This window comes from Hermetia illucens, chromosome 5 (genome assembly GCF_905115235.1).
Source record: "Hermetia illucens chromosome 5, iHerIll2.2.curated.20191125, whole genome shotgun sequence".
Taxonomy (NCBI): Eukaryota; Metazoa; Arthropoda; class Insecta; order Diptera; family Stratiomyidae; genus Hermetia; species Hermetia illucens.
The window spans coordinates 25,798,329-25,942,507 of NC_051853.1; the positions used below are offsets into that span (position 1 = coordinate 25,798,329).

A 144,179-nucleotide genomic window follows, 5' to 3' on the forward strand; every position below is an offset into this window, starting at 1 on the left:
TCATCAGAGAACTAGCCTGGAAGCATTTGACACATTACTTCCGGCCAACCACCCCGTTTTGGGAGCTTAGCAGGGAGCAAGTCAGGGAATCCACTTCATCAATGGGGGAAGGGGAGGTAGGAGCTGTTAGTTTAGGGAACCCTTTGCCATCCGGCCCCTCCGTCAGTTGAGTTCAATCTACTTCGCAATAAGAAGAGACTGAACATAATGCGCCACACGACTCTAACTGCCAGCACTTTTCAGCATCTCTCTGACAGTGTTACCTGGAGAGAGCTCCCCTGTGTCTGCATAAAGTTGCTGACGAAAGCCGTGCTACCTTTCACAAGGGAAAAACGTGTATTCAGCGGTGCCCGCCACTCCATTAAATCGCGCTTTCCCAATCCTGTGCAGGTAGGACTGAAAATCTCCATGTCCAGAAGTCTCCTAGAAGATATAGGGTCCCCAATATTCGCCATTAGCCGACTCAAGGCCAAAACTTCTGCTGCAGTCCTGTCTGCTGTTGTTTTGATTTGCTCGAAGAAGCTAATTTTTGAATCGAGCATTAAACCAAGATATTTAACTCCTGGTTTTGACTCTATAGTCAACTCGCCGATCGATATACGACGCAGGGTCGGGATTCTCTTTCTAATCAAGATAACTACTTCGGTTTCGGTTGAAACCATGAGCAGTCATCCATCCACTTACTCATCGAATCAATATGCCAAGTCTGCTTTGCGCCTGTTCAACCGTTCTCCAGCAACAAGTACCACAATGTCGTCTTCATAACCTGCCAGGTGCGACTCTTCTGGCATCTCCAGTTTCAGCAAACTATCGTAGGAAGCATTCCAGAGGTCCGGCCCTAGGATGGGTCCCTGTGCTATTGCCGATGTGATTTCCATTCGCCTCTGGCCCTTAAGCGTCCCATAGAACAGGGAGCAGTCTTTTAGATAATCCCTCAATATCCGCAAGAGGTAGTGGACGCGTCGAATGAGTTTTCTAATGTGTCTAGCATATCTGTCTATCTTACGGAGTTGAAGGCATTTCTGACATCAAGCGTTATGAGGAGCACTATCTGTCGAGATCGGCGGCTGTATGCCTCGGCTCGATGAACCGCATCTACGACCTCCATAATAGCATCCACTGTGGTTCTCCCTGTTCTGAACCAAACTGCTTTGGGTATAAGTTCCCGGCACTGTGGATCGCTTCAGTGAGTCTACTTCTGATGAGCTTCTTGAACACTTCCCCGGCCGTGTCAAGCATACACAGCGGTCGGTATGCAGATGGGAATTCCGGGTCTCCTTTACCCTTGCTGATCAGCGTGAGTCTGGCCACCTTCCAGCAGCAAGGAAAAATGACCTTTTTCAAGCAAGCGAATGTCTGGCCGTTGGCGGAACACCAGTTTGTAAACTTCCGCCGGGATGCTATGTTTTTCATAGTGAGAACCGCTAATTCGAACTCACTCATTGTGAAAAGGGGGCAATCCTCGACGCTTTCCGTGCTATTTACATCAACCCCAGGGTGAACAATGCCCGCACAATGCGGTCCATCTGGTCAGTGCTCAGTATGCAGAGCCCCGATTTTCCGAGTGACAAGCTTATAGCCAAGTCCCCACGGGTCCTCATTCACCTGGTTAACAAGCTTCTGCCGGACGCGAGCTTTGCTTTTATTTGTAGCGCTGCGGAGTCTCCTTTTTGCTGATCGATACTGTGCCTTTATGGCACATGCCTCCTCGTTGGCATGCAAAAGTTGTGCCAAACGACGGAGCTTATGACACTCCTTCCGTAGGTCAGCAATTTCTGCCGTCCACCAGTACATAGAAGGCTTGTCGCGCCTGGAGCCTCTCCGAGGCATGGAAGCCTCACACGCCGTTGTTATCAGGTTCATCATTTAATGTACGACGGTGTCAGCTTCGACCCTACCACCCCCTGGAGTGCCCCCCAGCGCGGCCCTACCTGCTCCAAGAGCTTCGACGAACTTTTCGATATTCACCCTCGGAACATTCCACACGCAAGGGGAGCGTCGCGTTGGTGCTCGCCGGCAAGTAGCGTCAACCACTTTGAACGCGATGTACTGATGATCATTTGCCGAGAAGTCTTTTAGGACTCGCCACCCGTCCACCGATGATGCCAGAGATTCCGACGCAAAAGTGATGCCAGAAATGCTTCCTTCACAGCCTGGGCGCCGAAACGTTGGCGTGGATCCGGTGTTTAAAACTACGAGCCCTGTTCTCGCCGCCATTTCCAGAATCCGTTTTCCTCTGGAGTCTGACTGAGGCATGCCCCATTCAAGAGCCCTGGCATTAAAACCACCGCAAACCAGGATTCGTCTCTCCATGTTCAAAACGGCGTCCTCCAGAGCATCAAGCCGGCGCCGAAAGTCCGGCATCGTCTCATTCGGCGTCAGGTAACCGCTAAAAAACGCTTTCTCTTAACACCGGATCCAGGCAAACCCGTTTCCCGGCCTTCGGCAAGAACACGAAGTCGAACGTCGTCCGAACCCAGATGGTAGCAGTGCCCGATAAGTCGAGGGGCCATGAGGTCGGGTTCTTGTTTCGGTATTGCTCGCTAATCAGCACTAGATCAGCATTTACTTCCGCAGCGAACCGTGTTAGCAACTGGTGAGCGATTGCACTCCGGTGCATGTTAATTTGCAAAATGCGGATCATGCCGTTCGCACCCTAGCCCTCTCCAATTCCGCCCTGAAGACCGGACACCGTTCCGAGCCCGCAGTGTGTGCGACGCTTTCTTCAGACCCGCCACGATCTTTGCAGAGAGCGCAACTCTCGCTTTCCATGCAGGTCTTCGCTTGATGACCCACTTGGCCGCATCTCAGGCACGCTGTCCTCCTGTCCGGACCCTTGCAATCTGCTGACGTGTGTTCATAGTCCAGACAATTGTAGCACTTGGTGGGGACTATCCGCATTCGTACCCTGCATACTACCCATCCGATTTTGATTCTCCCGGTGCTAAGGAGTTTCCTTGCATATTGCTTGGGGATTTCCACCACGACGAGCTTTTGGCCTCGAGCATTTGCAGAGGTGATACCTACCCGGGCATTCGTTACCTCTGGACATTCACGCTTCAGCGCTTCCTCTACTTCAACCTTTCCTGTTAGGCAGTCAAGATCCCGGATTTCTAGGGAGCACATGGGCTCTAGGCTGGAAACAAGAGCCTTCTCCCTCAACAATCCCTTGACCGCTTCGCAGAACGTACTATTTTTGGTCATCTTTGGGCCCAGTTCGACGAAAAATCCGTCACTCCTCGTTTTCCGTATGGAAGACACCTCTGCTCCGTTGTCTTCGGGTTTCATTCGCAAATGTCTTGCCTTCAGCAGCATTCTCAGTGGGGAGTGCGGCTGTTTCTGCTTTCCAATCGTTTTTCGCTGCTCTCCATGTTCGCCTATAGAAGGAGATGCGGTCCAGTAGTTCCTCCAGTTCCATCAGCCCGTTTTTGACGCCTTTACTGACGTTCCTCTGGAGGAACTTTGCCGACCGCATACACTTCACCACTGCTGCGCACTTCCTGATGAGCCTTTCTTCTTCGGCTCTAGCGAGGACGGTCGAATGCACTTCCACTTGGTTTGTGTCCGAATCCATCTGTTTAGGACTAGCGATTCTGACTGAGGTTACTTTCGGAACAGCGGTGTCATATGTATGTATGCCCTCGCTGCCTCTTTCGGTGATCACTGCGGTGAATGACGCATTTTTTGCTTCCCCTAAACACACTCAGCTCTTCCTCCTTCCCTGTTGTTTCGTCGATGGTTTTTATAAGTTCATGTATATTCTCCATAAAAAAGTAACCAGTACATCGTGTGTAAGGGAGCGGGCCGCAATAGTCAGGAACGGGTATACCCTCGGAGACACAGCCCCTACTCTAGTTTCCTGAGGCAGAGCCGCCCCGCCGACGTCGACATACCAGTATTAGACCAGTTGAGTCCACATTACCAACTTGCATTTCTTCCATGTTTCCGGGTACAGGCGGAGGAGAAGGTACTGACAGGCAAGCCTGTAATCTTTTCTCCTTTGCGGCTAAAGTTTTCTTTTCCTGAGACTTCCTCCCCCGTATTTTAGAAGAGTTAGGCAACAGCGTCAACGACAGGCCGGCCGTAGTTAGATTTCCAGTTCCTTTCATTAAGGCAGTTGTTGTACTATCCTTTTTGATTGACACCGGGTGTAGGTGAAGTGGAGAGCCTGTCTTCCACAGATTTCCCCGTAGGGGAACATGAAGTAAGGGAGGCCTCCAAAATCAGTACCTCAGCCACGACCTGAGTTCTCAAAGTGGCGGGTGGATTCTCAGTCTGCGACTTCTTACCACTTACCACTTACCACACACTTACAATCCTTTGTTTCCATCTTCATTTGTTTTTGGACACCCTTAGTGTAGTAGTAAACTATCACAAGCTCCCCCAAAGTGGTATCCAAGGGGGAGTATCGTTTCCATACTACACAGTTTAGCCTATCTAAGCCGCTGCTACAATATTTCTTAGCACCCATTCGAAGTTGAAATTCCCGAAACTGAATGAAGTTATTCGAAAACCGTAAGTAGGGCGGTCATTCTAGATTCTAGAGGTTCTGGTGGTTCGCTGTATTATATTTCTTTTTCAGTAAATAATAAACAAAACTGAATTAGTAAACTTCTATTCCCAAAGATTGCTCATTGCATTCAAGATAGTTATCACCTTTATCCGAATCCCTCATAATAAATGTTAATTCAATTTAAATCCCTAAATCTGCTTGTGGCCAAAAAATTATGTTTTGCACATAAAAGATACAACATTTGTTCTAGCACAATTACTCCCACGTTCTATGTACTCAGTATTCAAAGTGCTTTATGTTCACATAGAAACACGATGAGATACCCACGTCCACACAAGTCTATTATTAATAAAATTTGTCGTTTGTTTGGAAACAAGCTAGAATGCGTTCGTGTCTACTTTTCTTATCTAAAAGCTCCGGTAAACTCAAAAAGCAAAAGATACATTAACTGCTTTTAGTAGGCCAGCGTAGAGATAGTCGGGGAGCGTGTGGCATCAATGCGAAGCTAAGTAAGGAAAATCTTCCATTTTGGTATGAAAAGGAGGGTGGAATTTCTGGAAGGGAGGATCTTAATTCTAAATGCATGTATACCGAATATTCCTGTTAGGTAAGCAGTTTAAAGGTGCAATTTTGCGTAAATGCGAGGTTTAGTAACCACAGACTTGCAAATGTGTAAAATCGTTGGAATTCACAAGACTCGAATTGCAATCCAATTTATGATAACAAATTTCTATTCTGAAACCTGTCGTGTCCCGCTATCTCGCCTTTACACTATACGCACTTTATAGACAAATAGATTAGATTAACATGCGTTTACTCGCTTGGGAAGTTGTTGAATAAAGTGTGGCTTATCTTTTACTCAATGAAATCGATGGACAGCCAATCAAAATCTATCTGAGACGGATTTTAGTTGTGGCAATCGCTCGGTTTCGTAAACATTATTTCGTAGTAATGTTCACGGTAGCCCCCGTTTGGATCTTCCTTACTCTGGTAAAACACTTTGAATTTACATTGTCATTGTATCTTTCTAAAAGAATTCATTCCTTCATTCAGATCGTGGCGGGATCAGTCGAGGGTCTTTGCCGGTACCGGAATATCGGTGACTTACCCCCTGAAATATTCAGCTACTGGGCTGATTGGGGGTGTTACACATACACTCGGCCCGACCTGTTTGCTGGTGTTCAGCTCCAGGCGTCCCAGTGCTATACAAAATATAATAACACGCAATACGCGATCCCAGGACTCATCTGGGATGAGAAGTGTATCCCGTTTTCGCATGATAATGAGACCATCAAGAAGTCCGTGGAGAGGACGTTCCATAATCCGGAAACTGTGCAGAGATGGATCCGGTGCTGCTTGGATGCGGAAATATGCTGCAAAAATATAATGATGAAAAGTGAGGCCAAGGAGGGTGAGTGTAATTGCGAAATAATTTAATATTATCGCTTAATCAATACTTGTTTGACTTCGATTACTAATAATTCAATAAAACAGAAAACGTAGCTTAGTATGTTTACATTGGCTTTAACGATATGGACATTGTTAGAACAATTTAGCAATAATTTATATAATCCAGAGCTTAGTTGAACATATGTTACGGTTAGGTATCATCGGATATTGACATGATCTGGATTCGTTAAGCTGTAAGTGTTGGGGTTCCTGACTATTTGGTTTCTTACAATATTCCAACAACGCCCTATGTAGTCAATGTATGCGCCAAAAATGCATTCAATAGCAGTTAATACCCCGCAATCTTTTCTAAATTTGTCTTTTCTCCAAAGCAATTTGAAGAGTCCTTGGCCTCCCGAATTCTTGATCAATTTTCTTCGTAGTCAAACGAGCGTGGCATCCACTTTCAAACATCGACTTACTTGGAACTTGCGTCATCCAAAGAGTCTCATCATCTTCTTCGGGGTTTCCCTGGTGGTCGTTTCTCTTCCATCTTTCCTTTGAGTAGGCACCTAAGAATTCTTCTGTCGCCGATACGCTCTACAGCTTTCTAATCTTATAAGGCGGGGTGAAGTTTCCGCCCTGCTAAAAAAGAACATTTTTTGTAGACTTTTCATTTTATTTTTCAACATAATCTCTATGAGAACTCATTCCTTTCCACAGAGTGGCAATTTCATCATCATCATCACCAACGGCGTAATAACCGGTATCCGGTGTAGGCCTGCCTTAAAAAGGAACTCCAGACATTCCGGTTTTGCGCCGAGGTCTACCAATTCGATATCCCTAAAAGCTGCCTGGTGTCCAGGCTCACGCCACCGTTACATCTCAGGCAAGGTCTGCCTCATCTTCTTTTTTGACCATAGATATTGCCCTTATGGACTCTCCGGGTTGGGTCATCCTCATCCATACGGATTAAGTGACCCGCCCGGCACAACCTATTGAGCCGGATTTTATCCACAGCCAGACAGTCAGGGTATCGTTCGTAGATTTCGTCGTTATGTAGGTTACGGAATCATCCATCCTCAGGTAAGGGGCCAACCATTCTTCAGAGGATTCTTCTCTGGAAAGCGACCAAGAGTTCACAATTTTTCTTGCTAAGAAGCCAAGTTTCCGAGGAATACATGAGGACTGGCAAGATCATTGTTTTGTACAGTAAGAGCTTTGACCCTACGGTGTGACATTTCGAATGGGACAGTTTTTGTAAGCTGAAATAGGCTGTGTTGGCTGCAAACAACCGTGGGCAGATTTTATCGTCGTAGCTGTTATCGGTTGTGATTTTTGACCCTAGATAGGAGAAATTATCAACGGTCTCAAAGTCTCAAAGTCAAAGTCTCCTATCTTTGTTCTTTCCATTTAACCAGCGCGATTTGATGTTGTTAGTTGGTTGGCTTTGGTGCTGACGTTGCCACTGTCTTCCCTTCATTCCAAGATCTCGCGCCGCCTGCTCGATCTAGATGAAGGCAGTTTGTACGTCTCGGGTCGTTCTTCTCATGATGTTGATATCGCCAGAATAGGCCATTAGTTAATAACAGGAATCTTCAAAGGATGAGACAGCACGATTCACTCCTACGTCACACACACTATGACTAGATCGACCCCACGCCGAGAAAAAAGCCCTTTGACATTTACTTGACAGACAAATCTGTAACCTGCCTGATGATAAATACATCGTCATTGCGGGTAATCTTAATGGACATTCGCTTGAAAGGGCTGCCGGTAACAAGTATCATGGTAGGAAAGGGTTTGGATGCAATGAGGGAGAGGAGCAGATAGTCAATTATGGTGACCTTCTTACTTGACAATAAAAGGTTCAATAAACGATGGCCTCATTTTCGTACATAAAATAAAACACAAACCCACTATATCCTAAGAAGGCACCGGCATTCATTACCGTCGTTGGCAGGTAGAGCTTTTTCCTATAAGATCATCGCACATCAACTTTGGTCGCTTTTCGAATTAATTCATAACCAGAGGTTATCTGGTACCATCAGAACCGGGATAGCTGTCTGAATTCATATGTCTAAAGAGTATTCCTGAGGCATGTGTTCTCAGCCCAGTTATTTGCGGTTAGCTTCCTTGTGGGAGTTTCATGGGGGCTGTTTTTATATCGACATCGCGGACAGAGACCTTTAGGCCTCAAGCGTGGTGCTGCATTTATGAGTGTTGTACTTCTTAGTGTGGCAGATATTTAGGAAGGTCTTGCATCCACCCGTATGAATACCGAGCCAGCGATTAGTATACACTGGCACCGTTATTGCTTGTCACAGCGGGACTCTGGTTGTAGTCAGTTGTGGGCCTAAACGGCAGTTACTTACGTTAAACTACCAACACGTAATTGTCGCTAAAGAAGCCGAAAAAGCAATCAAACGAATGTAAATGGAGAAAATCAACAGAACCTGGCGATTCTGAGCTCTGGAAATTGTGGCTCAGTGATTTCTTAAATTAGGTTTATTATGGAAGGTAGAACACAGTGTGACTGGAAAGAAAACACCACCGTCCCGATATGGAAGAGAAAGAGTAATTCAACAGAATATTCAAATTATCATCCGATCCGGTTACCGTCCCATATCATGAAGATTTTTGAACGTGTTTTTGACAACCGCGTTCGCGATATTGTTCAAACAACTGTGAATCAAGCCAGGTTTGTGAAGAACTGCGGAACTACTGACGTAAAACATACTGCGCGGTTACTCATCGAAAAACACAGTGAGAAGCATAAGCTTCTTTAGTTTTGGAAAAAGTTAGTAAATGAAAAGGAACATGTTGCTTGGTGAAAATATAAGTTTGCCTGCTGTCTTCTTTGGGGTTCTTATTATTGTGTTCCTAAATTTTGTCTTTTATGTAACGTTCCCCACTTTCATTATTATCACACCTAATGCAGAACCTAACTCAGAACAACAACCAGGGGGTTACACAACAATGGCACGCCCAAAAGTATCCCTGGAGCTCCTTTTGGGATTGACTTCTCTCCATTTTCACATACAGATGCAGGCAAGGAAGTCAATCTTCATCCTGTTAGGGGATATCGAGCTCGCGCTGCCCAAGTCAATATGATGGAAGAACAAGACAAATTGAGCAAGCGTGCAAGTCACCTACGACCTAAATCAATAAATAAGTAGCTGATACCCTCACGGGCCCTTTGCAACGCAAGGAACTAAAGGATAAGCACACCATCATATTTCTGGCGGAAATATACGCCATAGACCGCTCATTTAACCTCCGAATGTATAAAAATTGCAAAACAAAGGCAGCCATCCGGAAAACACCGAACCGGTGTGAAAAAAAACTAGAATGTAAAGTTGAAAAAGCAGTTCAGTCGAGCTCAATGGAGGGAAAACCGGTAAGTACTAAAATTCCTGCTGTTGTTACTGTCGAACTCGCAGAAAACTTCAAGGTGACTGAGACTACCATTTTCAATGCCGTAACCAGGGACTTCCTGGTAAATAAATTGAGAAACTCTAACTACCAAATACTCCTCAAATTTAAAGAAGATTATACCGCAACAAAGACTCTTCCTGTGGAGAACAAGGCAAAGTTCTTCACATACACTCTCCCGTTTGAAAAAAATCACGCCACTTACTAATCGTGCCTGGACCACACTTACCTCGCACGGGAGATTACCGAGGATCAGGACGTCTATGGTATCTCAAGTGTGCCGTCAAACCCTTCGTCACATAGAAGGCCAATCAAGAAGACCAGATGAATAAATTTGTTGCTAGTCACCTTTGACGCCTCCTTTGAGACGACGATCTCATCGCAGTAAAACCGATAAAACCCACTTTAGTCTGCTTGGAGTGGATTATTAATAAACGGATTCTGCAGTTTAAAAACTGCACGCAGGATGGTCATGCAGTAACGAACTGCCACCACCGATATCAATGCGTCAAATGTGACGGCACACGCGGGCCTTACATCCTTCTTCGCACCGACTTAAACACCCGATACACCTGCTGGTTGGACCTCTAGATTAATGATGATGGTTGCACATTGCACTACTGGTTGACCACATAATTCGCTGCTCGTAATATTTCCCATTTTAGCCTGGCATTCTCTACAGATAGTGTAAGGAACAGACACTCATACCGTGACCACTTCCTGATAAGCAGAAAAATCAGCGTGAAGCTCAAACCCAACACCGCTCCTTTCCTCGAAGCAGTTCCTGCCATCTACGACAGCATGCTACCATCCTCGATATCCAACTGCCCTATCGGCCATTCGTCCACCGCTACTAACAACTCAGGACTTCAGGAATGCCAACTGGCTGCTCATAATCCAATTCCTCAAAGCAAAGTTTTTCGAGTTCCAATTCCTTCTGAATCAAAGAGTTTCTCACGATATATTATGCAGTTCGTCAATACTAATTCCTTTTCTATTCTTATCCTTATCTTACCCTCGTAATTTTAGAATTAGCTGCAATAACAATTGCAGGTGCATCATTTGGTAACTACCCTTGAACATCTGGTCCAGTTCAAGCACCAAGCTGTGGATTCGTCATTCCTGGCACAAATGAACTCCACCCTTTGCAGCCTGTTACCAATGCCCAGGTTCCGTTCACCAATAAAACCTTTCCCCAAAGACCGGGTCTTCAATATGGTTCATTCAGGGGTTGACAATTGTGCGCTTAATCCGACCGTCAAAACTTACAATTTGGATTGCCCGCGGGAGCCACTTCAAACCTTACTTAATAAGCTTCATTCCAGACTTCAGTACTTTTTTCATAGACACTCCAGCACGATGAAATGACAGATTTCTCTGAATATTGACATTGGTGGTCTAGCAGCACCCTTGTCCTCATTTGCTTCGATTTCTTTCACATTACTGCCTTCTCTGTCGTCGGCTAGAAGCCTTTCAAAGTGGCTAGTGTGCGGTTCACAAAATTTCGTTTTAACATACCAGTTGCGTTCACTTCACTAGTATCCTTTTCTTTGATTTTTCTTGGTGAGCTAGGGGAAATATTTCTGATGGGCGAGATTCAGCCTGTAGCACCCCCGCCATAGTGAGTAAAGTCGCTTTCTACAGTGCCTTCCTTTTCTTTGGAAAATCTAGGTAATAAGGCAGCGAATGGACTGGCCCGAATTGAATTTCGAAATGCTCTCATTGTGGGAGTTCCTGTACTTACTTTTCTGGCTGATAAGCGCCAAGGCTTTCCATCAACCATAGCTTGATTGCCCAAAGTGAGATTTGAAGTCTATAACATAACCTCTTAGCATTTGGATCCATCCACCTTAGCTTTCATCGGTCATCCTTTGGACACCTATAGTTTAGCACTGAATTACTACTGGCCCCGCCACCATGTCAAGCGTTTGGTCTGAGAGAAGAAGTCTATTGATAACCTTCCACCCCTTTCTCGTGAATTATGTCTAGAACTCCTCGAATTCTATCGAATGCAATTGGAAGAATCAAATTTGTTATATTCTTATAGGACTCCACTGCCCAAGTACTTGGGACGGCTGGTCATGCTTTGATGATATACCTGCAGGGAATGTCTACAGCCAAGTGTGCTCACAATATGCTTACACCAATAAACCACCCCAGTGCCATCGTAAGTACTCAAATCAATATTACTAATTGTCAAGGTTTACCTTGCATCCTTGCTACCATATCTCTCCCAACTTTATTCATTCATTCTAAGAAATGTAGTCAGATTACAGTTCAAAAGTGTGCTACCCAAATGGAACATGGCAGGAGCAGACCGACTACTCAGCATGTGACATCACACCACGTCTAATATTCCGTACTCTGTGGCACATGGCAGTTCTTTCGATATCCATTGCAGTATGCATTCCTGCCATCGCTATAATGGCCTTTTATCCAACTTTGCACACAGAGAAATTGGCCATGGTTCGGAATTTACTTATCATTCTGGTACTCCGAAATTTCTTCGTAATTATCGTGAAAGGAACCCTAATTCTCGACGAACTTACTGAGGTTGGACCAACGCTAATGGGCAAAAATAATTGGCCATGTAGAATGTTATCAGTCTTGGAGAAGTTCTTTGGAACAGCGGTATTCACTTGCATGCTAATGGAGGGGGTTTACCTTTATCAAATGCTGACCAATGTGTTCCGAGCAAGGCTAAGAGGTGGACTCCGGACAACGGAGCTGTATGTAATTGGGTTCGCGGTCACAACTGGAGTCACTTTGGCTTGGTCTTTAGCAATGGCCTTGAATGAAAAGAAACACTGCTGGCAAGTCACCGAGGGAACTGACTTCCATTGGATCTTTGATGGACCACGGCTCGCTATGCTGGTGGTAAATTTTGGGCTTCTTGTTCGGATCGTGTATGCATTGTGGAGTACTTTTAACCTGAGACAAGAAGAGCAACATCCTGCATTGTAAGTCTTTTGCATCTATCTTCAATACTTAACTAAATTTCATCTTTTCAGCCGAACTGCCAAAGCAGCGCTGATATGTCTCCCACTTTTCGGAGTTCCGTTTCTGCTTTTGGTCGTTCGTCCAGATACCAATGACTGTGCGATCGAACAATTTTACTATACGCTTTACTATACAGTGGAAGCTTTGCAAGGAATATTGATAGCAATATTACATTGCTATTCAGAGAGGGAGGTAAGTTTTCAAATTAATGGGGTCAAAAAGTTTTTGCATGTTCATATTTTTAAGGTCAAAGCAAAGTTCTTTGGAAAAATCAAATGGCTCAAACAGAAAAGCTGCGATCTCTTCAGCAAAAGAGACCAGCGCTCCAGCTCCGAAAGTGCTAGAAGGCGAAGGCCCATATCTGAAATATCAAGTATGTCCGCATCACTAGACCTGAACAAGATTCAAGCTTGGTCGAACGTCTAACAGTTCCTCTTTTAATAGGAAGCAGTACATCCAGATCTTCTATCCAGTCACGCAGAGAGTCCGAAACAACCGCTTCAACTCTGACTACTCCTCAAGTGGAGAATAAGGAGAGATTTTCATTCCAATTGCCAAGAATCCAAGAGGATGATGAAAGGAATATTTCTAGTGGCTCGAATTCGAATAAGTCACCAAAGCATAGACTGAGCATCGGCAATATGAGTATATCTAGCACCGCTGCCAATTTGAAGCAAATGCAGGATCAATTACCACGACGACATTCAGCAGATGAAACGGAGGCAGGGCGGTCTGAAGAGTTCTTTTCAATTGACACTCAAGGAACAATTTCATAAAAGTAGTGTCATATTTGTGTTCCTAGCTGACCCCGCTACTAAAGGGGACAAACGCTAAAGAGAAAGAAGGCGAAGTGGGTGTGTTCCTATAAATGTGATAAGTGAGAGTAGTATAAGTTAGCAAGTAAGAATGATGTCTGTATGTTTTATGGATGGTGACAGTGATCTGGATGAATAGTGAAGAAAAGGCAGTAAATAATTTATAGCTTCGAACAACTAGCTTCTAATACAAATAAATTAATCAGCGCTCAGCAGCTAATGATGCTAAAAGGGCTAAGTCTCTGATACTTGGTGAACATGTCGAGCATGCTACCTACCTGTCAACATCTATAATTTCCTTTAAGATACCCGCTTACCCAATGTTGTCTAGGGCCCCTGTAGTAATTGCTGAAAATATTTACCCCTCTGAAGATATTGTTTTGATATTCCAGTTGACAATGCTTTTTTGTTGGACAATTTTCCTATCATTTTCGACAAGACCACAGTGATTCACTCAGACAGGAGTAACTTTGTTGGTTACATTGACCCATGACTATTGTTGCCTGTCGCACTTTGCTGGGGTATAGCGTGTCAACCAAACCTACGTACCGTTACACACGGTCCGCTGAAATGCGTTTAAACTCCTCCCAGGACGACCTATAAAGATGCCCACACTTTTCCTCTACTGTTCTGTGCCAAGTGCTCTTGGAGTGGTCCACCCATCGGCCATCTTGGGAGAGTGGGTTCTATTCCATTGTGTAGTCAACTGTGGAATGTTGCTCTTTCTCAATGTGTGACCTACGCATTGCCAATTCGGCTTTCCGACCACATCACCTACGTCCGTAATATTGTCGGGCCAGCTACTCGCATATAACAATCCAGACAGAAAACTAGCGCAGAACAGCCTTGACTTTGGTTGTGATTTAACTGCATTTACAAATTTTAGACAAAGCAGTGAAAATGGATCTAGTGATGGGAGAGGAGAGAGTTCAATGACTCGTCAGACTGCGAACCTTGGTCTTGTTAGTGTTCATCTTTAATTAAATTCTGCTTGTCTCTTTCCCAAACCAAAAGCAGTAAAGCCCATGAGGCATTTGCCGTTGGGAACAATGCTAGCGCTGCAGACAGTCCACTGCAAAGTGAAATAGGGAAAAGCGAAAAGAGGACCACGTGCCTGCAGAAAACTTTATCAAAATAGTTTCCAGGGCCCAAAAAAAAAGAAGGCGAAAAAGGATCTAAGGAATCAATTGGCTACGACGCCTGAGACCCGTCTGCCCAAAGACAAGCCAGCAGCAGAAAAGACAAGGAAACGAAGAAGGGCTATACCGTCGGCTCTGTTCATTAAGCCGCCGGAAGGCAAGACATTTGCAGAAGTCCTTAGTGAAATCTCCAGAAATCCGCGATTTTGACTGCCTCACAGAAAAGGTGGAAGTGGAGGAGGCCATAAAGCCTGAATGTCCAGAGGTAAGCAATGCCCGGATAGGTATCACCTCTGTAAATGCTCGAGGCCTAAAACTTGCCGTGGTGGAAGTTCCCGAGTAATATGCGAGGAAACTCCTTAGCAGCGGGAAAATCAAAATTGGATGGGTAAAATCCCTATCAAGTGCTACATGTGTCTGGACAATGGGCACAACGTCAGCAACTTCCAAGGGGCTCGATAGGAAGATAACATGCCGAAGATGCGGTCAGGTAGCAAAGATCTGCAATGAAAGCGAACGTTGAGAATGTAAGAACATTGCACACACCTCGGCTCGGGTCGTTGTCGAATCTTTATGCGACCATTCATGGAAGACTTTTCGGCAAGTGATCACCAGTACACCGCGTTCAAAATGGTTGACGCTACTTGCTGAGGTGCACCAACTCAGCGTTTCCCCTGCGTACAGGTAGAGTCACGCTGGAGGCACCTTAGGGTGGTGGTAGCGTTGCAGTTGACAAGGTCGTAAACTCAGCGATGAACCTGATAACGACAGCATGTGAGGCTTCCATGCCCCAAGGGGGCCTCGGTGTGACCAGCCTTCTATGTACTGGTGGTCGGCAGATCAACGAAAGGACTGTCATAGGCTCCGCCGTTTGACACAAGGTTTACACGCTAGCGAGGAGACGTACTCGATAAAGGCAGAGTATAGATCGACAAAAAGGAAACTCCGCATCCCATATGAGTTGATGTCAACAGTGGAGCAGTTCCGGTTCAGAACGAGGAGATCCACGGCGAATGCTGCTATGAAGGTCGTGGATGCAGTTCATCGAGTCGAGGTATACAGCCGCAGATCTCGACGGATAGCGTTCCTCATAATACTTGATGTCAGAAATGCCTTTAATTCCGTAAGGTGGACAAATTGCTAGGGACATCAGAAAACTCATTGAACGTGGAAAGCAATCTCTTGCGGGTATTGAGGGATTATCTGAAAAACTGGTCCCTACTCTAAGAGACGTAAGAGGGCCAGAGGAGGATGAACGCTACGTCGGGAGTGGCACATGGATCCATTCTAGGGGCGGATCCCTGGAACGCTTCCTACGATAGTCTGCTGAGATTACATATGCTCAAAGGTTCGCGCCTGGTTGCTTATACAAACGACATTGCGGCACTCGTTCGGTCAAGTGCGTCTGCTTACCGCACTGTCTCAGAACCGGCTGTGATGGTGATTACGTGAGTGATCCCCGTTGTCCGCTTTGATAAGGAGCGTAAAGCTATATACAATCGTAAGGGCGATAACTTAAGAGAAGCGGTTGCCTGTGAAGTACGCCAACGCACCCTTACCGAGTGGCAACTCTATTGGCAAAATGAGCCAAGAGGCAGATGGACTGCGCGGCTCATCGACAATTTAGATCTTTGACAGAACCGAACGCATGGCGAGATTGAATACTTCCTTACCCAACTTCTAAGTGGGCAGGTTAGGTTTTTTGTCTTACCTGCACAGGCGCAATCTCCTGATTGTGGGTTCTGCAATGGAGTGGCTGACGACCCAGAACACATCCATTTCTTTTGTGAAAGGTTGGACGGCTTTCGTCAGTAGCTTTATGCTCTCCAGACAAAATTTTCAGAGAAGTGCTGAGGAGCACTGCAGCTGAAGTCGTGTTTCATATTATGTTCGGGCTCTCCTTTTTGCGAAGAAGATTGACCTCGACCGGCGGGGGGATCGGATGGCAAGGGGTTCCCTGAACTAATCCTTCCCTGCCATTCCATTGGTGAAAGGGATTCCCTGACTTGAAGGCTCCCAAAACCGGGAGAGCGGGAGGGCTAGCTTGAAGTAATATGCCAAACGGTTGCAGCCTAGTTCCCTGAGGACTTATAGGTGTTTAGTTGGTAGTTCGATAGCGTACTGTTGCGGGAGTCTAACACTCCATGCACAAACGCATTTACCTAACCTACTCCAAAAAAAAAAGACCCGGTGAGATGCCATTGAACTCCTCCGCATCCTTCAAACAAGGCAGCATGCAGAATGCCGCCAATAACAAGAAGAAATAATTTTGGGAACAAGATGGACTCCGCTTTGGACCTCAAATTCCTTTGAGATTTTCGCTCGATCCAACACGTGACAATTTGCGCCATCATATCTTGCTTTGACAATGGCTATTATTCTCTCCATTGAAGAACGCTTGCTGACGTTTATCTCTATTCCATTAGTCGAGCACCAATGAAATCGAGTATTTAGTTTGGATTGAAAGAAGATACAGTCAGTACGGGTCGATATGGTTTAAATAAGTGGGAGGGGCGGGGGGGATGTGGCGGTATGGTCGTTGATTAAGAATAAACATTATAGGGCCTTGTGAAACGCCGGAAGAGGGGAAGGGCGAAATGTGCAGCTATCAAGGGAGACGTGGCAGAATACATTGCGAAGGTGAAAGGTAGGTTATGTTACAAGTGATGTAGAAATGCTGCGAGAGAAGAGTCTGGACAAAAGTGTCTCGTGATTTACAATGTTGAAGGCTAAATCTGTGAAGATGGTACGCACTTTCCGCCGAGAATTTAGACATTTAGCCATAAAGTTGATGAAATCGGGAAAGTTTTATGCAGAAGACCTATGTCTAACTACCCCCACCATTATGAAATGGCCAAAGAGGACGGACAGCCAGCGACTGATATACTTTCCCAAGATTTAGGAACACCAGGAACGAATCGAAAATGGGTGATAATTCTTAGCAAGGGTGCAATCACGAATTTTTTGAATAGAGATGATGAGAACCTCTTTCCACAGGCTACAAAAATAGCTTTTTCCGAGATTATTGTGTAAAATTAGGGAGAAGGAAACTGAACTGACCAGCTTTAATTATAGAGCTGTTTTGAAGGGCGTCGTGATCGGGGCCTATCTTTGGTACCAAGATGGTCAATTAGAAATTCAACAGGAAACGGCATAAAGCGGAGGATGCGGGACAGGCTGCATCCAGTCGTGGGAGAGAAGAAGAGAGAGCATAAACTGAAAAAAGTGACGACAAAATAAACAGAGCTAGGCGGGAATGCGGATGACAGAGAACATGCCAGAATGGTGTGAGGTTTCTGCCTTCCAGTTGGGTTTCAACATTGACCAGACATTCCTTTTTGGACTTAACTATTATAGATTTGACCGGAGGAGGAATTCAAACTTTCGAAAAGAGAACGAAGTCAACATGGTTTTCTTAAGACAACTTTTCACCAGCAGTAAGTGTTTGACAGATTTTTTTGTGGACTTCAGTGGTGAACTAGACTGGGTAAGAGTGAAGCAACTTAGGGAAGGAGGAGACGTAATAAGGAAGGAGATCTGATAGAATGGTATAGTAGGTACTAAGTGCTTGGTTGCATGTTAATAAAGGGCCCAGCTGATTGTCACCTTCGAAATTCGCGGTATGAAAGGTAAGCTTGGCAGATTTGCCCCGGACAGGGTATTAGAGTCCAGTGATCTGAGCATGAAACTTAAAAGCAAGATAATGGGCGTGAGGAGCAATGTAAGAGAGAGGCATGAGGGGATTGGGAAATACAACGAACAATAAAGTTAGAGCGTACAAGATCAATATAAAACAATATAAGTTGTGTCTGGAGAGTTTGGATTGGAGGGCAGCTAAAATGTTCATGAAAGTTTGAATTGGAGGACAGCACAAGTGTTCATGAAAGGGAAAGGCGAGGGGAGGAGTTACCGGGAAGGTATGGAAGGCCGGGAGTTTCAGGTCAGGATAAGAGAATAAAGTCAATGCGGTTAGGATGACTATATTAGACGAAAAAAAAAATGTACACCCCCCTTTTGCATGTATGGGGACCCCCCCTTAAATTCAACGTAAAAGGACGTAACTCACTGCGTATGCGTGAGCGTGCACAGTTCCCACCTTTGTACCAAATTTGGTGTCAATCGATATAACCGCCTCCGAGAAAAATGCGTGTGATGGATAGACAGACAGACAGACAGTAAACCGATTTTAATAAGGTTATGTGTTTACACAAAACCTTAGAAATCAGTACGATTGAATATAAACCAGATTTATCCCTTTTTTTTTGAAGATCGATTTCGTCGCATACTTTTTTTTTGCGATGAATCTCAATAAAATTAGCACCCAATAGAATTAACCACGCACCATTCGTCTTCCCTTCTCATAATATCTAGACATTAAAAACTACTAAAGATATTAAACACGCAAATGCACAAATGCACTTGTAGCGTGTCGAGTCCTTAACGAAAATTGATGAATTTAAAGCTTCAATTGACATCACGAAAACTGGTATGTATCTGCACAACATTTTCATGTATCATTACAAATGTGTTGATGATATCTGATCAAATAAGGGTCACACATCAATAAATAATGCACAAGTTAAGGCTCCAGTCAAATCGTAGTGGTTAAAAAATACCACAAGGGGTAAATATTGCTTGCATCATTATTAAAGACGCTCAGGTAATTTGCATGAATGAGCTGACAAAATAAATCTTTATTTAAATCGATTCAATATCTTTCTTGCTCTTAAACCATGGGAAATTATCATCATCATCAACGACGCAACAACCGGTATGCGATCTAGGCCTGCCTTAATAAGGAACTCCAGACATTACGGTTTTGCGCCGAGATCCACCAATTCGACATTCCTAAAAGCTGTCTGGCGTCCTGACCTACGCCATCGCTCCATCTTAGGCAGGGTCTGCCTAATTTTCTTTTCCTACCATAGATATTGCCCTTATACACTTTCCGGGTGGGATCATCCTCATCCATACGGATTAAGTGGCCCACCCACCGTAACCTACTGAGCCGGATTTTATCCACAACCGGACGGTCATGGTATCGCTCATAGATTTCGTCATTGTGTAGGCTACGGAATCGTCCATTTTCAAGTAGGGGGCCAAAAATTCTTCGGAGGATTCTTCTCTCGAACGCGGCCAAGAGTTCGCAATTCTTCTTACTAAGACCCTAAGTCTCCGAGGAATAAATGAGGACTGGCAAGATCATAGTCTTGTACAGTAAGAGCTTTGACCCTATGGTGAGACGTTTCAAGCGGAACAGTTTTTGTAAACTGAAATAGGCTCTGTTGGCTGACAAGAACCGTGCGCGGATTTCTCGCACCGCCTGCTCGATCTGGATGAAGGCAGTTTGTACTTCCCGGGTCATTCTTCCCATGATGGGTGGACTTAAAGAGGATCGTACCCATAGCATTTACTTCAGCACCACGGATCACTTTCTCGAGGGCCAGGGTAAAGAGGACGCATGATAGGGCATCTCCTTTTCGTAGACCGTTGTTAATGTCGAAGGGTCTTCAGAGTGATCCTGCTGCTTTTATCTGGCCCCGCACTTTGGTCAGGGTCAGCCTAGTCAGTCTTATTAATTTCGTTGGGATACCGAATTCTCTCATGGCCATGTACAGTTTTACCCTGGCTATCCTATCATAGGCCTTTAAAGTCGATGAATAGATGGTGTCTGGTGTCCGTATTCCAACAGTTTTTCCATCGCTTACCGCAGAGGGAAAATTTGATCTGTTGCTGATTTGCCTGGAGTGAAGCCTCTTTGGTATGAGTCAATGATGTTCTGGGCGTATGGGGCTATCCGGCCTAGCAAGATAGCGGAGAATATCTTGTAGATGGTACTCAGCAACGTGATACTTCCATAATTGCTGCACTGTGTGATATCCCCCTTTTTATGAATGAGACAGATAATGCCTCGTTGCCAATCGTCAGGCATTGATTCGCTGTCCCATATCTTGACCAGCCGTTCCGACTTTTTTTGCGGCTGGGGCCAAGTATGTTTGTGGCCGTATCAATGATAACGTTCTTCAGGTGGTTGTGAAGATCATTTGTTGATGCTTCATCTCCAGGATCTCTGTTGACTGCGCTTATTACGGCATCCATTTCCCTCTTATAGGTGTTGCGGAGGCTGTATTGTGAATGCCTTCTGTATTCACTCCCACTTTATTGTCAGAGGGGATTGTAGGTGGTGTCATAATTCGAGCGGGGAGCACCATGCCAACGAGATAGTGATAGAGATTGAGAGGTGGCGGCGTTCAATCAGCACGTGGTCAATTTGGTTGAAAGTGGTCCCGTCGGGAGACGCCCACGTATGTTTGTGAACCGCTTCCAGCGCAAACCAGGTACTTTCAACAACCATTTCGTGTGATACTGCTAACAGGGATAATGCGCAATCCGCTATCATTGGTATCCCTATGTAAACTATGGGAGCCAATTTATCGCCTGAATACGGCTCCTTCCCTACTTGACTGTTGAAATCTCCAATTAAGATTTTAATATCATACTTGGGACAGGCTTCCAGGGTCCGCTCAACTGCCTCGTAGAAGATATCCTTGTCCGACTCTGCAGTCTCCTCTGTAGGGGGGTGAACGTTTATGAGGCTTATATTTCTAAATTTGCCTTGCAAACGCCTTTCGCTTATATTTTCAAAGCTGATAACAACTAGATGGCCGCTTTAATAAATGGTGTGGTCCATCGCATCTCTTCTAACGCTGTTACATCAGCCTTATATTGGGACAGGGTATCGGCTGGCTGCTCAGTAGGATTCGGTCTGTACAGGGAGCGCACCTTTCATGAGAAAATGTGTAAATCGTTAATCCGTTGTCATTGCCGGTTTCGTTGTTGTAAGATCCATCCTGTCCGAGGCTTTTTTCATGGCTTCGCAACATCGGTTTTCCATATAGGGTTGTCAGCGCTACCCAACCTCCAACCTAGGGGACCAGTTGGTACATTCTGTCCCCGTTTTAGGCGCGAGAGACTTGCCTTCATCCTTCTCCATCTGCAGTTTTTGATAAAGAAAGAATTCCCAGCGATCACCACGTGGAGGTGGAGATAGGGTTTGGTAGTAGAGCTGTTGGTTTTGGTTCAGCAGGCGTTTCCCAGATTTTCTGCTCCATCGGGGGTACCAATCCACGTTTCGCCCTAGGACCTAGACTACCCTTTGACCGCCAAATATCATATTGAAGTGAGTCAACATGTTCACGTAAGCAGCAGATGGAGCGGGTTGCAGGCCAATACCACTTTATCACTTACAGCGTTACCAAGGAGCATGTTCGATTTGAGGTCATCAAGGGAACTAAGGGCCAAGACATTATAGGTACAGAGACGGCGATATCAACAACACCACGCTGCGCTGCAGGCATCAGTTCCAGTACTCACAGAAACGCTCTTATCAATCATCCATCATAGCTGAAGTCTTCGCTGAAGTTCGGGAAGCATTCCAAAGAGCGTGAATATAATCCTTTGCATAGACCACATATTCCAGGCTCTAACCGTTCCCAACAACTTCAAATATAAAAGAGATCCAACATGGAAAGTTCGTTTAAAACGTCAACACGACTCATTCAGGCAGGTTGCTGCTCCGAAAATCACTACTGGCGTGTTCAGATCACTCAATGAATCCTGGCAGAGTGACTAGACATTTTTGATAACTGATGTAAGCGAATATTGGGGTGGACGTAGGGAGTTACATGGCCCAGCATGCTGAGCGGATTATTCCTGAAGGCTTAATATCTTAATATTACCAGACAAGAGGTCCTAAAAACCATAAATAGCTCGAAGAACTGAAGAGGCCCTGGTCTGGATCGATTGCAGAATTTCTGGTAGAACAATTTCACTAGTAAACATGCCTGTTGATACATAGCATAAACCATTCCACACTCCTCTTTCCTCACTGCGGGGATAACCCGCCTTATATCTAAAAATATTAGGGTGCAGGATCTTGAAGACACACGACTGATTACTTGCTTATCAACCCCCCACAAATTCAAAGCGTCGATTATTAGGGAAAGATTCACTGCAGACCTCGAGAGCAACAACATTTCGCACGAGGAACAGAAGAGCTGCCGAGTTGGGTCAAGGGGTTGTAAAGGGAAATTCACTGTCGACTCTGTAGTTGTAGGACAGGCAGCTAGAGAAAAAGGAAATCTCTTTGCAATATCGATTACGCCAAGGCTTTCAACAGCGTTCCGCATACCTGGCTTATCGATGTTCTAAGTCTGTATCGCATTGATCCCAAACTAATAAAGTTTTTGGAGACAGTCATGGAAAGGTGGTATACCACCTAGTCAGTGTTTTCATCTGCGGGTACCAGTACCTCAGAGCGGATCCATGTACGGAGAGGAATCTCCAAGGGGGACTCGATGAATTTACTTTGGTTTTGTATGACACTGAACCCTTTTTCATTACTATTGAATGATGCTAGAGGACATGGTTTCGCAATCAAAGATGGCCTACATGCTCAGTGCGAGCTGATGCAGTTGACACTTTTACTGACGACCACCTTAGAAGTCTGCTGCGAATAGTAGACATGTTCATATTCAGATCGAATTTGGATTACACAATCGTGGAATCTAAGTCATCTGCAAAGGTCATCACAAGCCGCATGCTGGACATAGCATTGGTGACTTCCATATCCAGGCTATGACCGAGGTAGACTCCTACAAACACATAGGAATTCTGTAAGAAACCCATGCTTGAATTGGCGATCCGAAGGATGTTCTGCTGTCCGGATTCTTCCAACACCTGAAGCTAATGCCGAAACCATATCTATCAGGAAAGAATAAAATAAACGCACTAAATGCATTGCCAATCTCTTCAATGGCATATTCATTCGCAATATTGCCGTGGACGCAGGTCGATATCAAAATTCCGAATGCATCATTCCAAAACCGACCTTGTGACATCGAAGGCCGTGTAGCTGACTTATCGGAACAATATCACTGCCAAGTCGAGGCGGATTACCTTTGAAAGCCGTTTGATGGTCTCCATTTGTCTGACAGATGGGTCTGTGCTAGGGAGCTATTTGCCGAGATGAAGGGGTTTATATATGCAATGCAGAACGTCATCGCCACCTGAACTTATGAAAGCAAAGGATGATGTACTTGATAGTTCTGCTTGCAGCATGTGTTGAGATCCCCAAGTTCCAATTGATCGGCAAATGCCGCACGAAAGGCCTGATGTGCTGTTAGTTGACAAGACGGGTCACGTATATTATTGATTTTGCTATCCTCTATAATAGCAACATTCAACAGAAATAGGTAGAGAAGGAGGTGTGGTATGAGCCACTGACTCGGGCAGTCAAAGAAATTTGGCTCTCGAGACGGCGGTATTTTCCATAACATTATCAGCTACAGGTATTGTACCTAAATCGCTAATGGCTTGCTTCGATATCCTGGGACTCTCACAGTCTAGTTCAAACCACACAGGAAAACACCTTTCTGCATTCGCGTTCGATGTTTCAAGGGTTTTTGACGTATTCTCCCACTGACCTACCACCGACCACCACCACCAGAGAACCTTTATCTTTTAAGTAGGTAGGATCGTCTAAGCCTATATGCTTGGCACTTAGTGCTAGTATAGGTAAAATCCGGCATCTGTCCTGTATCAAATTCTAGTGAGGGGTGGTGAGCGTGAATTTTGACATAAGTGAATGGGCGAGGAAATAGAGAGAGGTAGCGTTCGGGGAGATTGAAAAGGAAGAGCTCGAGAGTGCGGTCGAAGAAGTTTTTGAAGATGTTAAAATTCGGGGCAGAGCAAGTGTTTATAAAGGAAGAGAGTAGAAGGGAAAAGTGGAAGAGGTTGTTGGAAGTGATAGCAAGGCTAAAACGACTAGGCCAATGGAGCATGGGGAGGTTGAAATCTACGCTGAAGTAGAAAGGAAGGGACGGGAATTTGGCAGGAAGGAGTTCCGGGAGGCTGTCAAACAATTATTCGTACAGGTAGGAAGGGCAAGCACAGGGGACGTATATACAAAAAACCATCGGGAATTAGGCGAGTAAACACGTAGGATAACGCTATCATATGATCAGGCAGAGAAGGAGAAAACGGACTTTCGAATTTTCGCCATGAGTTCGTGGAGTGTTGTCTCCGTGGATTTGGCTTTCTGGTAGGCGTGTTGCCTATGGTAAAGTGGCCACTTAGGATTGTGTGTATCCCTTATGAACCGATCTATTAGTAGAAAGGACGTTAGACTGATTGGTCGGAAGTTTTTTTGGTTCCGCGTAGGTTGCTCCCCTGGTTTGAGAATAAATTTCACCTTCACATCATGCCATTTAATTGGAATATAAGCGTTTGTTAGGCATGCATGATATACTATATATTCCGAATATGCAAACCCAGGCCATACATTCCCTCTATTACTAGAGCAGGAATGATGCCATCTGGACTTGCAGACTTGTATCTTTGGAACGAGTTATAGTGATACTACTTTGCCTCAAGAAAGGAAGCACTTTCTGAATGATGGCAGCTCAGAGACCCTTTGCAGGGTTGGTCGCGCACCCTCCCAAACATCGTTGAGGAAGGAGCAGGACTACCTGAGCCACTCGTTCATGGCTTCGTTAGCAAAGTTTAGCCGTAACATTTTACGGTATATACCTACCAACTTAAAGCGAAGCATAATGCCTGCATCCTTGTCCTTACAGCTAGGAGGAGTTTGGTAAGCTGTTCACACTGCTCGGTATCGTAACCGGATGGATTAGAGTCGTCATACAAGACCTATCGAAAGGCTCCGATAGCCTCGGCTGCAAATGAAGGCCTAGCCGTTGCTGGCCGAACCCACTTTGCCCTTTACACTTCGTTTCCCCCTTGGCCGCCGGTGCCTCGAACGATCCTTTCCCCTCAACCTTGGTACAGCCCGTGGGTTTTGATTTGCCCGGAGGCGGATTGTCCGAAGGCTGTTTGTTGACCATAGATAGGTGCTTACCCATGGGCAAAACTTTAGCCTCAGCAGGTGGCGCCGATTGGAGCCTGCTTCGGCTCGCCCGTTAAGGACTGGGTCCCAATTTGATTGGTTCCGACTTGAGTAATTCTAGAATCTTAGTCTAGACTTAGGTTCTGCATCGATGGGTTTAGGGTTGCCCCATCATTTGGCGTTGAATCGTCACGATCTAGAGTTATTATAGTTTTAGTTTTTTTATAGGCTCGTTTGTTGCTGTCCTCATAATTGGTTGCCACGGTCTCAGTTTTATCGGGGAAAGTAAGTCGATCTAGGCAGAGCCCCTTTTTGCTGAGACAAGGCTAGTTGAAATTGGGTGTCGCCTGGTATCCAGAGTTCACCGTTTACGGTCACACCTTGATCCCTGTGACCATTCAGCCCTCAACACGGTAGTCACACCTTGGCTTGGGGTTTGATTATCGCTTGGCTTCTTGTGTCACCTCTCGTTTCCTAGAGGATCTTCTTTACTGAGCGCCCTCACCACGATAAGGTACGCAATTGTCGAAGGAGAAAAGAAGTGAGGTCTGGTACCGATAGATTATGCACTTTTCCCTACCCGTTTAATTACCGTCCGAGAAAAAGATAAAATTTAGTAGTTTCGAATTGAACTAGGCCCTTAAAAGGGTCGTTATTTGTTGCGTTTTCAGTTGTAGAATATTATATTAACACGATTAGGTATTTATATTCGTTTCATTTCAATGGTAGCATTAATAAATCTCGTTTATAATAATTAGCTAGTGGATAGTGAATCAAATAGTATTCAAAATGCACGTAGTCGGGTTGTATTGTCTTTGTTTTGCACTGCGTCAAGTCTCATCCTCCTTCTATAGTGATGTTATCCAGGAAGCAAGCAGATTCTCTACAAATTTTGCAGTTATCACATCGAATCACAGTCAAGTGGACTTCGCGATTAACTCTCTAATTCATGAATTATACGCATCGGGAAATATTTCGGGATTCATCATTTCATCCCCTAACGATGGAGCTGTATTTCTACAAAATGCTTTCAAGCCGCTGCTGGTGATAGTGACTATGTGTACCGAAAACTTAAATACGATGATCGGCATCTTGGAGGCTTCCTTTCAAGAATTCCAAAAGTTGAAAATGATTTTCATAGCAATGTGTCCCTTAAGGGGTGAAAACCATCAGACTATATTGGATATTTTCAGCTGGTGTTGGACAAACGGAGTCGTCGACGTTATAATAATTCTCCAAGGTGAAGCTGGAAAAATGGAAATTTGGACCTACAACCCCTTTCCTGAGTTAACACCATTTGAATTGAAACATAACTCGACATACCACAAACTTTTCCCTCGAAAATTACAGAACTTGATGGGATTTCAAGTCAAAACAATTTTGCCGTTTGGTTTCGGGCTACTGAAGTATGTCAAAACTGGAGTGAGGATCGTCAAACAATTCATTGAACAGCTAAACGGTACCTGGGTTGACATTGGTTTCCCCTATGATGTGAATATTGCGCAGATCCCACACTATATTGCCCAGCATCGCGTTGAGTTTGCACCCTTTCGATTCGAATCGTTGACGTTTCCCAACACTTCTTTCATACGAAGCCTTTCAAATACTGGGTCATGCCTAATTGTTCCAAAAAGCAAGAGTCCGGATGTATACGTCAATAATGCGAGGAATATTGTAATTTGGGGCTCAGTATTAGCAGCTTTTACAATTCTTGTTAAAATCGTAATTGAATCCAGAATATTGAAACCATGTGTAACTGAGATGCAGTCTATTTGGGACTCTATGCCTCCAGGGAAGTTAAAGCCATTTACCGCTGAGCACAAGGGTCGCTTATGTCATCTGAAAATTGAGCTGCTTTTCTGTTCTGTTGGGATCATAGTAGTAAATTTATATATCGCTTACATCACAAGTGAGGTTACCACTTTTCATTTAGATCAAGACATCAAATCCAGCGAGGACCTGCGCAGAAGTGGTTTGAAAATAATGATCTCCAAAAATACACCCAAGTCATCCTACGACTTCGAGGAATGGCATGACTATCTATTAGAGACTCCCACTGAAACTTTACTCAATCATGTTTCCGCCTTTAACAATTCCTTTGCGTACTTCATACAATATGACCACCTGAACATACTCATGCGTCTGCAGGAAATACTAGGAAAGCCAGTTTTTAAGGACATGAAATTTTGCTTATATACAATGGGTGGAAAAGGAGTTTTGGTTTGGAAGAATTCTCCGTTTCATGAAGTTGTGAGAAAATTTCTTAGAGATATATTAATTTCGGGGTTGATAAGAAAGTGGAGAAGCGATGATGCGCTAAGTGTGGCTTTCGAATTAAAAAGGACCCGTTTTAAGAATTTTAATATTTTCAACGAAAACGGGAAAGTTGATACTTATCGCGATACAAGACTTCTCGTAAGTTTAGTACTGGGGGGAAGTATTATTTCCTTCGCGGTTTTTATTTTGGAATGCTTAATTTATCGATCAAAATTATATAAATATTTCAAAAATAGATGGGAATATCTAAATGACAGAGGTAGAGGCCCGTTACAGGAAGGAAAACACTTTCATCCTTTTCTAAAATAAGGAAGTTCATCACGTATACTCATGTGCAGATTATTGTGTCTTCAACTGGAATATTATTATATTATAAGGAAATTATTATAATATTATATTTCGTAACTAGAATATGTGTGATGTTTCTGTTAATAAATGTTGATGATTGTGATTATTTCGTTTTGCTATCAAAAAAGGTAGGTAGTGCCTCACATCGGCACCGAAGATTTGATGTCTGATGCATCCATAGGCGGGGCATTTACATAGGAAATGTTCCGTGTATTCCACTTCCTCATTACAGGAGCGACAGGTATCATCTTGAATAATTCCTATTCTGAATATATGTCCAGCTAGTCAATTATAGCCTGTCAGAATGCCCACAATACTCTTGCAAGTCCTCCTGCCTTTCGACAGTATAAACTTTGTGGTACTCTCTGCTCTTGTCCTTGTGGTTCGTTCCCAGTTTCTTAAGACAGCCTTAGCTAATGCTACTGATATTTCAGTTACTGGTTCCGATTCTGACAAGAAGGAGATTGAACCCTCTTTTGCTAAAGCATCCGAGACTTCATTTCCCTCTACTCTATAGTGACCAAGTACCCAGAGTAGTTCCATCGTATTGAATTTAGAGATAGAGTTCAAACGGTTTCTGCATTGCTGAATGATTTTCTTGGTGACAAAAGAACTACTCAGTGCTCTCAATGCAGCCTGACTACCATTGCAGGTTGCGATTCGCCTGCCCTCCAACCGCTCGTCAATCACCCAGTCTACTACCCTTACTTCGACTTGAAAATTGTTGCATATTGTCCCGAAGGAAAAGCCACCATTTCGTTTTTATTCGAGAGGTAGACTTCGGCACCGGTTCCATCGTGTAGAAGACGTAAGAACTGGATTCTGTAAGCTGCTCCCATTGCAGTGCTTTGAATAAATATATCCAGAGGTTGCAAATTGAGTAATACATTTAGAGCTGCGCGGAATGTCGTGCTCATGGCACCAGTGATACCCAGACACTCAGTTCTTTGCAATGCGGCTAGTTTACGGTGAAAACCTTTTTGTCTCACATTAACCCACCACACTACGGATGCATATACGAACATCGACCTAATGATGGCAACGTATATCCACATTACCACATGATGCCTGAGTCCCGATGTCGAGGCAAAGGTCCGTCTGCACAGCCCATAAGCTGTTAGAGCTCGTTTCATCTGTACCTCTACATGTTTGTTCCAAAGAAGTTTTTTTTATCTAGAGTGACTCCCAGATATTTCACTTATTCGGAGAGTTGAAGGGTAGTACCCCTCATCTCAGGGAGGCAAAGTCCATCCAGCTTTCTCCTTTTTGTGGATAAAACCATTGTGGCTTTATTTCGATTAACTGGCAAACCATGTCTAAGGCACCAGCTGTATATCAAATCAACGGCACGCTGTATATTCCTACACACCGTTCCAAGATCCCGATCAACAGCAAGTACAGCCACGTCATCAGTATAGGGTTCGCATAGTAGTGAGTCGATCAGCATACTCCACAGAAGTGGCGAAAGCACAACTCCTTGGGGCAGCCCCTCGTTGCTTCTGCAGTCAGCTAGCGATTGACACCCACCTCAGCGCACAGCAATCTCTGCGTTAGCATAGCATGGATCCACTTAATTAAAGCATCATCAACATCATGTTCTCGGCGGCATCACAATATTTTTGAAAAGGCGCACAGTCAAAAGCCCCTTCAATGTCCATGAACACCCCCATCGCGTACTCGCCATTCAAAGTTGCATCCTCTATCTTTGTGACCAAAGAACGAAGAGCAGATTCACAGGACTTTCCACGCTGGTAAGCATGTTGGTTTTCATTAAGTGGGTGCAACTTAAGTGCCTTCTCACAAATGTCATGCTTAACCAGTCTCTCCAAACCTTTCAGCAAGAATGAAGTCAAGTTGATCTGTCTGAATTTCTCTGAATTAGAATAGTCATCTTTCGGTTTCGGTATTGCTCTAAGTGTTTCATACACTCCCTTAGGATTGCTGGGTCGATGCCATCTATACCAGGTAATTTCAAATTTTCATAGGTAACAACCGCTTCCGCAGTGTTCCAGTTCATCTTCCAACACTTGCGTGTTGAAGGGGTTGCAAGAACTCAACTGTCAACTCTCCCTCTACTACTTCTCTCATCTGTTCTCCGGAATGATGTACTTCTACGAGGGTCTGTACTGATTCCAGTCGGTAGCTCGTGAAAGTCTCATAGAGTTTTTCTGAAATACTGATACCCCCTTAATAACTTTCCCTAATTACCTAAAATAAGCCAGACGAACAGTTGCCCATATTGGTGTTCAACAACCTGGCGTTACTTTGTTTTAATATTTCTAAACTTTTTGCGGCGTCTAGTTTGTGGACTTGATATATTTTTTGTATAATATCCACTCTGTCCCAGGAAAGTTTATGACCGGTATCCACCATGTGTTTTGCGACTGCAGATTTGATATGCCGTAGTGGGTTTTTTGCTGCTAGTTCCGCTTCTTTGGAATATTCCTCAAATCGTATTTTTACCAACCGCTTGATGTGCCCAATATATCATATATACTGGTGCATCCCGGGTATGTGATCTTATAGATCCCGCTCTCTTCCTCCTTGAATTTCGGGACCTTTACTCTCCTAAGGCGAGTTTTAAGTCGCGCATATCTGCTTGTTGGGAGAGCCTCTATTTTAAATTCTTTAAGCACATTACTGATCGTAGACTACAACGAGGCTTTGGCTACAACAAAAATTGAACACTAAAATCTCGCGTCTTATTGTGTAAATATCATTATGTACAATGAACAATTTTATCATCTTCCTTTAAAGAACAAATGCAACAATTATGCATGAATTAAAATAATTAAACATTTGTAGAATTATGTAAAATTTTTCTAACCGTCGGGGTCGGCGGATGTTCAAAAAACTTACCTCTCTGACATTTCATTCGCCCCAGTCTTATGTCAGACCGTCAGCTGTTTCTGCGGCCATTGAGTGCAGGGTTGGAGGCGAATTCATGTTGACGCCTAGGTTCGCGGCTCCGATGTGCTGCCACATCACTTCGCTCCCAGCTAAAACCGCGCGGGTTCAGCGAAGCAAACCGTCGGCGTAATTCCGCAAATCAGGGTCACCGGGCGAATCTGATGCTTCGCGACACTCTTTCGAAACGGCCGCCGGCTCGTCGACGGCCTTCAGCCTCAACAAGGACACCCACTTGGGTTCGCCTCGGACGTCGAGTTTGAACGAGTGCTCGCCTTGCTCCAGAACTTTAAAGGGGCCCTCGTATGGTGATTGGAGCGGCTTCTGAGGGCTTCCACCCTGATAAGGACCTCGTCACATGTATCGAGACCCCCGGGGGTGTTGACCTCCGATGTTGCGTATCGTGACGGTGAAGTCGGCCGCATCCTCGAAACCGCGTCCCTAAGCAGACGCAGCATTCCCGAGTCGCTTAAAGCTGCTCTGATGTCCAGAACGGGATCGGCAGAGAGGCGTAGATTCTCCCCGTAAACCATTTCTGATGGGCTGGCCGCGAGCTCCTCACGCTGGACCGAGGAGGACGAAAGGCAAGGATCGTGACCGACGGATCGTCGCAGGTCATTAAAGCGGCCTTCAGCGTCCGGTGTTAACGTTCCAGCCTACCATTGGACTGGGGATAGTAGTCATATGCCGTTTAAAGCCAAGGAGCTTTCCTAACGCCTCGAAAAGAGTAGATTTGAATTGCATTCCTTGGTCCATGGTGATGCGGGTTGGAACACCCAAAGCGCGGATCCATTCACGACAGAGGGCCTTGGCACACGATTGCGCCGTAATGTCAGACAGAGGTATTGCTTCAGGCCACCACGTAAACCTGTCGATGATTGTGAGGGAATACTTGAATCCGTGCAGATCTCGCAAAGGGCCGATGATGTCGAGATAGATGGTATAAAAGCGATTGGTTGACTGATGGAACACACTTCTTTTCGAACGTGCTTTTTGATCTTGCACTTCAGGCAAGCGACGGACTGTCTAACCCAAGAATTTACTTTTCATTGACGGCCAGAAATATTTTTCGGTGACTAACCGGTTCGTCGCCCTGATGCCTGGGTACGCACGATCGTGAATCGCGTGGAATACTTACCTGCGAAAATCAGCGAGAATGAATAGCCTGGGTCTCTTACTTGAGGTCTCGAAGAGTAAATAAGAGTTTGAGTCGAAAATAGGAAACTCTTTGAATTTATATTTGAAATTTACCTTCAGGCTCTGAAACTCTGCGTCATCTTTTTGTGCCTTGGCGATTGCCTTCCGAAATTCGAGACAAAGCGTCTGAAGCAACATTGTCTTTAGCAGACACATGTTGGACATCAGAAGTAAACTGGCTGATATAACTCAAGTGCCTAAGTTGGCGGGGGGACACTTTGTCGGACTTTTGTCCATGCGCGAATTAAAGGGCTTGTGGTCCCTGAACATGAACAGTGAATGGCCTGTCCTCAAGTGAGAAACGGAAGTATTTTATAACGAGTCACGCGGCGAGTAGTTTAGGGTCGTAGGTGCTGTAGTTACGTTGAGCTGGGTTGAGCTGTTTTGAAAAGAAGGTCAACGATTGTTAGATTTGATTCACCCGTTGGTGCAGAGCGGCTCCTATCGCAGTATCTGAGGCATCGACGAACACAGCGAGGGGAGCATCTGTCTGAGGAAATGCCAGCAATGTTGCCTCAATAAGCTGTTGTTTGACTGTCTCAAAGGTATGAAAGGCCTCAGCAAACTATGCAGCCTCGCGGGAGATTTTAGTTTTGGGCCCAAACAAGTAGGCGTTTAGGATCGCTTATTGAGCGTCCCTAGGCAAGAAGCGATGATAGAGATTTACCATGCTCAAGAACCTTCGCAGATCCTTCACCGTAGTTGGTAGTGAGAATCTCCTAATCGCCTCAACCTTGTCTGGGTCAGGTTGGATACCGTCAGGGGTAACTAAGTGGCCAAGAAATTTCACCTGCTTCTGTAGGAATTTGCACTTTTCAAATTTTAAGACAAGTCCGGCCTCAATGAGACGTTGAAAAATGCACTCGATATGCTCTAAGTGCTCAGATTCGGAAGCGGAAGCGACCAAAACATCATCCATATATACGAAACAAAAGTTTAAGTTTTGTAAAACAGAGTGGATGAACTTCTGGAAAGTCTGCGCAGCGTTGTACAGGCTGAAAGTCATCCTAGTGAACTCAAAGAGTCCGAAAGGAGCGCAAATAGCCGCCTTCGGAAAGTCTTCGGGAGCTATAGAGATTTGGTGGTACGCCTTAGCTAGATCCAAAATCGTAAAAACATGGCGAGTGGGAGAAATCATGGAACTCATTGACACTGCTGGAAAAGTGCTCGAAAAGCTCATGAGAAATAGACTAACTGAAGCGATACACGGTTTCGGAGACTTATCTCTGCGGCAATTCGGTTTTAGAGCAGCGAGATCCACAGTTAATGCTGTTATGCAAGCCGTGCATGCCGTTTAATAAGCACGGCAATGCGTTCCCCGTAACGCTTGACGTCAGAAACACCTTTAATTCCGTAAGATGGAAACACATTCTAAGCAAACTAGACAATACTTTCCTCGTGTTGAACTATCCCTTACGGATACTGAGGGGCTATCTGAGGAACCGCTCCCTGCTCTATGAAACGCTAGAGGGTCAGAAGAGAATGGAGGTCACATCGGGCATAGCACAGGTATCTATCCTAGGTCCGGACCCCTGGAACACTATCTGTGATAGTTTACTTAACCTCGATATGCTAGAAGAGTTGCGCCTGGTCAGTTATGCAGATGATGTTGCGGCATTTGTTGCTGGGCGCACTGTCGAACAGGCGCAAAGCAGACTCGGCGTATTGATGTGACGGGTAAGGGGATGGATGACTACTAATGATTTCAACCTTGCACTGGAAAAGAAAACCGAAGTAATCTTCCTGGCAAAAAGGAGAATTCAGACCCTGCTTCCCATATCGTTTGGCGAGACGATAATTGGGTGAAAACCAGCGGTAAAGCACCTCAGGCTGACTACCGACTCAAAGATGAACTTTTTTTGAGCAGATCGAAGCAGCAGCGAACAAGGCTGCAGCTGGAGTTTTGGGGTTATTGGGGTTCCTACGTCTAGCAGGCAACGTCTTCTGATGAGTTCAACGCAGTCTGTTCTACTCTACGGCGCAGAGGTATGGGCTGACGCTCTTGCCAAGGAGAGCTTTGCACTGTCTCTGAACCGGCCGTGATGGTGATCGCTAGAGTGATCCCCGTTAGCTTTCTTGCCAAGGAGCGGCAAGCCATATACAAGCGCAAGGGAGAAGAACCAAGGGTGTGATTGCTCATGAAGAATGGCAACGCACCATAAACGAGTGGCAACTCTTATGACAAAATGAAACAAGATTCAGATGGACTGCGCGGCCCATCGCAACTTAGGTGACTGGCTGAATCAAAAGCATGGTGAGACTGACTATTTCTTTACCCAGTTCTTAAGTGGGCATGGAAGTTTTCAGTCTTAAATGCACAAGATTAGAAAGGCACGATCTCCGGATTGTGGGTTTGGCAATGGAGTTGTGGACGACGCCCATCACATTTTTTCTCTTGTAGAAGGAAGACGGGATGGGATTCGTCAGGAGCTCTATTTAAACACAGGGGATCTGTTTTCAGACAGTATTGTCGAGGATATGATGAGGAGTGCTAATAAGTGGAGCCGTGTCGGCCATTATGTTCACGGCTTTCTCGTTGCTAGGAAGAGCACGACCGGTGGAGGAGCCGGATGGCAGGGGGTTCCTTCCGCTTCTCCATCCCGTTGGTGAAAGAAATTCCCTGATTTGAAGGCTCCGCAAGGCGGAAGAGTTCCGGGAATCGTCCGAAATAATGTGATAAACGGTCCCAGGCTAGCTCTCTGACGATGGGGAGGTTGGTAGTCCGACGACGTACCGTTGCGGGAGTTCAACACTCTGTGCGTAAATGTATTCACCTACCCTACCCCCAAAAAGAAAATCCACATGGAAGGGCGCGCCTGATGGGAGATTTAGGAACTCCACACAGGAGCCTGTCCCTATCTGTAACAACGAAAGTCGTATCAAAACAATTCTGTCACATGAGTTGGAAGTACAGACATCTGAATGCTTTCAAACAAATACATAACTCAAACTGCCCAGCATCGTCAAAATTCGATTATATAAACTACATAAGGAAGATGTGACTGCCACCTAAAGTTACAACTTTCTACCGATTCGTTCCATGAGATGTCCTTGGGAGGTTTGTCACATCTGCCAGCAAGATTTCAGTGGGCGTGGGTCATGGAGTGGATAGATCATAAATTGAGAAAGATTAGATTTTATTGTTATTACGATTGCATGTGATTGTCCAGCTGAACAGGGGTGTATACTTAGCGGGTATAGGTGATGCGCTATTCATGTTTGCATTGACTATTGATTGGTTAATGGATGTTCGTGGGAAAGGCGATATTTCAATGGTTGGACTTGGCATAAACATTTGAAAAGTAGTTATTTTTGCGCTTTAATTGTCGATTAATATTTCTAATTTAATTTTAATGGTAGCATTCATGAGTAGAATCTCCAGCAGTTGGCTGGTGGAAAGTGGACCTAGCAGTACTCAAAATGCACGTATTCGGGTTGTATAGCTTTTGCTTTGTATTTCACCACGTCTCGTCTTCTTTCTACAGTGGTATTGTCCAGGAAACAAACAGATTCTCTGCAGATTTTGTACTTTTTATATCGCCCTGCAGTGAAGGGAACTTCGAGGTTGACTCCCTAATTCAAGAATTATACGAATCGGGAAATACTTCAGGATTCATCATTTCACTATCCAATGACGGAGCTACCTCGGATCGAATTGCTTTCAAACCCTTATTGGTGGTAGTGAGTCTGTGTCCCGAAAACATGAATATAATGCTCTTCGCCTTGGAAGATTCCTTTAAAGGATTCAAAATGTTGAAAATGATTTTTATAGCCATGTGTCCATTAAAGACTGAAACCCATATTGTGAAATTGAATATTTTTAACTGGTGTTGGAAGAATGGAGTCGTTGACGTGATAATAATTTTCCAAGGTGAAGATGGAAGGATAGGCGGAATTTGGACCTACAACCCGTTCCCCAAGATATCACCATTTGAACTGAAAAATAATCTGACATATCAGGAACTTTTCCCTGGAAAATTTGAAAACGTGATGGGATATGCAGTGAACATAATGTTGCCGAGTGCTTCTGAGCTCCTGGAAAATGTCTCAATTGAACCGATAATCATCACACAATTCATTGAAAAGCTTAACGGGTCCTGGGTTGAAACGACAATGCATTTACCCAACAGCATACAGATTAGACAGGCTGATCTCGATCCTGTCTTCTACGAAGTTGGCTTTGGACCCATTCAGCCCATACCGTTCATACCTCTCTCTACTTCTTTCATACCAAGTTCTTCGAATACTGGATTGTGCCTAATTGTTCCAAAAAGCAGGATCCGCAGAGACGCATATCTGAATAATGCGAGAATGATTTTGATCTGGGGCGCAGTAGTAGCAGCTTCGATGCTTCTTGTCAAATTCATAATTGAATCCAGGATATTGAAATCATGGGTAACCGAGATGCAGTCAATTCGGGACTCTATGGCAGGAAGAAAGCTGCAACCATTCACCGCTGAGCACAGGGGTCGTGTATGTCGTCTGAGAATGGAGGTAGTTTTGTGCTCCGTTGGAATCATAGTAATCAATTTGTACGTCGCTTACATCACAAGCGAGGTCACCACGTTCCAGTTAAATCAGGACATCAACTCTATTGAGGACCTTCGCAGGCGTGGTTTGAAAGTGATGATACCCAGAGAAATATGAATACCACCCTACGAGTTGCAGGAATGGCATGACATTCTGTTGAAAACTTCAATTAAATCCTTTCGCTCTCACGTTACCGCCCTTAACGACTCCTACGGTTACTTCATCCAAAGTGAGCACTTGCCCATAATTATGCGTTTCCAGGAAATAGTTGGAAAGGTAGTTTATAAGGACATGAAACTTTGTCGGTCTACAATGGGCAGTAAAGCATTTTTAATTTCGAAAGATTCTCCATTTCTCGAAGTTCTGCTCAAATTTCTTAGAGATATAATTGAGTCGGGATTGATAGAGAAATGGCGAAGTAATGCAGTATTGGGTATGGGTTTCATTTTAAAAAGGAATTATTTTCGGAAAGTTGACATTTCCACCGAGAACGGAAAAATTGATGCTAACCACGATGTAAGACTTCTCGTAAGCTTGATGTTCGGAGGAACTATTATTTCCTTGGGGGTTTTCGTTTTGGAATGTTTGATTCATCGGTGCAAATTACATAAATAATTCAAAAATAGATGGCAGTATCTAAATAGCAGAGATAAGTACTTTCATCCTTTGTGTGTGGACATATATCTGTATCTGAAGTTCTGATATTCTTGTATGAGAAGACATTTTTAGCTAGTGATAATTATAAAGTAATTCGCTGTGAAGATTTATGTATCTTATAATATGCGTTAATAAATTTAGATGTGACGACTATCATAATTTCGTTCAAATTTCTGATGAAAGGTATGAAAGTCCTGGGAGAGTTTAACAGGAGTACCTGCCATGAAGGCATAATCCCACGGTCCTCTTCGGACACGGATTGATTTTGGGACCACAATCAGAGCCCCGCCATGCAAGCACAGCGGTCCTGGTTTATACTGAGTGCAGGCTCAGCATTCATATCAGTGGACCCCGAGTGTACAGCGCAACTCCACGCCTGAGCTCCGAGAAGCTCTCCCCGCGATGTAGGCATAACCACAATCACCATGAAACTCCCACTAGGGGGCCAGCCGCAAATAACCGGGCCGAGAACACATCCTCCAGGAATTCTCCTGGAGCATATGCTCTCAAAAGGTCGTCCCGGTTTCCATAGTACCAGATAACCTCCGGTGAAGCTTCGTGGCAGAGCCACTTCAGATGAGTCCCTTGTAGACTCGGGTCTGATCGTCCTCTTGGAGTACGTGGGGGCGGTACTCCCCAACGGATTAACTGGAATCAGCCCGCAACCTTTCACCAGCTAACTACCGCTCTGCGTAGTGATGAAAGGTATAATAAATAATGTAGCACATAACACACAACACATAGTATAGCCATAAGTTCTGTCAGTCGATGCGTATAGCGAAAAATGTTAGGCCGCTAAAACTGGTAACACTGTGTACGGAGAGTACCTAACCATACCCCACTTCCGTCAGATTTTCAGGTTCTGAAGGTCAGTAGCGCGTGAACGACAACACGATGAAGTTCAGTAACTACGAAAAAAGAATCCCGATTATTGCGTTGCACCAATGTGGGAATACGCCGAAAAAGATTCATAGTTTGTTAAAAAAAAAGCCACCAGTAAATTAATGATTCGTTTTTAGGACATTAGCTCGATACCGCGAAACAGATGATGTGGTTGACAGGCCGCGAAGCCAAGCGGTAATCAAAACACCAAGCCAAGGTGTGACTACCGTGCCGAGGGCTGAAAGGTCACAGGGGTTAAGATGTGGCCGTAGACGGTGAACTCTGGGTACCAGCCATCCCCGGTTTCAACTAGCTTTGTCTCGGCAAAAAGGAGCTCTGCCGAGATCGACTTACTTTCCTCGATAAAACTGAGGCTATGGCAGCCAATTATGAAAAAACCAAAAAAAAAAACAAAACAAAAACCTGTTAAGCAAATAGAATTAAACCTCGGTTGTGACGAACCAACCCCGAGTGAAGGGGCAGCCCTAAGCTCATCGATGGAGAACCTGAGTCTAGACTTAGATGCTCCCCTTACTTAGGTGGAAACCAATCTAATTGGGACGCAGTCCTCAACGGACGAGCCGAAGCAGGCCCTTTCTGTCAGCACTCCTGAACCCAGGCTTCAATCGGCGTCACCTGCTAAGGTTAAAAGTCTTGCCCATGGGTAAGCACCTGTCCACGGATAGCAAACAGCTTTCGAGCAAACCGCCGGCGGCTAAAGGGAAACCGAAGCGGCAGCGGTCCTCGGACGATCCTAACTTTTCGACACAAAAGGCAGCGAAGAGGGTTCGGCCGGCACGGGCTAGGATGAATGGGTCCTGTATGATAACTCTAATCCGTCTGGTCAGAATACTGAGCAGTGCGAACAGCATAGGAGGAACTGCTCGTAGCTATAAGGACTGCATCCTCGCAAGGCATTAAGTTTCGCTTTGAGTTGGTAGGTGTATACCGTCAAATGTTACGGCTAAACTTTGCCGATGAAGACATAAAAGAGTGGCTCAGGCAGTACTGCTCCTCCCTCAAAGATTCGTGGAAGGGTGCGAGGACTAACCTTGAAAAGGGTCTCTGAGCTACCATCGTTAAAAGAGTGCTTCCTTTGGCTTCCAGAAGAAAACTATAATGGTGCTGGGGTTCTGGAACAACTTAATGTGCAGAACAACCTCAACATTTCCACCTTGATGCTGCTAGGCAGCAAAACAGGGGAAAGAGCCGATAGGCCTGGAACTTTTCTTACTAGCGGCAGCCCGACTTTTCCCGAACCCGATGTTAAGAGGGACGGCTCTATTACGGGTTAGGGACCGTCACGTTACGAGTGTCGGCTCCTAAAACCATTGAAAGGGACATGCACCCCTCGGCATCTTCATCTGAAATGTAGATGAGGAGCCATAAAATTCCCAAATAAATTTGCAGCATTGTAAAGCGGCGACTGCACTTATCAGTCGTCGGATCAATAGCTGCAAGACATTTACATACATCATACAGAACCGTGGGTTGTTGGTGGGGTAGTCAGGGGCCTAAGCCTGTTGTATGCCAATAGAAATGATCGACCCCGCTCCTGCATGATAGTCTCAAAAGACTTCCAGACTAATTTGGTTAACGTCCTATGTGACGGCGAGACCACATTGGCTAAACTAACCATAAAAAGTCAACAGAGAGATAAATAGACCCGCATATTTCCCCTATGACGCAGAAGACGTTCCCAGTGGAACAGTCATCAGAGCTATCCAATATGCCAAAAGTAGAGGCATGAGGATAATAGCAGGATGTGATGTCATCGCTCACCACATATGCTGGGGAAGTTCTAACATCAATGCAAGAGGATCGAAACTACTGGAGTATCTAGTAGGAGCCGGTTTGCTGATCCTTAATTTGGGTAATGAACCCACTTTTTTCAACGTGGTCAAACTGGAGGTCATTGACATCACGGTGGCATCTCCTGACATCGCGGCTCTGGTCGGCGAGTGGAGAATATCAAACAATGTCACACTCCCGGATCACAGACGGATTGATTTCGTAATGGGCATGGATCCACTTCCACTCACTCCATTTCGGAACGGTGCAGCGTTCGCTAAGTTTGCGGACACAGTATATGACCGCAATTCAAGTTCACAGTTGGTGCCTCCGCAATCGACTCACGGTGAACGCTAGGAAAACCGGGCTAGTTATGTTCACTAACGTTGTTCTGGTTGTTCAGTAGCTCATCAAAGTACCCAACCTATCGCTCGAATATGCCTGTTCTGTCGGAAATCAGATTTCTCTCTTTGTCTTGGCAGGATGAACATCGAGGTGTGTAAGGCTTCATCCTACTGACTTGTTGGTAACCAGACGCGCAAGGTGTGGTTGCTCCCTGTACTTTTCGAGCTCACAGGCCTCTTAATTCTCCCAGGCTTCCTTTTTCCGTCTGTGAAGTCGCTTCTCCGCTCCCAGGAGGCCATGATAAGTCTCTGCGCATGCCCGCGTCCTTTGAGAATGTAACATTACTCGGTATGCAGCATTCTTCCATTCTGTTGCTAGCTAGCATTCATCGTCAAACCAGCCCTTCCGGCTTTTTTTGCGACTGGGGCCAAGTATGTTTGTGGCCGCGTTTATGATAACGTTCTTCAGGTGATTGTGAAGATCATTTGTTGATGCTTCATCGCCAGGTCCTCTGTTGACTGCAGTTATTGCAGCATCCATTTCCCTCTTGTAGGTGTTGAGGAGAACTGTGTTGTGGATGGCTTCAGTGTTAACTTTCACCTGATTGTCAGAGGGGATTCTGGGTGGTGTTGTTATTCGAGCTCGGAGCACCATGCGAACGAAGATAGTGACTCGAGTCTATATTGCCCCCTATATGTTCTGATATTCATCAAGGCTTGGAGGTGTCGGCGTTCGATCAAGACCTGGTCAATTTGGTTGAAAGTGGTCCCGTCTGGAGAGGCCCACGTATGTTTGTGGGCCGTTTTCCGCGCAAACCAGGTACTTCCAAGGAGCCTTTTGTGTGACGATGCTAATTGAATGATCCGCAGTCCGTTATCATTTGTATTTTGGTGTAAGATATGGGAGCCAACGTATCGCATGAATACGGGCTCCGTCCATACTTGACTGTTAAAATCCCAAAGTATGCTTTTGATGTCAAATCTGGGACAGGCTTCGAGGGTTACTTCTACTGCCTCGTAGAAGGTATCCTTCTTTGACTCCGCAGTCTCCTCTGTAGGGGCGTGAACGTTAACGAGGGTTATATTTCTAAGAGTGCATAGCCGTTCGCCTATGTTTTCAAAGCCGATGACAGCAGGTTACATTTTTTGGCTAATTAAGAAACCTACTCGGAGCACATGGTTGACTAAATGGCCGCTATAACATATGGTGTAGTGAATCTTCTCCAGGAAACCTGTCCCTATCCAATGCATCTCCTGTAACGCTGTTACATCAGCCCTATATTGGGACAAGGTATCGGCTAGTTGCTCAGGAGCTTCATATCTGTATAGGGAGCGCACGTTCCATGAGAAAATGCGCAAATCGTTAATCCGTTGTCGTTGTCGGGTTCGTCGTTGTGTAATCCCTCCAGTCCAAGGCTCCTGTTGTGGCTTCGTAACAAGTTGTTTTCCGTGTAGAGTTGTCAGCCTTACCCAACCTCCAACCTGGAGGACCAGTTGGTACAATTTGTTCCGTTTTTAGGCGCGGGAGACTCGCCTTCATCCTTCTTCGTCTGCAGCTTTCCGTTAAGAAAGAGCTTCCAGCGGCCACCACGTGGAGGTTTAGGTAGGGTTTGGTAGTAGAGCTGTTGGTGTCAGCAGGAATTTCGCAGGTTTTATGCTCCATCGTGGGTACTAATCCACTTTTCGCCCTGGGACCTATACTACCCTTTAACCACCTCATGTTTAAGCTGAGGAAAACCAGCTTGGGGAAAACTGAAGGCTTTTAAACTCACTTGGGGAGAATGTCACAATACGGACCCAAAACATGAGGTCTATATACAGTGCAAGGACCTCGATGAAGTGACATCCTAAGGTGAAATTTGCACTGCCTTGCCACAGTTCAAGTTGGAGGAACTTGCCGAAGAGTCCATTGTGAGTTTGCGGAAAGCCTATGGCAATATTCAAATGGCTACATTGCGATTATCCGTGGACGCAGCGCTGAAGTTATTGACGGCCGGGATGGTTCGAATCAGATGTGTTGTTTGCCGTCTGAGAGAGCAGATTCGGTCATTTCGCGAAGACAGGCGCCAGCGGCATTGATTGGCCCAATCGATGCAGAAGGTTTGGGGAGAAACGCCATATTGCCAAAGTGTGCAACAGGGACCCCAAATGCTTATTGTGCGAAGGAAGTGAGGGACGGGATTACCGGCATATTGCCGGAAGTGCTAAATGCCTGGAATTTAGGAAGGCGCCGACCTGAATGAAAAAATAGGGTTTATTCAAATAAACCTCAATCTACGGATCCGAGGTGGAAATTGCCATCATTAGCGAACCCTATAGAAACCGTCACGGTGGCGTATGGATTACAGGTTCGACTGGTGGAGTGCAATATGGGCATGTGGTCGACAAGCCATACAATGTACTGGGGGTCAGACATACAGCGGCTTTGTGTGCGCCCCACCAAGCCTGACACTGCCCGAATTTGAGAAAATGCTTGACAGTCTTGTTCTCGACGCAAGGGGTCGTAGTCCAAGGGTAATTGCTGGTGACTTCAATGCTTGGGCCTGTGAATGGGGTAGCAGAGAGACAAATGCAAGGGGCCGCAGTCTATTAGACGCTTTCGCACAGCTGCATATCATTCTGGTCAACGAAGGATATTTTTTTTTTTTTGTGCGTACACGGAGGTGGAAAATCTTAGAAAAACACGTCGGCCGCAGCTCCATCGCCGGAACTACAGCCTCCGCCAAGGTCAGCCCGCCCTTTTCTAGTCAGGACTTTACCGCTCTCACTGTTTTCGTCGCGTAAACCTCCACATAATCTGGGTGTTTTGCTGCAACAACCACAGCTAGGTCATCAGCAAAGCGGACAGTCGTAGTCCCCTCTGACACGGAAAGAGCAAGCACCCCATTATACATGATATTCCACAACAGGGGACCAAGTACCGATCCCTGTAGTACCCCGGCTGTGAGAATGTACTCTTTGGGGCCCTCATCCGTCCCGTACCAGAGAGTCCTCTCTGAGAGGTAGTTTTCCAACAAATTCGCTAAGTATCCGGGGACACATATGTCAGCCAACGCCTCTTTAATTCTATTCCAGTTGGCCGAGTTGAATGCGTTTTTCACATCCAACGCCACCACGGCACAGCAGCCGCCAGAAATCAGTGCACCTTTTGCCAGGTTTACCACCATGTTAATTGCGTCCGCCGTGGAGTCTGCGCGTCGGAAACCAGACTGGCGTTCCGACAAACTATTGCTGGCTTCGACGATGGGCAGGAGTCTGTTGTAGATGACTCTCTCCATCAGCTTCCCCATTGTATCCAACAGGCAGATAGGACCATACGACGCTTTATTTCGAGGTGGCTTGCCAGGCTAAGGAAGCAACACCAACTTTTACTTTTTCCACTGGGCAGGGAATATTCCTTCTTTTAGGCACGCCTCGAAGGTGTTGACGAAAAGGTCGGGCCTAGTCTTCACTGCCAGTTTCAAAGCTCGGTTGGGGATGCCATCCAAACCTGGGGCCTTGTTGTCACCGAACCTACCACATATTTCCCGCAGCTCCTCCACAGTTACAGGCGGTATTATGCCATCATTTAGCTGGACAAAAATTTGCCTTCCCCTATTTTCGTGGTGAGGGAACAGAGCGGTAACAATCTGTTTCAGGAGGCGTGGGCAGTTCACCTGGGGTGATTTCCACAGCCTTTTCATCACCACTCTGTAAGCCTCGCCCCAAGGGTTTATGTCGGCATGGTCGCACAGCTGTTTGAAGCAGTTCTTTTTGCTCCTCCGAATGGCTTCCTTTAGGCGGCCACGCAATTACTTGTATGCCTCCTCTCGACCGTCGCCACCGGGTTTTCCCCTGAGCCTCTAGCAAAGCCTCCTTGCCCGAAAACATGCGGCTCGCAAACTTGCGATTTCGTTGTTCCACCAGTGGTTGGGTTGCCTACTGGGGAGCAATCGCCTTTTGGGCATAGTAGCATCGCATGCTTCCGTCACCCATCGAGTGATCTGGGTGGCTTTTTCTCCAGCCGTACCATTCAGGGATATGTCGGATTTGAGCACCGCGGAAAACGTGTCCCCCTCGAAAGCTTTCACTGTCCAGCCAAGCATACCACCCGGCAATCTGCGAAAACTCTTTTTCGAGCTCGATCCGCTAGAGATCAACTATGCAAATTCCCTGATGGTCGCTGTCAGTATAGTCCTCACTGACATGCCAAGCGATTCTACTGGCTAATGTGGCACTCACGTATGTCAGGTCCACTATAGACCCCAGGCCCCTTCCCCGGAAAGTGTACGAAGACCCAACATTCGCCAGTACCACGTCTAGCTCCGCGAATGCTTCGAGGAGAACACGTCCCCTGACATTAGTTATCCGGCTGTCCCATTCAAGAGCCCACGCATTGAAATCGCCTCCTATTATGATCGGCCAGCGTCCTCTTGCATCCAAAACAAGAGCGGCAAGCATCTGTTCATACTCGACGAGTGTAGCACTGGGTGGAGCATAGCAGCTGTAGATGTGGGTGCCCTTCACCTTCGCTCTGATGAAGCCCTCCTCCGGGTGCTCCATTATTTCCTTGAAGGCTTATTCTCCACAAGCCCACAGTACTGCTTGGCCCGTTTGGTCTTTGACCCAAACGCTACCACCGCGGTTTCGATAAGGTTCACTTAGTATGGCCACATCGATGTTTTTCTCGCGGATGGTTTCCGCGAGTATATCCTGCGCCGCCTTGCAGTGGTTGAGGTTGATTTGTATCAACCTCATCTGCGATTTGTGCTAAGGGCTCTGCTGAATTCTGGGCACCTGCTGCTGCCCGCAATGTGCCGATGGTCCACACCCTATTTTCCTTTGCACAGTAGACAATTTGGGTCAGCTCCGCAGTCCTTGCTGATATGGCCTTCCACTCCGCATCTCCTGCATTGCTTTGACCTGTCATTTGGGTTAGTGCATGCCTTCGCAATGTAACCAAAGCCAAGGTATCTAAAGCACCGTTTTAACGCCACCTGTTCCCTAAGGCCACACATAACCCAGCCTATTCTCACTCTCCCTGCTGCTAACAGTTTGAGTGCGTTCTCCACTGGTAGGCTGATGATGGCGGTTTGTGTTCCCCCATAGGCTTTCCTTAGCGTTTTCACCACTGACTCTTGTAGTCCGGCAAGATCGAACTGCTTCTCCAACGCTTCGCGAACCTCCTCTTCGTCGCGATTTCATCTATATCTTTGCAGATTATAGTGATCTCCGGCCTGTTAGCTCTTATGTCGGCTTCCTGCCCTAAAGTCTTCCCGATTTGGCTTAAGAATTTGTCCGCGGTTACATCCTTGGATTTCTTAAGCTCCAACATAAGATCTCCCTTCTGGGACCGTCTAATGCGGTTGACGTTGTCTCCCAAATTGGTAAGTTCGGGGTCTGCCTTCACTTTCCTGAGAATGTCGGCGTATGACCCTTCGCCCCGTTTGGAAATGAAAATCACCTCCGGTCTAGTCTTCCTCCGATAATTTCTTTTCCACGGTTCTACCTTCATCCAAGCTTCCGCATCCGCCTTTGAAGGTTCGATCCCTTTTCTCGAGGTAGCCACTGCAGTATTTTCACTGGCAGCTTCAGACGTACTTTTCATGAACTCCGCCTTTTTGGGAGTTGAGTCATTTTTTCTTTTCGGGGTTTGCTGGTCTGTTGAGTCATTCAGCTTCTCGCGCAGCCTCTTCCCCGGTTTCTCCCCTTTTGTGTTTTGAAACCGGCGTCACTTGAGTTGCCTGGTTCACTTTTCCAATCGTCGACTTCCCTACTCGTTCATCCTGGGCCTTGCCGTACGTCAAACGGATATCTCTTATCATGGCCCTTATATTTTGGTGAATGTTCCTGCGCTCCTTTATAAACTCACACAGCTCCATGATCTTTTTACCGAGGGCAGTAAAGGCAGTTCCAGACTGATCATTGCCCAAAACATCGCTCGGGTGAATCGGCGTCAGTGATTCTTCCTCATCGAAAACTCCCGCTATACGCTTCCTACTGGGAATAGCGTTCGTGGGGGCTTGTGCCCGTGTGGGAGGGGATCTGCGAAAAATCGAGCTCCTTCTGAACGGGTCCGTCACTGGAGCCAGTTCAAGTTCCTCCCGTACGCCTGTAACATTAGATGCCACAGTAGCCAAGGTCGTAGTCCAAAGATAATTACTGGTGACTTCAATGCTTGGGCCTGTGAGTGGGATAGCAGAGAGACAAATGCAAGAGGCCGCAGTCTATTAGACGCTTTCGCATGGTTGGATATCATTCTGGTCAACGAAGGATATGTAAACACCGTTCAGAAAGAGGTGTCTGCCTCAATCCTAGACGTAACCTTTGTCAACCCTGCACTGACACGCGGTATGTCCAGGTGCGTCAGCAAGGACTCCACCTACAGCGATCACCAGGCAATCTCCTTTGGGCTATGGGAGGAGTCACTGGGGAGAAGACCATCATGCCCGAAACCGAGAAAGATATCAGGCAGGTTTGCTAAAGTTCTTGATGAGCAGACCTTCATAGAGGTGTGGTTAGACCAGCCTAATAAAGCAGGCGCTTTAACGGAAAGAGTTGTCCATGTGCCCCAATGCAGCGTCAAAGCGTGTGACGTGTCCATACCTAGGAGGTGCTCATTCACCAAAATACCGGTGGAATACTGAACTGGCCAGCCTTCGATCCTCCGCCCCGTGATGTAATACGGAGCGGTGTGGTTCCATGGGGGTCGGGGGTGGTTTTAGTGGGTAAGAATCCCACACGCTGGAGTGTCCAGGTCAGTGTCTTTTGAAGAGTTCAACCTCCTCAGAAAAAGAAGACAGACAGACAGACAGAGAGACGGTAAACCGATTTTAATAAGGTTTTGCTTTACACAAAACCTGAAAAACAGAAAAGGAACGACTGAGGGAGCTATACTGGGCGAGCCTACCAGGAATGGAGCAGTCCAGGGTGCTCACGAATGCAAGAGCACAAAGAACTATTTAAACCTCACCAAGAAGAACCTCGGGATTAAAGTGGGAGTACTCATTTGTCATCGCTGCCTAAACCATCACCTGGGGAAGTAATTGGATCTGGTATTCCCCCCCCCCCCCTGGCGGTCTTTTCAAATAAAATAGTTCGTTAAAAACATAAATTTGTTATTAAGAAAAAACTGCACGAGTGAAAAATGTTTTCAGTGTGAGCCATATTTATATAAGATAAATACGGAAGGTGTGATTTGACCTATTTTTTGCAGGAGGTGTCGCTGGGGGTTTCCACCCACCTACGAGGAAGATTCCAATTTATTGGACCACTTGAACAGGTGAAGTGGAAAGATTACAAATCGACAAGGGTATATTTTATTGTTATGGTTATTGCATGCGATTATGCAGTTGAAGTGGGGTGGGCATAGGTGATGCGCTGTTGATGTTTGCAACCATCATCGATTGATTAAATGATGTTCATGGGAAAGTTGACATTTCAATGTTTGGACCTGGTATAACCTCTTAAAAAGTCGTTATTTTTGGATTTTAATTGCGGATTAATGTTTCTGGTTGGGTATTTAAAGTAATTTTGTTTGAGTCGTATCGGTCATGAGTAGAGAGTACAACTATTAGTTAGTGGAAGGTGATCCTAATAGGACGCAAAATGCTCCTAGTCGGGGTGTATTGTCTTTGTTTGGCAATTCATCAGGTCTCGTCCTCTTATTACATGGGTGTTATCCTGGAAGCAAGTAGATTCTCTCAAAATTTTGCAATTTTTACATGGAATGACAGTCAAGTTGACTTGGAGGTTAACTCCCTAATTCAGGAATTGTACCGGTCGGGAAATACTTCGGGATTCATCATTTCACCATCCAATGACGGAGCTGTCTGGGATGGAATTGCTTTCAAACCCTTATTGGTGGTAGTGAGTCTGTGTGACGAAAATTTGGATATGATGTTCAGCGTTTTGACGAGTTTCTTTCGAAAATTTCAAAAGTTGAAAGTGATTTTCATAGCCATGTGTAAATTAACGACTGATGATAAGATACCAAAATCTTATATTTTTAATTGGTGTTGGAGAAATGGAATCATCGATGTAATAATCATTTTGCCAGATAAAGATGAAAGAATGGGAAATGTTTTTACTTACACCCTGCATCACCAATCAAAGGCATTGGAACGGAAAGATAACTTGACACATCACGAACTTTTCCCTGGAAAACTAGAAAACCTTATGGGATATCCGGTAAACGTAATGTTGCAGCCTTCTTCCGGCCAATTTAAAAGGATTGAAGTTCCAATGATAATCCTGATGCAATTTATAAAAAAGCTAAATGGAACCTGGGCTGATATTGGAAAGACTTTCCCCGCCGATATGGAGAGTATAGATATCCAGGAATATATTGAACAGCGTGGCATTGACTTTGTATTATTTCGGTCCAAATCAACCTTGAAACGGAAGGTTTCGAATACTAAATCATGCTTAATTGTCCCAAGAAGTAGAATTAAGGACACAGACATCATTAATTCGGCGAATATTTTGATTTGTGGCGCAGTAATGGTAGTTTTTACGATTCTTGTTAAAATCGTAATTGAATCCAGAAGATTGAAATCAAGGATAAATGAAATGCAGTCAATTTGTGGCTCCATGGCTAAGAGAAGGACACCATCGTTCACCCTTGAGCACAGAGGTCGCTTATATCGTCTAAAAATTGATTTATTTTGTTGCTCTATTGGAATCATGGTAATGAACTTGTACGCCGCCTACATCACAAGTGAGGCTACCACTTTCGAGTTAAATGAAAACATTAAATCCTTCGAGGACCTTCGCAGACGGGGCTTGAAAGTAATGATTTCCGAAGACGCACCGCTGTCGTTCTTCGACCTCAGGACATGGTATGATATTCTATTAGATACTCCTTACGAGGCTTTACTCTCTCACGTTTTCGGCTTCAACAATTCCTACGGTTACTTCGTAGAAAAGGATCACTTGCAAATAATCATGGGTCTCCAGCAAATATTAGGAAAGACAGTTTATCAGGACATGAAATTGTGTCTATTTACAATGGGTGGTAGCGAAATTTCGGTTAGGAACAACTCTCCCTATATTGAAGTTCTGGATAGATTTCTTGGAAACATGTACAGTGCAGGGTTGCGGCAGAAATGGATAAAAGATGAAGCTTCGACTGTGGCTTTCGAATTAAAAAGGAAACATTTTCAGTGTCTTGAAAATTTCGAAGAAAACGAGGAAGTTGATACCAGTCACGATGTAAGACTTCTCGTAAGTTTGATGTTGGTAGGAACCATTACTTCCTTGGGGGTTTTCATTATGGAATGCTTGATTTATCGATGGAAATTATGTACGTACTTTAGAAAAGGGTGGAAGTATCTAAAGGGCAGATGCTGCTCTAAAATAAAGAACAGATTTTTGCGTCTCAAATAATGATAGAGTTATGTTACAGGATATTCAATAATTATCGTCAATAATTATAATATTAAATTTGCCTTTCAATGATGTGTGGTGTATTTGTGATTGGTTGTGTTAATAAATTTTGATGTGATAAAAGTTGTGTTTCTCTAATTTAAATATTGCATTGTTTCGCAAAAAATTGTTGGATGAAAGGTAAGTAAACTAACTCTTTAAAATTGAAGCCGCCGCCAATACATCATCATCATCAACGACGCAACAACCGGTATGCGGTCTAGACCTGCATTAATAAGGAACAGGGGTTAAGCAGTCCCCTGCAGGATAGACCGACTAGGAACATAACTCCCTGAAGCCTGACCTTCTGAGGATGAGCTGTCTCTCCTCTGGGGCGGTGCGGGGCTTCTCAAGGGCCAAGCCTCTCGTCCACCAAGACCGTTAGTGAGTGGTGATAGCCACACCCTGCACGAGGTGACCTTACTATTAACAAAACGCTACGGATCTAGACTGGGAAGTCGAAAAACACTTCCCCCAATCCAGGGTGTCGTGCGAACCGTGCCCATTGGATAGTTTGCAGTCGGGGGTAACTGACTGAATTCGAACGGAGCCTCACTGATGATACCTTTTTTTAGGAGGTGGAAATCTTCAAAAGACTCTCGCCTGGGCACGCCAAAGTGTGGGATTTTTACCAACTAAAACCACCCCGACTCCCCCCCTACACCGTGGAACCACCTTTTGGTATTACATCATGGGGCAGAATTAGCTTACTTTAGCTAGGTCTCCTTCCGTCCACCCACAGGGTTCGTAACCGCGCCTTCCTAACTTCTTCTGCTTTTCGCAATTTATCCTGCATAACTGCTATCATGGAATTTATCGTATCCCAGTCTTCCTGACAGGCTACGATTCTCCGGGCAAAATTTACCTGTGATAGCACTTCACCTAGAGTTTCCTCTAGGTTCCTCCTTTTTTCACGAACCTAGGACACTAGAAGAATACGTGCGCTGGGACCCTGTCGCAGTTTGGACAATTAGGTGAGGTGTCCAATTCAAACCTGTACAGGTATTGACGGTATCCTCCATGGCCGGTGAGAAACTGGGTGAGATTATAATTGATCTCCCCATGCTTTCTCTCCAGCCACCCCCCGATGGAAGGGGTCAGCCTGTATGTCCAATGACCCTTTTCTGATTGGTCCCATTGCTGTTGCCATCTGCTTATGGATCTCCCCCTCTCGGCTTTTTTCACCTGCGATAAGGGAGAGATGGACCTGGGTTATAAATATTCATCATTTCGGTTGCTAGGATGTCAATCGGCATCATTCCCACGATGACGAACCCTGCATCGTCTGAGACAGTCCTAAAAACAGAACACATCCTTAAGGATGTTCTTCTGTAAACCGAACTCAGTTTATGTGTATTGCCTAAAACCTGCAGTGCTTTTCCACAAACTGGGACTGCATACAGCATGATAGACCTCACCACCCTGGCTATGAGTAGCTTGGAAGTATGCTGCGGGCCTTCTACGTTCAGCATCATCCTTGCCAGAGCCATACTCGGGGTGGATGCTCTTTTACAAGTATGCTGTATGTGCTGCTTAAAATTAAGTCCTTCGTCTATCATCACCCCCAAGTATTTGATGGCCGACTTGGAGGTGATGATACGATTCCCGATTCTAGTCCAGACGTAATTTCTTTTGCGGCGCTTAGTGATGACCACCACTTCTGCCTTTTCCTCCGTGAGTACCAGTCCAGCACTCTCTAACCAAACCTTAACAGCACTGATTGCTTCATTTGAGTACAACTCAGCATCCTCGAGATGCTTTGCGATCACAACCAGGGCTACATACGTATCCCACCACTGTGGCCTCCTCCGGAATCGGAAGGTTAAGTACATCATCTTACATGATGTTCCACAGTAGTGGGCCCAGTAGAGAGTCCTGTGGGACACCCGCGGAGACAACGTACTCTTTGGGTCCATCATCGGTTTTATACCACAGTGTCCGCTAGGTAGGTGTAGGTGGGAACACAAATCGTCGCCAGAGACTTTCGTATAAGGTTCCAATTGGCCGAGTTAAATGCATTCCTCACATCCAAGGTCACCACCACGCAATATTTGCTGGTGCAACCCCTTCCGTGAATTGCATTTTCGGCCAAGCCAGTAACCATTTTGATGGCATCAATGGTTGATCTGGCTTTACGGAACCCATACTGCCTATCTGAAAGGCCCCCTTGGCTTTCGACGACTGGAAGTAATAAATGACCCACTCTAGCATTTTCCCTATAGTGTCTAGAATACATATGGGTCTATAGGAGAACGGTTCCCCTGGAGTTGTGCCAGCCTTAGGCAACAACACCAGCTTCTGCCGCTTCCGTGGTGCAGGAAAGATACCCTCCGACATGCACGTTTCGATCAGCTCCGCGAACATATCCGGTCTACATTTGACCGCAAGTTTCAGGGCTTTATTCGGTATGCCGTCAAGACCTGGGGCTTTACTGTCGCCTATTCGACTGCAGATCTTCAGCAGCTCGCCCCTGGGGACTGGTGGAATCGGCGTCATATTCAGAGGGCGCTGGAAGGTGTCAGTATCCCCCTCTTGTTGGGGAAATAACCCCTGGATTATTTTCAACAGTGGGATTGTCGGGCACGTGATCTGCGGAAATGATCGGCCTCTGAATTGTCTTGTCACGATTTAATAGGCGCTACCCCACGGATTTATGTTCACTTCCGAAGAGAGCTCCTTGAAAGATTCCCTCTTACTCCGCTGGATGCCGAGTCAGAGGTTGTTGCAAGCTTTCCTATAAGCATGCTCCTTTTGCCCCTAATCAATCCTATCTATTGCCCTCTGAGCCATTCGTCTGGCTCTGTGGCAAATCGATCGAAGGCTGGCAAGTTCACTATTCCACCAATAATTCGGTCCTCTAGTGAGGAATGAGCAACTCCTAGGCATCGACGCGTCACACGCTTTAGAGATGCTCTGTGTGACATGGAGAGCTCTATCCGTGGAGGTGCCTGCTTTGCTAGGCAAGTCTAGCCACACCTCCATGAATGTTTGCTCATCCATCGCTTTGGCAGACCATCCTGGTGTCCTTTTTTATTTCGGATTCCGGGATGCGAGTCTCCTGCCTTGTGGCTCCGTCCTTAGTTCAAAGGTAATTGCCTGATGGTCGCTATACGTGAAGTCCTCGATAACTGGCCAGGACATGTCACGTGCTAACGCAGGGCTGACAAAAATCAGATTTTCAATTGAACCAGTTCCCCATTTCCGATAAGAGTTTATATTGCCTTCGTTGGCCAGAACCACATCCAACTGGGCGAATGCTTCTAATAAGCACCGACCCCTTGCGTTAGTCTCTTTGCTGCCCCACTCGATAGCCCACGCATTAAAGTCACCGGTTATCACCTTTGGACCTCGTCCCCTTGCGTCGTGAACAAGATCGTCTAACAGGCTTTCAAACTCAGGCAGTGTGAGGCTCGGTGGGGCATAACAACTATATACGAATATACCGCTTATTTTTGCACACATAAAGCCACTAGCCGCCTGACGCATGCTATATTGTATGACTTGACGACCGCACGCCCATATCGCCGCTCCACTAGTCGAATCTGTGACCCATGTAACACCGTCAAGATTTCTGTACGGTTCACTAATGATAGCAATCTCCATCGCGGATTCGCAAGTGGTCTGCGTAAGCAAATCTTGTGCGACCCTGCAATGATTAAGGTTTATTTGTATTAACCTCATTTTTTCATAGCAGTTAACGCTTTCCTAATTTCTGGGCATTTACCACTTCCGGCAATATGCCGATTATTCCTTACTTCCTTTTCTTCGCACAAAATGCATTTGGGGTCTCTGTTGCACTCCTTGGCAATATGGCAGCCTCACTGATACCTGGCCGCCTCAGTGAGTAATTTAGGCCTTATCGTGCTACGGGGGGCTATGGCACGGCGGACCTCCTCAACCCCATACTCGTGGGAGTCAAACGAGTACAAGCAAAAAAGAAAAGAAAACAAAAACCAACAAAGTGGGGCCCCCTACCGCACAAAACCTGGTTAATCAGGCGGAGGCACATCTCTGAAATACTGAATACCGGGTGATTACATCCAAGAAGTGAGAAGTTGCGACGTCAAGCAGTGGATCCAAGGTTAACATTGGTATACCGCGTGGACAATAACCAACGAACGTCACTGCTCAAAAAGCAGGGACCAGCAAAAACACGTCTGAGATAAATATATCAGACGTCAGGAAGGATACAGGTCTCAATGGCGCGTTAAATGGTACCTGCGCTATCTAAGGGAAGACCTGAAACCAGAAGAGGCCCTTAAGAAGGCTCAGGACAGACCTAAGCCATCTCTACCGGAGCCGAGAAAGCGGGGAGCAGCAGAGATCAGCCCGCATGAAGGGAATGCTCCCAAAAAAACCAAACCTGAACCCAAGGAGGCTGGTCAGGGGTGAAGGCAAGACTCAGGGGGCCCGCCATTAGCTATGCTAGTGCGGTCAAATGTATTCGACTGGCCATACTGCCAAAAATGATTCCCGAGCAAATACTTGCTCGTGAGGAACAGGAAACCATTGAGGACCTTGTACGCAGGCAGATGTGCAAGGGGTGGATTTCGAAGCTTGTGTTCACTGGGATACGCTTTCGGCCAGGACTTATATTGGTGGACTGCGCGACGGAAGACGCTGCAGAGTGGATTAGAACTATAGTTCCTAGATTGCCAGGCTGGGAAGCGGTGGAACTGTCAATATCTGCTGGGGATGATATGCCAGGAGCCCACATGGTGACATTTTTTCTGTCAGAAGCTGCTACAATAGAAACGGAATACCTTGTAGGCCTCCTAATCGCCTAGAATGAAGATCTCCATACCCGACACTATGGAGAGTCTTCAGAAGCAAGGTGGAGGGCAAGGGTAAACTCACGATCGGGGTGGATGACCGATCCCTGGAGGCAATCAAACGTGGGAGTTGCCATATCAACTACCGATTTGGCAACATACCCGTGCATGTGCACATGGAAAAGCCGAGGAAGCACACTCCGGAGAAGACACCGGGTGAAAAGCATACCGAGGTCCCCGAAGAAGTTTCGAAAGCCATAGAGACGGAAAGGACTGAGTCAACCAAGGAAGTAGACCTGCTGCCCAGTGAAGAGCAGAAGCTGGACGACCTAGACCTAGAACTCCTAGGGCTCAGGGTGGATAGCGACGCGCAGGAAAGTGCCATGTCGGAGGAGGAGGGTAATACTCCTACAGTGGAGAAGAGCTCCAAACAATAACGGAGCTAATGGCCAGCAGTAAGATAGCCCAGATAAACCTCCACCATGCGAAAGCTGCATCTACGGTAATTGCAAGAGCAAGTTCCAAAGAGAACATTGGAATAGTGCTGGCTCAGGAGGGGCAGATTCGCGGTCTACAAGGAGAAAGCATGCAGGTAATTTGGGACTCCTCTTATGGAAACCAAGAGCTTGCATAATTCTTCAACGTAATTTAAAATACATACATCTTTCAGAGTTCTTAATCAGGGACCTTGTGGCTATCTGAGTCTCATTGGAAGCCGGGAGGAGCACTCGAGGGGCAGTCGTGGCATCGGGATACTTCCAAAACTGGCGAAGTATTCGCAAAACTGGCGAACTATTGTGAGAAGAGGACGTTAACACTTCTCCTCGGCTACGATGCCAACGCAACCCACGAAGTCTAGGGAAGCCGCGGCACCAATCGTAGAGGTTCTCGAATGCTGGCAATAAGTTCGAAATATATAACTTAGGTAACTCTCCAATATTTTTGACCGGCACTAGACAGGAGATACTAGACATAACTCTAGGAAATACTCTAATGAACGGAATAGTGAGGAATTGGAGGGTGTCGGATGAACCCACTATGTCTGATCACAGGATAACCAGATTTGACATTGAGGGTAACTCCGAAATAAAAAGAATAATAAGGAATCCCAGGAAAACGGATTGGCAATATTACGCAACAACATTGCCCACCTTCAAGGGGGCGGTGACATCAGGAGCGAACTGTAATTAGAAACAGCGATGGAAAACTTCAACACAGTCGTCATTGACGCACATGAGGCCGGCTGTCCGGCTAAGACAGTTAAGTCATTAAGGGATGTACCATGGTGGAACAGGAACCTGACCAGAATGAGAACAGAGGCACGAAAACTCTTCAATCGAGCAAAGCAAACCGGAGACTGGCCGAGATGCAAAAATGCACTGACTGCGGATCAATCCAGTCAAAACTACCATAGCACCATTCACTAAGAGATGTAAGCTTGATCACCTGAGAGCCATAAGATTACATGATATGGAGGTGAAACGAGAAACAGAGGTGAAATATTTGGGAATTACGCTAGACCAAAAATTACTCTGGAAGACACAGGCCGGAAACGCTTACCGGAAAGCCATGAGCTGATGACGTGTAGATACATAGCAGGCAAAAAATTGGGTCGCAGTCCGAAGATACTGCAATAGTAAAGCCAATGATTACCTATGGAGCGGTAATCTGGGCAGAGAGAACCGAACTGAGCACACATGCCACGGAATTACCCAAGTTGCAAAGACTAGTTTCCTTTTATATCAGTGGGGCAATGAGGATATGCCCAATGGCATCCCTGGATGTCCTTCTGGGATTAACCCCTCTCCATCTGCGCATACAGATGCAGGCAAGGAGGGCACTATTCTGAATGGCCGCGAGTATGAGTGAGGCGGGGAGCTGCCTAAACCGAAGGAAGATTGATATTCTTTCTAGGCGGGGGATAACATGACAACGAGGTCTCATTTCGATAAGAAGTTTGAAACGCGTTGGAGTAACAAGGCAAACTGGGAGAGCGCGGCTGCGACATATAGCTTAAACCAGCAACTGATTACTTGGTACATGGACGGATCCCTCACAGCAGAGGAAGTGGGTGCCGGTGTCATTGGTCCAAGGAAAATGTACTTCAAACCAATGGGCGGGTACACTAGCATATTCCAGGCGAAAATATTTGCCATAGATAAATGTGCCTCCTTTAATCTCCAAAGGAACTACAGGGGGCAGAACATAGCTATTCTCACCGACAGCTAAGCAGCGATCAAGGCACTTAGGTCCAACCAGGTGAATTCTAAATTGGTATGGAAATGCCTTGAGAGACTGAATACACTCGGCTCGTCCAACAAGGTCTGGATACTTTGGGTTTCAGGCCATGCTGGGTTGGAAGGCAACGAGGCAGCGGACGAACTAGCCAAGAAGGGAACAGGGACGCCTTTACACGGGCCAGGACCCTTCTATGGAATCGGAAACGGTTTCATGGCTATCACTCTAAGAAATGAAGAGGAACGGTTGAGGGAACTATATTGGGCGGACCTACCAGGGATGGAGCAGTCCAGGGTGCTTATTAGGGGATACGAACCCATGCGCACAAAGGATTGCTTAAACCTTACCAAAAAGAACCTCCGAATCATAGTGGGAATTCTCACTGGTCATTGTCGGCTGAACTTTCACCTAGGGAAGCTAGGGATATCTACGGGCACTGCCTGCAGGTTTTGTGAGGAGTATTACGAAACCTCTATACACGTCCTGGGACAGTGTTCGGCACTTGTGCAAAGTAGGTCGAGGCATCTGGGAGAACACTTAATGCCAGATGCAAAGCTGAAAGATCTGGAAGCAGGAAACATACTAGAGTTCCTGACGGGTGTAGGCCTGCTTGACATACTATGATCAATAGGTGTACTATAACCAGTAAAAGGGGCACAATAGTTCTTTAAGGACGCACTGCGACTTTCCCTTAACAGAATAATAATAATATAGGAAACCTCTCCTGGACATCAGTTCCTCATAGAATCCTCCTTTCTGCTTTGTGCGAGAAGCCTCTGTTGTGGACCAATTATAGGCAGCGTGAATATTAAAGGGGGTCAATTCCTTTCATCTGGAAAGAGAAGATGTGATGGTGGCTAGCAGAATCTACTTATGAGCCTCGATTGCTGCCTTCACTGTGACAATGAATCCAAAATAGAATAAAAGGATATGAGCCAAACAGTAATCGATTTAGTAGCATTATATACTGTACAATTTCTTTTGGGTCCTACCAAAAGCTGTTATTTTATGTGTTTGTGAACAGCAGGTGACGCTACATAGCAAAAGTAACAATTAGCTTCCATTAGCGCATTACAGCCATCAATTGTGTAATAATTAGGGTGCATCTGCGTCAGTGCATAGTAATCCTGCGAATTTGATTTTAGTTGCAAAACAGGAGTAGAAAATGGTAGTTCGAAGCTGCATCAATTTCTTGCTAATTTATAAATTAGTGGTCTCCCTAGATCAGAAGATTATTCTGAAAGAAAGTGCAGGATTCAAGAATTTCCTGATGTTCGTCCCGAAAACTTTGAAGGAGGATTTGGACGTCAATGGCTTAATTTCCAAGTTGTACGGTGAAGGACGCATTTGTGGATACATTGTTTCAACCTCGGATCGAGGGAACGTTAATTTATTTCCAAGCATGCATAAACCTTTTTTGGTGATAGCGTTGATCCTCAACAAAAGTGATGTAGGAACTTTGGATTATTTCCATAATTCAATCGCTCCATTCCAGAGAATGAAAGTAATTATCGTTATCGAGGAAGTATTCAAAACTGGGCATGAGGAAACCTTGCGGGATATCTTCAATTGGTGCTGGGCAAATGGTATCGTCGACGTTTTCGTTATTATTCATATCAGATCTAGTGAAACAGTCCTTTTTACATATGACCCCTACCTCGGCTTCAGTATAGTTCAACTTGATGCAAACGCAACAACACCCATCTCTTCTAATGCAAGGCGTAAGGATTTACAAGGCTTCAAAATAAAGACAATTTTCTTAAATCAACCGCCAAGGGTCCTTAAAGTTCGCCAGGGTCATCAAGAACAACTGATTGGATATGGGGTTGAGATTATTAAGAATTTCATCGGTAAGCTGAATGGGACTTGTGTGGACATCGACGAAGAGTCATCCTGGTATGACAACTACACTCATGTGGCGGATCTCCTCAGCAGACATGAAATCGAGTTTGCTCCTTATTGTCTATTTTCGAACGAGATATATTATAATACGAGTACGTTCACAAGGAACCTTATAGATTTAAAATCCTGCCTCGTTGTGCCGAAAGGAAGGCTTCTGACTCCAGCTTTATATATCATTCGACCTTTCCAGACGGAGACTTGGATAGCATTCTTCGGAGTAGTTCTTTACATGTCGGCCGCGGAATACATGTTCCGATATTCAGTGAGTAGGTGCCGCGATTTTGGAAAATCTTTTTGTAACACCATCTTGGGGATAACTTTACAACCAATGCACTTCTCGAGCAACGAGCAGTCAAGTAAATTTCGATTCCTTCGAATCCATACTATTGGTATGGGATTCATCTTTACTAATTTGTACCTTGCCTACATGTCGAGCTTCATGATTGCTGGAGTTTCTGAACCTGACGTCATGTCGTTCACAGATCTGCGCAACAGAAGATATCAAGTGCTGATTCCGTCCTATTTTGAGATATCAACGATTTACTCAAAACGGTTGCCAAACTTTGTTCATGAAGTACCATCTGAAATGGTCTACGCGCACAGCAATAGCTTCAACCAATCTTATGGTTTCTTCGCTCAGTCAGACTACGTTGAGATGCTTCTAGCCACGCAGGGTATGTTTCAGCGATCAGTTTACCATGTGACGAAATATAGAGATTTGGGGCCGATTCTTAAAGGATTCCTAATCTGGGAAAACTCGCCTCTCTATGACGAGATGGACACATATTTAATGCAAATAACCTCGTCTGGTTTGCTGATGAAATGGAGAAAAGATGCTATTAAGCAAAGTAGTCGGGTTATCCTGAATGTGAGTCAGTTCACCATAGGTACCGGTAAGGAACCTCAGCAGCTGGGTTTGAGGCATCTTAGTTTGACACTGTTGTTATATTTGGGCGGAAATTTTCTAGCTGTTGTTTGTTTAGCTCTGGAGTGCTTCTTGTTAAGTAAGTAAACGATTATTCCGTGAAAAATCGAACGCAATCTGACACTACTTTTGACATTGAAACCTTGCACGACAATATGCATGTCTAGATATCTTTCCTACAATTTTCTCATCTTTTGAATATTCAAGCAGCATTAATAGGAAAATATGGAAGTCTGAATTCAAACAAATCATTTTACTCCAGTTTTAAAGTGTTTCTATTTTATAATTACAACTGTAACTGGCTTACACATGTAAAAAGATACTTGGCTTTTAAGAAGCTAATAAAACATGGGAATATTAATCTTTTCTTTCATTCCTTCAACCGTTTGACAAGAAAGTTTATTGTCCAGGAGGAGCTATGTTTGGTGGAAGGATGTAACTACATCTAGTAGTTTTGCCTGAGATCTCCGTATATGAAATATTAAATGAAATCCGTTCTAAAATGTTGGCGACTAAAGTGGTGACCCCGTCAGTACAGCCAAACTGGAGAGGTTGAGTTGGTGTGATCTCTGCGGGCTAAGAGACACTACGTTTCGGCAAAGTTGTTGCAGCATCGTTGCCAATTATTTCGCCACCGTAATCCAAGGAATATTGCATCCTGCGGAGCTGCTAACTTCAACTGTTCTGAAGGAACCGTCAACGTTTGCCGCAGAAATTTTCCACGTTAAGAATTTCTGCGATAGGAATTCCCTGGTCATTTCGGTGCTACGGAAATTCTGTGCGGTGTAATACACATAAATTTGATGCGCCGTAGGAGCTTTGGTCGGAGTCGGGCTCTGCAATGACCCCGGAGTGGCGGTGGCGGTAGGAGAGCCAGCCTCCTGGCGACGAAATCCGAGGAAGTGGTTCCGCCAACTCGAACCTTAATTTGAACTCGCCAGCGTCACGGCGGACGATTCGCGATATAATCATGCGCGCGTGGGTATCGATGAAGAGATCATCGGGCTCGTGTCGGACGTGGTCGATGAGTGCAGCTACTCCCGAGTGAGGAAGCTAAGCTTAATCACTAGCTGATGGAGCTTACTTTGGACGATCGGACCGCCAGCCAGCTGTTTCGAAAAATGAGGCAGCTAGGGGGGGATAAAGTTGGAACGGAGCTGCTGAGATTCCTTAGGCTACAGCGTCTCCCGAAGAACACTCGCACTATTTTAGCTTGCACGACTCGGGATCACTGTAAGTGCTGTCCGCTACTTTTGATAAGATCCACGAGGTGCATGGGCGCCCCGCGGTGGTAGAGGTGTCACGCGACACAACCTTGGAACAACTGGCGGAACTCCGAAGCTCGATGCGGCAATGGCGCCCGCAATTTTGCAGCTGGCGTCGACGTACGGTACTTTGCAATCGGAAAGTAGTTCACGATCACGATGATGGACTGCCTCCCGCTAGCGAATAGTGCCCATACAATGCAATCCATCTGTTCAGACTTTTTTCCAAAGCTACGATTTTTCGGGTTACCAGGTTCGCATTTATCATGTTGATCGCGGCATTGCTCTTCCGAGTTCTGCTCTAAGGATTGGAGACCACTCCGAGCCCGTAGGCTGCACAGCGCTCTCACCAGACGCGCGACGATCCCTGCATATAACGTAACGCTATTTTTGACTGAACGTGTTCGCCTTATAACCTGCCTAACCGCATTTGTGGCATGTGGCTCGTCTGTCAGGTGCCCGGCAGGCTGCATAATCCAAACATCGGGTAGCCTGGACTCGTATCCCACAGATTACCGAACCAATTGTGATTTTCCTGCTGTTAAGGAGATTCCTCATATAATGGTCCGCAACTTCCACCACAGCGGGTTTTTGGCCCCGTGATACTTGGCAGCCTTTTCTACTTAATTTTGCTCTGTCCCACAGCCAAGGTCTCGGATTTCCACAGAGCGTGTGCGTTCTAGGCTAGAAACCAAAGCTTTCTCTCTCAGTAATCCCTTACCGCTATAAAGAAAGTACCTTTAACTGTAGTCCTCGGGCCTAATCCGACGAGGACTCCACCACTCTTAGTTTTTCGAATGGAAGATACTTATACTCTGCTATCTTCGTGCTTGTTCCTATAGCGGATTTCGCTGAGGACTTCCGCAAACGTCTTGCTTTTCGTCGGCTTGAAACGCAGAGCTGGTGCAGGTGCTGCATCACAGCTTTCTTCTCTGTTTGTGCATGCCGATGTTTCGTCGGGTATTTCAGTCCTTGCTGCGTCCTTCGCTGAGTGTTAGGGCGAAAGTCGCACTTTCGTGCTGCGTAAAAACTCCTCATTTATAAAAAATGGGCGATGACGGCTTTACGGTTTCTTACCAGGACAGAAGCAAATCATCAGACGCTGCCTCACCTCTGCCCTGGGAGCAGCGTGGCCGAAGTGGCTCGCCGATGTTGAATGCTCCTTTATATAATTCGCAGAACACAACATGTTGGCCAGACCTTGGCCAGAACTGAAACTATTTTTTTTCCAGTATTTCGAGGTCCTCCCTCCTCATTTATATTTTCTTTATTCAGGTTAAGAATTACTAGTAACTTCTGGGGCGGCGCCAAGACCTATGTTGTGCTTCTCACAAGGAAGCGCAAGCCATCAGACAGCATGGTACAAATTTTAAACTGCCAGAAACTACTCTGAAAGCCGCACCTCGAAAATGTTCCTACAGTGCCCGAAGGTATCAGCGAAGCGGAGAGCCAATTGAATTGAGGGAAAGTTTTCATTCTTCCTGGACAGTATTCAGAATTACTTACATCGAGGGAGAGCATGATAACAAATTATAATTTCGATATGAGGTTTGGTACATGATGGAGCAGCTGGCAACCGAAACAGCGTACGAACTTACAGCTTAAACCAGTAGCTGATTACCTACTGTACTGCGGGTTCCCTTCAACAGAAGAACCGGGCCTAGGAATTATTAGTCCCAAGAAGAAGTACTTTGAACTAGTGGGTTAGCAATAATTTTACTCTATAGTTGCTTTATCCTCGAAAGGAATTATAAGAGGCAAAATCTTGCGATCTTGCGATGACAGCCAGGTGGCTAGCAAGGCACTTAGATTCAACCAGATGGATTCTAGGCTAGTGTGGGTATATCTTGAGCCATTGGGTCCAGGGTATATTGTATTAGAAGGAAAAGAGACTAAAGGATAAGCTAACCAGAGAGGGATCACAAATGAAGCTAAATGGTCAAAAATATCTTGTAGTTCATGATCATGATATAAGGAAGGAAGAGAAATGGTCGAGGACACTATACAGAGCAAACTTATCTTGAATGGAACAGTCCAGGGTATTCGTGAGAAATATGTATCAAAGCCTTCGCGGGATTGTTTAAACCTCACAAGGAATTGCCTTAAGATCATACTGGAAATACTCGCCGTTCATTGTAGGCTAAACTTCTACATGGGGATATCTTAGGATACTGTCTGTAGACTACGTGAAGAGGAATGAAACCTCCATATATATTCAGGAAGAATGTCTGGGACTTGTGCAGAGTATGATAATGCAGCTGGGAAAATACTTAATACCGAACGCAATGCTACAACACAACACAAAGTAGGAAACATCCTAAAACTTCTGTCGGTTGTAGCTTTTTTAAAGACATAGTATAATTGTAGTGTCTGCACCTTTGCAGAATGCTCGGTATGCAGTTCGTCTTTCACAGGTTCCATCCGATGGGTACATTCAATAATATGTAATCTTCCTTTTTTTGTTTTTTTTTTTTTTGCATTATAACAGTCCTTAATTTCCCCAAGTACCCCTCACTGGCCTTCCTTTGGATCCAACTTTTACCATTTAGAATACTTAGTTTGATTTATTAAAAAAAAAAAAACTTAACAGCTGGTGGCTTTCCCCTAAGTTCAAAAATCCCCTTTCATTTCATTCAACAAATTTTAATTACATTGACCGGGGAAAATGTATATTGACCTATCTTTTGCTGATATTTTAAATATGCCCAGTTAGGCATTGTTGAATGCACATAGGCGCATCGGTTTACCTGGGCTAGAATAGAATATGCATGCTTTTAGCTATGCAAAAATGTGAGTTGATTTCTGCTTCCACTCAGTTGGCTTGAATTTGAAGTTCCAGCCTGCGTCGGTGGAATCAAAAATGAACGTAACCGGAGACCGGCTGATTGGGGAGACAGCTAATGAGCGGGAGATTGGAGTGGATATCGTTTTGGTCTTCGAAAGAAAGGGGTTGTGGAGTTTTAGGCGTGGATCATACTTGATCGGAGTGGAGATTTCCGACACGTTTTGGAATAGAAGTCGCTAAAATCCTAAATATAAAGATCCCCCCCTCCCCCACCAGGTGTCGACAGAGCACTTCGATGGAGCTTCAAGGGTTGCGGGGGTACCTTCACGGTCAATTTCTCCAACTTTTGTTTTTTAGGTTTTTGGAATACCACTTCCGCCAAGGTGGTCTCCGGACGGAGGATGCCGTTTGACAATCGAGAAACCAATTATTGCCATTATATAGTTTAGAAGTAGAATGTGACCATTGAGGGGCACAATAGTTGTTTAAAATAAAGTACAAGTTCCCCTGAGGCTATTATTATTACCTTATGCATGCACAAGTATCATAGAACAGTACTTTCGACGCCAATCCCACAGTGATCGCCGAATATTGTAGAAAAAATATAGACAATTTTAGTGGCAATCAGGCATATATAAATGAAATATATCCAAAATGTGGTGTTTATATCTATATACCTTTTAACTGAGCCAATTTAACAAAAGAATTTTTTATCTCGGTTTGCTAGATCGAAAAAATATGCTGAATTGTTTGTTATAAAGCATTGAAAATTTACAGGTATTATCTCCTTTAGGATAATACAAAAGCAATTCCACAGGTGGAAAAACACCCTGCGTGCAATAATTTAAAATGCATTCATCCTCCACCACCGGCACAATGTAGCGAGGGTTGACTGCAGGCGACAGTCTGCCTGGCAAGTTGGCGCTTTTCCAATCAGCTGAAAACCAAGGAAAGCGTGTACATCGCGAAAACAATGCAACACAAACGGATGCGCATGACCAGCATTTTCCCCATTTTCCTCGGTAAGATTTCCCTACTGACGTCAAATCGATAGGTGTTTGAATATTCCCCAGTTTCGGTGCCGACACTGTACAGTCCGTGCATTTAATCTAAATTTCGTAGAGGATTAATTGATTCATTAAATTTGCGTTTATTTTCATGGTCAATTGAATTTCATTGAGTGTGAGGTCGGGAAAAGTGCAAAAGTGATCAGAGTGTGGAAGCAGTGATTCAAGGCAGAGCCGCTTCAGAGTTGTCATTAACGACAACCTGTGGAAATTTATATTAATATTCTCTGGGTAATAGAAAACTTATACAGTGCTGATGACTTTAATGTAGTCACCTGTTTTATAATCGAAAACAGTGCTTCGTAATGATAACTTTAGATATGATAGTATAATGGTGGATTGGAAATTAGGTCCACACCGGATCCCTTTAGGAGGAGTTCGAAGCTTGGGAGATCACCACCGAGAACAATGGTTCTTTTTGGTAGTCGAGATTCGTCGCGGGACTCTGAAAGAAATACGAATAGTCCCTTAATCGAGATCATTCCTTGTGGCGCAAGGCGCGAAAGCAAACGAGAACATACCGGAATGGCGTTCGTTACACTTGGGGAACGAATAAATGAACTGTGTGAGTTCATCAAGGAGAGGCGGAATATCCATCAAAATATTCGAGCCTTGATAAGAGGCATTAAATTGTCTTATATCAGGGCACTCGAAGCAAAGAATTCCCGAGCGTCAGTTGGCAAGGTCACAAGGGAAACGCAGGTGACGCCTCCCCGTGATAAAGCAGGCGGGAAGACAGGAAAACGGGCTAGAGACGGTACCAGCGAGCCTCTTGGACCACAGCAAGCCCCGAAGAAGAAAAAAGCCTCTTCACCAAAGAAGGCGGAGTCGGCGAGAGTACCCGCGAAAGTCGGTAATCTCACGATTGCAGCCACAACACCTACAAAAGTGGAAGAAACCAACGCCCGGAGGCCCGAACAATGGACTAAGGTGAGCAACAAGAGGAAAAAGGACAAAAAGAAGCTCCGCCCGGAAATAATAATTATTTCCAAGAAGGGAAATATGTCCTATGCCGACATCCTGCGAAAGGTGAAGTCAGACCCGGAATTGAAGGATTTGGGGGATAATGTGAGCCGTATTAGGCGAACACAGAAAGGGGATCTGATGCTGGAGTTAAGTAAATCCGCCGACAAGTCGGCCGATAACTTCCGCGGGAAGGTGGAAAGTGTACTTGGAGAGGAAGCTGAGGTAAGAGCTCGGAAACAGGAGATAGTGGTTGAGTGCAAGGACCTAGATGAAGTCACCTCACGGGAGGACATCTGTGCTGCGCTAAAGCAGCAGTTCAACCTTGGCGATATAGACCAGAGTGCCATAAGAAGGATGAAGAAGGCATATGGTGGCACACAGACCGCTATTATTAGTTTGCCGGCGGAATCAGCTATTAAGTTGATTACCGCGGGCAAGGTAAGAGTAGGTTGGGTCGTGTGCAGGCTCAGGGAACAAATCTCTCTAAAGAGATGCTTCAGATGCCTCGATTTCGGCCATTTTGCGGCGGCATGCACTAGCCAGCATGATAGGTCGAGGAGTTGCAGGAAGTGTGGGGAAGAGGGCCACCTCATCAAAGATTGCACCGGAGATCCACGGTGTATGTTATGCAGTGGGAAAGAGGGCGTGGACGGCCGGCATATTGCGGGAAGCAGCAGATGTCCGGTATATAGGAGGGAGCTGAACCGCACAGGAAAATGAGATTGATACAAATCAATCTCAATCACTGTGAGGCAGCTCAGGACCTGCTCTCGCAAACCATTCGAGAGTCGAATGTCGATGTCGCGGTTATTTGCGAGCCTTACAGAAACTACGGCGGTGCGACTTGGGCGGTGGATGCGTCTGGCAACGCCGCAATCTGGGCGTGCGGAAGACAGGCCATTCAGGAAGTCCCCCCCCCCCCGGCAGCTGGTTTTATAAGGACGAAGGTCAACGGTGTCCATATTTACAGCTGCTACGCTCCTCCTAGTGCAACCTTAGCACAATATGAGGAGATGTTAGACAGTCTGGTGTTGGATGCTAGAGACCGCAGCCCTAAAATCATTGCGGGCGATTTCAACGCGTGGGCCCTGGACTGGGGAAGCCGATCGACGAACACCAGAGGTCAAATTCTGTTGGAGTCATTTGCGGAGCTGGACATCGTGCTGGCCAACGTTGGATGCGTGCCCACCTTTCGAGGAAGAGGGTCGGGTTCGATCGTTGACCTGACATTTGTTAGCACTTCACTGGTGAGGGGGATGGCTTGGCAAGTGAGTGAGCACTACACCCACAGTGACCACCAGGCCATCTTCCTCCACATTGGGAACCGGGGAAGCAGTCAACGACGCTCTGGAGGTGGAAAGGCTAAGGCGGTTGGCTGGTCTATCGGAGCTTTCGACGAGGAGATATTCCTGGCCGCATTGGAGGGAGCCCATGATCCGGATGGAACAGCGGTGGAAAGGGTCACACAGCTGTCTCAGCGTGTAACCGAAGCATGCGACGCTACGATGCCACGACGACGTTTGCACCACGGCAAGAGGCCAAACTACTGGTGGAACACGGAGATCGCTGCCTTGAGATCCTCTTGTCTCCGAGCGAGGAGACTTTCCCACAGGACAAGAGGAAGGCCGGAGCACCAGGAGCGTGAGGAAGAATACAGGGATCTGCGAAGCAACCTTAAGAAGGCCATTCGGAGAAGCAAGCGGGAATGCTACCAGAAGCTCTGCATGGAGGCTAATACGAATCCGTGGGGTACAGCCTACCAAATTGTAATGAAGAAGATCCGCGGGCGAAAATCACCTCAGGTGACATGCCCACGGCTCTTGTTGCAAATAATTGCAACTCTTTTCCCGCAGCAGGAGCAGGACGAAAGAGAACCCCAACTGGCAGCTCAGCAGGACGTCTTCTCGATCCCTGATGTTACCGAAGAGGAACTTTGGGAAATCTGCAGACGTATTGGGGACAGCAAGGCTCCGGGATTGGACGGAATTCCGAACAGGGCTCTGAAGGTGGCTTTCAAGGCCAGACCAAGGTGGTTCGCAAGCACATTCGAATCGTGCATGGCGGAAGGAGTGTTTCCCGCCCAGTGGAAGAGGCAGAAACTGGTCTTGCTACCGAAGCCTCGAAAACCACCCGGCGTGCCCTCTTCATATCGCCCTATTTGTCTCTTAGACACCATGGGGAAGATGTTGGAGAGGGTGATATACAACAGGCTGCTCCCGTTCATCGAGCTTGCGGGTGGTCTTTCAGAGCGGCAATATGGGTTTCGGCGAGCCCGTTCTACGGTCGATGCAGTAGCAAAGGTCGTGGAATTGGCTCGAAATGCGATGGCCATGGGCAAATGCTGTGCTCTGGTGACGCTGGACGTCAAAAATGCTTTTAACTCAGCCAACTGGGGCTGGATTAAGGGCGTTTTGGCCAAACTGGGTGTTCCTAGCTACTTGGCTCGGCTCATCGAGAGTTACTTTTCGGATAGACTTCTCTGGTACGAGACGGACGACGGGCCGAAGGAGTACATTGTGACAGCAGGTGTGCCTCAAGGTTCTGTATTGGGACCGCTGCTGTGGAACATAATGTACGACGGAGTGCTTGGCCTTCGCGTGCCGGAGGAGACAACGCTGATTGGTTTTGCGGACGACTTGGCGGTAATTGCAATTGCAAAGCATCCCGAGGACGTGGAGCTTTATGCAAATGAAGCCATTCATACCATCAAGTCATGGTTACGAATGGCCAAGCTGGACCTGGCGGACGAAAAGACGGAGGCGGTCCTCATTACCAACCGTAGGAAGAACAACACGGTTACCATCCGGGTTGGTAATCGTGAGGTCGTCTCAAAATCGGTTGTCAAATACCTGGGGGTGATGATCGATGCCAAGCTGAGTTTCAAGGCACACTTGGATTATGCGCGAGAAAAGGCAGCAAATGCCAGCTCATCCCTTGCAAGGATGATGCCTAACGTGGGAGGGCCGAAGTATAGTCGCAGGCTACTCATCGCGGGAGTGGTGAGGTCGATCCTGCTATACGCGGCCCCTGTCTGGGCGGGAGCGTTGAACCACGCGGTCAACCGGAGGAAGATATGTTCGGCATACCGGCCAATTGCGCTAAGGGTGTGCAGCGCATTTAGGACGGCGTCGACGGAGGCAGTGTGTGTTATCGCAGGAATGATCCCTATAGATCTTCTAGCGAGCGAGGCACACTGGCTCTACGAAAAACGGAAGGCAAATCCAGCCGAGGTGAATGCGGATTTCCGAAAAGCCATCAGGAGAGAGTTGCGTGGCAAGTGGCAACAACGATGGGATAACTCCGACAAGGGCAGGTGGACCCATACATTGATCCCGTGCATCGAGAAATGGGTCAACCGAAAGCACGGAGAATTGAATTACCACCTGAAACAGTTCCTTACGGGACACGGTGGCTATAGGAAGTACTTGCATCGCTTCGAGTTGGACGAGTCTCCCAACTGTCCTGAATGCGGTGCTACACTCGAGGACCCGGAGCACGTTATGTTCTATTGTCCCAGATTTCTACAGCAGAAAAGGAGGTTGAACAGCATCTTAGGGGCGGACATCGAGCCCTCCAACCTGGTGGAAGAGATGTTGAAGTTGGAGGAAAACTGGATGGCGGTAAATGAGGCAGTAGCCGTGGTGCAGGCAAAACTCCTGGAGTTGGATCGAGCTCGGAAGGCGGCGCGACGGAGACGTGACATGGACGAGCTGGTATAGCGAACCAGAGCCTCCCCCGCGAAGTAATACTTCACGGTGGTCCCGCGGGGAGGGGCGGAAGAGTGGGGGTGGTTTTAGTGGGTGTGAATCCCACACACTGCTGCAACCTGGCGCAGCAGCGTCTTTCTAAGATTTCCACCTCCATCCATAAAAAAAAAAAAAAAAAAAAAAAAAAGATATGATAGTATAACAATTTTTGAATTTCTAAACATTATAGATATATATATATTATTTATATGCAGTTTCTTGGTGGCTTTCTCTAATAATAAAGTTAAGGGTAACCATTAATTCAAAAACTCACCTAGATTCTAGAGAAAGTCCTTAACAAGTCGATATGAAAGCTTAGTTTGTTCATACCCTAATTCGCTAATATTCGTACCAGCGAACTCTACTAAAATTCCTGAAATTTTCCTCGAAATCGATAAAAAGTTGTTCTGCCATAATCAATTATGAAATGGTGTGGTCACTATCACTGAAAGATTCATTCTGGTTTGGAGGTGCGGCATATATACTTAGGCTGAGATGGCCAGTCATTCATCATTACTATGCGTTATACGTTATTCGTTATTCTGAATATCAAAACTTATAATCGCTTATAATCATAAAAGGTGACCTAAAAGAAAAGGACATCTGAGTATGTAGACAGTTAACTCCTTGTATCTCTCAATCAAGGCCATCGAAAGAAAATCTGGACCGGAGGTGGGAGTTATGCAGACTTTTTTTCAGCCTTAGTTATTTCATAAGCTATTTCTATTCCACACCCCTCACAAAGGGACCGAACGAAAACATCTCCTATTCGTATGCTTACTGTAAGCCTAACCAACCAACAAGTGTATCCCACAATTCTTGTCTTCAGTATTATCATCGCCTAGGCTATATTGATGGATGTTCCTGAAAGAAAATACTGGCCACTATCAAAGCGTTCAATACGTCAAGGTAAAGTACATAATTGAACATATCATGTTCAATTATCTACTTTCGCAATGGTGGGGTAGTACAAGCAGGGTATCCGCAGAAGCCATATACTCTCAGAATAACTCCGGAGACAAAGAGGGAAATTTGATTTCCGACAGAATGAGCTTATTGGAGCTCAACAACCAAAAAGATGGAGGTCCCGCCAACTGAAGACGACGCCATCACCAAGCATAGAAGAAACAGTCCGTGCAATCCATTTTCTTAAAAACCATAATTCGCCGGGAACCGATGGAGCAACAGCCGAATGGGTTAAATATGGAAGCGATCAACTACACCAAGCGGTTCATCAACTGATGCTCAAGGTATGGGACAGCGAATCAGTGCATGACGATTGGCCACGAGGCATTATCTGTCCCATTCATAAAAAGGGAGATATCAGCCAGTGCAGCAATTACAGAGGTATCACGTTGCTGAGTACCATCTATAAGATATTTTCTGCTATCTTGCTGGGCCAGATAGCCCTATACGCCCAGAGCATCATTGGCTCATATCAAAGAGGCTTCATTCCAGGCAAGTAAGCAACAGATCAGATTTGCTCTCTGCGGCAAGTGATGGAAAAACTGTTGGAATGTGGATATCAGTAGCACCAGCTCTTCATCGACTTTAAAGCCACCTATGATAGCATAGCCAGGGTAAACCTGTACACGGCCATGGGAGAAGTCGGTATCGCGACGAAACTGGTGAGACTGACTAAGTTTAGCTTGACCAATGTGCGAGGATGTCTCACCATATTGTCAAAGCTCTTACTGTACAAGGCAATGATCTTGCCAGTCTTTATGTATTCCTCGGAGACTTGGGTTCTTAGCAAAAAAAATTAGGAACTCTTGGCCTCGTGGGAGAGAACAATCCTCCGAAAAATGTTTGCCCTTACATGAGCATGGACGATTCCGTAGCCTATATAACGACGAAATCTATGAGCGATACCATCAGCGTCTGGTTGCGGAAAAAAATCCGGCTTAACAGCCGCGTCAACTAATTTGTATGGATGAGGATGATCCAGCCCAGAAAGTCTATAAGGGCAATATCTATGGCAGAAATACGAGGCAAACACGGTTTAGCCGTTTTGGAAAAAAGTGCATGTGACAAGCAGATAGACAGACGGCGAATCGATTTTAATAAGGTTTTGTTTTACATAAAACCTTAAAAAAGGATAATTGGTAATAAAAAGTTTATAGTTCGAAAATTCTCTCATGGGATTGTGTAGAATGTGCAATAGAACAGCCAATTTACTAACAAAATTGCCCGTGATCATATAGGCGATATAATGGAAATCTATAGAACAATCAAAAATGTTTGACGTGTGTGCATGTAGAACCAAGCTTGACAGTTTGAACGAAGTTGTTCGAGCTGAATATTCCATATGATTCTATGGGTGCAGCGGTCCTTTTCTCATCCATTCCACCTCTCCTTAAGCTCATCAATAGTTTAACTACGTTTATCACTGGATGTTCCAGTACATCTGCCTACATTGGAGCTGAGCATAACCCTTTAAATAAAGAGGCGATGGCTCTGCTCGGTAATCTGTTTTTAGTAACAATGGGTCCAAGTTGGAATTGTGATGTGGGACCCCCCATGCTGTTCTATATGATTTCGGTCCATTATCTGAATCGTAACAAAGAAACCTATTGATTGATGATTGATTATCATCAACGGTGTAACAGTCAGTCTAGGCCAGCCTTAGTAAGAAATTCCAGGTATCCTGGTTTTGTGCCGAAGGTCACCAATTCGATCTCCCAAAAGCTTGCATACCTACACCATCGCTCTGTTTGAGGCAGGATTTGCCACGCCTTCTCTAGCTACCATAGATATTGCTCTTATAAACTTTCCGGGCTGGGTCGGGCTGGATGTTCGCGGCATTACTCAATTCCAAAGTTCTACAGAAGCTTCAGTATTCTTTCCTGTCATGGATGCGTCACATGCAGTCGTTGGCATCCATCGTTAGCCTCTTCACCATACACTGAAGCTCCTCTCTCGTAAACTTTGGTCCAGTATAACAACTATCAATGGATATTCCACGTATTTTCGATTTCATGAAACCTATCGAGGATTTTCATTGTTCCTTCTATGGCTTCATTTCCGCATGTCCATATCGCCACCAAGAGTCGAAAATCTTATTTGTAACAGTGATGTCAACTTTGTTTTCAAGAACTGTCAGGGAGAGCAAGTCATAAGCCGGTTTGCAATGGTTCATGTTTAGAAGTAAGAATTTAATTCATATCTGCAGACTAAATACAATATTTGGCAATTTGATGTGTCCTTTCGCATTTGCGGCGCAGCTTGGACTACCCGAGTACACTGGTACCGTCTTTTCTATGTGTCCAAATTCGAAACATGTAAAGCATTTTGTTTAGAGATATCTGCTCTTGCAATGGATAGGTGGCCCAACCATTATTTTCGCTGTTTCTGGAGTTAGACCCGTTGACGCAAATATCAAGAGGCAAGGAAGACGGCTTACGGTTTCGTATCAAAACAACTTATCAGACGCACCTTCATCTGTGGCCTGGAAGCAGCATGACAAAAACCGTCTGCAGGTGCGCTTCTTTATATAATTCGTAAAACACGATTTGAGAGTTAATTGTACTGAGCGAAAGTCGCTCCATACTCTATGGCCCAAACCAATTTTGATCCGACCGACATCAGGCGGATGCGGACTTAGGGAGTCCTCAATCCTTAAAGATATATTGATGCAGTTTGTGTGCCACCACACACCTTCGTGTTCTCTCTCATTTGCAAATTTCGGAAATATGAAGAGTATGTTCTCCGAGTCCTTGTATTCGTTTGGACACTCAGGACATAAGGGAGAATCGTCATGTCAATAACGATGTAAATACCTACGGTATCCACCATGCCCAATTAGAAACTGGGTCAAGTGATAGTGGACATTTCGATGGTTGTTCATAATCCAAAGTTTGGATATTTGGAATCAATCTGTACGTGCATCTCCCCTTATGAGGAACGTCAGGTCCTGCCACACCTTGATTGTGTTCGTTCTTTCTTCTCATCGTCGATCTTCCGCATTATAGACACTGGGTTCTTTCCAGTTGAATAGTCTTCGCAGAACCTCAGCCAAAATATCACTTGGCACGATTAACACGACTACGAAAGCTGCTGCTTCGTATGACGTTGTACGGAATGAGCCAGCAATTCTTGACGGGCTCAGATGATATACTGCAGATAATTATCTCCTATACGCCAAAATTTAGACAAAAGCCCTTAATATTGGGCTTCTCGATGTCGGTCAGGCGTTTGATAAGGTGTGGTATGAAAGTCTGCTGTAAAAATTGTATAGGGATATCCCAGAAGAATTTTTTGATATCTTAAAATCACATGCATCAGAAAACCTATTTAGAGTGAAATGAAATTACAAACAGCTGTTGACAGCATTGTGGAATGGACCAAGAAATGGAAAATAAAATTGGATGAAAACAAATCAACGTGCATTAACTTCACAATCAAAAAATAGAATCTAGCTAAAGTCAACATTAACGGATAAGATGTGTCGCAGGGGAGTGAGGTCAAATATTAAGGCATGACATTCGATGCTAAGTTCAACTGGAAAAGACACATCCTAAGCAAAAAGGTCGAACTAAATGTCAGATGCAGGCAGACGTACTGGCTATTGGGGAGAAATTCCTAGTCGATAGCAAGCTGCTAATTTATAGTATAAGCAGATCCTGAAGCCTATATGGACGTGCGGTATCCAGCTCTGGGGCTATGCCAAAGTATCAAATCTGAAGGTCATTTGGTGTTCCAAAATAAAGTGCCTAGAAGTATAGTGGACGCTCCCTGGTTCTTTCATAATGAGGATCTGCATAGGGACCTGAAAGTACAGTTGGTTAGTGAAGTCATCAAAAACCAAGCACCGACTACGATCACAGGAGAATAACGAAGTCCGAAAATTGGCTGATATCGCTAATATAATGAGACGGCAAAGAAAGAATAAAGCCAAATGACTTGCTAACATAAAGGATGCCTAAAGTTATAAGCTACTGAGGAACAGCCAGTTCCTAAGCGAAGTCAACCAAAATGCTGGGGTGGACCACAGGGTCTTCTCCCAACTAAAACGAAACTTAAATCTGCAAAGAAAGCTGGTGTATGGGGAAATTTCAGTCGTGACTTGGCAAGAGGTGATTTTAGTGGGTAAAAATTATTAAGTTATCTCGTGGGTTAATTGCTTCACTGTAACTTCCTCACTTAAGGATCTACCAGCCAAGCTCTGGTAATTGTGCCTCCTGCGAAGCCCCAGCAGAAGTTCTCTCTTCTGGGTTCTTCTGATCTTGCGCATGTGACATTGTCTTCCAGCCCGGTTAGCGTCCCATCTCCCTTGATCTTCAGCAGGATCTTAGCGTAAAAGAGGTCACCTCTGCTTTGGATAAAAATTGCGGACGAGGCTTCCTTCGCTTTACCTGCTCCTTTAACTTCACAGTTGTCCAAAGATTTGCTTCCATTTTCAAGAATTTCATTTGTGAAGCCGAGTTGAGGTCCAAACGTTGCACTCTCTCCCTTACTCGTTCTTTAGGCCCTCCGTTTTTCTTTGGCGTAGGAAGCTTTACACCAATATCTTCTATTCAGTCTCTGTTCCTCTTTACGTCCCCTACAACTTTCCACTTTGGATTGGTTTGAGTGGTTTGTTCCTGCCTCAATGGGGTCACTGTAGGAGTTTGCCATTGTCATGCATTCGTGTTGCGTTGGTTCATCGAACCTAATTCAGCCATGACCTTTTGCAGGTAGCTTCAAGGTCTGGAACAACCACCTTAATATAGTGGTGAACATTATGCTTCGGCTCGACGAATTAGTAGAGCGCGTTCAAGGTATTACCCATCTCCTTTAGGCAATTTTCCACCATGAGTACTTTTGCTAGCACTGTATTAATTCTCTCGTCGTTGGCATGCACGGTTTCTTCCTTGCTGGCACTGATACAGCCTTTGCCACTATCAATACCTGGTCATCCATCCCTCTTCATAGACCTAGGTCGAGAGCAGCATATTTGCACCAAATTCAGGCACAGACTCGCGTTCACGGACCACAGCTGTGACAGTCGCCAGCTTTTCGCCTGCTGCTACCCTTGTACTTCATAGGAGGCCTTATTCATCCAGTCGTTCTTTCGCCACATTGAACTGCCCACTTACCAAACAGTAATAGTTCCCCTGCACATCTCTTGAGTTAGCGGGGCTAACTCAGGCGGTTCACCCGTCTTGGGATTGTGACAAAGTGGCGTGCTGGAACCGAAACCAGGATGAAAAGTTCACTTTAACCGACCAGCTATAACTCTACCGGGTCGCCGTATCGATCCTGCGGGGATGACACGTACAGGTGGGAAGTTTTACTTACAAGTCGAAACAGATGATTACTGTACCAGGTTGCGTCAGTAACTGCTGCGTGGGTTTGGTACGCAGTTGCTGCCAATCAGTCAATCATACTAACGACTTTTGGTTTTCTGTTCTGAGTATTCTTCCCAGAGGCTTTTTTTCCACAGGTGGGCGGTTTCTACGCACGCACACCTCCAAATGCGTATACGTACACCGTCGGGAATTCTCTTATCGCACGAAGGGACGCGCGTGATGGGAGATCTGGCAACTCCTCATAGGCTGCTGTCGGCCTGTTTGTCCGTATGCCTGTCTGTTTGTCACACGCACTTGTCTCAGAAACGATTACACTCATTTGCATGAAACTTAGTGGAAAGGTTGGAACTAGGGGCCTATACACATGTAATGAATGAAATCATTCTATGCTGAGGTTAAAGGGAACGAGGGTGTGTTGGTACTTTCCAAATCAGGTATAAGTTTTAGCATCAGTTCCAAACGGGTGGAACGAGGGTTCAAAAAGGGGTTATTTATTTTAAGCGGCCATTCTCAGAGCCTATCGATCCTTCAAAAGATTGTGGTGCTCCCTCTATACGACATCTAAGCCTCGAAACACTCTCTGCAGCGATATATATTCAATTAAATTGTAAAACTTAGAAAATTTAACATTCATATCAACTATAATATGGGGTATTATTTTAGTAAGTTTGCTGGAAATGCTACTATTGTTTAGAAAGCTAGAGTACATGTAATGAAGATGAGAATGTCAGTATCAAATTAAAATCAATAATCTGACATACTTAGGACATATACACTACGAACTAAATACAAATGAAATCATCGAACGATATTTATCCTTAGATGGAAAATCTCCAAACTGTTCGTACCCGAAGTACCGAGCTTCTGGTTTCCGAGTTGTTTCAATATTTATACGCTCCCGATTTCATCTTCCCCTTGATACACAAACTGTTGAAATGAAACTTTCGCAACAGATTTTCCGAAAGCTCTTTTCATCTCCATTTGGGCTCAACTTCACGTTTATTTCCTAACAACAATATCCTTCAAAAGTACCATTAGCCATGCCGCCATCTTTCACCCGTCTCGTTACTGCCACCCCTCACTGGAGAAAATTGTGGAACGCAAGTTTTCCACTCGTCGATGACGACAGGGTAGTTTTTGTGGACATTGTCGATAGGTTCCTTGAAGCGAGATTCTATTGAAAATTTTTCCTCGGAAAAAGGCAGCTATCGGCTCCTGAAAAGAAAAATTCCACTAGTTTTCGACGTTCAGTTAAGTTCCAGTGAAAATAAACTCTCTTGCTAGTGTGAAAAATCAGAGACGTAAGTTTAATCGTACAATTTTCCGTGGGATTTCCGTAAAGTTTGAATTTTCTCACTTGACTCAGAAAGGGTTTCAGTTCTCCAATGATTTTCGGATTTTCCTTGGATAAGATGTGGAAACTAGTTTCCGGATTTGGATAGAATATAAGAAACTGTGCAAGGATTTCGTGTAAGTCGACTCCAAGAAGGAAATATTTCACTTTTCCTGGGCGGAAATTCTCATGAGAACCTTTTTCCTTCTTAGAATCGATTTTTCACGGATACGATTTTTTTTCCCTTTACATTGTGAGTGCTGCAACCGCAGGATATTGAATTAAAGGGCTGATTGTCGAGAGCGTGGAAATCTCGAATGGAATGTATCTTTTCAATGGCGAGTCTGACTTAACGAAGAGTGCAGTGTACTAATCACTTTCCACGGAGTGGTGGCCTCGTTCTTGTTCATAGATAAAAGGAAAATCGAAGATTGGCAAAAAGTGTGTTAAATCAATGGCGACGGCAGGTGGTGAGTAAGCCTCGTCGTCTTTTCTCAATTGAGCGGTGGTGGGCGGCAGAAATGTGTATGTGGGTGACGGGTGAGTTTTCTTTCTGTTCTCGTTCAATAACGGCGAATAGGGGTGTTTTTCCGCACGTACTTACTAGTGGGGTAGTCATTGAGTATATTTTGTATTTATTATAGTTAGAGATGCGGCTTGATTTCAGATGACAGACATTTCGTAGAATTGATATGTAGGCGTTCGTTTATCCTAGAAAGTTTGTGAGTAGGTGGGAGGTTGCCTTAGGTTGTATTAAATCGACTGTAATGTGTGAATTTGAATAAAATTTCAACAGAATTTAGCTGGGGGCTATTGCCCTAGACCTTGCATGCTGTACTTACCCTGCTTCTGTAAAGTGTAGTGGCTTACCATTGTGTTCACCTCCCTCACTTTACATTGTGGTATTATGCTCTTGACTGAATTTCGAATGAAAAACTCTCCGCGGGCTCTTGTTCTATAAATTCATATTTAAAATGGTCCACAGTAAACAAATGTCATCGCCTCATTCAGGAGATGCAACCTTTCCCCAGTGACATTTGGATTGACCTTTGCCTTTTCCAATTCGTTCGGTAGTGGGTAGAGTACTTCAGAATAAGCCTTTGGAAGAAATTAATTAAATGGATCCCATACCGCCAGTACTTATGTTTGATTAAACTGGAGATTGAGCATCATATGAAGATTTGAAAATTGGCTTTGATTTATCCGACTCTTATCGATTTCCCTGAAACCCAGTGGTGATATGAGGCCAAAATACTGTTATTTGAATATTTCATGACCGATTTTCAAGGTTTTAACTACAGCAGACGAATATGTGCTTATAACGTTCATAGCTCGCCCCTCGCTATGTTCTTCGTGTATGAGAGGTTTTCCATTTCATAGAACTGAAAAAAGTTCTCAAATTTCTACATTCGACCAGGAAAAGGGATTTAAGCCATCGAAAAATGCTAGCGTTTAGTGTGCTCAGTTCAATGGTATTTTCATTATATTATAAATGAAGCTACTTGTGTTATTGAAAGAAAAGATGTACATAAACCAGACGAAAGGTTCTCCTTTGTTAAATAACCGCTGGATTTGTTTGGTTTATTTGATTTTACAACTTAAATTCCTCTGGGGTAAGTAATTCCTCCGTTTTGATTGTTGTCACCAGTCATTGATACCAAGTGGACGTTAAGATTGGTAGATGCTCTCAAGTTGGTCTCTCCCAATCCACCATCTAGCATACCAAGCTATCGCTGTTTTGGCTTGTATTCCGGTCGTCTCCTATTCACTTTGATGTTCAGGCCAATCTGATTGGATAAGTTCACTTCAATTGCATCCACATTACCTGGCAATCGAACACATCTCACCCGCAATTTTTTTTACAGATGACTACAACCCCACATCAAAGGCGGATGTCCTCATTTCAGTATGATAATAGCGTCTTACATCATTGATCCATGGCAATATTCTCTTCTCCATTCCCCGTGTTGGTGTTCATTACCCTCGGTAGTCGGCCAGCAATCGGAACTTTAGAGGGCGATAGGGCGTGCAACGCTTTATTAGAGTTTGGAATTGACGCCTTCATTAATGTATTGGTCACAAAAACGCTCATTGTAGAGTGCGACTTAATTCATGTCCGTCTACTTCCGATGCCGGTTCTTGGCTTCCTGAACTCTTCATCCCACTTTTCCGGTTGAGCCACCACGCCTTCCAGCTTCGCCCACTGGGGCCTTCAAATTTTAACATGGATGACGGCTTCTGGTTCGTTTTTTGTTAAGGAAACTGGGAGTCTTGAGTCCGCATCCACTTGATAACGGACCGCACCACTAGGAAAGCAACTTTTTGAGTTAAATAACCAAGCTTATCAAAGATCTTGACTGACGGTTTTATCCAGGGCAGAGGCAGCTAATCAGACGCTGCCTCACTCTACTTTGGTAGCAGGGTGATCGAAAGTAGCGACAGGTGGTATATATATATATATTTAATTCGCACTCATGCCATGCTTGCGATATATTCGATATCCCTAAAAGCTGTCTGGCGTCCAGACCTACGCCATCGCTCCATCTCAGGCACGGTAAACCTCGCCTTCATTTTCTACCATAGATATTGTCCTTATAGACTTTCCGGGCTGGATCATCCTCCTTCATACGGATTAAGTGACCCGCCAACCGTAACCTATGGAACCGGATTTTATCCACAACCGGACCGTCATGGTATCGCTCATGGATTTCGTTGTTATGTAGGCTACGGAATTCTCCATCCTCATGTAGGGGCCAAACAGTTTTCGGAGGATTCTTCTCTTGAACGCGACCAAGAGTTCGCAATTTTTCCTGCTAAGAACCTAAGTCTCCGAGGAACACATAAGGACTGACAAGATGATTGTCTTGTACAGTAACAACTTTGACCCTATGGTGAGACGTTTCGAGCGGAACAGTTTTTGTAAGCCGAAATAGGCTCTGCTGGGTACCAACAACCGTGCCCGGATTTCATCATCGTAGCTGTTATCGGCTGTGATTTTCGACTCTAGATTGGAGAAATTATCAACGATCTCAAAGTTGTAGTCACCTATCTTTATTCTTCCCGTTTGACCAGTGCGGTTTAATGTTGCCACCATATACTTTGTCTGGCCTTCATTGATGTGCAGCCCAAGACCTCGCGCCGCCTGCTCGATCTAGATGAGGGCACTTTGTACGTCTCGGTCGTTCTTGGGTGGACTTAAAGAGGATCGTGCCCTCGCATTTACCTCAGCAGGGCCAGGTTAAAGAGGACGCATGATAGGGCATCCCCTTGTCTTAGACGGTTGTTGGTGGCAAATGGTCTTGAGAGTGATCCTGCTACTTTTATCCGATCTCGCACATTGGTCAGCGCCAGTCTTATTAATTTAATGGAAATACCGAATATATGATATATTACGTATTACCGCCATTGCCAGTTACATCTTTAGGTCAACCACCAGAACTGTCGATGCTACGATCTTGCTGATAATGGCCACCTCTAGTCTTTTCTTACAGATGATCTGTGAGAGTGAATATTATACTGTCTTCCAAAGCTGAATTTGTCAACGCGTCCAAAACTCCCCCTTATATTACCCCATCTGGCAAAATATACATATATTCAGAGTTAGCTTCACACTTCTCCAATACGTGGCCTTCTCTTTCATATTCCTTGCACTTTTTCACAGTGCTGGATTTACCAGGTTCTTTCCTTTAGGACTTCTTTACAATGCAGAGGAAACGGATAGGAGACCCTTTTCGGCTAGGGTATTAAATCTCTTTTTTGGGAACGGCTGGTTCAGCTAGCTTTTTCTAAGGTTCATAAGGTCCGGATAGGATTTGACCTTGCTGAAAGTATTGGTGTATGTCACATCACTTTTATTGGAGATGATAATCAATTCGGTCTTTATTTTATACTATTACGGCTCTTTTTGGGGCTTCTACCACCTTGTGCTCTTTAATATCACCACCGCAGATACTTTGATACTTTGCTTAGAAATTGTTTTTCAGATAAGAACCTCCTTTGTCATTGTGTTTTCTGCCAAGGTTCGGAAAAATACTTCTTTCCCTCTTTATTCCTCTTTTTGGGTTTATTGCTTTTCGGATTTCGAGGAAGCCTCAAGTGTTCTTCCTTGATTCCACTATACAAAACTACAATAGCTCTGACCATGTTTTAAATCGCCTAGAGCATATTGTGTTCTTTTTTGATGGGTTCCGACAGCTACAAACAAAGTAATCCCCTCGAAGCAGGGTGAAAGATTATTTGTCCGTCTTCGAATAATGCTCCGCTAGCTGGTTTCCTATTTATGTATTTCCGTATTTAGTTGTTCTTTGGGAGTCTCCCTGATCTGCACTTTCATTTTGGTATCTGGGGACATCACAAGATTCTTGAGTTTGTCCTAAATGGACCCAGCATTAGCTCCTGCGATATCTCGCGGCTGGGGGAAGTAGCAAAGAGTTGATGAAAGCTGAGCCTGTGAGGTATCTTTCCGTGTCCTTATAACGGTCTTCAAAAGTTGTATCTTTTTCTTTAAGACAGTTCTTTGTCCAAATTACTGCTGATACTAGATGCAATGTATGGCCAAGTAATCAACTTCCGAGGCACCAAACTCGTCAGTTCGTGCTAGGTTCACCGATTTCATTAGTTCGAATCCTTCTTCAACTTCTACGACGCTGATAGCATGACAGTTCTCTCTGAGCTGTTAAGGTCCAAACGATCGCTTTTTTTGCTCTACGGTACGGTTCTTATTTGCTTCAATTACTTCAATGAGCTGACTCCCGTGTCATCGTTGCGTTATCCATGGTAGAGGCATTTCTTCACGCAGGCCTTCATTTGGACACCGTCTTTCTAAAGCCAAATATCACGGTTAATGAACCATATACTGGGTTTGCAGCTCATGATGGTCAGAATTTGCGTTAATCAGACCGCTTTTACTGCTTTCGTGCGAAATGAATACCATTGCTTACGCAGTGGGCCAATGTGTTCCTCGAATTCCTTTAATGGTGGTCTAAGGGGCTGAAGAGTTATCAGTGGTTTATATTTAGGTTCAATGGCCTCAACCGTGGAAGTAAGTTGCTTTCCAACTGGTCCGGTCCGCCTTCAAGTGGATAGCGGATTTAAGATTCCTTCAAATTGGAAATAAAGCCGATTTTAGCTGCCACTGGCTCTAGGCCTGAATTTTATTCGGCGGTTTTAATCTGAACATAATTCACATTTTGTGTTTTTCAATTTATATAAGGAGCAAATTCCACCTTGTAACTTCCAGTTTGTAACTTAGGTGCTTGCCCGAACTGAGGGAAGTAAGCTATTTTTCAAATGATCCGGTCCTAAAAAAAACCAGCCTCAAAGTGCGTTTTCTCGCCAACACACCCACAATGATAATGTAGTCGTCGCCAGGTACATTACTCCTGTACCAAGTAGATGCCAGCTCCTTAGCACCTACTTGACCCTCCTGTCGCGTGTAAGTATTAGGGAAATGATTCGAGCAACGAACCAGTTTGCCGACGTCCTGGCTTCATCTTTGTATCCTTATTGATTTACCATAGGAAGTTTTGGCGCTTTTTCATCCAAATGAACGGGGGAGGGGGGAAGCGGTAGGTTTAGGATATGTTGGTGATTGAAACCATATCAATTAAAGGTCTGTCGATTTCTGAAGCTTACACCATCGTGTTGTCGGTGGTACAGTGTTCCAACACAGGATCTTCCACAAGGATTCCCATTGACCAGCAAGGAAAACCTCATCATGCTAAGAACATTCTGACCAGTAGTTTGAAATCTCAAGGCTCTCTGGCCCCTAGTTCGAGTCGCGATGGAGTCTTTTGACAACAGGAAACTCTAACAAGGACAAGTTTATTGGTACCGAGTAGTGGATAACGATCACCGTCACTTTCTATTATTCGGGCAAGTCCTTCTTTTGTTCCGGCCGAACAGGAAAAGTCCAGCATTCGTAGTGACTAAGGTTTATCCGGGGGAAGGAGTCACTTTCGATATATCATGTTCTGCATCAAATGGAGACTCAACAAAGGCAACTTTTTCAGGCATTTCCGCATTTTCTGCATGCCTACAGGCATGCAAGCAGGTGGTAATTGGCTTGATCTCCAAGAAATTTTATAGACCAATTCCGGGAATGGAGCCGAATGTTGGTTTCTTGAAACGAATCTTAAACCGCAGATAATATAAATTGAACTTGTCTGCAGACTGTCACTGCGAAAAAATGACCTAACGTCTCTATTAGATCTGCAAGAGGCCTGGACGGCGCGAAAAGCCTTAGGAGGGTATCACGCCCAAATTAATGAAATCCTAGAAAAAATATGCTCAGCTCTGACCAAGCTTTGGCCCAAAGTGTGGCCGGATTTACGCTCAATGCAATTCGCAGTCTTGTCGTATCCTTCGAATTATATATAGGAGCACTTAATATCTGCGAGCCTCTTCGGTCACGCTGCTCTCAGAAACTGAAAAGCCGTCTTCGCCTAATATGATGAAAGTTCTGTTCCCTGTACCAATAGTTACAACAAGCAAGCTACGTGTCTGGGTACAGCTATTTGAAAATCAGCAAGATAATCCCCTCTCCCCAAGGATCTTTTTCAGTCTCCTCCGCACGGCTTATATATTTTAAGCGTGATGTCGGCTATCAACAGTACTCATCTGACTTTCCAGGATGCATAGAGGAAAAAAAACGTTTGTTTCCGGTGTAGCCCTCCCAATGCCTATAAGCCACAAAGTAAAAGATGCTCTGATTCCAAAAACGTCCTACCTTGGTGTTGTGGTTGCAAAAATCCACAATATAGCGCATCTTCGTAGCCCTCTATTTAGACCGATCGATTCAGATATTAAAAGCTCAGATCTGGTGGTTCAAAAAAGGACGCCACGAACTTGACAAACTAAGACTTATCATTACCCTTGCCAGCACAAAAACGCCAGTACCTCCAGCATACCTACCATGAAGCGAAGAGATACGAACCTCTCTGTTTGAAATTGATTAATCCTAAATATGACGATTAAGCCAATAGACGTTCCTCAATTAAGACTTCCTTTTCAAAATTTACATATTTACAGACCACCTTTGATGTCTCGCATACTAGATAATGCTTAAGTTACCAAAAGGCCTAAAAAAGAAAAAGAAAGGTAAAAAGTCCAAAAAAGACAAAGAACTTTTCACCGAAGAGGAACTTGAGCAATACAAGCTCCAGCAACAACAAAAACAACAGCAACAACTTGAACAACAAGTCCAAGAAGCCGAACAAACAGGCGAGGCATCTGCTTCTGATACTGAAACAGCTAAAGGTCCATCAACCAGCGACGCTAAAAATCCTGAGGCAGATGAAGAATGGTTGAAATTCAAAGCCTTAACAGCGGGCGTTGATTCGATCCTTCACAAAACCCAGGACGATTTAGACCGAATCAAATCAACCTCATTCTTCCAAAGAGTCCCGCCTCCAAGCGAACAGAAAAAGAAAGAAGAGGAAGAAGCGGCTAGACGCGAGGCAGAGAGACTTGAGGAAGAACGACGGAAGAAGGAGGAAGAAGAAGCAAACAGAGACGTCCTTGCTGAGGCTGTTGTTGAATTATCAGAATCAGAAGAGGAGTCAGAGGAAGTCGATGATATCTTTGATACAGGATATATTGAGGCAATCACAAGCGGAGAAGTTCAGTTTGCCATAGTTCCAGATTCTCCTGAATTTGAAGTCGACGAAGGACCTGATCCTTTCGATACTTCATACGCAGATAAATTAATCAAAGGTCCTGAAGTTTCGAAAAGAGGCAAGAAGCTCGTTAGCATCGGAGCAGCCGTTGAGGTCTTAACTGGTAGAGTAGAATCAGTCCAGCCAAGTGGCTCCATAAAACGAAAGCCCCGCAGAGGCCCACAGGATCTTCTTCTAGATGCGTTTGATGATGAAAGTGCTACTCCGCCGACTGACGCTGATGTTTCTGTAACTCCTGAGCCTCCTAAAACACTTCTTGATGAGCTAGAGGACGACGTACCAGCTGAGCTTCCACCAATCGATTTAAGTGTATCATTGCATTTAACACTTCAAAAACAAGCCGAAGAGAAAGCTGCGTCTGCCGAAGTTGAAAAAGTAGATGTCGTATCTGAGTTTGATGTTCTAAAGGATGATGAAGATGATGAATTTGCGGAACTAGCTGTCGAATCCTTGACTAAGAAGGAAGAAGTAACCATTGTCACACAAGTACAGCCCCTTGAATATACTGGAGCAGTAGCTTCTGACTGGGCAGAGTTCGAAGTTCAACAAGAGGAGACCGTTGAACAAGTAGCTGTGAAATGTAAGTACTTTTTGTCGATTAGTAGCACGAAGCATGTCTTTTAATATAGAGAATAAGCATAGTGTCTAAGGCACTGATACTAACATTCAATTGTCCTGTCTTTCAGCAAAACCTCCAAGACCACCACCAGCATCGATACCAGCTGTAACAAACGCGGCGGAGAGTGACGACGAATTTGATATTCCCGAAGACGATCCCTTCGATACCACATTTGTCGAGAAAGTAATACCAGTTAAAGAAGACGACGACTTTGACTTTGATCCTCGAGCAGAAGAAAAGAAGGAGGCATCTGAACTAAAAGTTGAAAGAGATCTTTTGGGAGGCAGTAACAGTGATCTAACTAGTTCTTCACGTGCGGAGACCACCACACTAAACGTAGTCCATAGGGATTTATTAGGCGGTAGCAACACCGATTTAAGTGCAGTTGGACTACCCCCTATTGATCCGCTCTCCAAAGAATTAGACGATAAGGAGAACGAGGATTTCGATCCTTTCGATACATCTGCAGTTACCCGCTTAGTACAGCCAAAAGAGACTGAGCTCAAATTTTTGGAAAAAGAACTATTAGCAGAATCAAAACTAAAGCATTCAGTCAGTGATCCTGATTTTGATCCCCGGGCTGGTGAAGAACCTTCAACACATGTGATTCCTGCTGTGACACCAACTGACCAGCTTGAACAGGCGAGAAGAAAGTCTTCGCTACACTTGAACATCCAACCGAAATCAGTTGGTTTTCTTGTACCCGAACCGGATCTTCTAAGCATAGATCATGAATCTGGGAAAATTCACAAGCCATTAACACCATATTATACCAAGGAACCATCAATAATTGAGACAGAGACAAAGGAACAGGAAGACCCTTTTGATACATCATTTGTTCCCGATTCAAAACCAACTCAAGTGGAACTCAACTTAATTGAGAGAGATCTACTAGCGAGCACAAACTTGAAGCACAGTCTATCTGATCCTGATTTTGATCCTAGAGCTGAAGAGAGCGTCGAAGGACCTGCAGTTCCTGAAGTGAAGTCCGATTTATTGGCCGTAGAGAATCAGATTGATATTAAAGTCCTAACCCCAGCAGCAGAAAATAACAAAGGGGGTCCTGAATTGGGAGCGACTTCTCCAGAATTTGTTGATCCTTTCGACACGTCTTCCGTAGAATTGACCATACTACCGGGGAAGACTGAATTAAAACTAATAGAAAGTGAACTTCTAACAGCTCGGGCTCCTGAAACGGTAACAGGTGTTTTAGACACATTGACAGACGCGCAAGAACTTGGTCTCGGTGATAAGGTCTTAACGCCACAAGCACCACCAGTAGTTGCCTCAGCTTCTATTGACGAAGTTGATCCGTTTGACACTTCTTTCGCAGAAAATTTGGGACCAGGAAAGGCAGAAATAAAAGTTTTGGAAACGGAACTTATACAAAATTAATTCGAGTATCATTCAGTTTCGATTGGACATAAAGAAACGAGTTTCACTCTAAGGAAGTTCATCTTGTACAACAGTAAAAATGGCGAACCCATTTTTAATGACCGACGACGATGTAGTGGATATGACAGAAAATACCAATGAAATTGCATTCAATCCGTTCCTTGCGCAGGCAGGTGAAGGCGAAGCAGATTTTGCAGACAATCCGTTTCTTGCTGGGGCAACAAATCCTTTTGCTGGGTTCGGTGAAGATGAATCTGCACCTCAGGCTACCGCGCTTCCGGAGATATCGGCACCGCAGTCCTCTGGTACGGATGTGCCTTTTAGTAATTCACATACCTTTAAATTTATAAGTGCTAATTCTTTTGAACCAACAGATGTAGCAATGAGCTTCTTTGGAACGACTATTCAGGAAACGGAGGATGACCTGTCTATATCCGATCAGAAGCTACCAAACCCACTCACAAATTTAGAGGACGGTGTGTCTGGATATTCAAGTGAAGATGAGTTGGTTAAAAAGAAAGCACCACCGAGGCCGCTGCCGCCATCTCAGACAACCCAGGATCTTATTTTTGCAGTTGCAGATCAGCTGGATCAAGCCAGTTCACAGATGTTAGGAAGGCTGCCAAAAACACGTTCACCGAGTCCGGTTTCAATGAGAGACTTGCATTCGCCTAGCCCCACTCCGGATGCAGCTATGGCAGACTTCTTGGATTGCTCAGATGATATTGTTCATCAAGATACCACTCCATCTGCATTCGAACAGGATTTAATGGCCAGTTCCAGTGATAATCCTTTCGCGATGCCTTCAGTTCCTGCGGTGCAATCAAATCAGGCTGCCGTTAAGCATCCTCCTCGTCCACCGCCACCTAGGCCTGTACCACCACGTCCTCAGCCACCAGCTCCAGTATCACAGGCTATTCCACCAGCTGTAATTCCATCGGCCAACCCTGTTCAGCAAGCCCCGCCATCTCAACCTCAAAACCAAGAACCGGATCTGTTCGACATGTTCGACGCTGCTCCTGCCGCTCCTCCCAAACCCCCAGCACCAAAAACTAAAGAGGACATTTTAAGTTTGTTCAACGCTCCCAAGCCGCAAGCTCAACAACAACAAGCACAACCAGATCTTTTGAGCGATGACATTCTTGGAGATATTTCATCGAATGATTTTGCCTTACCTCCACCCCTAGGTGATCCTATAATACCACCAGGCACAACAGCAGCAACGGTTCCAGTGGCAATGACAACAGATACATTCACCGGAATAACTTCAAATGCACCATTCCCCACAAGTAGTGAAACATTCCCGGTTTCTACAGACAGTTTCCCATCCTCAGAGCCTCAGCCTACAATAACAGAACCACCTGAAGAAGTTGGCAAAGAAATTATTTCTGATGCAATTACCGACAATGTAGTGGTGGAAGAGCTTCCTGAGGAACCGGAAAAAATCGAGGAACCTCAGAAAGTAATAATGGACAGTATTACTCCTGACGCTGGTTGTAGGAGAGCTCCGACTCCAGACATCGAGATTACAACCGTGGAAAGCTTACCACGCTCTGATGATGAAGAAGAACAGCCGGACTTGGAAAAGGATAACGAAAGCGGTGTTGAGATGGATGATCCCAAAAGCATAATAGCTGAGGAATCCGACCAAAGCCACGCGTCTGAATCAAATGTTACTACACAAGCTCAACAGGGGTCGCCTCCATTGGATGCTAGTGTAGCAGAAGTAATCAACGATCAGGAGCAAATGGATACCGGCTTGGATTTCGCACCTTCGGTTGTAAGTGGAAGTGCATCTGCTAATCCGTTTGCTAGCCCAGAGACAGAAGACGTTTATCCGACAATACCATCACATCAAGTGACGAATATATTCGCCGTCGAAGAACCAATACCGCAACCGTCAGCATTTGTAGAGCCTTTTGCAGCGGCCCCTGCTATAGTGCCACATCCTGCAACACCCATGCCAAATATTTTTGCAGTAGATGATACGATACCCAATGAAGCGGTCCAGTCTGATGACTTTGATGCATTTTCTGCCAAATTTGATTCTGCCAGAAAGGAGCCAAGTTTGTTGGATGGGTTTGGCGGAACGACACCAGTTGCAGTGGTTGATGATGGTAAGTCCCTTCTACTTGAGATGACAATTAGCCTTCTCTGAAGCTAACATTGTGTTTCTTTTGTTTCAAAATAGCTTGGGGCGGATCTGATGCATTTGGTTCATTGATTACGACTACTGGCGGGGATGGTTTTGAAGTAGAAGATGAGTTCGACTCATTCTTGGCCATGAAGGCTCCTGAACATGCCGATTTGAGCAGAAAAGATTCGGAATCGCCTACTGAAGACAAGGAGTTCAATGTAGTCATACGGCCGAAAGCCGAGGCCACTCAAGGCCAGGGACAGATTTTGGTTCCACCCCCTCCGCCGCGAAGTTCTCAAAACAATTCCATATACTCAGGCGATTCATCACCAAGATTTAATCCCTTCGATAAAGGTGACGAAGTAGCAAGTGCAGATGGTATTCCGGCAATTCCAGAACCAGCCGCAATGACACGAACTGACTCCCAAGAATCTCCGGGAACGCCTCTTTTCGATGAAGACGTTTCTCAGCCATTAGAAGATTTCCCAAGGATTACGTACACAGGCACTGGATGGGAAATGCAGCTTCGGCAGCCCAATAAGAAAAAGATCACAGGTCAACGATTTTGGAAGAAGATATTTGTGAAACTGGTTTATCAAGGCGATAATCCCGTTGTGCAACTGTATAATCAAGCCACAGACAAGGAGCCTTTCCAGGAGCTACCACTGCAACCCTGCTACTCAGTTTCAGAGATCGGAGCACAGCAATACGATCAGTTTGGAAAGATATTCACTATCAAACTGCAATATATATTCTACAAGGAGCGTCCTGGTGTCCGACCAGGACAGGTTACTAAGGCGGAGCGATTGACGAACAAACTGAGCCAGTTCGCAGCCTATGCAATACAGGGCGATTATCAGGGAGTAAAGGAATTCGGAAGCGACTTGAAGAAATTGGGATTGCCAGTGGAACACGCACCTCAAGTTTCACAACTATTCAAGATAGGATCAATGAGCTACGAGGATATGAAGCAATTCTCAGTCTGCGTTGAGGAGGCACTATTCAAACTGTCGGCCCACAGGGACAGAGCACTCAATTATAAGTCTGAAGAGGTTCAAGTGACGGCAGTTGATGAACTTTACGTCGAACAGGATGCAGAAGGACATGTTCATAAGCAGATAGCGAGAGTTCGGCTATTTTTCTTAGGATTTCTTTCAGGTTTGCATTTTGTGCAAATATATTAATCATTGTGTCATTCATCTGATCCTCAAATGCCTTTTTTTAACTTCCTTATCTTCGAGGCATTCAATTAATTCTGATACTTTGCAGGTATGCCTTGGATTGAGTTAGGAGTAAATGATTTATGGCGCCAGGGAAAAGAGGTTGTAGGACGGCATGATATTATCCCAGTCGTGACGGAGGAATGGATCCGATTAGAAGGGGTCGAGTTCCACAACACTGTTCAGTTAGATGAGTACGAAAAGTGCAGGATAATAAAGTACGGTCTCTTAGTTTGTAGTATTTGGATCCTTTAGATTGACTTCTATATCTTTAACTACAGATTCCAACCGCCAGATGCATGCTACATTGAACTGATGAGGTTCAGAGTGAGACCACCCAAGAATCGTGAGCTTCCCCTCCAGGTTAAGGCATCGTGGTGTGTGAATGGGAATCGCGTGGAGCTACGGGCAGATGTTTTAGTTCCAGGATTTGCATCACGAAAACTTGGACAAATTCCATGCGAGGATGTTTCCATCCGTTTTCCTATTCCAGAGTGTTGGATTTATTTGTTCCGAGTGGAAAAACATTTCAGGTAATATCCGCGCCGTAACTTGGGGGGTAATAATTGACACACTTTTTCCAGATATGGTTCCGTAAAGTCAGCTCACCGGCGAACTGGTAAAATCAAGGGAATTGAACGAATATTAGGTGCTGTAGATACTTTGCAGGAGTCCTTAATAGAAGTTACATCTGGCCAAGCGAAATACGAGCATCACCATAGGTCAATAGTGTGGCGATGTCCACGATTGCCCAAAGAAGGACAAGGTAAGCTTTTCGAGACCATTCGATTCCTGATAGAATACATGAGGTTTAAATTCCAGGTGCTTACACAACCCATCAAATGGTGTGTAGGATGGCTTTGACATCCTACGATCAAATACCTGAGCAATTGGCGCCTTATTGTTATGTGGAGTTCACCATGCCAGCCACCCAAGTGTCGCATACAACCGTTCGTTCGGTAAGCGTTCAAGAGTCAGATAGTGATGAGCCGCCTGAGAAATACGTACGATATCTGGCCAGGCATGAATATAGGTAAGCTCGAAAATAAGCTCCTGGTGTAGCCTTCCGTTTTACTTATTTTGTGTTTTGCAGGGTTGGAATTGAATACACAACTGCTGAGACGCAAAATGCTTATTTGTCCGCCACTCGTCCTATTAAGGAAGAACCACCTCAGCAGCAGCCACAACAGATGGCAACATCTCCAATGGCGCCAAGTGATTCCGATTCAGAATCAAATTAAAACTGTGAGTACCCAATCTTGTAAATAGAAGCAGCGCATAGCAGTCCACCACAACTATGCGCCTTCATTACTGGTTCGCTGAAATGTCCTTTAGCCCTCTTCAGGTCTTCCCTAAAGTCTATATTGCTTCTCTACTGTCCTGCGCCATTCCGTTGGCATGATCCACAATGAAGTCCTGCCTTCCAATCTAGACATCCACTAATTCCTAGCCAGTATGCCAAAGGAGGTCTTCGCCCCATATTGTGCCTGGCCAAGGTATACCAAAAGTCGTGGCAGAGACAGGTGTTTGTGAAGCTTGCAGTAACTGAGACGATCGCTTTGCAAGTACTGCTGCCGCATAATAGTACAGAGAGACCATTGACGCGGAACAACTTCAACTTGACATTTGATCTATTGGAAACGAGTTTTCAAAGCCATATAAACTGACCAACGACCATACTTGCCTTTTTCTTCAAATCCAATGCCATTTGGCCGAGATCCAAGGCTAGAGGAACTCAAGCGCATCCTATTCACTCGCTCCCCCCCCCCTTCCCCCCCATTTGCAGTGGGAATTAGAGCCTTTCGTTCTCTAAGCTCGTCGATGCACTTTCGAGTATCTCCAGTTAGCCGAATTTTACAGAGCCCTTCGTGATGCAGCCGACGACCTGAGTAGCGGCAGAGGAGATATTGCTAATTCGTATTGTATTCAATATGTCTCCCGTTCAGTCAGTTTCTGCCGACCGACAGCTGGGTCACCAAAGCAGATCCTTTTGAGCATAGGAGCTCGAGGTTCTCCATTCCTGTAAGAAGATATGAACACAATACTCATGCGAAGCAAACCAAGAATCAAGTGACTATCACGCTCGACGCGAGCTTCAGCGCTTCTCTCATTCTGGACAGCAAGAAGAAAACTTTTGAATCTACTGCAGATTACAATATGGTCGATCTGATTGCCCTTACAATGTCAATCAGTTGAAGGCCTAATGGCAGACCCCGCACTGCCAAATACTAACCCGTGGAACCTGCAGAATGCCACAAATTTCTCACCATTGTGATTACTTTCCCATAGCCTCATTTCCACACCACTTATCCGAACAAGATGTTATCACACTCAACTTTGACATACAGCTCACCAATCCAAATCGTAATGTCTCCTCTCCCTGATTGCGTTAAATTGCTCCTTCCCCCCTGGTGGGGGGGGGTGAATACATTTACCCCACCTCCTGCCACCTGGCTCTTCCACCGGTGAGGCTCTATCTTCTTTGCAGCGAGAAAGATCGGAACGTAATAAGCAACACGGCTCCACCTGTCAGCACTCCTCTGCAAATCCTCGACAATGTTGTCTGGAGAGAAATCCCCTGTGTTTAGATGGTGCTGCTGACGAATCCCATTCCACCTTTGGCAAGAAGAAAAGTGTGATGGGCGTCGTCTACAACTCCATTACAAAACACACAATTCGGAGATCGTGCCTTTAAAAACTTGCGCATGTAAGACTGAAAATCGTGCCCACTTCAGAATTGGGTAGGGAATAGTCAGTTTCACCATGCTTCCGATACATCCACGGGCCTAAGTTGCCGATGAACCGCGCAGTCCATCTGCTTCTAGTTTAATTTTGCGAAGAGAGTTGCGACTCGTCTAGGGTGCGTTGTCGTTCTTCACGAGCAACCACCTTCTTTCGCTCTTCTCCCTCGCGCTTGTGAATGGCTTGACACTCCTTAAAAAGAAGGGCAACGGGGATCACTCCCGCGATCACCATCACGGCCGATTCAGAGACAGTGCGGTACGCAGACGTCACCCGCAAAGCTCCCCGTCTCTGCACTTGCGCGAGACGCATACGATATACCTGATTGCCAAGAGTGTCTGCCCATACCTCTGCAACGTAGAGCAGGACAGACTGTGTTGAATTCATCAGGAGATATCGGCTGCTAGACGTAGGACCCCCAATACTTGCCGTTAGCCTACTTACGGCCAAAATTCCAGCTGGAGTCCTGTCCGCTGCTGCTTTGATTTGCTCAAAAAAGTTCATCTTTGAGTCAAGAGTGACCCCGAGGTTTTTTACTGCTGGTTTTGACTCGATTATCGAGTCGCTGAATGATATGGGATGTAGGGTCTGAATTCACTTTTTAATCAGGATGACCACTTCGGTTTTTTGCAGTGTAAAGTTGAATCGCATCAATATGCCGAATCTGCTTGCTTCTGTTCGACAGTGCGTCCGGCAGCAAGCACCTCGACATCAACTGCATAACCGGCCTAGGACCGGATCTCTAAAACGCTGCCTGTGATAGTCTACTTAAACTCAACATGCCACAGGAGTCGCGCCTGGTTGGTTATGCAGATGATGTCGAGGCGCTTGTTTCTGGACGCACTGTCGACCCCTCGCATCAATATGCCGAGCCTGCTTCCGTTCCGACAGCTCAACAATTTTTGCTTTAAGTGAAATGAACGATGATTCTTCCAGGTCGAGCTTCTATGCCGCAGCCTCCATTCATTCTTTCCGTATATTTTGGGACATTAACGGAGTTTTCTAGCCTAGGTCTTTTCCGCCTTGGATATTGGAAGAGATGTCATAATCGTTTAGATTCTTCTAAACGAGTCCGAATCCCTAACCCCTTATGCTCGGAAGCGGTTGGTGTTGCTACTGTTTTTGACGCTCGCTGTTTTCCCTCCACTTCGCTTTTGCGCTTTTGTTTTGGATTTGTTGTTTGTCTGTCTGCCTGTCACTTGCAATTTCCTTAGAAATGATTAGACTTATTGATACAAAATTTGGCAGGAAGATGGGAACTATGAAAACCCACACTCGCGGCAAATTCCATCACTGCGAGTTTTACTTAAGGGGGGTCCCCATACACCACCGAATATAGCCCTTTTCGAAGCAGGTATTAGTTTTGACATTGACTGATAAGGAGAGGAGGCGGGGGCGAAAAGTGTCAATTACTTTAAGGACCCATTCGCAAAAACTACCCAACCGAAAAATCTGAAAAAAAATTACGGTGGTCCATACAAATGGTACCTAGGCGTCAAATAAAGTTAATAACAGTATATTATTTTAATTTGAAAATGTGCTGCGGGCCCCCCTTAAGTTCATCCTAGCTAGTTAAAATTGCAGAAATATAGATTTTAATATGAAGCGAAGCATCTTATTACTAACCTTTCTTACCTGAAGCTTGGAGCTTTCGGTTTCTGACTTGTTTTATATTCAAAAAATTGGTAAGGGTTTCTTTAGAGCGTCCGTCCTATAGAACGCTGTTACAAAAAGAGGTTGCAAATGATATTTGCTCCGATTGATCCATACTCATACCGTGCTTATGAATATAATCGGAGCAAATGCCATCTGTACTCACTTTCGGTCATGCTACTCCTCTAGACAGAGATGAAGCAGCATCCGAAGAGTTACCTGCGGAGCAAATACCATCTGCACTCACTTTCGGTCATGCTACTCCTCTGGACAGAGATGAAGCAGCATCCGAAGAGTTACCTGCGACCTTTCTAGCGGAACATAATGAAGCGAAAGGAATCATCCAATACCTCCGGTTAGTATTCTTCAGGCATCATTCAGATAAGGGTAATTTACATCTTAAATTCCAGGTTGTCTGAAAGATGGTGTAAATTCCATAGGTATATTGCTGCGTTAAGAGCTTTAAATTGGAATATGTTTTATTGCTCCAATTAGATATGGCGTAAAATGCTGATTACCATGAAAAGTCATAAAATTTACTAGTACCTTTTATGTTTGATAGGTTGGCGCCAGTTTAAATGATGCATGACCGGAAAACACTTTAACCAAAGCAGCTGTATCTAACTCGAATGGTTTTCTCATGAAAATATCTCAGCAACATAATAAGCCTCCTTATAACAGGAAGGAAGAGCGTGAGAAATCCATTCGAGAAGCCTATCATCATCTGTCATCAGAGAACTAGCTTGGAACCATTTGACACATTATTTGGAGCTAGCCCTCCGCTCCCCCAGAATTCTTTCCACCAACAGGAGGGGAGACGAGAAATGGAGTTGTTAGTTCAAGGAACCCAACCCCCTTGCCATATTGTCCCTCCACCGGTTGAGCCCAATTTCCATCGCAACAATAAGAACCCCAACATGATGCGCAACATGACTCCATCTACCAGCGTTTTTCAGCATCTCTCTCTCTCTCCTTGAGGTTGGATAGATAAATAATCAATCTTACTATGTCTCCGGTTCAGCCGTGGATGAGCCATGCAGCCCATCTCCCTCTTGCTTCATTTTGGCAAGATATTTACCTCTCAGTAAGTGTGAGTTGACATTCTTCGTAGGCCTGATCTCTCTTAAATCTTCGCTCTTGCGGCTTAAGATGGCTTTGAATTCCCTAGCAAGGGGGGCAACGGGGATCACTCGCGCCACCATCATCACGGATGGTTCAAAGATAATGTGATAAACCAAACTCCCCGTCTCCCCGCACGCGAGAATCAGTGCCCGTTCAGGACAAAGCGATCTACTAATATCGGGTCACTACCCAGCCCCGAAGCAGCTGGCTCCTGATATACGCCACAACCACTACCTGGCCAGAGGTACACTCACACCACCCCGTGAGGTCCGCTCCGACATGTAACGGTCATTCGCGGTTCGCTCTTCATCGAGAGACTTTCTCAAGGCTACCTAGGGTGCAGGTTTACTCTCAGCTAAGGGGCAGAACTACTTACTCAGGCACCTCGAGGACATCACTCCCCATATCGTGAGCGACCCGTTCAAGATCGCTAAGGATCCCTGAAGGTTACGCTGAAAGGTGTTGGTGGGATGGAAAGACGCAAAAAAAAATCTGTAAGGCCTGTACTCGACTAATCTTCGTCCCCTAGGTAATGCGTATCTGCATCATAAGTCGGAAGTCTTATTTTCCAGGATTAGATAGCTGCTTTAGGCAAAGGAACTCGAAACTTTCCAATTGGGTAATAAAGTAATAATTACCATGAAAGGTCATACCAGGGTCTTTCGTAGGTAACAGGTGGGGTTTTTAATGATATGTAACTAAAAAGTGGCGTGACCAAGCATCTGTCACGAGAGAGAGTTTCTTTAATGCAAATATTTGAAGTGCAATCATGCCAAAGCGTAACATATCGCGGTGCATATGCCTATCCTAACATAAATAATGAGCATGAAGAATCGGTTCGTAAAGGTGTGTTATGAAAAGTCCAGAATTTTCTATATATACCGAATGAACCTCTCAGTTTCATCAGTACTTTTCCTTTTGGTAAAATAATAACGAAACTACATTTGAAATGTTCCCGAAACTCCTTGTATTTTTGGTGGCAGTGCTTACAGTGTTTGCAGTAGCACATGCTGGGATCTTCCCTCTTTGTAGGGAGTCAGGTGATATGGTAAGTAATGAAGCTTTCTAGCTTCCTTTGCAGAAGAACCACCTTTTAATGGAACTCTACCAGAGCTGCCGCAATAAACTTCCATCTCATTTCACCAACTAATATTTGCAACACTTACACTCAGAAGCTGTAAATTGACCTGAAGTAATTTCTGGTTAATTAAAAAAAGAAAAGTATCTCTAACATACCTAGCGCATACTTCACAAGGGTTAGGACGCAGAGCATATCACTACTTCTCACACTAATTTTCCAACAATCTGATAAACTAGTCTTTCACATTTTTTCAGTGTGTCATTGGACAGGAATGTTGCAGCAATGTTTGCCGTCAAGCCAAGTGCATCTAAATCTAATTTTTGAATGTGAATAAAAAGATATTAGATAGTCGCGTAACATAGTTTTGTTTATTTGAATATGTTCAGATAGCATGGCTAGCTATCTCCAGCAAAATTTCCAGATGCTCCCCATCTAAGAGCTAACTACTCCTTAGAGTGCTTAACTTCGGTGAACACTTGTCGAGTTTCGTTAATCAGAGCTTCGGCTATCAAATTTCAAAATTCGTTTAGATACTCCTGAAAAGGCGTCTCTGGATATAGATGGGATACAGTTCACTCGGCTTAATAGTATTTACGGTTAAACTGGGAAGTTCATGCCTGCGTCGAGGTAGTGACTATCCTATGAACTGCAGATTTAAAATTCACTTACAAGACGATCAAAGAAGTGAAAAATTTGTAGGCAAGCAATCTTCTAATCTCGAATTTTATTTGAGCTTAGGAAACGGCTACTATGTCTCGAAGGCGGACCATTTGGTCCTTTTGGTTTCGTCGGCGGAATATTTCGGAGTTGGACAATGATGTGAGCAAGCTGTGTTACGCCAGTAGTCCAGCGATTCCAATGTTGAAGTAATGTTTATTACTCCTGCAAAGCTCACTGTCAGGTCCTGAGAATCGGTGTTAGATAGAATATCTCAATAGTATAGTGTTGCTCACAACGCTACTAGATGGCGGGCGAATAGGTTGCCCCAAGAACATTTGATGCAGTACAGTAGGGGTGAAGTGCGAACATCTCAGGAAGGAACTGAAGTGCATGTCAAGTAACCGCGAAAGATGGCGGTTAGGTATGGTTGACACACTACGCCCAGCGAAGAGTTGAAGGGCAACCGTATATATATACATTGCAGGCTGCATTAATACGTTAGAATGCTCAAGACGTCTGCCTGCGTATTTTGTGAGGAGAGTGACTTAACCAGCACTTGTACAAAGTCGGTTAATGCACAAAATTATTATTTCTAAGATATTATCAGATACAACCTTGGCGTTCAGGTCAAAATTATCATTACGTCAATTTTAAAGGAATAAAAGTTTCAAGTTTATTGGTTACAGATATTCATATTTTTGAGCGACTAATTGTCATTCTTCTAGGCACTAGGGTCTGAATTTGGAAAGAAATTCTGAATTGTCCTATTTATACTCACTCTCCTAGCCATCAAAGGGAGGGGGGTTGGTTGTGTAGCTAAGCCTTCATTCACTGTTTCGACCCCTTTATTCGTTCCACCCAAGAGGTCAACTCTTGGCATTTTTGAAGAGCCAGGAGCAGTTATTGCCTTAATTGCTGTGGAGAAGTACACCTTTCGGTTTTGGCTAACGAAGATGCTGTAAACACTTTTCAGAAAGGGGGTCAGGCTTGGTTGTAGAACTCACCTTTGTCAGCCCAGTGCTGGTGCGTGGTATGTCCTGATGCGTCAGCGAACGCTACACCCATAGCGACCACCAGGCAATCTACTTTGAGGTATGTCCCGAGCCACAGGGCAAAGGCCAATCATGCCCCAAACCGAGAAAGATTTCAGGCTGATCTGCAAAAGCTTTGGAAAAGTAGACCTTCATGGGGGTGTGATTAGATCAACAAGCAGGCACCTCTACAGAAAGAATGGTCGACGTGGTCCAATGCATCGTCAAAGCATGTGATACGTCCGTGACTAGAAGGTACTCATTCCCCAGTAGAAGACCAAACTACTGGTGGAATGGTGCACTGACCAGTCTTCGATCCGTCATATCTTCCGACAAGACAGAGGATTGAAAGATTGATCCTTCAAGTTAAATGGAGTCAGCCTACAGTCTACCTTACAGACAGCCGAATGCAAGGGATTCGCCTACTCTTTGCTGTAAAAATAAGTGGGCAGCGAGTCGAGTTGGTGATGCTGTTGTGCCGCCACGTCAACTACGCCCCCTACCTCCGATGTCAGGAGGCAGGTTCATCCGCTCCAGGGCAGAGTTAGAATGATGCATTCGGAGTTTGGACATAGTTGTCCATATCTGAAGCTGGATATTTCCTAAATCGGTCTTCGTCCACGGCAATATTCCGAATGCATAAGCCAGTGAAGGGATAGCGAATACATTCAACGCGGTTGTTTTATTCTTCCCCGAGAGATGCGATCTCAGTACCAGCTTTACACATCCCAGGAATTCGGACAGCAGAGCATCGTTCAGATTACCAACTCGAGCATAGGTTCCTTGCAGAAATTCTAGGTAGGATGAAGCAGCATCCGAAGAGTTACCTGTGGCCTTACTAGCGGAAAATAAGAAAGCGAAACGTATCCTCCAACACCTAGTTTCAGTTAGTACTCTACAGGCCTTCAGATAAGGGTAATCTACATTTTAAATTCTAGATTGTCTGAAAAATGATGTTAGATGGTACCAATTCCATAGGTATACTGCTGGGTTAAGAGCTTTAAATTGGAATATATTGGTCCAATTAGATATGTTGTAAAATGCTGATTACCATGAAAAGTTATAAAATTTACTAGTACCTTTTATGATTGATAGGTAGACGCCTGTTCAAATGAACTACAACTACACGCTTTCGCTATCGCTAATATGCTTTGCTCTCTCTACCTAGCTTTCCGAGAACCTTACACTCCTCCTCCTCTATTGTACGGCGTGTAGCTCCAGGGCGGCCTTTCCAGCCCAATGGGTTCCATGGCATGGTATAATCCGGAATGTCGTTATCCCCTTTCTTTAATATGTAACCTACACTCCCATATCTGTTGCTGATCAATACGGCCATGGGCATCTCGCCCCTATCCTGTTATTGTGTCAGGTCAGAATCGCCCAATGACACAACACATACATGAATTGATGAAAGCTGGGACTATTGACGGAGTAGGGGTGATTACTTTCCATATAGTAATCTGAAATAGTAAGCGAGGAGCAGCCTCAACTTGATGATGGGATAGTTGCATTTCCAGTTTTTGATCACAATAGTGACAGATAAGAAGTTTGCGGCTTTCTGCAGCTTCCACCAGATCGGTATCACCGGTGCACTATTCGAGTATGGATTTTGGCATAAGGCCATTTGGTTTAAACTCACTGGAAACGTTCGCCTAATCATATTGATCACACTGCGTTCAGGAGTAGATTTAGTAGTTGTGTTCTGTACTAAACAAGAGAGGTGCTGACAGGAACCTCGAATGCGATCATCATTTGTTGGTTGCGTTTCGCGTTCACATCTTCTCGCAGAAGTGGGGACCGACAAAGCGCAAAGCACAGTAGATTCTTCCTCCGGGGCCTACCCGTCATTCGACACTGGGAAATCTATCTTACTGGCTGAACATCAAAGATTTTGAATAGCTCTCCGGTGAACAATGATGTGCATTGAACCGCCATCAAAAGTAATCTTTTCTCGAGCCAAATGAAGCTGTTATTCACGTCCCGAAGGGGTGCCACAACTTCTTTCTGCCTATTAAAACTTAGAAGCGTGAGGAACTTTAATGGTCGACCTCCTCCACGGAGATGAGCAGCTTGAGAGCTTTACGGAACACTTCGCCGTGATTGTCAACCATATAACATTTGGTAAGGATGAAATTGTTGTTCTTGGCAGTCTGTGCGTCTTCTACTCAGCTGCAAATCCTGGGAATCCATTCTTTTTCTTGGTGAATGGAAAAAGCGAATAACACCAAGATTCCAAGAACGATATCCACCTTGAATGGGTCAAAAAATGTTAACGATTTCGTCGCTGAAGGTATTTCTTCAGGCGCAAACTCACCTCTGCTCTGCCAAACAGCGAACTACGAGAACAATTCCAGGTATTGTTGACTTGGATATTCATATAGACATTCGAAGGCCCAACATGGACGTGGAATAGATAGGTCGAGGGTTTTACCTTGTTTCGTTTCCGCCTAGACACAGGTTTCTTGCTGGAGAAGAGAGCCGTTCTGGTTGTCCTTTCCACTCCTTCCTCTAGTATATGAACAAACCTTAATGGGCGGACATCAACTTTTTTCAAAAATTGCTGACTATTTCGTCGTTAGTAACAACTGTATCCTCAAAAATAAGTCGTTGGGTAAGTTAGGCTAGCAATTGAGGCCAAAATCGACAGTGTTTCGGTCAATATAATTCACGCCCATGTCCAATTTTGAGCTAATATAAGCCAATAAGCTTCTCTGCAAGCAGTGGTAAGTTAGCGGCAGCTGAATTGCTTCTGCATGACAATGTCAACTCCAGTAAATTCTGAAAAATAGATTGTTCTCACATAAAAGCTGGTCCGTGTACTAGGAGGAAGGAGTAAGCTGGTCCTTAAAGCTAGTGTAGTCCACAATCAAGCAGATAGATAACTCAGGACCATTCACTCCTTAAACAGAAACTATGTCAATTGGGGGAGGAGCGAGGGCAATTACGTGATACCCACTGTCGCAAAAATATTACCCTAAAATCATCCTGAAGGATGGGGTAGGAATTGCTACATTACCAAGTTTCAGATGGATCCACCGTATCATTCTAACGAGTCTCCGCAATTTAGTTCCTTATAGACTCAAGCACTTCGGCATTTAGATATCCCACATCCATAAACTGGTTAACTCCATAAGGGGCATTTTCTTTTATGTACACAAGGATGGTATCTGATTCCATTCAAGTGAACTTTCTGTACTTTTTTTCTTTTATTCGTATTCGGAGGCGGAAAATCTTAAGACCCATCTGCTGCAGCTCCGATAACCCAAACTTCGGAGTGAGAGCGAGCACGTATGGGATTCAAATCCACTAAAAGCCACCCGCGGTCTCTTCAGTCTCTTCCCCATGAGGCCACTATTTAGGTATTACTTCGTAAGGCGGATTTGCCTTAAGGCACTCGTGACTCTCGTCCGTCCTTTCTGATTTTTATAATTGCGCTTGATTCTGGTTCCTTCTCTCCATTCCAAACTCTACGGCAAAAAACTTGCCCGGGTGCAACCAATGTGTCCCGTGAGGAACTGTACAATGTGCTAGTTGGTTTCTCTACGTTTCCCTCTCAAGCCATAGCCTAATGCTGGGAATGATCCTGTGCATCCCCCGACCATCATCATGCGACCCAGGCCACCCGTCCTGTGTGCTCTTTCATACGTCTTGCATGGTATTTCATTCGCCAGAATGTCAACTGGGACCATGTCTGCCACCACCATTGAGGTCACATCTGATGTAATTTCAAAACCATCAACCGGTTAACCGGATTCACCTGCTTCCTTTCCTAACATTTTGCAAGCGCCTCCGCCCACACAAGTGACGTCTAAAGCAGAATGGATCGCAAACCTCTGACTAAAAGCAGTCTTCTACAGCGTTTTTATTTACCAACATTTGACAACATTCTTCCAAGTACCCTAAAGTTCAGTTTGGCGTCAATTATCACGCCCAGGTATTTGATAGCCGATTTAAAGATGACCATGTCCACCGACTTCTACATTCATGGTGCTTTTTTTTTTACGATTTATTTTTAAAATCCCTTCCATTTCCTCATTTAACAGAGGTAACCCGGTAGGTTCGTAGCATAAACCTCCTCATCCTCTTAGCATCTTGATTCAACAGCTACATCCGCAAAATCTAAAATCGTGGCCTCCTCTGAGACGGCAAGCATAACCACTCTATTATACATAATATTCCACAGCACGGTTCCAATTCCGTACCGTACTACAGGGTTCTCTCTGAGAGCTATTTTTCGACCAGACTCGTCAAATATCAGGGAACACATATGTCAGCCAATTCAGCCCCAATTGGCTGAATTAAATACGTTTTTGAAATTCAATATTAACACGGCGCTGCAGTCACCAGAATCCAGTATATCTTTGCCCAGCTCATCACCATGCTTATTGCATCCACGGTAGAGTGGGCATCGAAATCCCTACTGGCGCTGCCGCAGGCCATTCCCAGTTGCCGTTATTTTCACCATTGTCTCCAGTAGACAGATCGGACGAAGTGGTGCACCATCTTTCACTTTTTCCACTGGGCAGAGAATATTCGTTCGTCTAGGAATGCCTGAAACGTATTTTGGAAAGATCGAGCCTAGGTTTTACTGCCATCTTGAAGGTGCTCTGGTAAGGATGCCATGTATACCTGATGGCTCGATTCACTTTTGATCCCCACGCTGATTGTCTCATCGTCCTTTTGCGTGCAGTCCTCACTGGCTTGCCAATCAACTCTTCTGAGTAAAGCGCTCACATGTGTCAAGTCCACTAAACCCCACGCCCACTTCCTCTGAAAGTTTATGTGGCCCCACCATTCATGAATACAACATCTAGCTCCGCTAATGCTTCTTAGCGAATACCTCCTCTGACACCCGCTATGATTATCGGCCAACGCCCTCTTGCAGCCAGGACCAGAACGACCAACATTTGCTTATACTCGTCAAGTATAGCAGTATATGTAAACTCCTTTCGACTTCGTCCTGGTAAAGCCTTCCTCCGGGTTCTCCATTATTCCCTGGAAGGTTTGTTCTCCGCTCGCTCATAATGATGTTTGGGCTGTTATCTGAATCTTGACCTAAATCCGACCGCCGTGACTTCAATATGGCTCACTAATTAGTTCCACGTTGATATCTTTCTCGCGGACAGTTTGCGAGAGTAGATCCTGTGCCACCTAATAGTGATTGCTGTTTATTTGTATCAACCTCATCTGTGGCTTTCTAAGAGGGTTCTCCTGTATCCGGCGCACCTGCTGTTGCCTGCAGTGTGCTAACCATTCACATCGTCCTTTCCTTTGCACAGCATCAATTTGGAACCGCTCCACAGTCCTTGTTGATTCGGATCTCCTGTATAGCATCCACCTGGCAATGGAACATGCCTTCGCAATGTGATCGATTTCAATACATCCAAGGCACAGTTTCAATGTCACTTGCTCCTTAAGACGATACATAGCCCAGGGTATTCTAACTCTACCTGCGGCTACAGTTTGAGTCCTACCTCCATTGGTATGCCGGTTTGTGTCCACTGATAATAGAAGTGCAGTCGAACTGGTTTTGCGGGGCCTGGCGAACCTGTTCCTTTGTGGTTACGTGCTTGTATTTCTTGAGCTCCAGCATAAGTTCTGCCTTCTGAGACCATCTACTGCGGCTAACATTTGCCCATATATAGGCGAGGTCTGGGTGTGCCTTCACCAATCTGCGTCGTAACTTTATCTGTCCTCTTCTCGTCAATGTTTGGTTTTATTTTTGGTTATCCTTTCTGTACGCAATTTTTATCCACGGGTGGGCTTTTTGTGCCCACCCATCCGGGCTGCTCATAAGTATGTCCATACACCCAACTCTCCAGATGCGTGTATGTGCATGCCCATAAGACATCCTTCGATGGGAGATGTGAAAACTCCACACAGGCTCTATAGGCTCTACTTATCTTATCCTCATATCCATCACGATAACCCTGTAAGGTGTGTTTTTTTTTGTTTTGGAGTAGGGTAGCCAAATTTACGCACGCTCACGCACTGAGTGTAGGTCAATCTACCAACAAAACACCTTTCTGTCATCAGAGAACTAGCCTGGAACCGTTTGACACATTATTTGGGGCTAGCCCTCCGCTCTCCCAGAATTCTTTTCACCAACAGGAGGGGAGAGGAGAAACGGAGTTATTAGTTCAGGGAACCCAACCCCCTTGCCATCTTGTCCCTCCACCAGTTGAGACCAATTTCCATCGAAACAATAAGAACCCCATGACTCGATCTACCAGCGTTTCTCAGCATCTCTGTCTCTCTCTCTCCTTGAAGTGCGATAGATAAATAATCAATCTTGTTATGCTTTCGGTTTAGCTGTGGATCTAAATTGTGGATGAGCCATGCAGCCCGTTTCCCTCTTGCTTCATTTTGGCAAGATATTTACCACTCAGTAAGTGTGAGTTGACATTCTTCGCAGGCCTCACCTCTCTTAAATCTTCGCTCTTGCGGCTTAAGATGGCTTTAAATTTCCTAGCAAGGGGGGCAACGGGGATCATTCGCGCCACCATCATCATGGCTGGTTCAAGGCTCCAATGTGTACAGGCATTCGCGGTTCGCTCTTCATCGGCAGGCTTTCTCAAGGCTACCTAGGACTCCCAGCTAGGGGGAAGAACTACTTACTCAGGCACCTCGGGGACATCAGTCCCCATATCGTGAGCGACCCGTTCAAGATCGCTAAGGATCCCTGAAGGTAACGCTGAAAGGTGTTGATGGGATGGAAAGACGCAAAAAAAAAAAACCTGTAAGGCCTGTACTCGACTCATCTTCGTCCCCTAGGTAACGCGCATCTGAATCATAAGTTGGAAGTCTTATTTTCCAGGATTAGATAGCTGCTTCAGGCAAAGGAATCCGAAACTTTCCAATTGCGTAATAAAGTAATAACTACCATGAAAGGTCATACCAGGGTCTTTCGTAAGTAACAGGTAGGGTTTTTAATGATATGTAACTAAAAAGTGGCGTGACCAAGCATCTGTCACGAGAGAAAGTTTTTTTATGCAAATATGTTAAGTGCAATCATGCCAAAGCGTAACATATCGCTGTGCATATGCCTATCCTAACATAAATAATGAGCATGAAGAATCGGTTCGTAAAGGTGTGTTATGAAAAGTCCAGAATTTTCTATATATACCGAATGAACCTCTCAGTTTCATCAGTACTTTTCCTTTTGGGAAAATAATAACGAAACTACATTCGAAATGTTCCCGAAACTCCTTGTATTTTTGGTGGCAGTGCTTACAGTGTTTGCAGTAGCACATGCTGGGATCTTCCCTCTTTGTAGGGAGTCAGGTGATATGGTAGGTAATGAAGCTTTCTAGCTTCCTTTGCAGAAGAACCACCTTTTAATGGAACTCTACCAGAACTGCCGCAATAAACTTCCATCTCATTTCACCAATTAAAATTCGCAACACTTACACTCAGAAGCTGAAAATTGACCGGAAGTAATTTCTGGTTAATTAAAAAAAAGTATCTCTAACATACCTAGTGCACACCTCATAAGGGTTAGGACGCAGAGTATATCACTACTTCTCACACTAATTTTCCAACAATCTGATAAACTAGTCTTTCGCATTTTTTCAGTGTGTCATTGGACATGAATGTTGCAGCAATGTTTGCCGTCAAGCCAAGTGCGTCTAAATTTAATTTTTGAATGTGAATAAAAAGATATTAGATAGTCGCGTAACATAGTTTTGTTTATTTTAATATGTTCAGATAGCATTTCTAGCTATCTCAAGCAAAATTTCCAGATGCTCCCCATCTAAGAGCTAACTACTCCTTAGAGTGCTTAACCTCGATGAACACTCGCCGAGTTTCGTTAATCAGAGCCTCGGCTATCAGATTTTAAAATTGGTTTAGAAACTCCTGAAAGGCCGTCTCTGGATATAGATGGGGTAATAGTATTTACGGTTAAGCTGGGAAGTTCATGCCTGCGCCGAGGTAGGGACTATCCTATGAACTTGAAAGATTTAAAATTCACTCAAAGTATTGCCTGCTTATCACGAAAGACGATCAAAGGAGACAAAGATTTGTAGGCTGCTTTCCTTCTTCAAATTTCGAATTTTATTGGGACTTCTGAAACGGCTACCATGCCTCGGAGGCGGACTATTTGGTCCTTTTGGTTTCGTCGAATATTTCGGATTTGAGCAACGATATGAGCAAGGTGTGTTACGTCAGTAGTCCAGCGATTCCAAGGTTAGACTAATATTTACTACTCCCGCAATGCTCACTATCAGGTCCTGAGAATCGTTGTTAGATAGAATATCTCAATGGTACAGTGTTACTCACAACGCTACAGAGGGCTTGGACAAGCTGGGCTCTGATCACAGCTTGCTTGAACATATTATTGCCCCGGAGACCATTACGACAATGAGGAGCGGGGTTTTTCGCTTTCACTAATTTCAATCGCCACTTTATATGACTAGCAAAGGAGTGCAGCCTTAATTGTCTAAGCTTGCAAGGTCCCTTCGTGAATCGGCGGTTGTCTGACAGCATTTAGAGAATCCAAAGCCCCTCGTAGGAGGTAAGAGAAAAATTGTCAAGACGCTTATATCAGGTCTCGAAACTTGGCCAAATGACTCTAGATTCGAAAAAAGAAGCAAGAATAATCGCACTTTTCCACTGGACCGTTATATATCTGAGAATCGTTTTTTCTGAGGGCGATGCAGCCAAACTTAATTACGCTCAACTCGTTCATTATCTAAGGTAAACTGAAGGAGTCCCGGATTATTACAATTACCGATAATATGTAGACTTCGCAAAAAATTGTGAAAAAAAGGAAACATGCATCCATTGTGGGAGTGCTTTAACTGCAAATACCGGACACCCGACAAATAGAGGCAATTGTCCCAACACAAAACAAAAATAAGCTACAAATGCTGCAAATCAATCCGCTGAACGTGCAAAGGTCAAAAATGGTGTCGAACGAACGCGGAAATTTCATTATCTATAAATTATTCTTGCCGATGCCAATTGCGCCAAGAAGAACCGAAGTAACTGCCGGAGGTGATCGCCAACATAGCATTAATTGTCCTCACTAAAACTAGTGAGCTACGTATCTACGAGTCGAAGAGAAATCGTTTCGGCCATCAATGTACTCAATCGAAGTAAAGCCGCTGCACTTGACCATCTTCCTGTGAAGTTATTTATCACTGTACCTGCAGTTAAGGCTGCATCACTGGGCCTGCAGTTAAAGCTGATCTGCTGCTTCCACTCGTACAGAAATCTTAGGAATCCAAGAGCTTTCCCAGAAAGTGGAAGAAGGGGATGATCGTCAAGATCCCAAAGAAGGGGACTCGTTTTCTGTGTGACAATTGGAGAGGTGTCCTGTCGTTGCAAAGATAATAGCCAAAATAGCATATCGAAAGCAGGGAAAGAGAGCAGCCTGGTTTCCGCTCCGACTAATTACATCAACACCCTACGGACCATTTTGGAACAGTGCGCAGAGTGCAGATCTTCACTGCACCTGCTCTTCATCGATTTCGGGAAAGCGTTTGGTAGAGTGAACAGGGAGTGTGTCTGGAGGGTTCTACGCAGAGCTGGCAGAAACTAGCAGTCATTATCAGAGCGACACATGATGGCGCAAAATGCCAAGTGCTGCATCGAGGTTAAATTTCAGAGGATTTTGAGATTGAAAGCGTAGTTTACCAGGATTACATCCTGTCACCAATATTATTTCTGCTTATTATCGGTCGCATTATGATACCTTGTCCGGACGAAGAATTCAACGGACTATGACATCCATAAACTCCATAACACATTCCATAAACTCCTCGACTACCCTAATGTTTGCTCTCTCATCGGGTAATGGACCTTCACCAAACGGCTGTGGGTCATGGCACTGCCCCTATTTGCATTAATGGGCAGAGCATCGAAGATGTCGATCAATTTGTATATCTAAGAAACGTGGTTTCTTCTGACCATGTACTGAACTAGACGTTGCCCAATGCGCTAATAGTACTAGTCCCGCTTTCGCTGCTTTGTTTAAAATCTGGAAATGCAGTTATTTCTTCATCAAGATCAAGTTGAGATTGTTCTGTATTAGTGTTATTTTTGTATACATGGAAAGTGATCGCCACTGTTCCTTAAAGACTCAAAGCCTTCATCTTATGATCTGGCCTGCTTGGTCACCTAAGACTGTTACTCTGATTTGACTCAGGTACTCATTCACAGCTGAGTCGACTGAATTGGAAAGAAATTCAGGGGTGGTTGGTTGTGTAACCAAACCTTCGTTCACTATTTCGACCACTTTATTCGTTCCACCCAAGAGGTTACCTCTTGAAAGGTTTGAAGAGCCAGGAGTACTCATTGCCTTAATTACTCTGGAGAAGTACATCTTTCGGTTTTGGCTAACGAAGGTGCTGTAAACACAGGGGGTCACGCTTGGTTGTAGACCTCACCTTTGTCAGCCCTGGGCTGATGCGTGGTATATCATGGTGCGTCAGCGAAAGCTACACCCATAGCGACCACCAGGCAATCTTCTTTGAGGTATATCTCGAGCCACAGGGCAAAGACCATGCCAAAAACCGGGAAATATTTCAGGCTGATCTGCAAAAGCTTTGGATAAGCTGACATTAATGGAGGTGTCGCTAGATCAACCTGATAAAGCAGGCGCCTCTACAGAAAGAGCCGTCCACATGGCCCAATGCATCACCAAAGCATGTGACGCGTCGGTGACAAGCAGGTGCTCATTCACTAGTAGAAGACCAAACTACTGGTGCAATTGTGCACTGAGCAGCCTTCGATCAGCCTGCCACTGAGCCAGAGGAGCGGCTCAGGGGGCGGTAGGTAGAGTCGATCAGGGGCAGAAATAGTGCGTCAATAAAGCAGCCCGCAAAACTCTCAAGCTCGCATTCCACCGAAGCAACAGGAAGTGCTTTTATGAACTGTGCTCAGAAGCGAATGTAAACCGCAGATCACGTGTCCCACCCCCTTGTTGAAAATCGTCCAGGGGTTATTCCCCTAGCAAGAGGAGGGCGTGGACATATTTCAGCTACCTTTAAATGTGGCGGCAATTCCGCCAGTCACCAGAGACGAGCTGCGGTAGAATAGGTGATAAAAAAGCGCCGGACCTGGACCGAAAACCGAATAAGGCCCTTAAGCTTGCCATAAAATTCAGACCGGACATGTTTGCTGAGTTGTTCGCGTGCATGTACGAGGAGATATTTCCAGCGTTATGGAAGCGGCAGAAGTTCGCACTTCTGCCCAAGCCTGGTAAACCTCCAGATAAACCATCATCATACGGACTTATATGACTTTTAGACACTGTTGGGAAAATTTTAGAGAGGGTAACCTATAATAGATTGTACCTGGTGAGAGCCAATGTGGCCTTTTAGATCGGCAGCAGGGGTTCCGTAAAGACAGATCAACCTTTGATGCCATGAAATTGATTACTGGTTAGGCGGAAGATGCAATTCACGGAAAGGGTAGTATCAGAATGTATTGCCTGTTAGTAACCCTGGACGAAAAAGCGCTGATTGTTGTCGCAGCATCTCGAAGATGTTGAGTTATACTCAGGCGAAGCAATCAGTGTTGTTAAAAGTTGGCTAGAGAGCGTGTCCGGATGGAGCAAGTGGTTAGAGCGCTGGGCTGTCGTAGCAGAAGGCGGCGGTTCAAATCTCAGAAGGATTTGTTATCGTGGCTGTATGTCGGAGGCCAGTCGACTCAGCTGTGAATGAGTACCTGAGTCAAATCAGGGTAATAATCTAAGGCGAGCGCAAAGCTGACCACATTGCCTCCTACAGTGTACTGTAGCGTACCGTAGCGGTCCTGAATGAAGTGCTCTAACACACTTCAAGGCCCTGATCCAACATGGATTGTTGTGCCAACGATTATTATTATTGTAGAGAGCTCTGGTCTGACACTTGTGGAGGCAAAAACGGAAGCGGTCCTCATTACTAGGCGCAGGAAGAAAAATTACGCCTGTATTAGAATCGGGAATCATATCATCACTTCCAACACAACCATCAAATACTTAGGAGTCGTGACAAACAGGAAGCTCAGTTATAGGCAACATGTACAGTATGTTTGCGAAAAATTACCTCTGGAAAAGATGATGCAGAACGTGTGAGGACCACATTATACCTCTAGGTTGCTTATAGCCAGGGATCAGGGACCCCAGTTTAAGAGGAGGCGTTGCGGATGTCAGTTAACGCTCACAAACTGAGTGCAGTCTACCGGAGGTCCGGGGGTATGTTCTGCCTTCTGGACTGTCTCAGATGATGCAGCATTCGTCATCTCAGGAACGATGGGGATTGACATCTTGGCAGATGAGATGGCGAACATATACCATGCCAAGTCAATCTCTCCATTACTGCAGACGAAGAGCACTAAGAGGGAGAGATCCATAAATAGATGATAAGAGCGGTGAGAACGCTGGGGGAAGGCTCATCCCTGCCATTAAGGAGTGGTTGGAAAAATGACACGGCGAGATCAATTATTATCTCACCCAGTTTCTTACAAGGTTTAACCCGGAGACCTCACCCATCGAAATTGCGATGGCATCCCAGAGGACCGAGAGCATGTATTCTTCCACTGTCCGAGATTTCTAGAAGAAAGGACGAATCTAAAGGAGACTTTAGGTTAGGTACTGGTGCCAGAAAATCCAGTGCCAAAAATTGTATGGTAGGATTCGGATCTGGTCAACTCCGTGATCGCATCTATCCAAAACAAACTGCGAAAGGCGGAGGAGAAAAGCGCGTTCACGTACGCCGCGTATAGAAGGAAAGTGACCAAGCTAGAGTGAGCTGACTCGGACTTAATACCTTCTGGTGGTTCCGCGGGGCAGGGAGAGAGTCGGGGGTGGTTTTAGTGGATAAAAATCCCACACACTTGTATGACCAGACCAGTGTCTTTTGAAGATGTCATTTCTACGAAATTCGCCGAGTCAGCTAGTTGATTATATAACAATACAAACATATTTTCAGTAAATGTTAAAATATCTCTTTTTCTCTTTTGCTTTCAGAAATGCTCCAACTATTTACTGCTGATAGAACTAACTGTAGCCAAATCTATTTATCTTAAGCTTAAATGAATATGTTCTACTGCTCGTCCTCCATGTTCCAACCATAGAAGTGTGACCACAGTAACGCAAGCAATATCACAAAAAAAGATACTTACAACTTTTGCACGAGTGGATGATATATTTACAAGTCTTAGATGAATACACGAAACTACATACATTTGACTGTGTAATAATCAAGCCATATGCAGGTACATATACTCAGATAAAAGCAAGAAAACCGATACTGATTAGAAAATACACAAGAATAACTAAATTCACCGTGTGTCACCATACGACCTAGAATCTAAGCCCACCTCATGCAAATCTCATGTAAAAACTACATCAAATCAGTCATTTATTTTGTTCGTACTGCAAGTGTTAAAGGAATCTCTTAGTTGACAATAATGAGCAGAAAGTATTGAAGTAATTTAAAAATGATTAAATGATAGAAAGCACTGTACATTCATCAAGTAAAGGACAATTTGCAATCACCACTTCGAATAAACGGAAAAATATAGAGAAATAAACGTAATAAAGATAAATTAATATAAATTGTTGTTGGATACATTACGAACTGTTTATTCGCAATATTACATAAAGCATTAAAATTTAAATTTAAGGCAATATAGTTGTTTCAGATTATTATCACTTTAGTTTAAAGATAGGAGGGGCGTCGAGTATAATATTTACAAAAAAAAACCATAAATTAATTTATCATAAAACTTCCGATGTGATTTATTATCTTCGAAATGGACGATCCAGAATGGCGAAGAAATTTCAGTGAAATTAGGTTAGAAATATCATAAACAATAATATTCTTAAATATCAACTTAGTAAATCTAAATGTATCTTGTTCACGGTATTCATATTTCTATAAATAGATACATATATCAGCAACTGCGACTGAAGCTTGAAACAATCTTTCGATGTTAAGCCCTTTCACAATGGTTTCCTTGTGCTTTCGTTTCTGCAGATGAATTGCGCTTCTAAGCATTCATTTTCCGAATTATTGTTTCGCCGAAGTGGCTTGAAATATGAAAATTGAGTGAAAGTGGTAAAAGGGTTATGAATTTCCTTGGAAAATTTAGATACATTCAGTCAACCAATTAAAAAGTTGGACAGTTGCGGCAATACAATTTGAAGTCAGATATCTAGAAAGCGCGATAATATTTTTTAATAAATTCTTGAAAGAAACGAACAATTTATATGTTAAAAGAGGGACGAAGACGGCCATGGTTTCTTACCAGGGCAGAGACAACTCCTTAGACGCTGCTTCACCTCTGCCCTGGGAACAACGTGATCGAAGCGGCTCGCAGATGTTATACGCTCCATTTTATAATTCGCTAAAGACGACAGGAGTTCGAATTATAATCAACCTACAGTTCAGACCAAAGTTTGACCGGAGCTAGACAACCTTTTTAGGTATTGGGGAGTTCTAAGCCCGCATCAATTGATGCCGCACCGGACCAAATGGAGAGCAACTTGCTCCCACTCTTGATGATCTTGGGTTTGAGAATTATAAAAAGGAACGTATAACATCTGCGAGCCGCTTCAGTAAAGCTGCTCTCAGGGCAGAGGTGAAGCAGCATCTGAAGGGTTTCCTCTGCCCTGATAAGAAATCCTAGCCGTCTTCGTCCCTCTTCATTTTTGGAAACTTGGGTGTTAAACCCAAAAAGAGGAGTCCGTGGAGCATCAAGAGTGGGAGCAAGTTCCTCTCCATTTGGTTCGGTCCGGCATCTATTGATGCGGACTTAGGACTCCCCAATCCCTAGAAAAAAATTTTGTATGTGTTTTTTACCGTTATTATTATTTTATTAGTGTTATTTTTAGTAGAAAATAGTGATAAACCCAAAAATTAGGGTTTTGTCAAGCAAAAAAAAAACAATGACACTTCAAATTCAATAAAAGGAAAATAAATTAATGTCACCAATTAGATAAGTCAAATATGCGCCGTTCTGTTCGCAAACTTGTTGCTATTTAGAAGGCAACTTTATTATCCCCCCTTATGACCCCCCCCCCCTCCTTATTTGCAAAAAACTCAGACAAGCAGTTTTCACAACCCTCTTTGAGGCGAACTTAGTAGCACCAAGAGCGTTTTGCATGGACCGGAAGAGATGGTAATCACCTGGTGCCAGATCCGGACTATACCGTGGGTGCGATAGGACATTCCATTCGAGCTCCCGTAGCTTCTGGCGGGTCATCAAAGATGTATGAGGTCAAGCGTTGTCCTGGTGGAACACAACACCATTCCTATTGACAAATTTTGGCCGCTTTTGATCAATCGGCTGCTTCAAATGGTCGAGTTGCTCACAGTACAGGACCGAATTGAGGGACTGGCCATAGTTGAGCAGCTCATAGTGGATGATCCCACCAAACACACAGCAAAACCTTCCTGGCCATCAATCCGGGTTTGGCGATGGTTTGGGCCGACTCGCCGCGCTTCGACCATGATTTTTCTCGTCTCAGGTTGTCGTACGTGATCCACTTTTCATCACCAGTCACCATCCGCTTCAAAAATGGGCCGAATTCGTTCCGTTTCAGCAGTGCATCGCAGACGTTGATTCGGTCCAGGAGATTTTTTGCGTCAACTCGTGTGGCAGCTAAACATCCAGCTTTTTTTGGAATTCAATCTTCTGCAAATGGTTCCAAACGGTTTTACGGTCTATACTCAGTTCCTGGCCAATCGAGCCAATGCTCACATCCCGGTATATTTGGATAATTTCGACAATTTTAACGGTTTGGATTGACAGGGTGTATCTTCGACATCCACTATACCAGAACGAAATCGATCGGACCAACGCTGTGCTGTACGAATCGTTACATTATCGGGCCAATAAACTTCACAAATTTTTCCGGCCGCCTCTGTTGAATTTTTACATCTCAGGTAGTAAAAAGGTAAAACATGACGAATTTCTTGCTTGGTGGACTCCATCTTTGACACGCTATAACTTGAGACTGAAACGAACGATCATAACAGATCAGATTGTCGTCTTCGAATCGCCGTATAGTATGACCCGATGTGATAAGTACAACACAAGATATGTTTAAGTGTCACCATCTATTGACAAAATACGACATTTCTTTTTCCCCAACCCTATATTTGGTGTGGTGACCATTAGCTATTAAAACTGCGAGAAGCCTTCTTTTCACAGCCTCCTTCTCCTTCACTTACCCCGCGGGACTGCCATTTCGGTATTACGTCGCGGGGCAGGATCAGTTATGAACTGCGGCTCCTACCTTTATCTGTAACTTTCCTTCGAAACTCCTCCCTCCTCAGCAGATTGCAGATCGCCTTCATTAATTTTCCATCGCCCTTCAAGATGTTTCAGAGGCTAATATGTGGTTCACGATATTCTCGGGTGTCAACCGTGCCGGCGTCAATATGCGCGGTACCCTCCGTGCCCGTTTAAGAATTGAGTTAGGTGGTAGCTAACCTCACCGTGCCTTCGTTTGATCCACATCTAGAATAATCCTGGGTGTCCAGCGTCCTTTAGGTGAATCATCCCATCTTTTTTGCCATTCCAAAATAGATAGGTATAGGACTCGCCGATTGCATATGACGGGTCATAGAGGCGTCGACCCTTGTTCGCCAAGATGTCGATGGGGACCATGCCTGCTATCACACAGCCTGCTTCGTCTGATATTGTGCGGCAAGTGCACGACGTTCGAAATGCACTCAATTGGTATGGTGCTGCGATTTTTCTTCTATTTGCTTCCAACTTCAATGACGGTGCCCAGACTGGAGCTGCATAAAACAAGATGGAGCTAACATCTCTCGAGATCAGGAGCCGACGACTTTGCCTAGGACCACCTATATTTGGTAATATTCCTGCCAACAATGCAGCCACACCGGAAGCCTTGGTTGCTAAATTTTCAAGATCGGACTTGAATTTCAATCTTTGGTCAATCATGAGTCCTAGGTATTTAAGCATTGGCTGCCACTCGATCTCATCAATATATTGTGCCACGATAGTCACTCCGATATCGTCTGCGAAGCCAATAATCGAAACTCCTTTGGGTAGTTATGATACAACTTTAAAATTCCGTCATACATTATTATCCACAGGAGAGGACCGAGGACAGACCCTTGTGGAACCCCGCAGCTTGTTGTATACTGAGTTCATCGTCCGAATCGTGACAAAATATCCTCCCCGGAGAAATTCCATGACTATGTGCACCAGGTTTTTAGGGAGCGCCCAATTTGACACAAGCCGCAATTATTTTACTCCATTTGGCCGTATTAAAGGCATTTTTTACGTCGAGACTAACTACCGCGCAAGATTTATTGGCCTCTATTCTTTTTCTGCAATTTCCGTCACCGTGCTGATGGTATTGACTGTGGATCTTGCCTTTCCAAACTGCCTGTCTGAGAGACCACCCTCCTTTTCTGTGACTGGTACGAGCCTATTCAAGATGACCCGTTCGGAAAGTTTGCCGTTTAGCAGGCATATAGGTCTATAAGACGAAGGATCACTCAAAGGTTTATTAGCTTCGGGATTAGCACAAGCTTCTGTTTCCTCCACTCTTCCGGGAAAATCCCATCTATGAGGCACGTCGCAAATGTTTCAGCGAACCACTTTGGAACTGTTTTGACGAACACTGTCAGTGGTTTATTCGGAATGCCGTCTAAACCTGGGGCTTTATTTTCGGCAATCTTTTTCGTGGCTTCCAGGACTTCTTTAGGAATTTCACCGGGATCTCTCTGGATCTATGTGGAGTGGATAGGTTCGATTCACTTGAAACTTGTGGGAAGAGAGTGCTAATGACTGTCTGTTTTTCTGCCTTTTTTCGTCGATGAAAGGTGAGCAGCTTCAAAGCTACCGCAGGCTCTTACCACACGCCTATGTGGGACTCTTACCCACTAAAATCACCTCCTTCTCCTTTCACTCTCCCAGCGGAACTCCCATTTGGTATTACGTCGCAGGGCTGAATCAGAATTTATTCTGCGCTAGTGTTAACATTCGTGTTTCCCTTGCGTTCATTATTCCGGCTGATGTCTTCCTACCTAAGCTTCTAGCGATGGCTACAATCACCTTTTCGACTTCGGTCCATATCCCCTTTGCTTTCACCATATGTTTCATTATATTCTCGGTTGTAAAGTGCTCTCCGGATGTAGCTTTCAATGCAGCCCTTTGCGCTGCGAATCTCGGACAATGAAAAAAACGTGTTCTACGGCCTCTGCAATATTTGAGCACTTTGGGCAATATGGCGAATCATCATGCCCAAATCGATACAGATATGCTCGATAACGTCCGTGTCCGCTCATGAATTGAGTTAGGTCGTAACATATTTCGTCGTGGGGTCGGTCGATCCATATGATTCTGTGAGTCCACCGGCCTTTTACTGACTTGTCCCACTTCTCTTACCATTCCGCAACAGTTTCAGTTTGTGCGAACTATCGCCGATGGGCAGGAGATTCTCCGGTGAGATACGCTCGATCGTAAAGTTGTTGTCTTTCTTTCGCCAGAATCTCAATGGGGACCATTCCTGCTATTATGCAAGCTACTTCATTGGATATTGTTCTGTAAGCGCAACATGTTCGGAGTACATCTATGCGATATGCAGCTCCAATCTTTCTCTTATTTGGATCGAACTGACCACCTTCGAAATAAGAAGTCGACGGCTTGGCCTTGGGCCACCTATATTTGGTAGCTTTCTCGTAATCAGTGCTCCGATGTTATATGCCTTGGTTGCTGCACCCCCACATGCAATCTAAAGTACAGCCTACGCATAAGTACTTAAGCGCAGGCTTGAAATAGATTGTTTCTTTTCCAACTTTGATCTTCATAGAAGTGCACTCTCCCCTTTTGGTGGTACTACTTCCATCTTATGTTCTGCGAGCTGCAGACCAGCTCTCTCTAACCAGGATTTAATCTCATAGACTGCTTCATTTGCATAAAGCTCGACTTCTTCGAGAAGGCGTGCAACAACCGTCACACCAATATCGTCCGCGAAACCAATGGAGGCCACACCAGTAGGAAGGTCTAGCGTCAGTACTCCGTTATACATAATAATCCACAAGAGTGGCCCCAGGACGGAGCCTTGTGGAACTTCGCATGTCGTTTGGTATCATTAATTTCGTTCCTTCATCTGATTCGCAGCATAGAACCCCATCGATTAGGAAGTCGGCAACGATATGCACCAGATACTTCGGCACGCCTAAGTTGATTAGGGACACAAGTATCTTGCTCCATCTAGCGAAATTGAAGGCGTTCTTCACATCGAGTGTGATCACTGCATAACATTTCTCCTCGTCAAATGCGGTCTTAGCTGTGTTAGCCACCAGGACAACTACATCCGTTGTAGACCTACCCTTTCGAAAACCGAACTAATTCTCAGAGCGACCGCCTTGGTTTTCGGCACTTGGAAGTAATCTGTTATAAATTACTAGTTCGAATAGTTTGCCAATATCGGCATATCGGTCTGCAAGACGATGTTTCACCCAAAAGTTTCTTTGGCTTGGGGACTGGTATTAATTTCTGCTTCTTCCCTTGTGTAGGAAATGCTCCTTCTTTAAGGCATGTGGTGAACGCCTCGGCAAACATATTTGGTGCTATTTTCACTGCTACCCTAAGAGCTTTATTGAGGATGCTATCCAAGCCAGATGATTAATTTTTAACTAATTTTTCCGAAACTTCGAGGAACTCCTTTTCACTTACCGTGTGAACTTCGGCGGTGTCTATCTCGACAGTGGGAAGGTTAACGGTTCTCATATTCTGTTGGAAAGATCCGTTACTATTCCATTAAGCACTTTAAGACAAGAAATTGGTGGGAAGCGTTTGCCTTTGACTTTTGACATTATTATCTTATAGGCGCCAGCCCGGGGGTCCATGTCAGCTACCTTTCACAATCGCTTAAAATGTTCGCTTTTGCTTTTTATTATAGCAACATGTAATATCTTCCGAGCGTTTTTGTATTCCTCCTGCAGCTGCTCGTATCCAGATCGGTTTTTATATCGCTGGCTGCGCCTTCTGGCCTTGAGGCAGACCTTGCAACATTCCACCAAAAGTTCGGAACTCGCTTCTAGGATACAACACACCTTGGCGTGAGGGGCGTCACATGCTCGCCGCAACTTTTCGCTGATCTGAAAAGTTTTATCTTCTGCGCTTCCTTCAAGCGCTGTAATTTGCTGCAGAACTGCTTTGAAAATCTCCTGGTCAGACTTATTAGCTGTCCACCTTTCAGCTCTCGTCCAGGACCCCTTCATTCGTGTACCACGCATGATTTGAAAAGTGATGGCCTGGTTGTCGCTATGTATATATTCTTCACTGAAAGGCCACGGGAGATCCTTAGTTAAACATCGCTAACATAAGTGACATCTATCACGGACGCCATTTCTCTCTTTCGGAAAGTGTTCACGCATCCAGATTCAGACGAGAAAGAGCTTTGAGTAATATAAGCCCTCTTGCGCTCGTTTTTCGGCTGCCCCATTCTTCAGGCCATGCGTTGAAATCGCCAGCAACTATCTTAAGGCTTTGGTCGTTCACATCCATCGCTAACCTCTCCACCAAAGAATGGAACTCCTCTCTCGTAAGGCTTGGTCTCGCATAGCGGCAGTAAACAGATATTCCGGGTATTTTTGCTCTAGTAAAGCTACTCTCGAGGATCTTCATGGTTCCTTCTATGGCTCGATTTCCGCATGTCCATATAGCTGCCTTCCCGCTCTTTTCCGCCACCCAAACTCCACTGTCTAGATCTTTGTACTGTTCGGAGGCATTAGCAACGTTGATTCTGTTTTCCAATACCATCTGGGAGAGCAGATCATGAGCCCCTTGGCAATGGTTCAGGTTTAGCTGTAGGAACCTCATTTGCGCATAGTGTCGATCGCCTTCCTAAACATCGGACATTTGCTGCTGGTTGTGATATGAGCGCTGTCAATGTCATTTATTTGTCTGCAGAATAAACAATTGGGTTTTTTTTGCAGACTTTTGCAAAGTGGCCTTTTTTTCCCCATTTACGACATAGGTCGGACATGTCGTAGACGCTAGTACATTTGTCTATCTGTCTGTCTGTCTGTCTGCCTGTCCATCACACGTATTTTTTTCGGAGACGGTTGCAGCGATTGACACCAAATTTGGTGGAAAGGTGGGACCTGTGAACGCTCACATATACAGTCAATTACATGTTGTTGTGTGGAATTTGAGCGGGGGGGTCCCCATACATGCGAAAAGGGGTTGTAAATATAGTCGTGAGGGGTATCAAATGGTCAAAAGGTCTCGATTAGAACTTTCCGAAACCGGAGTTTTGACATTTGTAGGAAAGTTGCGGAGTGCGGGGGGTCGAAAGTTATCATCTCTTTGATGTACCCATTCTCAGAAACTACCCAACCCATTTTCGGGCCTTTACCGTTCGGCCTTTATTGCCGTAACAGTCCAACTTTTTAATAAGTTGACTGTCTATAAGCATCCTAAATTAATTAAGCCTCATATTTAGCTAATTTTAATTAATTTTTTTTTTTCATTTTTTTTGAAAATATTCCAGATTTCTAGATATTTGATCATAGTTATTCGAATGGTACTCATTTATCAAAAGTTTTCCCTTCAACTATCATATTTCAAGCTGGTTTGCTGCTGTGCCGTACAAACCCTGATTAATGGTTGAATACTCCAGATACTATCACGTTAGAGAAATTATTTGTTATTAAAGTCTATCACAAAGTGGAGACACCATTACCCATGGTCAGTATGATTAATAAATCGTACCGAATGGATAGAGAAGTTTAAATTCCCATGATATATCCACATATTGCATATGTAAGTACATGTGTGCACATCGTTGACCAATGCGTTTCATAGTAGTGTAAGCATAAATGTTAAATTCATACAAAAGCTGGACGGCTGGGCAATGCTTTTATTTGCATCTGTAATTACGTGTTAATGCAGATAAATGAGATAAGTGTATCTGCACGTTTTTCGGTTCGATTAATATGAACATGACAAAATCAACTGGAAGTTATCTAAAAAAAAGCCGAAATAACAAACATCATTGAGTGAATTTCGGGCATAAATAACATGGGAATACACGATTCATAAAGATGTCATACATAAATTTATTTAAATTAAAATTTTAATAGTGAATGGAAATTAATTACACTTGTTGTCCTGTCCTGTTGTACAACCGAATTGAGTAATTATGTTCATGATAGCGACAAAATCGAGATGCAAATTATCATCATCAGATACCGTCATCAAATTTTCATTGTGTATATTTAAACAAATATTAAATGCATATAAATATAAATGTATCTATCTGTAATGAAAAGTCAAATGGAACATATAAATACAATGATAAATGAAAGACCGATGATATGAATGTAATAATATATATAATTCAACAAAAAGTGTTGAATTAAGTTGTGAAAATCTAGTTAATAGTATGATACGAAAAATTTAAAAAGTTTAAGCATGAATACATTAAGATTAAATAAATGAAAGTTACAGTTATTGAAAATGTTTCAATTCAAAAGTAAATTGCTTTTATGCTTCCTTCAGAAGCGACTCTATGTATGAATTTTAGCGGAACAGAGCCCCAAAAATTTAATCCGTGATGACCAAATAACTATCCTAAACTGACATCTATCTAATAGGAGATCTTGGTGAGGAAGATCCTCTGTTAAATCAGATGAGAAGGAGGCAATAGAACCTCATCTCAGAGGGTGACTACCATATGTAAGGCTGGATGGTAAATCGGGTTAAGATGTGACAGCAAACGGTGAACTCTAGGTACCATAACAGGCTATCCCCAATTTCAACTATCCTCGTCTTGATGGAAAACCGGACCTCATCGTAAGTGCAAACTAAAGCAGTAGCGCTCCTCTGATGATTCCAACACGGTAACCCAAATGGCAGCGAAAAAGGCTCACCAGCAACGGCTAAATCTTCTTGTACAGCTAAATTTATCGGAACCGATGGATGAGTGTCTTTCGACAGAACTGCATGATCAGGTTACAATTATGGGGGGTGGGAAGACCTCAGGGATAAATTCCTCCTACCTATAAGGATTGTATCATCGCAAAGCCGTAAATGGTTTCGAATAAGTTCTGCCCACGGAAGCACGATAGTGCAAGGATATGTGACAGGGTGTGCGACTAACCCTAAAGAGAGTATTTTAGCCGCCAACGCTCAATAAGCGCTTTTTCTGGTTTGCAGATGCAATACCGCTAACACTCTGAAAAGCTTGGTGCTCAGAACAACCTCAGCACCACCACTCGGATGGTACCGGTCAGTAGAGTAGGAGAAAAATCTCATAGCCTAAGAGCGCTGCCAGCGCTCTTCAGCATGTCTCTGACAATGTTGTCTAGAGAGAGCTGCCTTGTGTGTGCATAAAGCTGCTGATGAAAGCCGTCCCACCTCTCGCAAGAGAAAAAGGCTGTATACTATTGGTGCATGGAAAGGCGGCCAATCATACGATCATGCGTCTATCCATACATTTCTTGGTAAACATCAGGTGGCTCTAATGCCCGCCGATCAATGGTTTCCAGATTCGTCTTCGAAAAGATATACTCGGTCGTGATGACCAAAAGAGAAGAATGGAGGCCATTTACTACGAAAGTTTTGCGACCACAGACTTAATCATCTTCACCGACGAGTCAATCATAGAAAATGAATTCGACGCAGGGGTGTTTTCGGGAAATTTGATTATAGAACTGGCTCGACCTCTCGGAAAAATGAGGACCATATCCTAGGCGATAATATATGCCATTTTTTTGGCAGCAGAAGAATGTTTGCGGCAAAAACAGAGGGGTCGCAACATTCGAATCTGTTCCGACGATCAGCAGAAATATCAGCACTAAATAGGAAGGATATATCGAGCTAGTTGGTGTGGAGTTGCCATCAGGTGCTGCTGAAACTTGGTCGACTGAACGAAACATTCCTGATGTGGGTGCCAGGACACTTAAACATGGCTGATAATGAGGAAGCTAACAGCCTGGCTCGCCAAGGTTCTGAATCCACAATGGTGGGGCCAGAACCAGCTTTTGGCATTCGGCCATCCACTCTCAAGTGCACTCTGATGACTGTTGCGGGAGTCCTACATTCTGTGCGTAAACGCATTGACCTAACCTACTCCCAAAAAAAACAAGCAGGCCTATGCAAATACTAAAAATCTTTTTAATTATATATTGCTATGGAACCACTGATTCTGTCTACAGTTTCTAGCTGTATGGGCAGGCAATTCAGGAATAACAATTCGTAGCGAGCGCGGACCTGAACATCAGCAAGACATCACTGTTTCTAGGGAGCCTTAGACGTCTGCAGTATAGATAAACTAGGACGATCGATGGTTAAGCATATCGGTTCTCGCTCGTTGTACTCGTTGTCACTGTGCCTGATGATATCTCATTTGAAACTTTATGACTTGAAACATCTTTGTCTTTTATGCAAAATGAAAATAAATGACGGAAATGCAGCCTGGATATTCCAGCTCCACCCAGTCCTGGTATTCCCCGTCGGATTCACAAGTTCGTCGGTTCCCTTAAAAACTCTTTTAGATAAGCCGCCCCTATCTTGCCAACTGAAGTATTCTTGAAATAGTCGGGATTCAAGTTTCCTTTCACTTTTAATTTTTTCAGTACACCGAACATATGACAAACGAAACTTTGTTACTCACGTAAGAGGGACTGAAGTTTTCAAAAAACCCTCCCCTTCAACTTCCCAAGTCTGATAAGGGCAGAGAAGTGCAGTCTCGACACTTCAGCAGAACTGCATTTGGTAACTGTGGCAACTACACCTTCAAATTTTGCACTTGTCTTTAGGTTTTGGAATAGCTTTCTCCTCGAAATTGACCGTGCTCAAACCGAATGAAGGGCCACCCATAAGAAGTTATTATACCAACTTGGAAATAAGATACAATCATCACGTCGGGGAGCTATTCTATGGAACCAAAGACCGACAACGTGAACTGTAGATGAGGAGGGTCAGCATACTTCCTCATTGTACTCATTGTGACTATCATTGCGAAAAGGATATCAACAAATGTTCTTTCTTTGAGTCTATCATCTCAACTAAATAAACCAGCGAATTTTTGACAATGTAGCTTACACTTTTAAATAGCCACTAACGCATCAAGCAAATTTAAATCATTTATTAATTATGAAAACTGAATTACAAAACAATGTCATTTATATTTTTTTAAATTCAATCCAGAAAAAACTTCATTCAACTCCTTTTTTACCGATTATTCTCTAAATTTTTTTACTTCCACGATTGCTCCACCAGCTTCGTGACTTTCACCCCGCTACCCACAAGTAGGAGGGCCACTCAGGCGGGTGAGTTTCAATCCGCGGTGAATTGCACCATTGTCGTGCGGAGCCCGGACGAATCCCCGCAAATCAGCTTGCGCCTCCTCACTACCCCAGCCCCAGCTAATGCTGGGCTTCAGCAACAAACCCGACTTATGGCCCATCAATTTTAGGGGTGCAAATCCAATCTCACGCACCGTTTATCCTTTCTCCCCGAAACCTCAGCCCCGGAGACACAAGACCGTAATCTGGACACGGAGACGTTTTTAGGCCTGCCACCTGTTCAACATATGGTGGCTGTAAGGACTTCGGGGAAGCATCCACGCGAAGCAAGACGCGTGTGCAGACAGCCAGGTGCTTAGGGTTTTAGCATTCGTCGAAGAATAACGGGATGGCGAGGTGATTTTAATGGTTTCATGGTGTCTCCGAGCAAGCGGAAAAATCCAGTGGTGGAAAGTGTTGACCTGGTATCGAACGCAGAATCACTGGGGAGTCTCAAATTCTCCCCTATACCGAGTCGCCGGAACTGGCGGCATATTCTTCGCGATGGGATGTACGTAAGTCAAGTAAAACGTAAGGCAAGACTTGCGATCACCAGGCGTCATCGTGCGCCATTATAGCGGCCTTCGGTGTCCTATGCCAGCGTTCCAGCATCCCACTAGAATGGGAATGGTACGCAGTTGTCCGGTGGTGTTTGAGTCCAGGAGTTTGCCCAATTCCAAGAACAGAGTAGACTCGAACTGCATTCCCTGGTCAGTAATGACTTCGGCCGGAAATCTAAAACGTGGAATCCATTTACGACGAAGGGCCACGGCGCACGATTGTGCGCAAATGTCGGCCAGAGATATTGCTTCGGGCCACCGCGTGAACGTCTCGATGATTGTGGGGCAATACATGCGAATACCATGCAAATCTCGCAAAGGGCCAATAATGTCGATATGGATCGTGTGAAAACGCTTTGTAGACTGAGGGAATCAGCCTGCCTCTTTCCGTACGTGCTTGATGACTTTACGCTTCTGGCATGTGATGCACTGTCTAGCCCAGGTGTTAACATCCTGATCCATTGATGTCCAGAAATATTTATTAGTGACAAGCTGATTCGTTATCCGAATGCTTGGGTGCCCAACATTGTGTATTGCATCGAATACTTCCTCACGAAAAGCGGTCAGAATATATGGCCTAGGCCCCTTTCCAGAGGTCTCGCAGACTATTTCGGTGATTGAGCCGAAGAGGGAAAACCCTCGGAATTTATATTTGGAGTTGCCCCTGAGGCTCTGAAGCACTACGTCATCTTCTGTGCCTCCGCGATTGCCGAAAAATCTACCGTGGCAGGGGTTTTAACTTCTGAAACGCGTGACGAAGCATCTGCAACTAAATTATCCTTGCCGAACACGTACTGGAAGCTCTCGTTCCGGGGTTGCCGAGGGGACACTTTGTCGGGCTTCTGCTTATAAGCGAAGAGGCTTGTGGTCCGTGAATGCTGTGAACGGCCTGCCTGCTAGAGGTTATCGGAAGTACTTTATTGCCATGAACGCGGCTAATAGCTTACGATCGTAGGTGCTGTAGTTCTGTTGAGCTGTATTCAATTTCTTAGAAAAAAAAGCTCAATGGCTGCCAGATTTGAGTTACCTTTTGGTGAAGGGCAGCACCTTCCACGATGTCTGACGCATCGGCGAATACCGCTAGGGAGGCATCTGTTCGAGGAAATTACAGGAGTGTAGCGTCAGCCAGCTGACGTTTGGCTAGTTCAAAGGTCAGGACGGCCTCTGTAGACCACGCAATCATGCGTCAGTCTTTAGGCTTGGGTCCAGACAAGTAGGCATTGAGGATCGCTGTTGTGCGGATGTTGTGCGGTTTTGGGCAAGAAACGAAGGTAGAAGTTTAGCATGCCTAAAAATCTTTGCAGATCCTTGACCGTCTTAGATTGTGAGAATTCTATGACTTAGACTCAGAAGAAGACGTGACCAAAACATCATCGAAGTACAGGAAACAAAATGTTTGGCAAGACAGAATGGGTGAACATCTGAAAATTTGCATTGCACAGACCAAAAGGCATCCGTTTGAAATCCGAAGTCTGAAGGGTGTGCATATTGCCGTTCTCGAAATATCTTCTGGATCTACAGGGATTTGATGGTACGCTTTGGCCAAGTCCAAGATCGAAAAAACACGGCAGTTAGTAAGATTGTGCGCAAAGTCGTAGGTGCGTGGTCTGAGCATTCAGACTCCTGTAATCGTCACATGGTCTCCATTCGCCACTGTACTTTGGGACCATGTGCAGTGAAGAAGACCAGTAGCTATTTGATGGTCTGCAAATACTCTGCTTTAAATGTGTGTTGAATTCTTTCTAGCAAAAGCGAGCTTCTGGGATGGTAATGGACGCACCTTCGAATAGCTATGAGAGCCAGAAGTGCGGATGTGGTGCTGTATGTCATGCTTAGCTGGCTGCGGGAGACTACTTTCGGTAATTATTATATTTTTGAAGAAGCGCACGAATACGGGATCAGCTATCTCTTCAAAAATAATCGAGAAACTGACAGTAGAGTAGGTGGGAAGTTTTCCTGAAGACCTGAGGAAAGTTACGATAGTTATAAGGTACCTATTCTGCGGATCCACCAGCAACCCATACGTCGGCGCCTGTGTAGATCAGGTAATAGCGCTTTCTCAAAGGATCGAACAAGTTAATCGGCGCGGAGCTGGGTTCTGGGTAGCCGCCGCTGGAACTTCCAACGAGTTTAGTTTTTTTAAGCTGTGAACGTACACGGGCTGCTACATTTTTTTGTTTCGTCGGCAAAGATCGTTGACTCGTTGAGGACCCCATCTACCCGAAGGCTCATTTCGGTCGGTGGACCGCGAACGGCTTCGAGACCTACCATCCGAACGCGAAGCTCCAACTGTTGCCGGTAGTTTGGTGACGGTAGCCGCGAGGGTTTCCACCATCCACTTCCACTTCTCGCTGAAGAGCGAACTGTTAATGTACACGCCGGGATATACTGGGAGTCCCCGATGCCGTCGAAAACTCCTTGTCGACGTCGATGGGGTGATGTGAGCTCAGCTCTGCCAAGATGACGGGCTCCTGGACAGGATTTCATATTAAAGGTGGACATGGAGAGTAGGAGAAAATCCGCAGGAAACAGAAACAGTCGCGGTTCCGGACGAGAACACTACGAGCACCAAACGGATCGCATACAGCCCATTGCAGAGCGAACGGGGGAAAAACGAAAGGAGGGAGGGACATGTGAAGGAGACTTCACTCAGGTACTCTCCAGGGCTCCAAAGGTGACGGCGAAGATGAACAAGAGACAACAACACGACGCGCCATCAGAAAATCCTCTGCCTAAAATTAAAGCGGCCACGAAGGACGGAGCACCAAAAGAAAAGGTGGGGAAACGAAGGACTAAATCGCCAGCTCTGCTTATTAAGCCGATGGAAAACAAGACTTTTGCGGAAGTCCTCAGTGAAATCCATTACGAGATTAAACCCGAAGATAAGGGAGCAGAAGTGTCTTCCATTCGTAAAACGAATGATGGCGGAGTCCTAGTCGAACTAGGCTCGAAAACAATAAATAAAGTTACGTTCTGTGAAGCAGTCAAGGGGCTTCTGGGGGGAAAATCTTGGTTTCCAGCCTGGAATCCACGTGTTCTGAGAAAATCCGAGACCTCGACTGTCTCGCAGAAAAGAACGAGATAGAAGGGGTAATCAAACGCAAATGTCCGGAGGTAACCAATGCCCGGATTGGTATCACCTCTGCGAACTCCCGAAGCCAAAAACGCGTTGTGATGGAAGCTTCCGAGCAATCCGCGAGGAAGCTTGTAAATAGCCGGAACATAAGAATTAGTTGGGTAGTGTGTAAGATACGAATCCGGGCCGCCCAACCAAATGTAGCAGATGTTTCGATTATGCACATCTGCAACCGGTCGGGGACCTGGCAGAAGGGCAACATGCTATAAATGCGATCGGGCAGGCCATAAAGAGAGCAATGCAATGAAAAGGAAAGTTGCGTCCTAAGCAAGGTCTGGGGTGCAACCGCTCAAGAGTTGCTAGCGCAGTTCGATGTGGAGACCAAAGCTGATGTAGTACCCATCAATGAGTAGTAGCAAAACAAGGACCCTGGCATATCAGGTACCGCTGCCATCTGGATTCGGGCTGGTACCCTCCTTAGGGTTCTTACCCAAGGCCGAGGGGACGACTTTGTCTTGATTAGGTGTTTAGGGATAACGTTTGTTAGTGTCAATCTTAAGCCGAATGAGACAATACCGGACTTTCGACGCAGGCTTGATGCTTTGGAAAATTCTATCTTAGGCACAGATGGGCGGGTCCGTATTGTAAGAGCACTATTCCCTGCGCACCCTGTATAGGATGATGACGTTTCCGCGGAGAGCGCAGAGGACTGTCCACTTTTCTCTATAAAAGAGTTGGAACAGGCAGTCCTCTCTATGAAAAGCAAGAAGGCGCCAGGTCCCGATGGTATTCCAGCAGCGGTATACAAACTGGTATTCCAATCCTTACCCAATTTTTAAGTGGGCAACCTCCATGCCCACTTAAAAGTGTTACTTGAACGAGATTGAAAAGTCGCGATCTCCGGATTGTATGTTTTGCAATGGAGTTGTGGACGACGCCCACCGTATGGAAGGTGGGATGGGATTGGGGGGATTCGTCAGCAGCTCTATTTAAGCACAGGGAATCTCTCTCAAGACAACATTATCGAAGAGATGCTGAGGAGTGCTAGCAGGTGGAGCCCTGTTGCCCATTACGTTCGGGTCCTTCTCTTTGGAAAGAAGATAGAGTCCGACCGGTGGAGGAGCCGGATGGCAGGGGGTTCTGTTCCCTTCCTCCTCTCCTCGCCCTTTGGCGATAGAACTTGCCTGGTTTTGAAGGCTTCACAAGGCGGGAGAGTTCGGGGGCTTGCCTGAAGTATTGTGACCCCCCCTCCCCCACCCCTAAACAAAAAACAATCTGCTGAAGCTCAACGATTTAGCCCGTGGCTTCCCGCAACACTTCACTAACCACAGGGCGCGCGTCCACCTCGTGAATTTTGCCAGCAGAGTCTGCTAACACCTCCAACAATCCGAAGTCGCTGCAACCAGGAGCTCAACCCCAACCTCATCCCTATCCAACTGCTTCATCTCAAGCAGCAGATGGCCCCGAGAACGATCGCTTAAGGTGAGTTCCGTCAACAAGTGGGTCAGCAAAGCTACCGACAGTCACTTGATAAGGGTGCCTTTTAATCACACTGTAGTTGGTGGACGGCGGCGATTGTTTTGTCGGTACCGTCTTGAATTGGTTGAATTATTGATAGAAATGCTGGAGAAAAGAAGATGGTGAGAGACGCCTGGATACCAAAGTCCACTAAATACTGGTGATATGGAGATTTGCTAGCTAATACTTCGCTATGGTCCTGCGGAAGCCGGCGCATTGTGAAATTGGTGTAGTTTTAGTGAATTTAGGCATTTCTGGGTCTTGCTCTAGAGTTGTGCATCTAAAATTTTCTCTAATATCATCCAAAGAGATTAACTGATTCAGTTCCATTATTTTGGAACTTCTATCCCGATTAATTTAGATATCTGAAATAGAAGCTAATCGATTTCAGTGAAGTTACATATTTACCAAACATATGAAGCGAGCATGTTGCTTTGCTTGCTTAGGTTTTATGGTTGCGAGCGGAGGCAAGGAGTACATAATAGAACTGATGAAGGGAGCAGCAGCTATAGTATTCACGTATTGAATTTGCGATTGGTAACCGTTCCCATTTACAAGCTTTTTTGCTGTTCCCGCTGACTGCTTACATGCACCAGCGAAACAGCGAGGAAACGATAAAATATCCTAAACCAATGGAAAGTTATAATTGAAAAAATACAAAGAGCGCACCCACCATTCAGTATGATGCTGCCAACATTCATCCCGGCTTCAATGCAGCGGCCGATTTAATTTTTCATCCCTTGCATACATAGTATTCGGGGCTTTTATTTCGATTGAAGCCATCAATGGCGGTTTCTATGAATATGAACTGCCTTCAATAAGGACTAAACTTTGAATGGTTTTATATTAAATAGGCCGCAAGCTATGTGTAGTCGCAGCAGATGTATGAAGCCGAAAGCATCCCTATTCAATTTGTTCCGTAGAAGCTGATAGAATGGTGTACTCGCATCCGAAATTCACTTTTTGAAAAGACCTAATTTAAATTTGAGTTTAGAAAACATTGAGCCCAGCAAGTGAGCTTCGGAAAAGCGAATTTCACTTGCGGGAAAAATATAGACCAAATTCAGTTAAAAAATTCAAACCGAACTTGTTTGGTGAGTTGTTCACATCAAACTCCACCATGGCCGGTGTCCTTAGATGAAAATTTGCCCACAAATCACATTTCGACTTGGACGTCACCACCACCCTTCAAAAGGGGTGCTTCAAGCTTTCATTATCATTAGTCGCAAACACTAATTCAACAGCAACAATTCAATTTGAACAAATTATCATAACTAAAGGCCGAACAACCCCCAAATGTAAACCAATGGCATGTAATCTCGAAACCGCCGAAAACATCCCATTACAAAAGGGACCGCAACCATTGCGATGATGAAAATGTCAAAATTTTACGACTTGATTTACATTTAATTACTACAACCATCAGAAGGCACATTTAGTCAGATTAAATTTTCATAAGTGTCGCTTTAATTCTGAAAGTTCTCCTGATAACGGTATCAGAAGGTCAAGATGAGGTGCAGCTCCAAAGTGGGTGGGACAAAGACGAGCGCCAAAGGCTACAATTGTTTATATTTTTTGTGTGGGGAAGCGGCTGTTCTGAGTAATTGTGAAAAATTATAATTTTTTTTCCAGTTGAGAAAGTTGAGGTAGTCAACGAGCTGATTGCCTGCTCAGTGATTGCCGGGGGATGCTGGATTATTGGGGGAGGATGACTTGAGATAAAGTTGGCGCGTTGTTGTTTGGGAAGGGGTTGGCCTAATGAGTGGACATTTTTAGGAGCTGTTGGCGGCCCAAGGTCATTAAGAAGTTATAAACATGATACTGAACAAGTAAGTTTTAAAGTAATTTGAAACGTATTTTCGGTTCAGCCTCGGGGTAGTAATGTAGAAAAGGGAATGTTTGTGGAGTGGTAAGTATGAGTAAGCTTTTTTTAAAATGCGACCCATTCACTAATAATAATTTCATAATGCATTCGCCCGGTGGTGTCCCACTCTTATAGTGCAACATTTTCGTCGAACTGAAGAACATATTGGACTTTAGAATGAGAGGGGGTATTTTGGCTTTGGTTATCACAGAGCTCATTACTCCCGATGCGTCAAATAAATGTGCTATCCCTGAGGACACTGTTCCCTTGGTTTAACTGCTTTGCTTGACTGAATATTTTTTTAAGCAGAAGTTGGTATCTTAGTGAGTGACACAAGAAGGCTACACGACTTTGTAGGGGGCACAGGATGCCATTGCATACACGCGGGTTAGGTACGAGGTAGCTAATTGGTGCGTGTGCCACCGACGCCTAGTTGGTGTTCTTGTGTATGTTTCCCCATCTCATGTATCACATATTCAACACCAACACCATAAAAAAAATCCGCGAAATTCTTCACATGTAAATGATGAATAACGTCGAACATGTGCAATGCAATTCTTCCACCATACAAATTCAAGCAAAACGCCGGGAGACGAATCTCCTCTATGAAGTCTTCTTCGAGCGAGGCCTAACGCCTTCGTATAGAAGAGATCTTTGCTGTTTATGTTGAATTCAACCCCTTTGTGAATTCCCTGAAGTAGTTTATGGTTTGTGCGGTAGTTTTCCAATTTGAATATTTTTGATTGAAACATTGCTTTTAGTTGACTTTTCGTTAAATTGTAAATTCCTGCCATTATTGACATAAATATCTTTTTTACCGCTTGCAAAATCACTAATTGGTTTGCTGTTTTAGTTTCTGTTGATATGCATCTTTTTCCATCACTTTTATTTGGAGCCAAATTTTCTCAATATCCGCCGTAAACAAAAATTTCGGCACCCGGATACGCAAAAGAACAGTAAGGACACGCCTTGAAGAAAGTGTACAGAGTTTTATTTAAAGAGGATACTCTATTCGAATGGTGCAATAATGAGACAAGACTTATCAATATGCTCCTTATTGGTTTCGTTCCAACTAAGAGCTATTATTATTTCCCGCGTTATCACAATCTCGGCAGATGCTAGGTTTTACGTGATACTAGCACTAAGTGCTAAGAAGTTCTTAGGTTGAACGATCCCACCTACTTAAAAAATAAATGCGCTCTGGTGATGGTGGCTGCTAAAAGGTTAATGGGAGAATCCATCAAGCACGTACACAGAATGGTGTTCACCTGCGTGTTTTAAACCAGATAGTGTGAAAATCCCAGCACATCAAGGGGACCTATAACGGATTTAGGTACAACACCTGTAGCTGACAATATTATGGGAACAGCGACCTCTTTTTCGAGATGCCAAAATTCTTTGATTTCTTGAGCCAGTGGTTCATAGTTCACCTTCTTCTTCACGTATTTTGTTCAACGTTCATTATCATTATCAGCTGCTCAACAACCGGTATCTAGTCTAGGCCTACCTTAAAAAGGAACTCCAGACATCCCGGTTTTGCAACGAGGTCCACCAATTCGATATCCATAAAAATTGCTTGGCGTCCTGGCCTACGCCATCGCTCCATCTTAGGCAGGGTCTACCTCGTCTTCTACATCTACCATAGATATTGCCCTTATAGACTTTCCGGGTTGGATCATCCTCATCCATACAGATTAAGTGTCCCGTCATAGCTACTATCGATTGTGATTTTCGACCCTAGATAGGGGAAATTATCAACGGTGCTAACGTTTCCACCATGTACTCCGCTTTGCCCTCATTGACATGCAGTGCGAGCTATCGCACCGCACAGCGAAAATCTGATCTGCTGCTGATTTGCCTGGAGTGAAGACTCTTTGGTATGGACCAATGATGTTCTGAGCATATGGAATTATCCGGCCTAGCGAGATAGCGGAGAATCTCTTATAGATGGTACTCAGCAACGTGATACGTCTATAAATACTGCACTGCGTGATATCTCCCTTTTTATGGATGGGACAGATAATACCACGTTGCCAAAGCATAAATTGATGAACCGCTTGCTGTAACTGGTCGCCTTCATATTTAACCAATTCGGCTGTATTTCCATCGGCTCCTGGCAACTTATGATTTTTAAGCCGATGAATTACACGAACTGTTTCTTCCATACTTGGTGGTGGCAGTATTTGTCCGTCGTCTTCAGTTGGCGCAACCTCCAACTCGCCGATGTTCTCATTGTTGAGTAGTTCATCAAAGTGCTCAACCCATCGCTCCAATATGCCCATTCTGTCGGAAATCAGATTTCCCTCTTTGTCTCGCAGGATGAGCATCGAGGTGTATAAGGGTTGACTTGTTGGTAAAACTTACGCGCCTGCTGCGATTGCACCCTTTTCGAGTTCACAGACCTGTTGGTTCTCCCAATCTTTCTTTTCCCGTCTGTTAAGTCGCCTCGTCGCTCGCCAGAGTTCGTGATAAGTCTCCCCGCGTGCCCGCATCCTTTGAGAATCCAACATTACTCGGTATGCAATATTCTTCCGTTTGGTTGCTAGCTTACATTCATCGTCGAACCAGCCGTTCCGATTTTTTTGCGGCTGGGGCAAAGGCTCCTTTTGATGACTTTTAAACAATGTTTGGACCGCTTGGGTTCGTATCCTCCACGAGTACCCTGAACTGTTCCATTCTTTATAAGTTCACTCAGCCGTCCCTCTTCATTTTTCAACACATTTCCAACTCCACTGAATGGTTCTGACTTTAACAGGCGCTCCTTTTCTGGCCAGCTTGTCCACTGCTTCATTCCCTTCGAACCCAATGTGGTCTGAAACCGTGTGTATCCAGGCCTTATTGAACGAGCCGAGTATGTTGAGGTTGGTTAGGTATCCCCACATCAGTTTTGAATTTACCTGGTAGGACCTAAGTTTCTTAATAGCCGCTTGGCTGTCGGTGAGAATAGCTATGTTCTGCCCCTGTAGTTTTTTCCTTTGAAGCAGGCACATCTATCCAAGGCGTATATTTCCCCCTGGAATATACTAGTGTGCTTAAGCTTTCGGTCAAAGCACGCTTTCCTTGGACCAATCACTCCTGCACCCTCTCTCTCTACTCTCAGGGATCCGTCAATATAACAGGTAATCAATTGCTGATTATAATTGTAAGTCACAGCCATTGACCCCCTTCCAGCACCACTTTGTCATGGTGGGGGAGCCTGTGGTAGTTTACTACTATACTAAGGATGTCCAAAAACACATGAGGATGGAAACAAAGGATTGTAACTCTGCAAGTGGTAAGAAGTCAAAGACTTTAAATTCACCCGCGAGTTTGAGAAATCAGGCCATGGCTGGATCGAGGCGCTGTCATCTAGAAAGGATAATACAAAAGCTCCCTTGATGAGAGGAACTGGAAACGTGACTACCGCGGTCTGTCGGTGACACTGTTGCCTCCTCTAAAACGCAAGAGATAGGCTCGGCAAGAGGATGCAAGAACTACGGGATCTGATAGTGTATACAAAATCGAGAGGGTAGGATGTGATGCGAATGCTTAGCATATTTGTTGGAGAAGTAGCAAATGCAATCCTAGAGGAGAGAAGCTGTTACTTACATAGTTGAGCAACATTGCGCGACGTGACATTGAGCCAAAAGACGCGACGCGAACGAGTTCCCTGGCTGAGAATATTTTGCAGTGTCGTGCGTCATTTCATGATAATGAACTCAGTTGACTGCTACGATTTTTTCAGTTTTAGTTTGTATCCACCTGTTAAAAGGTCAAAAGATATAGATATCACTTTTGCAGTGTGACGCACAACGTAAATGAATTTAGAATTTAGTTTGACCATTGTAGGCGAACAATCTATAATACAAAGACGGAATACCAGGAAAATGGATTGGACAAAGTTTGAAACGAAACTCTTTTAGAGCATACTGTGAGAAACTGGAAGGTGAAAGATTCTACACAGAGCCCTCAATAGGGACGAGTGGGCAAAGCTGGACTCTCTTGGAAAACCGAATGATACTTTCGCAGACTCCAGAGATGAGTCTACACAGACTCTCTTGGAAGTACACCACCCACGACAACAGGTCTCAGAAATGGAAGCAAAAAAAATGGCAGTTTCTGGAAACCTTCCAACATGAAGGTGTTGCAGGAAAAATTGGGACACTGCGAGAGCGGTTGTTACCTATGAAAAGGCGAAAGCTGCTATACTATCCTTTGAACAGTTCAAAGCATTTGGCATGGATGGCATCCATCCTCCGAAGCTAGAGGAGGATATAAAGCCAATTCTGAGAAATATTTTTCGAGGATGTCTTGCTCTGGGCTACGTGCCCTCCTCTTGGCAAAAGGTTAAGGTGGTCTTCATACCTAAGCTTGGGAAAGATGACTATTCAAATGCAAAAGACTTCAAGCAAACCAACTAAACATCATTTTCACTGAAATATCTGGAGAGAATGGTTGAAAAGGCGCTAAGGTTTGAACAGACATCGGTATGGGGGGTATTTCGGAGACTAGGTACCATATAGTGGCAGCCTCTTGATTTTTTCCGATTTTTCGTTTGGGTAGTTTCTGAGAATCGGTCTGTTAAAGAAATGATGAATTTCGACCCCCCGTACTTCCCACCTTTCCAATAAATGTCAAAATTAACGACGGCTTCGAAAATACTAATGGTGACCTTTCATTTGATACTCCACATGACTACATTTGATGAAAAAAATGTAAACCCCCCCCCCCCCCGATTTTGAATGGTGACCTTCCTTAAATTTGACGCAGAATTATGTAACTCACTGTATGCGTGAGTGTTCACAGTTCCTACCTTTCCACTAAACTTGGTGTGAATCGCTACAACCGTTTCCGAGGAAAACACACACGACAAAGAGTCAGACAGTAAAGGAGGAAGCTGAATGGCCTTTCTCTTCCCTTCAACACTCCGAAGAAGTGAAATATCTGGGAGTTGTCCTTCTTTTGAACAAAAGTAAGTAGTTAAAAGGTAAAGATGAAACGAGCTCCCATAGCTTTTGGGCTGTGTAGGTGGACCTACGCCTCGACATGGAGACTTATGCATCAGGTATTAATGTGGGTATATGTGCTATCATTATACCGATGTTCGGTTATGCATCCTTAGTAAGATGAAACAAAAGACTTTTCGCTATATACTAGCCACACTGCAAAGAACTGTGTGTCTGGGTATTACCTTTATCAAGGGCACGACAACCGACGCATCTTTAAATGCATTGCTCAATTTGCAGCCCTTGGATTTATCTACTTAGAGCACTGCAAAGAGAGCAGCTCATAGACTAATTCGATTCTCAGATCCCCATGGAAGATATAACGTTATCTTGAAACGAGGAAAAAGCTGGGGCGAATCAGAAGAATGTGTGACAGGATATACTAACGTCTTCTATACCGATGGCTCAAAAACAGAACAAAGTTCTGAAACAGGAGTCTATCTCTCAAATTAAAACGAGAAGTAGGCTTTTCCCTTGGGACAATATGCAACGGTCTTTCAGGCTGAAGTATATGCGATTCTAAGGGCGGCAACTTGGATGATTGACGAACGATTGAAGCGCAAACGCATCACAATCTGTAGCGATAGTCAACCAGAATTGACGGCGTTAAGCAGTCCTTCGATCACTCCAAAAATCGTTCAATGTCCAATCGATTGAACTGTGTTTCTAGATTCAGTATCGTGGAACTACTCTGGGAATGAAATCTGGGATGGTTTAACAAAAGAGCAGGAACCAGCAATTTGGTGTCAGTAGCATTGGCTAATACTGCTGTTAAAAACTGTTTACAAGGTTCTCATAATGACCAGTGGCTGAGCCTTAATGCTGCTAAACACACCAAATTTTTCCTGCCAAAACCAAACAAACATACTGGACAATTTATCCTGTCGAAAAGCGGGAAAACTTGAAGATATATTGTGGGCGTTCTGAGTGACCGTAATTCACTAGTTGGTCATATGTTCAGAATAGGAATTCTTCAAGATGAGGCTTGTCTATCCTGTAATGACGAAGCGAGGTCCACGGAACATGTTCTATGTGAGTGTCCCGCCTATGGATGCTTCAGACAACAAGTGCTGACCACTAACGGAAATCCTGCGATACATAAACGAATCCGGGATATTCCGTTAAAGGGGGGAATCGAGTGCAATGGACCACAATACTCTGAGTGCTCAGAGGTTTTGCCTTTCCCCCACTTCAAACATACATATACAGATATGGGAAGTGACCACTGCTATGTCATCTGTGTACTCTGGTCTCAGAAATTCCCGAAGGATGAATTGAGCGTCAAATGTGCCATTTACTGGAAGATGTGTTGATTAATGGGTGGAAGTGTCAGTGGATAGGTCATATTTTAATAAAGGGCGACGAATACATTGCCATGCAGTAGAACCTACTTTGCCAGAGTGCGTTGCCACAGAACCGCATTGTGCGGGATAGTAGAAGAGCGGTCTAGACCTGGAGATTGGTGAAGTGTATTTCGTCGATGCAGCCACCATATTCATATATATATATATATAGATTCAGTGCAAGCAACTGAGTTTTTACTGTTGGAAGTCATATGCGGTTACTTACATTTCAATATAGACCTACAGGAGGCGACTTTCAGGCTTTGTGGCGATGAGCTAATGCCAGGCAAAGTTACGGGTAATTCATGACTAGGTGAGAATGAACCATCTCACAAATCCTTAAAGACTTTTTTATATTATCAGAGGCAATATGATAAGATGACAGCGTGACTTTGCTGATCAAAGTTGTTATGGAGACTCAATGGATATAACCTACCTAATTCTATATCAACGCTAATGTATCGGAAAAGCGACCCACTGAAATTAATAATGGCTGAATTCATCAAGTCCTTTAATGAAATTTAATAAACCACTCATAAAAGAAGGAGCATAAAATCAGTTTTTCGGACTTTTAATGCTGGGACTCTTTGAGGGGTGGAGATCAACTAAACAAATCAACAATTTCAGCCCACACAGTCTGAATATTCTTCTCCCATTAATATGCCCACGCGCTAACATCATCACTCAATGAACAATTTGCTTGCTTCCGGGGGTGTCTGCCCATAATAGAATATACTTAACGCTCCAAGAAAAAGAAAATATCAACCAAAGCAATATATTTTTTAATCAGAGGCCATTTCAGTATTTTTATTGCCCGAAAAGTTTCCATCTCAAATATAATTTTCGCATCACCTCTCCTCCATGGAAGGTGGACGTAGATATTCTAGAGATTCCCTTTTACAATCGGACGTGAATCTGAAGATAATTACTATCAGACTGACAGGAATCTTATTGTCATCGTCTCATAAATCTATTGAAAACTGACTAAAAGTTTATCGTACTACTTCCACTAATGCTGACTTCATTAAATGGCTAAAGTTCTACTAAGCAAAAGTTTCGTCTATCTTTTACCGTAAAACGAGAAAAGATTCTTTTCGGTGGCATTCAAATAAATTTCAAAGTCGTGGACAACGACAATGAAGACAAGTAGGAACGCTTTTAACCAATATCCGGACAATCTTCTTAGTCGAGTCAAACGCGAATTGCTTCTATTCACTGAAGCAAAGTAATGACCAATTCCTTCGAAGAAGGAGCGGGACCATCACAGGGTTCTCCCGCATTTCGGTAAGGATGACACCGGGTTCAGAGTATTCAAATGATGAATCGATTTGGGACGATACCTATGGAAGCTCGACTTTGAGGAACTTAAGATGAAATAAATTCGTGTAGATGTCCTTTGACAGGAGCAAAAGAGCCTGCATTTGAACTATTGGTGATGGAATTGGTACCGAAGCTTACACTAGCAGCCTAGGACTTTTTGTAGCGCTTCTTGATTGTGTTATCCTTACATGAGGGAACCATCTACAATCTACCTCTAGTGCCGATATTTTTCCAACGGTTCCTATCCTTTAGATCCCACCCTCCCAATCGTACCGCAACGAACTTGTCTAGTACATACACTTCGATGGAGTAAAACGGTAGCATCATAAAATTTTATCTAATGGACTCGATTTCGTACTTAATTCCGTGCAGAAATTTTATAACAACTTTTCCGAAACGAAGCAAAATACCGATTCGTGAGAAAAAAGCTGAGGAAAGTAGAATGAAAGTAAAATCGTAAAATATCTTCACGCAATTAAACTTCTATCCAATGAAATTTTGATAATAGAAGGTTCTCTGGCTGCGGTCCATTGAAAACGAGGCACCCAATGACGAGGACAACTCAAACTTTACGATTTTTATTTCTAATGGCGTGACATGAAAGATGCCATAAAATTAGGGTTCGAGGTGGTAATCATGTACTGGTTATTGAGGTGAGGGCGAAGGGATGTGGCTGTACCAAGATCATTATGAGCTAGATTTGTCAGAAAAGATAAGCAATAGGGGGTGGGCCACGGAAAAAGCTTACATTTAGGGGATAATGTAACATTCATGTTTTTAATTTGTTATTATTTTTAAAAGTGGAAACTATCTGTGGAAGCAGAACTACTTTACTGAAGCTACCGCTGATTTCCGCCATACGGTTAAATGGGACTTTTATCCACTAAAACCACCTCCTTCTCCATTTACTCTCCCCGCGGTACGCCTTATGGTATTACGTCGCGGGGTTGAATCATTATTTAACTGTTATTTGAGATGGTGACCCTCTTCCTCTCTTTCTTCCCTCTAAACTCCTCCTGGCGTAGCACTCCGTGAATGTTCTTTATTGCTCGTTCTACCGCTTTCCATACCTCAGTCGAACTCAACATGGATAGGTAGGTAGGTATCAATGGCCGCTCCGAGGAGCGTGGTGCGCCGTTTTGATGCCACAAGCTCCTAAGACCGTGACTGTTGTTCGCATAACTCTAGCTAGAGCTGGGAAATCGCAGAGAAAGTGCATGAGGGTTTCCCTTCCTTCTCCGCAGCTTCGGTAATACGAATTGTAGGGTATGCCCAGCCTAGCAGAATGGTCCCCCATGGGCCAACGCCCCGTGCAGAGCGTGCCGCCCAGACGGTTCAGTGCGTCTCTGCACTGTCTCACCAGCCTGGAAGATGTCATCGCTGAGTATAAGGCCTTGATGGCCTTGATGTTACGCTTGGGCTCGAATCCCGCTCCAGCCATCGACAGACTTCCAATATCACCAGTATTTCCGCTTGGAATACACTGGCGAAACCTAGGAGACTATACGACTTGAAGACGCTGTGCGTATTCGAGAAAACCCCCGCACCGGCTCCACAGGCCATCTAAACCTTGCAATACGCCGTCGGTTTATACTTTGCCCTGATTGGAAAGTCCACAGCAAAGTTTTTCGTGAAGTTTAGCTTGCGTGCATCATTGTTCGTGGGGAATGCCCAGATTTCTCGGGGTACTTCGTCTAGGATGTTACTGTGGCCGTAGGATTTCGCTGTCTAGCATCCGGACTCACGTAGTTTCATTGCATGCTACAATGTATTTAATATGTAGGGCTAGGGGGAGGAGATGCCCTTGCAAAGCTCCAGTAGCACCTGCACACGAGGTTCTTTGAATCCTATTAAGATTCATCCTATTGTATTTTTTGCTCAAAGCCTAACCAGAACCATCCTCGGTCGGAGACCCCATTTTTTGCAAAGGTTCTCTTGCAGACATAGAAGGCTATACAGGTATTCTTAACCCTCAGTTCTATGTTCAATCTCCAATTTAGCTTTGGATCCAGGATTACACCCACATACTTTACATTATAGGAAAGAACAAATTTTTGTTCATTTAGCCTTGGTAGGTGGAATTCAGGTATACTTGTCTTGGTGGTGAATAGCATCAGTTCCGTTTTGGTTGGGTTTATGCCGAGTCCACATCTTGCTACCCACAGGCACATATTTCGCAACGCTTCTTCCATGATGTCGCTCATAATGGTCGGAAACATCCCTGACACTAATAGCACCAAGTCGTCGGAACACGCAATCGCTTTCACCACTCTACTCTCCAACGTTCGTAAAATTTCGTCCATTATTATTAACCAGAGCACCGTAGAGATGACGCCACCCTGGATCATGCCCCCGTTCACAGCTCTGGTCAAGTGATTGCCTCCCAGATCCGACTGGATTATCCTGGTACTTAGGATGGATACATACTGGCCAAGGCTTCCTTGATGCGTTGGTATTTACGTTGTTGAAAGCTCCCTCTATATGCAAGAAAGCAGCTAGGTTATACTGCTTGTACTGCAGCGACCTCTCAGCCGTGTCAGTTACCTCGTGGAGGGCGATTTATGTGGATTTTTCTTTGAAGTAGGCATGCTAGGAGAAGGGCTTTCTCTCCATAATCGTCCTTAAGTGGATGTCCAGAATATGGTCTATGGTCTTCAGCACGAAAGAGGTCAGGCTGATTGGCCGAAAGTCCTTCGTGGACCCATGACCGCACCTGCTCGCTTTCGGTATGCAAACCCTCCAAGCAAGGTTCTGACTCACAGTCTTCCTCGCTGGCGGGAAAGTGCGCTTGACCAAGCAGCTCCAAGTTTTTCGACTTTGTAAGAAAGGATAGGCTCTTATGTTCCTTGGACAGAATCTTACTGAGCCTTGCGGATTCACTGGTGCCTTCGATGTTCTGACAATAGCCCAAGCAAAAGCGTGCAGACCTTTCCTCACCAGAATATATGTTTTAGGTCTGTCCTGATCAGTATCTCCTGAGCTGTGGAATAAGTTAAAATATTTGCTTTGGAGCCCTTTGATGGTTCAATCGCCTCCGACCCAGGGCTCCTGTATTAGGGCGATTTCGATGTCTTCCTCTAGGAGGAAGTCATGTAGATTAGCCGAGGCACACTTCGAGTGCTCCAGATTTATCTGCGTTACCCTCAGCATGATCTGCTTGCGTGGGGGGTTCGCCGATCGTCATCTGCTCTAACAGCTCGTTGGCGGCGTCGATTGGATCTAGTTCGTCGTCCAGTTGTGCAGAGCGAAACACTTTTACCTTTGCGTTCCTGACCCCGAACCGTACTTTATAGTCGACCTTTAGGGGGTTCCTCCTCCTTGATAACAACCCAGTCGTCCATGGGTTTTGAAGGCGCAGGGATTGGATGAGCTTGTACTTGTCCATGCGGACCTTCGGCAGCCAGATGTAAGCGACCGGTCTCCTGGGAAACTCGTTGTAAGCTGTGGCATTGAGCTTTACGCTTTCCCAGGCGTCGCTGATCTTAGCGACGCACGAACCGAGAAAGTCCCTAGAGAATTGGTCCTCGCAAGCTATAACGTGGAACCCACAGAGGAGAGGAATCAAAGCAGGGGATGAATCCCGTGTGTTTGCCTTCCGTGTCCAGGAGATGCTCAATGACCACTAGCGGAATTACCATCCGCCAGCGCCACACATAAGTGGCTCCTGGCTACGTCGCTGAGGGGTTTCGCAGTTCGTGGCCCCTCGGCTGACTATTGTTGCGTACTTTCCTTCAGATGTTGCTTAGCGTCTGAGCTCTTGCCTACCCTGCTCCGCTTGTGATCTTGCTCGATCACGTCTTGAGATCGATTGCGTTTCGCTTCGCCTTCTGCTCGTCTGGCAGCCGTTTGTTGTTGTATTCCTCAATAATCGCCTGGTATTTATCGAGGTCTTTTTCATCCCGCTCGTCGACAGTACCGGCCTACTTATTACGTTTTTATTGGTTTTCACTTTTTAGGGATCCCCCAACATGAATGATTCCGGGTTAGGAGTACTATTACTGGTACTCGCTACATCCAGTTTGACCGCAGTGGATTCCAAGCTGGAAACCACTAACCCGTCTGCCTCCTCGCTCCGGGAGTTCCCTGCGGTTGGTTTAAGCACAACGGTGATACGGCTGGCACCGAGTGTACTGCTCTAGACGGCTACTGGCTCCTGGCCGGATGCCAGCAACTCGTTCTCCGATTATGTCCCTGGCATCACCCCTTTTCTTCTGTCGTCGGTCTATTTATTTTTAAAATTGAGTCCATGTCTTGGTCCTACGAATAGTCCGGGAAGAATGTCCACCCTGGCTAGCCCGGCCACCAGGGTAAGGGTCTTATTTGAAACTGAAAGTGCCCAAGGTATTCAGAGTTCGCGTACTAAAGACCAAGCTCCCCATTGACCATGTAGACCTCGGCGTATGCTGTTCCACCTAGGATTGGGGTCCTATTAGCACATTTTCCATTGCAGGGAGGACGATCTCCGGTCCATCCCCCCACCAGTTCTACTTGCCCTTAACACATGACCAGCAGGCAACCATATCCTCGTGAGTTGGATGAGCCTACTCCCAGCCCGGCCTTACACACTCTTGGCCCGTCCGAAGACCGTTTCCAATGGTTACTACGAGGAGGTCGTGCGAAGACTTGCCGAATTATGCAACTTTAACCTGAGGCATAATCACACCAGGCGCCCGGACTCAATGAATTCTCCACTATGTTTTCCGCTGGTAAGTGGACACTGGCTACCGCTTGTGTTTCCGTTTGGTGTGATGTGAAGTTTGGGCAATAGAAAAGTACATGCTCCACATCCTCCGTTACGCACTTGCAAATCGGACAGTTCGGAGAATCATCATGGCCAAATCAGTTAAGGTATCCTCGATAACTACCATATTCGCCTAGGAACTGCGCCAAATCACAGCCCACGTTACCATGCCGCCATTTAGTCCTGTCTTCAACATTCGATATCAACCTATGAGTCCAACGTCCTTTTTGCTCTCGTCCCATCGTTTTTGCCATTCTATCTATGATAGATCTCTTGCCGACTGTCATCGAGCCGCGTTAGCTTCACCAGCGATTCCGCAGGGCTTCAATCGCCAAGATATCGATAGATATCATCCCAGCTATTATACGTGCTGCGTCATCGGATGTCGTTCGATAAGCGCAGCATGTATGAAGGTCGCTAAGTTGGTAAGTTACTGTTATTCTACTTCTGTTGTTAATATTACCTACTGCAATAACACCGAAGTAACCACTCTTGAAATGAGTTGTCGGCGGTTTTGTCTTGGACCTCTTATATTCGATAGCATTCTAGCGATCAACAAGCTGATGCTAGACGCCTTTGTAGTAGTATATTGACAATGTTGTTTGAAGTTCAACTTCTGATCGAAAATCATCCCGAGATATTTGAGCGCAGGCTGGGTTTGTATAATTTCGTCTCCGACTTTAATCTTTATAGACGTATTCTTCCAGCGCTTAGCGATCAGGACTAACTCCTCTTACCATTCTGCGAGTGATAGCCCACCATTTTCCAACCACGACTTTATCTGCCATATTGCTTCGTTGGGCGGTCAATGGGTCGTATAGGTCCAGGGCGAAACGTGGATTGGTACCCACGATGGAGCATAAAACCCGGGGAACACCTGCTAAGCCAATACCAACAGCTCTACTACCAAACCCTATATCCACCTCCGCGTGGTGATCGCTGGGAGTTCTTTCTGTATGAAAAACTGCAGACGGAGAAGGATGCGAGTCTCACGCGCCCAAAAACGAGACACAATGTGCCAGCAGTATCGTAGGGAATGGTTGTTGGAAGTACCTGGTTTGCGCGGAAAGCGGAGCACCAACAAACATGGGCCTCTCCAGACTGGTCCACTTCCAAATAAATTGACTACGTTTTGATCGAACGGTGCGACATTTCAATCTTGATGAATGACACGGATCACACGGATCGTTGGAAATCAGGTGAGAGTTAACACTGAAGCTATCTACAGTACAGCCGTCAGTAACAACTATCAGAGGGAAATGGAAATGCCACAATGACTGCAGTCAACAGAGATCTTCGAGATAATTCATCAACAAATGACCACCTGAAAAACGTTAT

The 144,179-nt window shown here is 44.8% G+C and overlaps 3 protein-coding genes across 6 annotated transcripts; all 3 read left to right on the plus strand.

Moving 5' to 3' along the window:
* The first annotated feature begins 5,342 nt into the window (after window positions 1-5,342).
* Window positions 5,343-13,326, plus strand: LOC119657962 (calcitonin receptor-like). 2 transcript variants are annotated; one of them, XM_038065165.1, is made up of 7 exons: window positions 5,343-5,503; window positions 5,567-5,924; window positions 11,385-11,504; window positions 11,607-12,297; window positions 12,349-12,529; window positions 12,584-12,710; window positions 12,767-13,326. In XM_038065165.1, exons 1-7 carry the CDS (start codon window positions 5,465-5,467, stop codon window positions 13,111-13,113), a joined length of 1,863 nt encoding a protein of 620 aa, XP_037921093.1. In that variant the 5' UTR covers window positions 5,343-5,464; the 3' UTR covers window positions 13,114-13,326. The 2 variants fall into 2 exon arrangements, with proteins under 2 accessions (XP_037921093.1, XP_037921094.1); XM_038065166.1 differs by having other exon boundaries at window positions 12,782-13,326.
* Window positions 13,327-64,524: 51,198 nt separating this feature from the next.
* On the plus strand, window positions 64,525-86,549 carry LOC119657676 (protein stoned-A). 3 transcript variants are annotated; one of them, XM_038064704.1, is made up of 3 exons: window positions 64,525-64,720; window positions 83,854-85,080; window positions 85,187-86,549. In XM_038064704.1, the coding sequence occupies exons 2-3, from the start codon at window positions 83,883-83,885 to the stop codon at window positions 86,512-86,514; spliced, it is 2,526 nt and encodes an 841-aa protein (XP_037920632.1). In that variant the 5' UTR covers window positions 64,525-64,720; window positions 83,854-83,882; the 3' UTR covers window positions 86,515-86,549. The 3 variants fall into 3 exon arrangements, with proteins under 3 accessions (XP_037920632.1, XP_037920631.1, XP_037920633.1); XM_038064703.1 differs by lacking the exon at window positions 64,525-64,720 and adding an exon at window positions 76,631-76,792; XM_038064705.1 differs by lacking the exon at window positions 64,525-64,720 and adding an exon at window positions 77,041-77,364.
* Window positions 86,550-86,565: 16 nt separating this feature from the next.
* On the plus strand, window positions 86,566-112,801 carry LOC119657675 (protein stoned-B). Its single transcript, XM_038064701.1, has 9 exons — window positions 86,566-86,819; window positions 86,889-88,631; window positions 88,706-89,809; window positions 89,921-90,089; window positions 90,153-90,404; window positions 90,456-90,637; window positions 90,694-90,904; window positions 90,965-91,116; window positions 111,116-112,801. The coding sequence occupies exons 1-8, from the start codon at window positions 86,594-86,596 to the stop codon at window positions 91,110-91,112; spliced, it is 4,035 nt and encodes a 1,344-aa protein (XP_037920629.1). The 5' UTR covers window positions 86,566-86,593; the 3' UTR covers window positions 91,113-91,116; window positions 111,116-112,801.
* The last annotated feature ends 31,378 nt before the right edge of the window (window positions 112,802-144,179 follow it).

Bases quoted from the DNA above. Each gene is read 5' to 3' on its own strand.
- LOC119657962 (XM_038065165.1), top strand. From the start codon at position 5,465: ATGTTCACGGTAGCCCCCGTTTGGATCTTCCTTACTCTG. The intron at 12,530-12,583 runs GTAAGTTTTCAA...CATATTTTTAAG, and splicing joins ATTGCTATTCAGAGAGGGAG to GTCAAAGCAAAGTTCTTTGG. The intron at 12,711-12,766 runs GTATGTCCGCAT...AACGTCTAACAG, and splicing joins GCCCATATCTGAAATATCAA to TTCCTCTTTTAATAGGAAGC.
- LOC119657676 (XM_038064704.1), top strand. From the start codon at position 83,883: ATGCTTAAGTTACCAAAAGGCCTAAAAAAGAAAAAGAAAGGTAAAAAG. The intron at 85,081-85,186 runs GTAAGTACTTTT...CCTGTCTTTCAG, and splicing joins TGAACAAGTAGCTGTGAAAT to CAAAACCTCCAAGACCACCA.
- LOC119657675 (XM_038064701.1), top strand. From the start codon at position 86,594: ATGGCGAACCCATTTTTAATGACCGACGACGATGTAGTGGATATGACA. The intron at 86,820-86,888 runs GTACGGATGTGC...TTGAACCAACAG, and splicing joins ATCGGCACCGCAGTCCTCTG to ATGTAGCAATGAGCTTCTTT. The intron at 90,090-90,152 runs GTACGGTCTCTT...CTTTAACTACAG, and splicing joins GAAAAGTGCAGGATAATAAA to ATTCCAACCGCCAGATGCAT.